This window comes from Numida meleagris, chromosome 3 (assembly GCF_002078875.1).
Source record: "Numida meleagris isolate 19003 breed g44 Domestic line chromosome 3, NumMel1.0, whole genome shotgun sequence".
In the NCBI taxonomy this organism is placed as follows: domain Eukaryota; kingdom Metazoa; phylum Chordata; class Aves; order Galliformes; family Numididae; genus Numida; species Numida meleagris.
In genome coordinates, this window is record NC_034411.1 from 52,520,211 (window position 1) to 52,664,389 (window position 144,179).

At 37.7% G+C, this 144,179-nt stretch overlaps 3 protein-coding genes and 1 long non-coding RNA gene across 10 annotated transcripts in view; 1 reads left to right on the forward strand and 3 right to left on the reverse strand.

Moving 5' to 3' along the window:
- Nucleotides 1–4,829, reverse strand: part of ADGRG6 (adhesion G protein-coupled receptor G6) — a 111,519-nt gene extending 106,690 nt beyond the window's left edge. The window contains exon 1 of one of the 6 annotated variants that reach the window (XM_021391569.1): nt 4,086–4,304. In XM_021391569.1, the coding sequence (XP_021247244.1) occupies nt 4,086–4,087 (2 nt within the window). In that variant the 5' untranslated portion in view covers nt 4,088–4,304. Of the gene's footprint in view, nt 1–3,405; nt 3,603–3,647; nt 4,065–4,085 lie in introns of those variants that run through there. The other 5 variants (XM_021391570.1, XM_021391566.1, XM_021391563.1 and 2 more) reach the window with 5 other exon arrangements.
- On the reverse strand, nt 42,132–74,940 carry VTA1 (vesicle trafficking 1). Of its 2 annotated transcripts, none has more exons than XM_021391281.1 (8): nt 74,741–74,940; nt 64,074–64,168; nt 61,181–61,308; nt 60,446–60,521; nt 56,997–57,108; nt 51,148–51,324; nt 49,816–49,896; nt 42,132–43,554 (listed from the first exon to the last, which is right to left on the reverse strand). In XM_021391281.1, the coding sequence occupies exons 1-8, from the start codon at nt 74,847–74,849 to the stop codon at nt 43,409–43,411; spliced, it is 924 nt and encodes a 307-aa protein (XP_021246956.1). In that variant the 5' UTR covers nt 74,850–74,940; the 3' UTR covers nt 42,132–43,408. The 2 variants fall into 2 exon arrangements, with proteins under 2 accessions (XP_021246956.1, XP_021246957.1); XM_021391282.1 differs by lacking the exon at nt 74,741–74,940 and adding an exon at nt 74,138–74,156.
- Nucleotides 86,505–103,920, forward strand: NMBR (neuromedin B receptor). The gene is made up of 3 exons (XM_021392269.1): nt 86,505–86,920; nt 100,401–100,749; nt 103,318–103,920. The coding sequence occupies exons 1-3, from the start codon at nt 86,505–86,507 to the stop codon at nt 103,717–103,719; spliced, it is 1,167 nt and encodes a 388-aa protein (XP_021247944.1). The 3' UTR covers nt 103,720–103,920.
- Nucleotides 97,192–100,800, reverse strand: LOC110396574. Its single transcript, XR_002437068.1, has 3 exons — nt 100,774–100,800; nt 99,175–99,264; nt 97,192–98,103 (listed from the first exon to the last, which is right to left on the reverse strand). It is a non-coding gene; the product is annotated as an uncharacterized LOC110396574 (long non-coding RNA).

Below are 144,179 nucleotides of genomic sequence, written 5' to 3' on the forward strand. Positions count from 1 at the left end.
ATATTAATTTAGAAAACTTACTTTGAACAGAAGTCCTTTTAAAACATAAAGACAGTTACATGCACACATGAACACATACAACTTGCATACGTACACCCAAAAGAGATGAAATGGAGATGCTAAAGGTCATAGTATGATACAGAAGAGGTATAGAAGAATATTGCTATTTCCACAGAAAAAAGAGTTTACGTCTACTGATAAGATAAGCACTACTGCAGTGCATAGCAATCTACTGATGAAAACTTGAGGAAGTAATTACATTGGATTTTTCTTTCTGAGCAGACACAGCAAAAGTTATTGGGCTAGGAAACAATCACAAAAAAAGAAATCAAAACTCAGAATTAATGTATTTTCATCTTATTGATACATTTTCTTTGTGTCACTGCAATCATCACTTTTGACGTCTGTTAGCTCGCATGGAAAAATATCCTGATAAGTTTTCTATTGCCTAGGTCTGGAGTTCATCTATCTAGCCACACTGCCTTCAGTGTCCTTCTTAAAGAATCTGAGATTCTGTGTTAGTCTGACACAGCTATTATTTAATTTGGCCAATTTCTGTTTGCTAATGGTTGCTTGCATTGTGGTAACACTTACAAGCCAGTGCTCCACAGTGTTGGTTTACAGTCTGTTTCTTCACTCTCACTCTTGTAAAAAGCACAGGTCAAGAAATATTTCAAGAACATGGACAGTCAGCAACAGAGCAGTGCACAAGCAAGTGCAAACAAGGCAGGAAAGGAATGACTATCAAGACTTTTCCCCAAAGGAAAAGGCTAGATAATTATACAACTGCTATAAAAATGGACAATTCTCCAGCAAAATAAACAAACAAATACTTAAAAAATTCAAGCCTGAATCCTCCACTTATATTCTCCATTGCTGAAGGGGGAAAAAAAAAACAACCAACAATTTTCTTTACAGCACATCCTTTCAGATAAAAGAAAGGATGAAAGGCTTATCAAAGAAGAATGACCATAGCAGAAGCGTGCTACCAAACCACTTGACTAATGCAGGCATCATCAGTCAGATCTGCTTCTTTTGGAAAAGACTTTGGGAAAGACCTATGGTTATCAATGGAACAAAGCACAATCTGTAGCAGAGTGCTATAGGTGAGAAGGGAAGTCACTTATTTGCATATGCTTGAGATCTTGTATAGACAAAAAGAAAAGAAATCAGAAGCCTGATTGCTCATAGTGATGTGCAGAATATCCCTGTTCACACAAGATGTTTTCATGAATGGAAGTCAGCTAACACTGCCAACAAAAAGGCCTCTTCCATACCAAAATCCATTTCTTAACAGTTCTATATGGCAGAAAGCCACAAAAAGGAGTTAGAGCAACAGGTAAATACTTGCCAGATATTGGGAAAAAAAAGAAAAAGAAAAAATAAAGGTTGCAGCTATTATTCACCTGTTCAAACACACTGTGCTTGTATTTACTAAAGATTCATTTTCTTGATTACTAATATTTATTAATGTCTAAACCAGAACCCAAACAGTGTAGGAATAATTCAGAGAAATTAGCAAACAGTTCTTGCCTAATTTACAGCTTAACAGAGAATGATCTGTGGCATGGTTGACTGCTGCAATAGCACTGGCTTGATAGTCCAAGACACTCAAGACCAAGAGGTCTCACGTTCTTTTTTTAAAATCACAGAATCATTGGAGTTGGAAGGAACCTCTGGGGATCATCAGGTCCAACTCCCTGCTAAAGCAGGTTCCCTACAGTAGGTTACACAGGAGAGTGTTCAGGTGGATCCTGAACATCTCCAGAGAAGGAGACTCCACAATGTCTCTGGGCAGTACTCTTATCATTTAATATGATAGAAAGACAGAGAGATGGGATATCAGAGCAATAGTGTACTAAAACACACCAAAACATTAAGTAAGCAAGCAGTCCATAATAAAGATGATGAGTCTGAAACTGGCTATCTCAGTCTTTACCCTAGATAAGTTAAAACTGCTTAGCATAGTCCATAGTGCTTTCTCTTCCTTACTTCGTTTCAGTTTAAATGAAAAACACTGTTCTTTCCCTCACTGATAACAAGCTGGCAGTTCTGAACACATCATAGTATACTGTCAGATTGAGAATCAAACCCGACATTTGCCAAGTGTACCTGGGGTCTGTTAGAACACCAGTTGTAGTGCCTCCATTAGAGTTTGATGTAGTCTCACAACAGCAATCCCTTTTGCACACTTTATTCGCACACACACAAAAAAGTAGAATAATTAGAAAATGTCCTTCCATGGAATCTTACAGAACTACCAGCTTTTCTATGAACTAGCATTATGGCATTGTAGACACTAGGACAAGGCCAGCTATGCAATTCAGTAGTCCACTCTACAGCTACTTTCATTTCCTATAACATAGGGAGACAATGGGCTTATTCACAATTCATTCCAGAAGAGGAAAATAGACATGTAATTTATTTAAGCCATAAACGGATGGTAGCAACACAGTTAAAGATTAAATTAGTGGGAGTCTTGCTACATATAACTAATAAACCTTTTACGTGCCAGCAGTCAGCTAGAGCAACTTCATCACCTTTTAGGGAGTATAGAGCTCTGCAAGAAAATACACATAAAATGTGAATAATCCTGGAGCGTTTCATTTGTATACTGCACAGCCTAAAATCGTGGAACAGCTATTTGAATACACCATCTTCCTTGTTCAAGGCTTCGGCAAAGTTCCCCAGAGTGGGATGTGAATTCTGCCCCAGGCAGAGTGACTTTCTTTGGTCTCTAGCATGTCTAAAGCTGGCAATAATAATAATAAAAAAAAATGTTGCTGACAGTTTAAAATGAAAAGATAGATAACATCAATTTCACAATTTTTTTTTTTCTCATATAGGTTGTAAACAAAAAGATCTTAAGCTTAATCACTCTTACTTGGAACTGCAAGTGAAGGGCGATTACAATTCACATTTCAGTTCTTGTGAATTAACAAAGGAGTGGATCTTAATTTTGAAACTCGGGCTGTAAAGGATTTCTGTAAGCTTAATTACACAACGTCATGCGAAACTTCCAACTTGTTAACTCTGACACGTTCTTAATTAATCTTACAGCCAACTTTGAAAACACCCTCACTGAATGACATGACAGTAATGACACTGCCCCGCGATTTAACAATGCCAGCTGCATCGGAGCCGCCTCAGCGCCTTGGCTTCCCTTCCAAAAGGAACTTTCACGAGTCGCAGGCAACCCATTTGCTGGGTATGTGGCACTCGGTGGCCCGCAACGCTCGCTCTTCAGGATTCACTCTCCTTTGTACCTGAACTTCTCCGATGATAACAGCTGGAAAACTTTCCGCCGTCCCCCCGCGCTGACCTCCTCCAGGTCCTCCCTCCTTTCCCTTCTCACCTGGCACCGGCGAAACGCCCAACCCCAGAGCTGACAGCGCCTTGCCTTACCTTCGGTAAAAGCGAGTCGGGAAAGGCAAAACATCTGGGGGAAAGCCCCCGGAGGCCGCGACAGTGCCCGCCCGGGGACAGACGGGCGAACGAGAGAGTGTACGAGAGCGAGCGGGAGCCCCTCTCCGCCTCCTCCCGCCGTGCGCTCCGGGAGGAGCGGTCGTACCGGGACGGTTTTATGGAACCCGCCCGGCCCTCTCTCTTCCTCCTTCCCTCTTTCCCTCCCTGTGCTGGCACCGTACCTGAAAGGCCGGCAGAGGTGCTGGGGTGTAGGGCTCCTCGGCTGGGACTGGGGCTGGGCGGCGGCGGAGCCGGAGGTTTCTCTACTTGCCTCCAAGCGGGGAAAAGCGACGGGAGAAGTCCCGAGCGCGCGATTACAAGGCTGGAGAAGAGGCAGCGGCAGCCCAGTTGCCTGTGGGGCACGCCGCCGGCTGAGCCGAAGCCCGGACGGGGCAGAGCCGCGGCTGTCCTGCCCTCCACGCTCCCGACGCGAAACTCTCCCGTTTCCCCATTCCTTCAGCCCTACCTATCTGCACGGCTCCGACCTGACGTTACTCATCACCCACCGCGGGGCGGGGGCGCGGGGAGTCCTGCCTACCTGGCCCTACCGGGGGGTGATCCGCGCTGCCCGGGCGGCCGTCCGCGCCTGAGAGCCCGGAGGAAAGACTTAAAAGACTTACATGGTGACATTACGGGGCGGCTCTCCTCCGGCTCTCAGCCACCATCCTCCCCCTCTCCCGCTCGCTCTGCCTCTGGCGCGATCCTTCACGGGCTCCTCGCAAAGGTCATCGCTATTTGCCCACCTCTCTTCCACACCCGCCCCCGCACACGCCGCCCGCGGTGGCCGTGACCGCGCCGAGCGCTCCTCCTCCCGCTCCCCGTCCGCCTCCTCCGGAGCCGCGGTACCCCCCCGTGCGGGACCTGCCCGGGGCAGCTCTGGGGCCGCGCTCCGCCGCTCCGAGACGAAGCCCCAGGCCTCTGCTCTGTGGGCAGCCCGGGGTACGCAGCCTCAGCAGCAAACGGAGCAGCGCTCTGTGTCCCAGACCCCGAGGCAGTCAAAGTGCGAGGATTTTCTCTGAGGCGCACTAGGGATGGAAGATAGGTAGACGGAGGCAACGGATCCCTGCCTCTTTTTCTGAAGCAGGCAAGGCCATATGCTGCTCGCACAATGCTGGCCCACACCTAATTCCTGGCGACTGCTGTGGGAAGGTGATAGTTTACACCGTGTGCTAGTGGTCTGGAGTTGGTTTGTTCTACTGCAGGGCATGGTACTGCAATAGAGCTGAGGGTAAACGCATTGAAATGATAGCAAAGGAACCATGGCAAAACAAGGCCACAAAGTAGGTCCAAAATTTTCACAGTTCTCCTGGGATCTGGGCTGGCAGGGTTAGGAAGGATGAAGGAAGGGAAGATTTGGCATAGCAAATCATTCAATGAACTTACCAGCATGCAGCACCAGTTAAAAGCAAGCAGAGTTCCACTATAAGGAAAAAAAAAAGAAGAAAAAAAAAAGAAAACGTTCCTTAATTTTTCACGAACTTTATACTGAACATTAATATTCACTCATTCTGGTCAATTCTTACTGTCTTTATAAATGTAGAGCTGAAGGCTTCCTGAACATGTTCCTGAGCACTCCTCGACAGCTGAACTAGATGATCCCAGTGGTCTTTTCCAGTCTTAATAGTTCTGTGATTCTGTTCCTTTTGTTGTAACTTCCTGGCACTGGCCAAGGGCAGGAGACCTGCAGGGTTGGGGTTAACCAAGCCCCAGGGCCAGCACAGCAGACTTTCCCCACCCTGCTGTCCCTGTCCTCTAAACAACATTGCTCTGCATTCCACCCTGCCTCCAAGTCTGGTGTCCCAGGATGAGTCCCCAGAGCAGACTTGGGTGGCACAAGGACAGGTGCGTGTCACCTCTCCTTCCAGACCTGCAGTCAGCTGCCCTACTGCTTTCTGTAGCAATTATCCACTCAGTTTCAGGATGTCTAAAGCCTGTGTAGAACAACTTTACATTGCATTTGCAACAAGTTCAATGTATTGATGCAGGTAAGACTTACTGTATTATGTACAGTCAGTTCGTGCTCAGGCAATAAACCTGCAAGTTCTTGCTGCCTTGATTTATTGTACTCATGCAGATTACTTTTACATCATAAATGAAGTTTGTGCATCTAAAATGCATTGGACTTGCTGTACAGGTGCAGATCAATTGAAGATTACAAGTAATATCTTCTGGGCATATTGGACTCACTGTGTACGTGATGCGCACAGTGAGGTAAAAGCATCTGGAAGATGTCAGTCTCCTGTTCATGTGCAGTTCATGTCTTCTGGCTATGTTGGAAACTTAATCTTCTTTCCCTGCTCGGAAGGTATTAGTAGTAACTGTAATTCTGGAGCCTGGGAGTCGAGCAAAAAAAAAAGGAAAAGAAGAAACCACTGGATTTTTCTCTTGTCACGCTTTCTTTGAGCTATTTTGTATCAGGAACACTGGTCCAAATATAGATATGTCATACACATATGTATATAAGTATGCATATGACAACTTGTATGTATATCTAGACATTTCTGAGAAAATATTTGATGGTTCCCTACTAAGCGGCTTAAATTTTGTCAGCCAAAAACCACGCAACAAGGGAGATTCTAAATCAAGGGAGAACAGGAAGGACAACAGTGGCAAGTGCTTCCTGAGGGAGCTTTCCTCTTCACACAAGGAGCACTGCTACTTCAGGATCCCAAAACCTGGTTGGGAAATGACTGTGCTGTCCCATGGGTATAACTTTCAGGGCAAATTTGCTGGATGACAAAGTAGTATTTTGCTGGAGACTGTCTCAGAGATGCAGAGCAGCAAAGAGCAGAGCAGCAGCTCATGAGAAAACTACCATCTTTGTCTGGCAGCAGCTCACTATGCCACATCTGCCCTTAATCAATAGCAAAACTACCTGGTGTAGGGGGTGTACCTGGAGAGAGATTACTCCTCTGAAGACAATGCTTTTTGAATCAATGATAAGGCATCACATCACTACTAAAACAAATCTCCATCTCCATAACACATGCAGATACTTCCCACCAACTTCCGTGGTTGTGGGATTTGCTTTCAAGACCAGTATAGATAAGAACAGTGTTCATATTCCCTTTGCAGTTTCACAGAAGCCTGCTGTCTGCCATGTTTCATGCTGCTGCCTAGCAAGTGAGTTTGTGTGTATGTATTAAAGTGATTTTAAGGTCTCTGTTTCAGAGTGAGATACTGCAGGCTACCTCACAAGAACTGTCTTGGGTTGACATTGCATGCTGTGTTCTGCACAATATTCATAAAAGGAAAAACATCATCAAAGTCTGGGAAACAATGCTGTAATCAAACATCTTTGGTACGGATTATAAGAGGGATAACAACCAGAAGATCTTTTTATTCTTTTCTTACTGTGTTCATAGTGGAAATGATGCTTATCTTTGTTAAACCAGAAGCTATGGTGGCTGAATATTGTTAGGAACAGGGATAGTGTATTCTGTGAATGCACCAGGGTGTCATGAAATATGAATAGTGAAATATTTCATATGAATGTTACAGTTCCTGATTGTTACAGCTTTGTTCATATTTTTTTAAAACTTACTGTTAGGATGGTGTCCTTACATTTTGTGCAACATTGCATGGGCCTCTCTGAAAGTATTTTATAAGAAAGTCAGAGTGTTCCATGAAATAGTAATATGAGCTGTCACATTTTATGTATGGATACTTCACTTCAAAGTTTTAGAAACTTTTGTTCTGAAACTTTCCTCCTTAGTATATCAATCACTTTAAGGAAAAGCTGTGTTTATTTTCCAAAGAAGTGTGAGTACTGAAACATTGGTGCCTGTAGCAGTGCAGAAGAGAAAACACTTGAACATGCAACAATAAAAAGGAAGCTTAAAATAAATAGTGCAACGCTATAAACCTATCAAGAAAATTCAAAATCATATGCATTCTCAAAAAGTCCAAGGAAAAAAAAGAAATAGGCTTTATACCCTACAACCATTCCTGGCTTTCTGCCTGGCCATTCTCCTGTCTCGGAGAAAACATGGTAGATACCCCCAGCTGAGTTTGTAAGTTCAAAGGTGAGCTCCCAGAAGTTGGTTTTGAGAATCAGAGTCTGGGCTTTGATCTAAAAGGTGGAAGGAACAGGGCTAATCTGGACTGCTATTCTCAATATTTGTGATTCATGAATTACCTCAGAGTGCCACGATACAGAACACGGGGCTCTGTTTCATTATGCTTTATGTAATCTTTGCTGTCCTGCAGATCTTCTTTTTTGAGAGTCTTTTATCCCACCCAAGGTTAATCAGCTCCCAGATTTCCCAACCCAGGTCAGCCTTCTTTGCCCCTTGCTGAGTCATAGCAAAAGCTACCTTTCACAGTTCAGAGAAGAATCTGCCTGAACTTCTGTCTTTTTCCTACAGAGTCTTCCAGAAGATCTCTAAATATATTCACCTTCCTTCTTTTCCTGTATTTGAGAGATCATGAAGAGTCTGATGAAATGCCTCTGATGAATTGCTGAGAGCATGGCGTATACAATGCCTGTACACATTACGCTACATAAAATTCTGTAAAGACTATGTCCTTAAGCAAAACAAGAGACGGTCTAGTCAGCAAACTAATTCTCACAAAATATTTCAAGTTTTTAATCACTGACATTCTTTAGAGCCCAATTCATCTCATGGAATCATTAAGGTTAGAAAAGACTGTAAGGTCATCTAGTCCAACTATCAACTCATCACCACCATGCCCACTAAACCATATATGTTAGTGCCACATCTACACATTCCTTGAACACCTCCATGGACAGTGACTCTCCACAATCCTGGACAGCCTGTTCCAAGAAGTGTTTCCTAATATCCAACCTGAACCTCCCCTGGCACAACTTAAGGCCGTTACCTCTCATCCTATTGCTATTACCTGGGAGAAGAGACTGATTCCCACTTTGCCACAACCTCCTTTCAGGCCATTCAGAGATTCTCCCCTGAGCCCCCACTTCTCCAGACTAAACAATCCCAGTTCCCTCAACTACTCCCCATAAGACTTGTGCTCCAGACTCTTCACAGCTTTGATGTCCTTCTCTGAACACGCTCCAGGGCCTCAATGTCTTTCTTGTAGTGAGTGATCCAAAACTGAACACACTATTTGAGGTGAGGCCTCACCAGTGCTGAGTACAGAGGGATGATCACTTCCCTAGTCCTGCTGGCTATCCTATTTCCAATATTTTTCCTTACCTGTGGTCAAGCATTTTGGAGCCCATAAATATTAGTCCACTGGAACATGCTGTAAGTGGTGTTCTTGCATATGTTTCTTATTGGGGGTGGATGGGATGATGCTGGAAATCCAGGCTTGCCTGCTTATAAAGGCAAAACCTCCCAAACTTCTCTCAAGAGGAATCTCTGAACATTTTCCCAGTTTCAGATCAATGAACTTGGCAGTAATGCTCACATTACAAGGTTCACATAGCAGTTTATTGCTATAAGAACTCGTAGGATGATGTTGGTATTGGCACTGAACAATTATTAGGGGCCCAGCTTCTGAGAGTTTCAACCAGAGCTAGTTTCTGGTATGTGAACAGGAAGATAAACTTGGTTAGCAAGAGCTCGTAGAATCAGAGAATATCCAGGAAAAGCTATTATCTGTGGTGTGATGCAAAGCACTGGGGGAAGTGGTATAGCAAACAGAAGATCATGAATGTATTGAGAACTGGGACTTCATCAAAGAGATCATTCATTTTTACTTAGTATACTTCGAACTTATCAGGTATCAACCATATTTTGAACTTACGAAATATCAACCAAGAGTGTAGAGTGCATTAAGCTATTCAATTTTTCTGTCTAAAAATGTGTCTGCATGGCTGGAAGTAGTTTCAATGCCATCAGCTAAGTTAAACACCAGCAGAACTCTCCCACTTCCTCTGTGGACTAACCCCGAAGTTGGAGATATTTAAAGAAAGTGACACTGATTGCTAGTGTCTCCCTCAGAACATTCATATTGGGAAGAAACAGACAGGTGTTTTTTGTACAAAACTGAGATAACCTCTGCCTGACAGGACCTGTGCTCTAGCATAGCATGTATGACAAAATACTTGGCTGGTATGAGAATGAACACTTATCCCTGACAGCTTCCAAAATGTCAACAGGTTTGAATTTTGCTCTGAGTATGTCATGTATCAATTGATAAAATGTTAAGGAGCAAAGATTCAGCTGACCAGGCTACTGTTTCTGGTACCCATTAACCTGATACAATACTAATTCTGGATTCTTGATTTTTTCAGTCATAAATGAACCAGTTTGGAAGAGTTAATAAAACAGTCATTTTTCACCTATTTTTAGAGCCCAACTTTTCCTATAATACAATTTCTGGGCAAGATTTCTCATTTCCGGTTTCTGTCCAGATGTTAAAGATTTGGAACAACTGGAAGAAAAGCTGATCTCATGGTATTTCCATCAGGTTCCACTAGTGGAACAACTGGAAACCTCCCGAGGAAAGCCCTTCTCTGTCTTAAATGTTCAGACTAATTTTGCAGGCTCAAGAGCATAGGAAACTTTGGATAAGCTTTGAATAAGCATCAAAATATTTGGACGCTTGTCAGAACTGAAACTAAAGTGAACATTATGAAGTTCATTCATCATTCATTTTAAAAGCCACACAAACAATAATTAAATTGCAAGATCACGTAAAAACGGAAATAACTGCATATCAATCATAATCAATTAACTTTTTCCCATGTCAAAAAATGATATACTTCTCTTATGCAGAATGGAAACTAGATGCTAAGCATAAGTTCAACACCAAATCAAAAAACTTTTCAAAGGGCAGAAAGTTGAAGTTGTAGCGCAACAGCAATAAACATGTACAAATATGTATAAACCCTTCATGACTTTTAAGAGAATGAAAGAAAATATGAGACAGTGCAGTATTTGAGACTAAGTAGTTTTCAACTGCTCTTCTTCTAGAACTTTTCATTGTGTTCAAGCTCAAGCTACACAAGTTACACAGCAGTATTTTAAGCCAGTACTGTACAGTATATTTTTCAAGATATGAGTAAAATGTTCTTGCAATTCTACTTCTTAATAAATTATTCAAAAATAACAATATTGGTGAAAATGTGACCTGTCTTTAAAACTTAAATTTCATTTGTTGTGCATATTTGTTGTTATAAATTACACAGGCATATACTATTTGTTCCACAGAACAAGCAAGAAATATGCCTCTTGCTTGAGCCTGAAGAACTTAATGGAGCTACACAGGTAACATCTGGTCTGGCAGCATTCAGATCCCCAAATCGAAGGATTAAGCACACTTTAAAACCTGAACTAGATAATACAGACTTTGGTGTGAGTTCAGAGCAATGATTAAATTTATGCTTCAGACTGCCAGGCCACAGCCAGTACAAGAACAGTTAAAATTAAGAAAGTGCTTCCCGTGAGGAGTATGAACTCAGAGAAGAAAATCCAAGAACTGCATTTAATTTCAAAGCATGTTTCCAATTGCCTTCACCATCATATCTGAACACTTGATAACATAGCACCCTTGAGTGAATACATGGCCTTATCCTTCTTTTCCAAACTGGGAACAGAGAGAGAGATTAAGAGCAAAATTATAGAAAACTGCTCACAAGTTAAATATCCAGCCTGAAGTCCCTAGGATAAAGTTTTCCAGTGTGATTTTCATGCTGTATTTATAACACTCTGAAGGTCCATTTCTGCTGAGCTCAGCAGAAATGTATGTACTCAGCTGCCCTCATTGTAAAGTTAAAAGGAGAGAAGAAATACAGCCGCTAATCATGAAGTTTTGAATAAAGCTCAAACCTTCAGGAGGCTCCAATAAGCAATGGAAGGTTCTGTCTAAACATACATCGTTATCTGATTACTTTCTAACCATATCCATCTCACTGAGCTTATTACCAGGAATAAGTTTTATACTCACCTCTCTTTAAAATTGGATCATCTATCCCCAGAACTTCCACTTAAGCCACTGTATTTTACACCAACTTCATGTGAAACAGATGCAACTTCTTGTTAGGACCTACAAATAAAGAAGAAAAAGCTGTGAGGGAAAAGAGCTTATATGAAAGATGTTACAACTTATTTGTTTGAAGGAATACTGTTAGATACGCCAAAATGAATTCAGAATTCCCAGATTAATACACATTTTCTTTACTTAAACTTGGATGTTTCCAGAAGATGATTTAGGAATCCACAATTCTGCAGACCTCCCTGCTACTTCTTCAAAACTCTTCCTCTCACAGAACATAAAATTGTGAAAAATGCATTCAGTTAAACAAACAAACAAACAAAAAAGCAAAGCTATATCCACATTAAGAGAATGATTATTAGAACGGGAATATCTTTTAATAATTTTGAAAGATGAAGAGAAATACCAGTACTGATATTCATTGCACAGAACAGCTGTGGAACAGGGGAAGGAAGTCTGTCCTGGAGAAACACACACTGGAGCTTTTTAGACTGCTTTAATTCAGAGTTGTAATGGAAGACTCAGTCCACGAACTGAATATGCTTAATTCATTATGAAAGGTGAGGTAGATACATATGTTTTCAATTTATTTTATTTATTTTTAAACCCTGCTGTGATTCTCATCACTGAAACAAGAATGCACCTACTCATATTGCAACATGAACGTACAGCCCCATGAATTTCCCATTTAGTGAGGGGTAAATCATAATTTATAAAAATATATACATACTTTATATATCAAATCATAATTTATACTGTAGAATATGCTTAAAGCTTGTGATAGCTCAAGCAAATTGACTGCATTTAATCTCTTTTTCTGTTACTTCTATGATCATGCTATCTATGATTTTATCTTTAATTTAAGAGCGAGTACATAAGAAAAACAGTTGAGGTTGTATTTCTTCATCATGAATAAATGGGACCCAGAAAAATCTGGTGGGAGAAAGAATGTCTGCTTCCCTGCCATGAAATCAGGGCCTGACAATAAAATTATGCAAGGAGAAAGGAAAATGTTTGTCATCTAATCTTCTGTAAAACTTTGATGTTTCATTCTTACCCTTATAACTTTTTTCCTGCCTGCTCTGCTTCCTACTCCCTTCCCGGTCCCTTCTTCCCTCACCTTCCTCCCTGACAACTGATGGTAAAATTTTGTAATTAGAGATTCTAAATTCAGTGTTATTCACCCTAACTTTACACAAAGACATATGCAAGTAACAAATCTGACATGATTTTAAAGTATTCAAAAATCTCTAGTTTGAGAGTATTTCAAAAAATCATGAGATTATTGTTTATGAAAAAGTTGGAATCCAAGCTTTTATTACCTACATATATTCAGTCATTTCCCTGAATTGTATTAAATTTTTCAAAACATAATAAAAAGGACAAATTGTGCTACAGAACAAAGTCTGTTAAAACCTCTTCCTTTAAAAAAGAAAAAAGAAAAGGAAAGAAAAAGCCCCACCTTTAAATTCTTCATAATTTTTAAGTACTGTTTTTCATTTTTGCTTGGGCATACAGATCAGTCCTACTCTCCATAGAAACGCAACCCTGTATTCTTTTGCTGAGATATGGAGGCTGTTTATCTAACTTCCCTGAGCATTACTTTGTATGTGGATATACAAAGCAATCCTCTGGACTGCACCCGGGCTGTCAGAACTAGGACTGTTCAGAGGAGGGTAGCACAGAAATAGACGGCAACATAATGACCCACATACCACAGCTGCCTCCCCAGCGCTGTGGTTAAAAAGACACTGGACAGACTTTCCCAGTGAAACTGCTCACAGCTACACCAAGAGCCTGTTGCTTACCCACAGCAGATTCCAGCTGATGGGAAGAAATCTTTCATTACTTACTGAAGCAATGCACAAACCTTGCCCATGGACCAAGACACGCAAGGGGATGATGGATCCCACAGCCCGGGAACTGCAGCTGTTCCTCTGTTCCCATGGCTCACTTCACATCTCAGCCTTAAAGTGTCAGAGCTGATCACGAGAGCCGTCGCTGTGTTCATGTTCTAAGTTTTACAGTATAATATATATTAGGATTATTGTGCTTCTAAGGTAAAAATAATAACCTCTTATTAATATTATTAACATGAATTACTTGTTACTTACATAGACTATTAATCTCTGAAATTTATTACAAGTGGCAAACCACTGCAAATAATGTAAATATATACAAGCTTAAACATTCAATATTCCCAAAGATTAAAGATGTTTGAATATTATTTCCTCTCAACATTCTCATCTTGCTGATTTAAATTATTTTCATTGGAAATGAGCAATCGTGAGAATGCAGAGGGTCAAAGAATAAATTTCAAATAAATCCCATGCAAGAAAACATTTGAATTTAGTGAATGGTCTTTTTGATAATACACAAAGATTAATTAAAAAAAAGAGTAATTCTTTTGAAGTTCACCATTTTCATTATGATGCTAAAATGTCTTCCTGCAGCTAACCTTTGTCTAAATTATCCTGAACATACTTATTTATTTTTTCAAATAGAAAAGGAAATTCAGACAGCTGAATGTTAGTACTGTTTATTAATTTCACAACATTAATGTTATCAGTAATTTATCAACTGGAGATATTTAGCAGAGCAGTTAGAGGTAGTGACTCAGCATCTCAAATATGTCCCCAAAGCAATGATCTAATATACAGGTTATCCTGTGTCCTAAGTTATTGGAGCCCAGCTCTCAAGACTTGCTTTTACCATCAGCCATCATGACTTTAGACATCTCCTGGGGCTTTTGTTTAAAGTGAAGTGAATGGACCTATGATGAGGGCTGACTTCTCCCTTATGGTAGGCTCACACTTTTCAAGTTATATCAGACAAGACATGTTAATTGAATGTCTTGGAACCACAACAATGTCTACCCCAGACTCATACCGTGAAAAGGAAGTCTGTGACACTACGATTCAACTTACAAATAACAGCATTAAGGCATTAAAATAGTACACTATTTAAGTTCTAGACCAACCCTTCTAACTAGAAGGGTTATTTTGTGTATCTTTAAATAATTTTACAACAGAAGTCTGCATTTGAATATTCAGGTGTTCCTATGAGCGCTGATCTTCCTCTCTTCTTGTGAAGAAATCTCCCCTCACATCCCTGCCACTATTGCCTACTGCATTTTTGGTGTGCGATAAAAAAGACCACAGACCACAGTAATGGCTCCCTACTCTTCTTTCTGTCCCTCAGACATGCAACACTCCCACTCCACTTTTTCCTTGCTCAGTAATAGGCAATTGCATTCACTCTGCTCTGGAATTTCACACGTAATCTCAGCAAAGAGGCAAGCAGACTTAGGAGTGTAAAAAAAGAAATCTCAAGAGGTAGGAAGTTCAGAAGAAAGATACTGGGAAAATGGTAGAAGTGTTGAAGGTGGTTTGTGGAAGAAGGCTGGATGAATAAATCAAAGTGGTGCTGAAGAGGTACAGGACCATGTAGCAGAGAGAACAGAAATAGAAGTAATGCTATAGAGTGAGGAAAAAGAGGAAAAAAAAGCAAGAAAAATCCTGGTATTGAGAAAAAGAAAGAACAGAAGAAGACAAGACATGTTTATGATGGAAAACAATAAATCAAAGAGGAAAATTTGAAAATTATGGAAGTATTAAATTTATTAAAATTATAATTATTAGATGAAAAGAAAATAGGTGTGGAGAAGATGATGCAAAACAACCTGGAATTCAGACACTGAAAACAATTACTGTAAATATTTTAAAAAGATAACTGGAAATTTACTTTTCAGAGCCCTGTTTTTACATATTACATATACTATGTGAGAATATGCATGAAGAGATAATGCCCTTTGTCCCAGATATTGTAAGGATGAGCAATCTAAATCAGCAAAAGCCAACAATTTACAACCACTACATTCCTTCTCCATCCTTTTCTTTATGAACTCGGCTGTAGACATCCATTAAGCTAATGAGGATGTCATCAGAAAGTCCAGGAAAAAACTCTCTAATTCCAATGTTTCAGAAAGTTGGCATTCTTTTACTTCACGATACGTACCAGGCAACTTGGCAAATCAAGCACATGCTCTCGGAGTTCACGTTCTACATTTAAACAGTTAAGACATACATATGCAATACTTTTCCTGGAAACGGCATACATACTCATTCTTTTTCCAAGAACTCATTCATATATCCTCATGTCCCTTGGGGCATACATGGTGTGGCTGTACGACCACCTACTTCATCTCCCTTATTTTATCTTCAGATTCCTCATAGTGACCTTTGGCCAACTTTCAGCTGTTTTTCCCCAGTTTGGCAGATTTCCATTGCTTGTTATGTCATAATGAGCAACTTTTTATCTTGGTACACTACAGCTCAGAACAATTTATATGAAACCCAAGAAAAGTCCTTGCACTTGGTAGCTCCCCGTACATACTATATAGATAAGGAGTAGTCTGTAGTGGTGTTAGTGAAGTACAAAACAAGACTCTTAGGCCTTCATATACCAAGCAAGCTAAGCTGGAAAACTTTACTGCTCTAGTACACATTGATTCCTTTTGCTAAACTAACATATTGGTCCTTTAAATAATACATATTGATTTCTATTGCTAAACCAGCCTATATCAAGGAAAATGGATCTGAATTTGCTCTAGCCTGTCTGGAATGGCTCCCAGTGCTGCTTTGTTCAATTGACACTAGGACTGAAATCTGACTTCTGTAGAGTTTCCATAAATAACCAGCTCAGATTCAGAAAGATCCAAGCACCTCAAATTCCTACTGAAATCAGCAAGAACACAAGCTGCTTTCCAAATTTTGTTGCTTTATTTCATTACAGAAGAAATTCCTCTACCATTAAAAACTATCCTCAAACAAAAACTCTTCTTGTCTGAGTTATAATGACTAAATTACCTTGAATTATTGACATAAACATTCAAAAGACAAAAAGAATCATTATGATGTCTCCAATGATGGCTATCAATGAAACAATATTTAGAAACTGTACAGTTGTTCTTAATTTCTTTACTCTCAGTAGAGAAGAAGGTGGTCACCTATCCACTGTTTTTCTGGCAACCGTCAACACTCAAAATTATTAAAGTACAAGTAAAAGAGTGTAATAGTAACTCAAGACAACATAAACTTAATTGAATTGTTGGATCTCAGGACAGGTTACTGATTTCAGCCAGTACTTATGCTGAAATCAGCAGTGGAAATTATTTGAAACTGCTCTGCATACACAAGCAAAGCTGATCCCTCTTGAGGTCAAGGAAAAGGTTCCCACTGACTTCAACAGGCTTTGGATTAAGTTGTAAGGAGCTACAAAGGGTAAATGCTAGTGACAGAACCTGGGGCTTTGCCAGGTAAACACAGAAGGAGAAACAGGGAGTTTAAGAATATTAAATTCCAGGAAAAGATGAGACTTTCTATCCTTTGGTTTTTTTAGCTATAATTATTCTCAATCCAAAAAAAAAAAAAAAAAAGAAAAAAAAAAAGGCCAGGAGGAAAGGAGAAAAGGAAAAAATTGAGCTTTTCCTTTGTTTTTGAATCTTCAACAGAATATAAGTGCATTCATGAGAAAGTAATCTATTCTTTAATACACTTACAGTGACAACAGTCGAAATACAAGAAGGTACGAATAAGGAGAAGTCAATGGTTTCAAAACCTATGGGCAATTCTTCTAAACAGGATTTTTTCATTAAATACCAGACTGAACACTGTAGAATTCCATTGCCAGCTCTCATCTGTTATGTGCTTGTTTGAAAATATTTTGACAATTAATACTGGGATATCCTCTTTGATATAATAGATAATGTTACTCGCCTGTTTATTGAATTTGGGAATGGAATATTAAGAGACTAGAAGCGTTCCCTTGATTTAATTCTGTTTTCACTGAGGTTGTAGTAAGACATTCATATAACAAATAGATAATTTTTACCAGTCAACTAGACTTGAACTAAGAGTGTCATAGGGAAAAAAGTCTTTGAACTTCCAGTACTGAAGAAAGCATTTACCATTTCCTGAGCCAGAAAGTACATTCATCTTTCCCAGTCTCAGTCATACAAATATGTGCAATTTACACATAATTATCCAAGCTTCTGAAAATAATGTGGCATTGTGGCTTTGTTCTTTTGAAAATACAAAGTCAAAGTTAAGCTTCCCACCAATATTTTTCTTTTTTTTTTTCTTTTTGTTTTTTTTCCTTGGAATCAAGTAAAATCAGTTGAGAAATACAATGAAAAAATCCCTTGACTGTAACCCATTCACCGCAAATTAAAACTTAGCAAGTAAGTAATATAGTGATACATTAGGGCTGCCTTGATATGGTATGACTATAAGAAGTCATTCTCCAAATAGATTACTACAGCGTGGCGTCTAAATCAACGCTGTTTTAGTTAATGAGGCAAAAGTTCTTGCAGGCAAGCTGGAAGTAATATTTTATGTTTCACTTTGGTTAGTTGAGGCAGTAAGTATATGAGCCTTAATGAGATTGCAGGTCATCTCACTTGAGTCTCTTAGCCTGGGATAGGTTTTTACTTTAAATGCACAATAGATCCAAACGCCTGAGGTTTTGGTTTTATTTTCCCCTGGGGTAATAGCTCCTTGACAACTCACCAGAGCTTTTCAATTTGGTTTGCATAAGAAACAACACGAGAGGATGAATACTTAGTACAAAAGACTCCCTCTTCAGAGAAAATGTAATGTAACACTAACAAGATAATTTTTTATGTATCTTACATGCATGTATATACAGTTAGTTAATAACTAATTAATTTATTGTCTGCATGAGGATTAAATGAAACAAAGGACTAAGATGCACACTAAAAAGTGTTGTATTCAGAAAATAGCATGTAAAAACAATCAGCTTGCTAATATGTGTATTACTCAAGTGAAATATTATTTTAATAAAGGAGATAAGAACCCACTTGTGGCTATATAAATGTAAATATATTATAACTTATTATGTTAACTCTAGCTTATGCTAGAATTACTTATTTAAATTACCAATGTTATAAAAACAAGTTTTGCACAGCACAGTGAGTAAAATCACCAAGACAACAGTTAAGATGCAGAATCCAGATGAGGGCAATACTGTCTAACCAAAAACAGATGCTTCCCCATCTAGTGCTTTATCCATTTATTTCAGTTTATATCTGAAGAAGATTAAACCAGGTCAAATGTAAATTTTAATTCATTCCTCTCAAAGCCATGATGCAGTAAACTTTCAAAATTGCCTTCAGAACTGGCTCCCCATGGAGCCAGTACCCTAACAATACAGAATCATAGAATTCTTCAGGTTGGACAAGACCTTAAAGATCAGCAAGTCTTACCACAAAAGCAGACATCTGATACCATTTTGGAGTCTAAAATATGATCTTCCCTTCAACCTCTCTTATTGTTCACCCTTTCACAAAGGCTCCTTCCTCTTCTGACACTTCAGCTTCCATCACATCCCAACTAACCTCAAAACTGTTGTGTGTGGTTCTTGGGGGTATGTGAGAGAATGCCAGCCTTGAATCCTCTTCCCTGTCTGCCAGGGCCTCTGGCTTTCCTCCCTGTTGTTACAAAGCAAACAATTTCCTGTACTGTCTTAGAACCACAGATTTTACCTCCCTTCCTTTTCTTTCCCCAGGAGGGAAATAGAAGGGGATCACAGAATCATCAAGGTTGGAAAAGACCTCCAAGATCATCCACTCCAACCATCCGCCTAACACCAAGTATTTCCCTCTAAACCATGTCCCTCAGTACAACATCTAAACGTTCCCTGAACACCTCCAGAGCCAGTGAATCCACCACCTCCCTGGTCAGCCCATTCCAGCACCTGACCACTCCTTTGGAGAAGAGTGATAAGGTCTCCCCTGAGCCTCCTCTTCTCCATACTGAACAACCCCATCTTCCTCAGCCACTCCTCATAAGACTTGTGCTCCGGACCCTTCATCCAGACTCTCAGGATATTGCTGAAGATGTTCTCCTGCTAGGGCTGTGCTCCTCTGTGGAGGAGCTGTGGCTCTGAGGGACTTTGGCTATGGGTGACCCACACCAAGGCAGAGAGGGACACCCTGATTGGACTGTGACTCAGTGACCCTTGAGTGACAAATGCTAGGGCAGAGGACAACAAGTAAGAAGTGAAGAGCAGTGGAGGAAAAGGAATAATCAGTGGCAGAAATTAAGACTTATGTACCAACCCCAACTGCATGCAATGTCCTGTAATAAAGGCATTGGGATAGTGTAGGTGTAACAGGTGATTCAAATGAGAGGAGTGAAGACTTAGAAAAGGGGAGACCATATATTTAACGGAAATTGACCCTGGGAAGGGGGAGGAAGTGTGTTTCCTTTGGTGTTTTTTTTTAATAGTTTATGTTTTCTTTTTCTGAATCAATAATTATAAGTTTTTGTTAACTTGCAGTGTTTTGTCCAACATGCTTTTGGAGAACCATCTAGTATTTTCTTCCTTCTTACCCTGGCCATACCTCTATTATTATTGCGTCAAGGTGATCTACTTCTTAAATGAAAGAATGTCCTTCCTTATTTCAAGATAAGTTTTTTCAAAAAGTTGCAGGTATGATTGTGACCTTAGCTAACACAATTCAACAGCACTTCCAGGTGGGGGTAACTGACTACTGATTTTGTTAACAGTGTAAATGTTATTAATAAGCGTGCTGAGTTTCACACGCTGAGACCACAGGTAAAAGTCTTCATCTCTGACAATGCTTATTGTCACGAAAAGTCAGTTTAATTAATATATATATACACACGTATAGAAGTGTGTGTGTATACATATATATAAATACATATAAAAAATTCCTATTATGCAGCAGGAAGCGTCATGTTTATTGTTTCAATAAAGCTGCTTCTCAAAATAACGAGAAGCATTTTAAATGGTATTGCACTAAAAAATATAAGATCGTGAGATGTTAATGATTAAATTCAGTACTGAAGAACATGATATATAACTCCAGACATATCCTGCTATAAAGTTTAAAACAGGAAACTGCAATTTCCCAGCACAAACATTTACTTTAGGCTCATTCTAATCAGAAATCCTGTATATCAAAGATTCACAAGTTTTCTGTGCACTCCCTTATTATAATATGCACAACCATAGTTAGGAAAAACATGTACAATGTTAGAGATTTACAAAGGGAGGTAAACTCCAGAAGAACTTGTCCTTAGGGTCACAGAGTTCTTTTTATTCCAGAAGAAACTATTCTAAAATGCTTACCTATTTCAATGACAGCTCATTTGATTGGAAAAGTATTTCTTCTGATGTTTTCAGCAGCTGAGGGTGGTTTATGCCGCACGTACAGAAATAAAGTAATAGGACTTCACTCAAATGACCATCACATGAGAGGAAAATCTTTATAATGGTTGTCATGACTATATTTGTTAGTCTGTAATCCACTTGTAATCTTTCCTTTACAGAATTTTTTAAAAAAAGAATAGACCACAACTGAATTCAATCACAGCAAAGGAAAGATGGAAACAGACCCCTCGCTGTTGCTGTATTTCACTCATAAGAATGATACTGGCATCTAAACAGAGACAAATTGAAGAGAAGGAATCTGGCTTTCATTTTTGGGAAGTGTAACAATAAGCCAATGGTATGTTTATGGAAAAAATCAATAACATATCCATCACCACAGTAGCATTGGCTATTGTCCTTAGGTCTTGTCAACAGTTTACGGACGTTTGGCCCGGTTCCGTGACGAAGGGGACGGGGGATCCATGGACCCACGCCCCGGGAAAAGGGGAAAAGGGTAAGGAGATGGCCCTGAGAGCAAAGAACAGTGGCAACAATCTGAGGAGAAACAAACTAATTTACTAAATAAGATATCGGAATGCAAAACAACACACTATAATACAATATAATTACAATTTAAGCTGATAAATCCAATACAGAGAGAGAGAATGTCCCAAAATCAAGGTAGGCCTTACTCTACTACCGACGATAAGATGGCTGAAGAGCGAGGTGCTGCCAAGACGAGAGACGGGTGGAAAAGGGACGAGGTCTCGTGATCTGCAAGTTTTTATACTGCGAGCTTTTATCTTTTCCCGCCGGCTGGAAAATGGTAACAGAGGAGAAAAGTACCGTGGGGACTGTAGTAGTCCTTCTCTTCTGAGAACCAGGTATATCCACTACATGATGTTATGATGTGGAATACCAATAACTGAAAATCACAAAACCTTGACAGGTCTCAATTTCACATGATACAGTGTTAGAATTCAAGTTTAAAATTCTATCTTCAACTGGTCTAATCTTCCTTCCCTCAAACCTCCCAGCAGGTTATTCCCTAAAAGAAGCGAAGCGTGGTCCAGACCAGCAACAAAGCCGTGAAGGGTCTGGAGGACAAGTCTTATGAGGAGTGGCTGCGGAAACTGTGATTGTTTAGTCTGGAGAAGAGGAGGCTCAGGGGAGACCTCATCGCTCTCTACAACTGCCTGAAAGGAGGTTGTGGCGAAGTGGAAGTCGGCCTCTTCTCCCATGTAACTAGTGATAGGACTAGAGGGAATGGCCTCAAGTTGCTCCAGGGGAGATTCAGCTTGGATGTTAGGAAATACTACTTCTCCAAAGGAGTGGTCAGGCACTGGAATCTCCCTTCAACTTTTCTTTAATTAAAAATATATTAATGATGTATCTGATAATCACTCTGATTTCCATTACACAAAGCAGAAGACTGAATACTCAGGCTTCCACCTGAAAGATCATGGACCCAACATGCTAACTCTTTAAAGACTATAAGTGCTAATTTGTATTATTAACATATTGCAAAAGACCTTGTTGCTTAGATCATTACTGCTGTCATCTACGCCAGTCTGGTTAAGCTTTCATAGTTAGCTATACTAGCGTGTGTTAAATGATAGATCTTTACTACGCTGAGTAATAAAGTGACTGGAATATTGCAAGGACAAGTAAAAAGATACGGAGGCTCTTTGTGGCTTTTTCTAGGGCTAAGACCTTGTAACACAAATAGCTCTCTCTACAGGAACTGTAACTACAACCAAACTGAAGTTGAAAGATGCTGAAAGGGCGTGCAAGAATTAATGTTGTTTTTTTTCTCTTGATAGTTACTGAATGCTGAAGTTGTCAGAGCATAATTGAATCATTGATAGCAGCACTTCACATTTATATCTAACAGAAAACTCAATAATTAAGATTTCAGTTTATGAATGGTGTAGCAAAAAGGTGGTTGGATGGTTGCATTACAATCCACAGTTTGAAAAGGCTACCTTCCCAAGTTTATTTAGCTTCCGTTCATAAGATGAAAAAAATCATTCTTTGCCAGCATATCAGAGTTCAAAATTAGAATTTAAGATTTTAATACTCCTCTGAAACATTCTTAAGTGAGGGACTATTTTTCACTTGAAGACATTACAGAGCCATATGAAACAATTTGCACAGTTCATCACTCAGGTAACAAGTTCCTAAAAATGGAAGAAGTTCATTTTTTCAACAGATGCTCTGCCAAATACAGCTTTTGCCCTGCTATCATTCTCCTGTCCACATTTGAAGGTTTCTTTAACTTTTTGCTCCCAATTGCTCCAAGACAACTTTTCTGACATCTCTGTTCCTCTTCCTGTTGTACACTTCAATTGCTCAGCTGAGGCTTTCAAGTCTGAAATACTTTTGTATCTGGTTTAGTTGTTTGTGGAGCACAGTTTAAGAGATAGGAATGGAACATAAGAATTAATACGTAGAAATAGCCATGTTTTTGACAGTAGGTGGAAAGGGCTGGGAGAGTACACACAGCACTCCATTAATTCAACTTGACTTGTGCCATCCTGCGTTTTGCTGGAATTCTTTTTAAGAATTGGAATTTCCTTTGGAAGAGCTTGCAGGTGGCTTAGTGCACACTAGTTGACAATACTACTTCAGACCTTTTCTGTTTACTGAAACTGCTTGCCAGTTTGCAAGTGATTTGCAATTCTTTCCACAACTGAGAATGCCTGGTGCAGTCTATTACATATGGGAATATACTGACATGGCTTTCACTAGAAAATTTTTTATAAAGGACAGCACAATACTTTGTTTTGTTGATTTCAAAACAATCCATTGGACACATAGGATCCTTGTGTACATCTTGGTTTGTATTTTTCTGCCATCTGTGTGAAAGATACTTATTTTGGCTAAATGCCACAATCAATCCATACCTGTTCATTAATTTGGCAATTTCAAACTTGACATGCTACACAAGATTTGATGAAAAAATATTTGATTAAAAAAATAGAAAGACAAAATATAAGGGTAATTCCAAGAGTGCTCATTGAAAGTTGAAAGTTTCTACTTATTTAGTTTTTTCAGTAGTATATAGGTTTCTGCACAGAGACACTGTTGTACTTCTTCAGCTACTGAGACAACAAAAGCAGTCATATCCTAAGCACTGACCTGTTAATAATGAAATAATTTACATCCACCTGAAGAGAAGAATAAACTATACTAGTGAAAGAAAGTGTTTATGTTCCCAAAAGTCGCTGGATTGATGTAACTTCCTACATAGTTCTAATAACATTGCCATCATACTGGCTCAGCCCTGAAGTTGCACTGAAAGTTATTATCAAATAGTACCTTAATTATTCAAATCAACAACAGAATTAATGGGTTTGATGTATCAGCTATTCAATAAAAACTGGAGCCAGGTCAACAGAGATACACCATTCCTCCCAACATTAAAATCTGAGAAACTGTATATAAAGCATGGATGGTGAAAGAGAAAGCCTTGCTACTGTCTGTTGTTAACATGTTATTGTTATGGACCTCAGCACTGACATTTAATTAAACACATTCAAACTGATAGTCCCACAAGAGGGGCAGCACGTAGCCAATTTTAAGAGAGGACTTAATTTTTATGCCTAATCTATTATTTCGTTATTATTTACAATTCCTTCATTGTAGAGTGCTGCTGGTAATTAAACCATTATCTACATGTCCCTCAAAAATTGATGTTTTTATCTCCTCTTGAATTAATTTTTATAATACATAGTAATTATAAAGAGTAGGCTGCAGTCCAGACAAAGCCAGTCAAATTCAAATTTAGATTAAATAACAGCAAATTACAGCTAACAGTGCAGTGCTGCACTGCTAAGAAAGTCAGGCTCCACTGAAAGTAGAGCAGACCGTTTATACAGACCTACCAGATGGTGATCTAAGTATAGCTGAGAGCTATAGTACCTGACAGAGGAGTAGGCAATTCCTTAGATTTTTAATGGTTTTTTCTATCTTCCTACTTTTTCATGTAACTCTCAACTTATATTTACAATTAATATTTCTCACTTAAGAAAAAATCTTTTGCACTAGAATCAACAGTATTCCTTATCTTGCAGGTATTCAGGTACCACTGCAGACAGGTTACAGCATTAGCAAAGTTTCCAGAATCAAGTTTAACTGTTGGCAGAGAACACATCATCACCACTTGAAACTGAAGGTTAGAAATGTACTTCAGGAAGCTTCACTTCCTTAGGATACATTGGTGGATAATTTTTTCCACCCATATACAGGGACGTAAAGTAGAAGTCAGTGAGGAAATCTATGCTGCATGAACTTTGCTACAGTGGTTCACTTGGTTTCAGTGAATTTGAATGGAATTTTGGCTGCATTATATTTGAAAATTGCATTTATCTGTAGTGTATCTATATGACAAGGAAATTACAGCTATTATAATCAATTACTTAGCATAGTTCTGCACTGGTATCAAAGTATGAAAGCTCATGAAGATTTTCTTCTTCCTCCAAGATGCTTATTTTGGTAAACTTATTTCCTGAAGTGTAGGCCATTCATGCAGAAACTCTACTCTAAAAGTATCTAAATATGAAAAGAAAACATTTTTTCATTTCTGTTAAAGGAATATGTTATTGAAGTGTAGCTGATGCCAAATACTTCTCTACATCCGATTTATTAGTAGGGTTTTTGTATGTATTCTTTGGAATACAGAATACATTTATGAAAATTAAATTGGATTTGGTGTGGCTCCAAAGACGTTTCATACCACATACAATTACTATATAGCATTAAAACAAAGATCTTCAAAGGCATTTTGGTCCGATGAAAAAAAAAAAAATAGAACACGATCAGTGGTAAAGTTTCTACGATAGTAGAAAATGCAGATTTAAGGCATTTAAAATAGTATTCCTGAAGTCAGCTCTTCACTTATAAAGGGCATCGCCAACATGCTTAATTTGACAGACAAAGGAGTAACTGAGAACATCATTACTACATTGTTTACAGGAATCTGTTTGTTTGATGTATCGATTTAAGCATAATCCAACTACTTAAAACAGTAAGTACAGAGATCAGTATTTAAATAAGTTCATGTCAGGAAAGCACCATAATGTCCTTGCTGCCTATTGCAACCACCCACAGCACCAATGGCAGCAAAGCACCCTGACACAGATCTCAGCTGCAGCACCAGCACGCTGAACCACACGCTAGCAGGGTTAACTAGCAACACCAAACTCCAAGTTGCCACAATTTTATCATTAGCAGTAGATATGAGAACCTAGATTTGCCCATTTTGCTGTAGTAACGCTCTTCTCTTGAAGTTTAATAACAAAAATACGTCCTTGCTTTGCATACAGAAACTAAGAGCTGCTTCTTGGCTTTATCAGTTGGTCTGAATATTCAGGATTTCGACGGCATGGGGAGTGGGAAAAGGATATTTACACAACATAGCTTTAGGCACTTGGTGTACTTCCTTCCCCCTCCTTGTCTCCAGTGTCTGCCAGGTTTACATTTGCTGTGACCATAGCACTCCTGTCTCCTCTGAGAACAAAACACCAGAAGCAGCCTATCACCTCTGGCTTTCTGATAAGCTGCAAGGAAATAGGTCTTAAATTCACATGACAGGTACTCAGCTAATCATTTTTACTAAATGATATTGCTATTGTGCATATTAAATAGGGAAAAACTATTTGTGTGTACAAACAGCGATACATCTACTTCAAGTCCTCTACAGAGAAATACTTTTAAGGCTAATTCTGATTTACTCTATCAATCCTTTCCCCACTTATGCAAGAATATGATGTAAGCCTACATCAACAGTTCAGGTGAAATAACAACTGAAGAGAAGTGTTATCAGAGAACACCATCTGATTTTCAGCTATACAAAGAATTTATCTACAAAAAGCCATCAGCGTCTTCAAAACTATCACTGAGATGGGGGATATTAATATCACACCTGGAAGATGGGCATGGTCAGATTAGCAACCATTAACAAAGACATCAGAGTTTATAAATATCTTTCTTTCCCCGAATTTCCTAGACTTTCAATTATGGTTCACATAGTACACACCTGAGGCTTCCTCACCTTGTTCTGAGAAGCACAGGGGCATGTCATGGGTAAGCATCTCTGGGTGCCCCTTCTTGAGTAGGGGGTTGGAGGGGTTAGGTCAAAGAGCCTGCAGAGTCCCTTACCACCCTCACCTTTCTGTGCTCCTTGGATATGGAGGCATCTCTCCACTCTGGTAGATAGGAAATTTAAACTGAACTGGAATGAGACTGGTGTTTTGAAAGCAACGTTCTAAAATAGCACACTTAAATGAAATGCAGGTGTTCTGCATATGTAGGAGCATTATACAATGGGACATGGTTCTTCTGAAAGATGTGCTCCATACTTAAAGGGAGCATGTAAATAGGAGGGAGACCAACTTTGTACATGCTCTGATAGTGATAGGACAAGGGTTTCAAACAAAAAGAGGGGATATTTAGATTAGATGTTAGGAGGAAATCCTTTACCCGTGGGGTGGTGAGGCACTGGCATGGGCTGCTCAGAGAAGTTGTGGATGCCCCCTCCTCGGAGGCGTTCAAGGCCGGGTTTGATGGAGGCCTGGGCTGGTGGGTGGCAACTGCCCATAGCAGGGGGTTGGAACTGAGTGAACTTTAAGGTTGCTTCCAACAAGCCATTCTACAATTCTATGTTATACCATCATATGTGGGATTATTAATGCTGCCCACTTGGACATAAGAAAAGATGAAAATACGAACAGTAATAAAACCAAAACTTCTAATTCTTGACTGGTGAAAATGTGCAGTAAATTCCATACTACAAGTTTAATACAATTCTATGTTACGACATTTCACTTATACTCTTAATATATTTCATTCATTTTTCCTACATAGTTCATTTATCTTAAATGAAGTCTTTTGTAGTTAAAGAAAAGCTGAAAGGCAACTGATAGCAACTACTTACTTGGTGCATTTGAAAATGACTGTTACACAACCTGTGACCACTGTTAGATTGTTTGTCTGCATTTCTCTACAGAATTTGCAATTTTAATGAAAAATGAAGAGACATATTTAGAATTTCCTTATTTCACTTGAACAATACAATAATTCCTATTACGCTAAGTATTTACATAGAATTCTGTTCTTAATTGTGATAATTTCCAGAATGTATGGTAGTAGAGAACCTTAATACGTAACACTTTCCTCAGTTGTTCTCAGCGTAGGAGTTGCAATTTTCAGGCCAAAAGCACAGCTTAAATTCAAACAGGATAAGACTTGGTGTACTTAATTAGAAGTATGGAAATCAATGGAAAGAAAGGACCAGTTAAGCCTTTCTAAAACCAGGTACTCATTTAATTCCAGGCTTGATTGATTCTTCCTTCCTTCCTTCCTTCCTTCCTTCCTTCCTTCCTTTCTATCATTCGGATAATTTGACTGCCACAAGGAAGCAGCTGTGGGTGTTCTGTGTAGTCCCATAACGATGCTGAGCTCTTAGATCTTTTTCCGTAAGATTTAGAATCTGAGATGGGTTATGGAAAGTAGAATTTATCCTTGCATAATGACTCCCCCAGATTACTTGGACAGAATGCATTATTTCCCAGTTTGTTTCTCTTCTTCACCACTGGTGTAATTTATATCTAAATTATTGTATTAACATGTTTCAAGACTAAAAGTCTTTACTATTTATAGAAATGCATATTAGGGTATAAATATTTCTTCAAGTTTGGCAAAACTACAGGGGGAAAAGAATCAGCAGAAAAATACTGGAAGAGGAGATTGAAACAGAGAAAGCAGATTAGATCATTCACTGGAGTAATCTTTCACAGTGCGGGATACCTGCTGCAAGCAGACAAGGAATATGGGCACAGCCTCTGCTATGTGGAAACTCCTTAACTCTAAGAAATAGAATTTGTGCGGAAAATACCATTTGTAATAGCACTGTTACATTGTGCACTTCAGGACTGCTGCTTAAAAAAAATTTAACAGCTTATTTTTACTGCCATCTGTCTTTGCAGGAAAGCAGAGACCAGTTTGTGAAGACAAAACCTCTCCAGCACAAGCATTTCTTATGGGTGAATGAGGAACATTCACCTCAGTGGTCTGTTTTTTTTCTAGAGACAGAATAACTAAGTCTTTTGTACACCGGTGGCAAGTTTCTTTGGGAAGATATATTAGAACATTATCATCAATAACATTTGTAATCAATAAATCATACCAGATGAAATAAGAAGCACTCAATATTTGAACCTTTTATCATTTTGGCTCCTTCAACTGCAATTTTTCTTTAAAATGATCAATTTTATTAAGTTTGTGCTAAAGAAAATAGAAATTCTCAATAGAAGGACCACTAGCTGAATGAAATTCATATGAATTCACTAGTAAAATATACAGTTTTAAATCCTCTAAACTTTACAATAAAAATTCCATCACTGAATCAAAGTAAAAGTTAGATTTGTTTTGGTGCCAATCCTGTGTTAGGAATGGTTTGTAAAACAAATAATCAAAGTCAGATATAAAAACATACAGCTCTCCCTTCTGAAATTCCTATCTGTTAGGAAGGTAAGGAAGCCAAAGCTCTGTCTGATCCTCTTTGCATGGTTTTGCCAAGGAAGCAGTATACAATGTCTGTTGACTCAAATATGCAGGAGTAGGAAGTCTAATTAGTCTGCAAAGAGATGGTTATTCCTTTGTAGTCTAATTGATGCTGGATATCCTTCAACATACTAATACACTCCCATTTTTAACAGAAGAAGGCTGCTTTGTAAAGCTCTGGCATGCTTACACCCTATTCCTTTTGTAATGCATTGTGTACTGTGGTTGGAAGTACCACTCTTGGCTATCAGTCACAGCAGCTTCCGAGACAAAATTAGTACATATTTGAATATTATTTTGTTTTAAAATATTGCTCCTATTTGATGGACATTAGTTACAAACTCAGGAAGAAAAAAGTAACACACATTTGAATAGATAAATCCCCAACAAAGAAAATTGGCAGCACGTATGCAAGATAACGACAGCCAGAGTGACGTGAAGCTTAGAGATGCTGCTTCTAGCACTCCACCCCCAGATAACCTGAGTTAGTACCCTAAGGTTTTGTTATCCAAGAACCTTCCAAAACATAATGAAAAACTTTATTAAAATGGTATCTGCACTGCAAAATACTGACCAAAGTCTCTCTTTCCCCTTAAACTAATCTTCATATACAGGATTTTCTTTTTGGCAAGTCTAGCCAATTTTCACATCCAAACCCGTAATTAAAGAAAATAAACGGAGATGTATCATGTTAAGAAATAATACACTCAAAACCATAATGGAAAACACCCAAAAAGACCCCAGCATTTGCCAATGTGGAATAAAGCTATATCCAGAAACTCATGGAAATATAACACTGACACAATTTTTTCCTCCCAGTTTAATAATCGCTTGCTTTGTATAAGATGCTCAAGAAAAACACACTCATGATTATCTATAAGAAGAACAACAAAAAAAAAATCATTGGTTAGACTACTGACTTTTAGGAGAGTTTGCAAGGTATAGAAATAAGTGTATCTTTCCATCCAGGCCTAGGATACTTCGAACAAAAACGTGAATCTAGAATAAAATGTGAGAAGTTGTGGAAATCTGTGTTGGCAAACTATACCCCAGAAGATAACAAAAAGAATTTCTATAGCATGCTGAGAACTTTATGGCACAGGCAGAAAACTGCAGTCTCCAGGAAGCATTCAGAATGGGTTATGCCAGATGATAACTAGGAGTTCTGTTCCTAAGAAAATACTGAAAGCTGCAGATGAAGGAATGAAAATATCTGACAAATGTGACATAAAAGCCTTCATAGTTCATTCTATATCATGTCTTCCACAGACTCTAGCACTGCACAGCAAATGGACAAAATAATGTTACACACTGATGAAATTGTTTGTTTAAACTTAGAACCTACGTTAAACTTTAAGTGCAGTTCAGCAGTTGAAATATTCTGATCCAAGTAAGCACTAAAACCCTGAACTGTTTTTAAAGAGTATTTTTCTGTTTTTATCATCATTTCTTCCACTTAGAGGAATCTGGATGTAGGTTCTCCTGCATCCTCAGACTGTTTCCTCCCTCTGCCCTTGGAGGTTTTCCCCACTTCTCCTTTACATACTCTGCAATAATATGTCACCAAATAATATGATGTCTCTAATAACCTACTGTCCCTGTACAATTACAAGGAGTCATGGAAATCATGTTGAAGCTATGCGTAAAATGACATACAGATGTAAAAGCATGCTCTACCTTGGGAGAATAAAGGAGGCCATTTACCAGCAACTCATACTTTTTAGATCATAACATCAATAATAATAATAAAGAAGCTATGGACTAAAGTACCTACCATTACTGTTGGGTTTTCTTTTAAAATGTTTTTGTGATTTGCTCATGATTCATGGCAGCTCCAGCAAACACGGTGGCTGTATACATGAAACAGTAATTGAAAGCAGTCAGAGAGAGAAGTAAACAGATTAAAAAGAATATAGTTATTTTTGCACATGAATATTCTTATTGAGTAATTTTCTCCCACAGAAATCTACATGCCTATTTAACGTTCTAATTTTGTCCCCTGGAGAATGCTAATTTCATCATCTTAGTGGAAGATCTCTATAGGACTAGATTCCTCCTCTGATAAGCAGAAAACTTGACATCTAGACACTAAATTTGATATGATGGAATCAGACATTACTAAACTAGAGGCCAATGTTCATATGCTGAATTTTATTAACTTTCTTTCCATGTACAATCTGTCCAGGTCATTTTTTTCCCTCTTTGCTCATTTTGATGACACAAATCAAAATTTGCAGTGATGGGGAAAAGAAGAACTAGAGAAGTCTTTGCATTCATCAGCTGAAGACTTGCAATGGATTCCAGGATTTAATGTGATCATGGAGCATGTGGGCTTTTCCACAAATCCCAAAATGCAAGTTATGATTTGCCATTTGGTGGCAAGCTTACCATTTAAACAAGTATCTGATAAAAATGCATGTGCTAACTTTTAAAGCCATACTTTCCAAGTGTGAAGTATGTTAAAAGTCTAGGAGACACAAAACAAACTTGCATCAACATTCCCCAAATTTTTACTTTGTCTCTATGTGATCTAAAACAGTTTTAAGAACAACAGTAATTAGTTGAACACTTTAACTTAGTGGATACAAGATGTCTGTGCAAATCTCTCTTCCTGGAGAATCAAATGAATCTGTGGTGCAAAGAAAGAGATAATGTAGCTGTGGAGGTTTCCTTTACCACTTCTAATTTCTTATGCATTTTACTGTCCTGAGAGTTCAAACACATAAAATCTCTGCTTTCAATTGTATCTAGCCAGAGGGAAATGTAAATTACATTAAAACTACATCAAAAACTATATTAGAAATCATAGTTTGAAAACTATTAAAAATTATTATTTTGTTTACACTTAGCATAATTAAACACATATTCATCATACTAAGATACCCACATGTACTCCAACCCCCCACTGCAATAAGGATGCCATCAGTTCAGTTTCCAACATACGTTTTACTTCAGAATCTAGGTTCAGTTTTCTTTCTTCCATCCTCTTCTGTGTAGAAGTTTCTGTGCAGGATGTGCTTTCAAAAATGAAGTCCTTTCACTGGACACTGACCAGAGCAGAGTTGGAATGAGTGTAAATATGAAGGTCTAAATTTTTGATTATTTTTCTATATTCTATAATTCTATTATTCTATTTTTTTCTATATTCTATAATTCTATTTTCTATATTCTAAAAATATATTCTATATTTTTGATTTGCAATACATTTGCAATTTATGTTGCGTCTTCAGCAACGGTACCTTTTACGGGCATTTTAGTGATAGAAGGTGCCATAAAATCTTGTTTGAAAGACATTAGTTACCATAACTATTTTCCTCTAAAATGTATTCCTACACATACAACAGTGTTAGCTAGTGAATTTATTTTTTCAACCATCTTTTTCTACTTTACAATTTCACATTTCTAGAGGTATCTGCCCCATCATCATGCGTATTTTTGTCTCTTCACATGTTACCTCATCACAGTCTCCTGGAAGGACCTCTGCACCAAAATTGCCCATTTCTTGCAGACACAGACTAGAGGATAACTTGAATGAGTTTATCCTGTGAACATAAAGAAGATGAAGCCAATACAGCATTCACTGAATTCTGTGAATATGCTTAAGGATTAGGACAGATAATGCTTTCACTTGAAACTATGGAATCCATGTTCAGAAAACAAAAACAGTGAATCTGTGAAGTAACGTAACTCCTTAAAGAGTGTAGAACAGCAGGTTTGTACCCCAGAGCTTGACTCTTTCCTGCTCTCCCAGCTGCATGGAGAACTAGTATAAAAAGAATTTTTTGAAGAGGAAGAGGGGGGACAGAACAGCCCTTTGTCAAAAGACTGGTAAATAAAAAGCACAAAAACAAGAGTAAGAAGCAGTAAGGTTCAACTTTTCAACAGAGGAAAGAACCATCACCAAATGCTTCAGGCATAGTAGGAGAGAATATGCAGATCCCTGCCTCTACAACCACCAGCTGCACCTCAGCTTCCGTATTGAATGCTTGAGGTGTTTGGTACGTTGGGTGACTCCAAGGAAAGAAAAGAGGATCTCTGAGTCTATGAAGAGGACACTAAACTGGAATGATCCTTATCAGTGCTTACACTGAGAAATCAGAATCACTGAAGATGACATCAGTGACTACCAAAAAATATGTTTTAATGGTTTAAGACTGGCCTATGATATACTCATCTTTGATGACAAAAAACAATCGTAAATTCCCTTTCTCCCAGGCACATTCTGATTCTATAAGCAAGTCTAATGAGATAATGGGTGCCTAATGGGAGGAGTTCTAGAAAATAAACAAAACAAGAGTCCAAATGTGGTGAAGAAAACCTGTTTCATAATTCTGAGTGCGTCTGAGATGTTGATGACAGCTGTTGATGACCAGCTGTCAAACACTGGAGAAAATTAGCAACTAAAGTGAGATTAAGAAAATGAGACCAATCATAGTACAGAGAACGAAGAATTTGGATGGTATTCTACAAAAGGATTTCAAAACACTTCCTTTGCTGCTAGAATATGGAACATCAGAATTCATATTTGTACCTCTGTGGAGGCTCCTATATGGAATATACAAGAAGTAGCACATGTGGGATTTTAGGAATATGAGGGCAAGGGAGTACAGCATACAGAACAGACAGATTATTTTTGAGAGTGAAGATAAAACCCCTAGAGACAAAAGTTTTCAAGTAACTACCCACATCAAAATGGAAAATTCACTGTACAGGTGCCAAACATGGTTTCCTTCAATGGATAATTCTTCACAAGATTTTCTTCAGGAATCAAGACAGACACAGCAGATATGCATGGTCCCTTGTATCCTCCTGGGAGATCCAGAGAGTTATGTGACAATAGCTGTGTGCCACTAACCTATCAGAATCCTGGAAGAAATTATTTACCAACTCTGGCAAATGCTGTCAAATTAACCATTTTCTGTTATAAACAAAGCCACATTGTTCTCGTTTGATCACACTCTAAAAGAGTGTGATCCAGTAGGATCCAGAGGCTCCAGTAGACACAGTAGCAACTGAGTTTGTTCACATGAACAAGCTTCTTCTGCAGCACTTTGCACTTTCTGTCAAACTTTCTAGATTTCAGCTTAATACTAAGTATTTTTATTTCATAGAATTTCATAGAATTAGCTAGGTTGGAAAAGACCTACAAGATCACCTAGTCCAACCATCCACCTACCACCAACATAACCACACTAAACCAGGTCTCTCAACGCTATATCTAAACGTTTCTTGAACATCTCCAGGGACGGTGACTCAACCACCTCCCTGGGCAGCCTGTTCCAGTGTCTGACCACTCTTTCAGAAAAGTAGTATTTCCTAATGTCCAGCCTAAATCTCCCCTGGCGCAACTTGAAGCCATTCCCCCTCGTCCTGTCACTAGTTATAAGAGAGAAGAGGCTGACCCCCAGCTCACTACAACTTCCCTTCAGGTAGTTATAGAGAGCGATGAGGTCTCCCCTGAGCCTCCTCTTCTCCAGACTGAACAATCCCAGCTCCCTCAGCCGCTCCTCATAAGGCCTGTGCTCCAAACCCCTCACCAGCTTCGTCGCCCTCCTCTGAACACGCTCCAGGGCCTCAATGTCTTTTTTACAGTGAGGGGCCCAAAACTGGACACAGTACTCGAGGTGGGGCCTCACTAGGGCTGAGTACAGAGGGAGAATGACTTCCCTACTCCTACTGGCAACACTATTTCTGATACAAGCCAGGATGCCATTGGCCTTCTTGGCCACCTGGGCACACTGCTGGCTCATGCTCAGCCGAGCGTCGACTAATACCCCTAGGTCCGTTTCCTCCATACAACTTTCCAGCCATTCTGCCCCAAGCCTGTAGTGTTGCCTGGGGTTGTTGTGGCCAAAGTGCAGGACCCGGCACTTGGTCTTGTTGAACCTCATCCCGTTGGCTTCAGCCCAGAGATCCAGCCTGTCCAGATCTCTCTGTAGGGCCTCTCTACCCCCAGGCAGATCGACACTTCCCGCCAGCTTGGTGTCGTCTGCAAACTTACTGAGGGTGCTCTCAATGCCCTCATCCAGGTCATCAATAAAGATATTGAAGAGGACAGGCCCCAGCACCGACCCCTGGGGAACACCACTCGTGACTGGTCGCCAGCTGGATTTAACTCCATTAACCACCACTCTCTGGGCTCGGCCCTCTAGCCAGCTCCTTACCCAGAAAAGGGTGTACCTGTCCAAGCCACAGGCTGCCAGTTTCTCCAGGAGAAACCAACCAATTTTGAACCAACTGAAAGTGAGTGGCAGTCATTAAGATATTTGTTTTGAAGTGATGTTGGAGGAATCTAGCAAGGTGTAGATGGATTAAATATATTTTCCTGGCAAAGTACTAGGTGCCTGCCAAAACCTCAGGAAACTACTTCAAATCAAAAGCTTAATAGACAAAGAATTTCAGATCTTCTCAGGTCTTCTCTAGAGTGTCCTACAAAGATCTTTCAAACAGAAGGCTGTTTTCTGGAAAACTCAAAACTCCTAGCCTGTTTTCCATTTCTCTATTCTAAAGGTTTTTAAATGAAAGAGCTTTAAAATCGGAAGGCATAAACAGATGTTTTCTTTTCATAGCTCAAGAGACTCCACATTTTGCATAGCTGAGGACTCAAAAGACAGTGCTGACTGAAGATCAAGAAATTTCTAGTCAGGAGACTAACAACTCTTGTTATTGAGAGGGAACAATTGTAGAAAATCATTTCTCTTATTATACCATCTAAGACTGGAGCTATAGAACAAATAAAAACATAGGAGCTGTTCTGAGGCTTGCTCCTAAAATTTGCATGGTGCAGATATTTGTGGCAGCATCTGTGTCTACAATGACTTAGAAAGGCTCATCAAAGCAGTCGGAATAGGAAAGATGATCTCGGAAAAGATGAACCGTGACAGAGGAAGAAACTGTGCAGCCGGGACTAGATTTCTGTAGAGAGTAGTCTTGATAGATATTTCCCTGGTCAGATTCTGAAGAAATTTGCAGAGCCTAGAAATGAAGCTGCAGGATGTTTAGCGTACTCCAATGTGTTTAGGTTCTATGAGCTTTGTGATTTGATCAAATATGCACGGTTCAGGAAACTCATCTACGTTTACAATCATTTACAAACAGATTGCTTCCCAAAAAGTTGACTGAGCAGTAACAAATATTGCAGTCAATATGAAAAGTGGCTGTAAAAATGAACTTTCACATTTCACACTGTATCTCATGTAAGTTGCAACAAGAGATGACTAGTGAGCACAACAAAGAGACTGTGTGAGAAAGCTAATCTAGAACAGTTTGGGTTGGGAGGGACCTTTAAAATCATCCAGTTCCATGAGAGAGCCTCAGCTCTCTCAGCCTGTCCTTGTCGGGGAGGTGCACCAGCCCTGTGATCATCTTTGTGGCCCTCCTCTGGACCTACTCCAACAGCTCCATGTCCTTCTTGCACTGGGGGCTCCAGAACTGGACACAAGAGAGAGCTTCAACAATAGTCTGTTCAAGAGGCTGATGTTCTGACTTAGGTAGTTGAGAGTGAACAAGAACAGAAGTTACCCTCTTTTATATGACCATCTCTACACATGGCAGGGCATTTATTTGTAGGGTTTATGCATGTTCCCGCAGATGTTGCTGAGAATAAAAACTTCTTACTTAATAGGAGCTGTATTTAGACATAACTGTACCACAACTGTACCATAAAACATACAAAAAATACATCAAGAGAATACTGTCCTTTTCAGCATATCTAGTGTAAACAGGTTCACAAAGATTTATCATTATTGTTTTGTATATGGTCTACATAAAATCTCAGAATTTCCAAACAGAAAACGTAAGTGGAAAAGAGCTGAATTCTGTCTCAAAGTCTGTCGATAAAAAAGATTATGAGATTAGAACACACACACTGGGAGAACTAGCAGTATACCAGACTTGGCTCCATTAAAACTGTTGCAATTGTCTCAACTATATTTTACTGATCAAGCAGTGTGCCTCTTGCTAAAGCTTTGAACTGAAACACTTATGTACATGAATACTTTTACTGCTTCAATAGGACCATTCACATGGGTGAAGTTACTCTTGCAAGTAAAGAGAAGGAAAAAGGTCAGATGACTGCAAAGCTTCTATTATGAAAGAGTTGCTGAATTGCAGTGATCACAAGCACCTGCATGCTTGTTTTACAAATACAGATTTAATATCTATACTGAGTAAGATGTTTCTCCTAAGACTGTGCTGATACACTTGATTAACTTCAGCAAAAAAAGAAATAATCTTTTTTTTTTTTTCTTCTTAAACACAGCTTACAGGCATTTTTAAAATGTGGAGTAGTTCCTGCAAAGTCGCGTCCACAACAACAGATATGGCCTCTGTCTTAAGCAGCACCATATCTTGGCAATATAACTATGCATCTGAATTTTTCATAAGAGTCTCATATTGCAAGTTTAGAAGGTATCTACACTCAGAAACATACTTAAATAACCAGTATCACAGGTTTTTTTTTTTTTTTTTTCCACTATTACAGGGAAATATACACTAGGCAGTAAATTCATACAGTGCATTAAGATTTCTTCATTCTGCACTCACTATAAACGAGAAAGTGCTTCCAAAGCACTGTAACAAATTTCATAAAACCTTATTAAGACAAAATGATGTATCAGGAAGACATTGGGAGAAATCAGGTCACCACTACACCTCACATTTTTTCTTTTTTAATGGGAAGATTTCTAGGTATTTTGTATGATGGGTCATAACTCAAGCAGCCAGAAAAACTTTCTTAAAAGCTCAGTGACTTACAAATTGAAACTCCAGCTTCATGTCAATCTTGTTATGTGATCTCAATCTATACATTTAACAGGATGTCTTGAAATATATTAATGCTTTGGCCCTAATGCCTTCAGAAAGCCATTCCATAACTAGACTGAGTCTATTTGCAATATATAGCAATTTCCATTTCCTTTATCATCACAGTATCTCTTCCTTGCATTTCTTACTAGTTAACAGGTTCCATCAACAATGATCAGAATCAAACCTGGCATTTTAAAGAACTTAACTTTTCAAACTGAAACAATTTCACCTAATGCATCTACTCAAGATCAAAATGCAAGTAAAACATCCTGATCGTTTAAGAACTGTTAAGCATAATGAAGTTTACTGTACCGATGGTTTGACTGAGCAAGGAAAAGTTGACGATTTCACCAGCCTCGTAGATGGAGGTCTCAGAACTCCAAGAGATCCATTTGTTGAGCTCTGACTGGAGATACGGCCCTGAGAAAAGTTAATTATCACACATCCTTCTGAAAATAGTGCTCCCGAAGGTCTTAAGCTCACGAGAAAAGTACCATTCCTGCATTTTCTCTATAGCCCACATCAGGTGAAAACCCAGATCTGTTAACCTTCCCAAATTACATGAGAAAGTCTAAACATGCGGGCTATCACTGATACTTAGCACAGCATCCAAGCACAACAACCTCCCTTCTAGCTAAGGGAAACCACAGAATAAAAATAGTGGATGGGGGGAGAAAAACCAAAAGAGAAAGGAAAGTACAAAATCAGGAGACAACATTTTAAGAACTAACCTGGATTGCTTCAGGTCTCTGTTGTTGATACATCATTTTTGAATGGGGCCACTCCAACCCTATTTTAATAATAAATAAATATGACTTATTTTAAATGAGTGCATAGGTCGCAAGGATGAGAAGATCTACTCTTCTCCATTTTCAGCATGTTGAATTTATTTTTATTTTACAGCTGTCCTTGGTCTCTTTGATCATTTCCTCAATGAGTGCAGTAACTTAAATTCCCTCCCATGCTACTGTACTAAAAAAAAATTTAAAAAATAGTTCTTCTTGCGCTTCACCCTGTCTTCTGTAAACATCTGCCTTCTCCAGCTTACATCCCATCTCTTCTAAGGCTGTAAGAAACTTCACTGCAGTCACTGCTAATGCTCCCATCCCATATGGGATTCTAATTATCTCTTTGATTCTCTTCTCCAATCATTTCTGTGTCCTCTCCCATTTTGTGGAGAGTGACTTCTTTTTTTTCCCCAGCATATGCCTCCACCCTTTTTCAAGTTTGTTTTCAATGCTCCTATTTAACAAAGTTCCTATTCCGAGATCATTTAAAGCATTATATTCAGAACCATCGTTATCACCAGACCACTACAATGCTCTCGCAAGCCAAAAAGAGCTCCGCTGGAAACAAAGGATTCTTTTCTGGTTGACAGTGAAATTTATTATGCAAACTCATGTCTCCTTCAATTCTCCTGTAAGCAAGCACTGGAAGGGGGCAATGTAATAAGAAGGCAGCATCACTGCTTTTCACACTGAACTTGATTAAAAAAATCAACATTAAAAAAATTGGTTGTGAAAAACAGTTGCTGTAACAGCAAGGTTAGAGGTTCAGAAGCTTAGAACCAAACTTCAGGTTTTCCAAGTCCAGGCATCCAGGCTCAGGCTCTAATTCCATAAACTGTAAAAACCAAAGGGCCTTTTCAGAGAAAGCGAGAATAATACTGTATAAACAAGAAAACTTTGCAATCTCAACCAGAACCTTACCAAAAAAGACCTTGCAATAATGGAAGCTATCTTTGAGCTTTCATAAATCTAATTTTCTCCAAATCTGTTTTTTTTTTTTTTTTTTTTTTTTTTTTTTTTTTTAAAACCAGGCTCCTATTATACTGTTGAGAAGAAAATAAAAGATCATTCATTTGGAATACTGCACAATAAAAAGTTAACTTTTAGCACTATAGCAGTATGTTTAATGGTCAGCATTAAAAACATTTGTCAACAGTATTTATATATGTGTATCTGACATTTTCCCAATACTTTAAAACAAATAATCATAGAATCATAAAATGGCCAGGGTTGAAAAGGACCTCAAAGATCATCGAGTTTCAAACCCCCTGCTCAGTGCAGGGTCGCCAACCAGTAGACCAGGTTGCCCAGAACCACGTGGCCTTCCCCTTCTTGATGTAATAAGTTCCTCTATTAATTTCTGGTTGCTAAATATTTGTAGCACAAAATACTGTAATTAAAATTTCATCTTGGAACATGACCATTCTTAAGTCTGTGCTTCAGAAACTTTGCTTTCAATGAACAGCCATTAAAAATTTCACCTGAAATGACTTCAACCATTTAAAAAGTATACCTCCAGCATTATAAAATAGAGCTCATTTGAAAAAAATCTCAACCATTTCACGAACAGTAACCTACTTCGCAAAACATGAATCCTGAAATACAATATGGGGACCTTTCCTGCAGAAATATAAATGCATAAAGAACTGTAAGTAACAAACATTGAACAGATTTACTAAAATTCTATTTTACATAAACAGGAAACCTAAACGTGGAACATCTGACAGAAAACTTTTTTCTCCCTTGCTGTAAACAAGATCAAGACTGAGAGTTCACAATCCAAATGGGAAAGGCCAGCACGCATGTAGGTTTTAATCATCACTGAAGAAGAGAGGGCAGTTGGCTGTAGAACAGCAGAAACAGCATTCACCTTTACATACCAATGCATGTGTTGGGAACTGGCTTAAGAGGAACTATGGGTTGATACTCTATCATTCACAGTAGCTGTAAAATGTATCAGTCAACACATAGGCAAGCTCACAAGATAATTAACAATGGGGTCATAAATTACATTGCCTACCACTTTTTCCAATTTGGAATAATTACAGGCTGTCCACATACATTCTCCTCCCATTTTTAAATATATACAATATTTGAACAACTCTACAACATGGGTTGAAGTTTCAGGCTATCTGCCTGCCACATCTAAAACTATCCCAGAGGCGGTACTTAACAGAATAGAAATGTTTTGCTATCATTTACTTCAGGCATCAGTTAAGGTGATAAATACTCAGAATGTGTTGTAGCAAACATCAGCAGCTTAAATACGTGGCTTCAAACATGTTTTGGTAAGCTGTGATAAGACTTGTACATTAAAAAATAAATGGTCAAGGCAAAATAATTTTACGTAAAATATAAATTAAAATGCTAATTCAAGTATCGTGGTATCAAAGTCAGCATTTACGGTGAGTTTGATCTTACAGCATTCATGCAAATTTTACATGATCAATCTTCTTACTACTACTTCATATTCAGAAATAGTGACCGTACAGTTTCTCTAGCCAGCTACTCTTTTGACTTCTGCATAAGCACTTCCATCTCCAATCCAGTCAGAGACATGCCTATTTTTTTTAGGCTGAAGGTTATACATTTGTAAACTATCACTTATGGCTTTTTCATAGCTTACTTTTTTCCCTGATGATTCTCCAGTTTCATGGAGTTTCAACATACACATCACCAACGTACTCTTATAAATACTTATCAGCCTTCTCAGTTATGTATTTCCATTTCATATCAAGTCACCAAGAAAAAAATCAATTTTCATTGAAAAGCGTCAAATTAATACACTATTACATCACAGCTGGCTTAATATTAAGTCCAGAAGTTGTTTTAATTATTTTATAAAAAGATACAGGATACTCCCTTCTTCAGGGGCTGGGGACTGAATCTGTTATTTGTAAATAGTGGTATGATGCACCAATGAAAGCAACTTTTGATTTTTTTTTTTTTTTATAGCAATGGAATATATATGCAATGCTCTGCCTCCTTCATTCAACTGAAAGCAGCTTTTCCAATCACACTGTAACAGAATAGGAGAATCTACAAGGAAGAATTTATAGAAACTCCGTTTGATACTGAAGGATCTATCTTGCATGAAGCACTCTACAAAACAGGCTTACTGACCAGGTCTATGCAACATAATTGTCAAAAAAGTTTCAGACAGATTTATTCTAAACTTCCCAAGCCAATTAAAATCTAATCCAAATCACTATCCAGATTAGGATGCCATAAAAAAAAAAAAAAAGCCATGCCCATACTAGAAAGCAAAACACAAGTAGTATCAGAGGTGTTCTAGCTATTAAATCTTGCTTAAGTTTACATTAACAAGTTTTGCACTACCATTTTCAAACTTGCTGACAAATAGATTCAGTCAGGTAGGTTTCAATGCATGCTTATGCTTATGTTTGATTTTATTTTCCTCATCTTTTTGCTTTGAGTATCAGACACATTTCAGACGCTGCAAAAACAGTGCAGTTACAAACAACATGCATTTGATCCAGAAGCTTGGAAAGACAGACATATCAGCTAATCTGATGTTAAAAGATACTACATAAATCAGACATACTTTGTGGTGCACTCAATTACTGTGTCATGTCAGTTACAAGACTACTTAGTCTTTCTTTCAAACAGCAAGAATGAATTTTTAACAGCCAAGAGCCCTAAAATAGCAGGAGCACACTTAAAAAACACTCAGAATTCAATTTCCAAGATATTTTAATTAGTTCCCAAGTCCAAATAGCCTCCATAACATAGCAGACAGAAAGAATATTAGCTGGGAATACAAAATTCTAGATCACTAATACCAAAGATGAACCTAACAGATGAAGAACAGTCCTTTGATTCAGCCTATTAAAGAGATGAAACATCTATGAAGTAAATCTCCCTAAAAGTTCATGCTGTTTAGCATCTCTGTCTCTGGTTTCAGGATCATCTCCAGAAATATTAGTACTTTCTCTTAGTCAACCATAGATAAACAAAATTCTCTGTGTTCACGCAAAAGGATCAAGAATCGCTGATCAAGACTGCATACAGCAGTCCACACGGTTGGTGGTGGTTGGGCTGGAACGCTATCAAAATCACTCTCTCTGATGTATCAAGAAATGTTTTCAATGTATGTACTAAAATAATATACAAACATCCTAAAGTCCTGCTTAACTTTATGCCTCAGATGATACCCAAATAATTTAGGTACAGAAAAAAAGTCCTTCCCATTGTATATCTGTCAGTCTTTTTACATACTTTCTTCTCAGGAGGAAGTTGTGAATTTTGTTACCATTTTAAAGGTATTTAAACTTCTTAAATAATTGTTTGAAATAATGAAAGCAGAGCCAGAATTTTAACAGAACATTCTTACGTTCAGCCTTTTTGCAGACTCGGAATTTCCCATACTGATAATCTAAATACTGAAACATGAATTCTAACTCTTAAGCAGTGTTAACAGTACATTCTTCAGTATTTTGCTTACATCAAACCACTTCATTCATATGCCTCTAGCTCCACTGCTTTAAAAATGAAAACGGAGAGTCCTACTGACACTGAAAGAGTGATTACATTGCCATAGGTGATGAGATGGAGAACTTCTGTATATTTCCACTCCCCTAACAGGTACAGTAATAAGCTGTTAGTTCTTTAGGCAAATCACATGAATCCGTTGGATAAAGGCTTTATTCTCTGCCCGTAATCAGTAACTTGAGGGCCTTCTGTAGATTCTGCACAGCAGTGCTCACGTCTTCATATTGCAAAGCACTGCCAGCATATTTGCAGTATTTTTGAGCTCTGGCAAAATCCTCTGGAGTCAAACGGACTTCCCCTGCAAAAACATAATTATAACATTATTATGTTTTACTTACATTTGCAGTAATATTACAAAAAAGCAGGCTGATATCTGTGGTAATATTTCAAACATTACTTCTTTGCTGCTGGTATTTTAAGAAATCAGAGAACCTTTTTTTTTTTTTTTTTTAAATATAATCCAGCACCTTTCAGAAGTAAGTCAATACCTTTGAGAAAGACCTGCTCTTTAGTTAAGGTAGCAAAAAAGAACATTTTAATAATAAGTCATCTGTAATCATATAACAATCTGCAAGAAATAAGGACAGTGTTTTTTTGTGCTACAATATAATTAGTTTGCTCTCTTTTTCAGAAATAATACAATAATAGTTAGAAACTGTTCCCTCTTAACTGGAATAAAATTTCAAGACGTGGAAGCATTTCACACTGAAATGTTTTTGCACATACTATATTTCTGTTTTATCCAAGCAATGTTCATGTTCAATTTTAGGCAAGATAACTAGAAACAAGATTGATCCTGTTACATTTCCCTATTTTTTAATGTTAGAAAAAAATATTCTCATAACTAAGTATAAAACAATTTAAGTGTCATTAGAATATTTTTCTGACATAAGTTCAAACATTATGAAGTCTAATAATCACAACACATGCATTCAGTGTTTTAAAAATAGTAGGTACTTATAAAATATTTACTTCAGAATGACTTAGCTTGTAAAAGATTGATTTTAATGAAAACATTTAAATAATTATATGCAATACCATAAATGAATAGCTCTTTATTTGATTTTCCACACAGCATTTTATAAGCAGTAATGAGATGTCACAGATTGAGAACAAATGCACTTTTAAATGTACCATGGGTTTTAATATAAAATTGGTTTAAGAAATGTTTAGTTCTCTAAGTATAGCTTTCTAATCCTAAGCAAGGACATGAATATGCTTCAGTGCATTTTATAAGGTACAAATATAGTTAGCCAGATTATTTCTTTCAAGATAAAACTCTTGTTAGCAATACTGTGAGAACATTTACTGAAGTATCTGAGTTCTTATCAGGAAATATCTTTCTTATTTGCTTTTCCTTTTTCCAATCTTTTTAAATAGTAAGCAGCTTTTGAACAAATAAAATGAAAAACCTGGGAATATTATAAATTAGACTGGTTTGCTGGTTTTTAAAACAACCATACCTCAAAAAAAAGCAGGATGGTAAGTGCTTTCAAGATTAATTTTATCTTTTTTTTTTTAAATACACACTAGAAAATCATTTATTTTCCCTTCAATAAATAAATATGACCACAAAATAACTTTTGAGCATTGAGGCACATGACAACTCGGTGGGCTCGTTCTCACTGCAGTGAATATTAGTTTACTGCCAAATAAGTGAAACCACATTAAAATCTCTTAAAATACACAAACATGGGTAAATACACGTGAGGGAGTACATAAGCATGAGCACACACTTAGGTTATTTTGCAACCTAAATAAAGTCAGAGACTAAAAGCAGCTGGGGTCAATCTGTGACCACATTACTGAACATCTTTAAGAAATCCAAAAGACCAAGTTCCTCTCAAAGTGGCTTTATGCTATGATGCCAAAAGAAACTACAAAATCATTCTTTAAAACGGGGCCAAGGCATCAGTCCACTATTCAACTAATTTATTGGAAGGAAGCCTAAATTCACCAGTCTAATCTTATTTTTTCAGTATGAGCTTTACTAATGTTTTGCTGGCATAAAGATTTATTTATTATGAAATCTATTTCAAATGCTATTATGACATAACTTGAGGGGAAAAAAATAACTTCAAATTTATAAACCAAAGTTTACACAAGGTGTTGATCTTTTGATGTGTTCAGTGGCCTCAGCTCTTATTGAAGTCAGCACCTCACAAAGGATAAGTAGAATAGAAATAAAACAGCTGTTTTCTAAGATTTTCAAAATAACGCAAAATTTAACTATAATGTCTGTACTTAAATAGAAAGTATCACCTCAAAAGTTAGTAACTAACTTCAGTTCATACACTGTAAGGGTTAAACAGCTTTGCAGGAAATGAACAACACCCTGAGCGTCTCATTGGTGAAGATGAACATGTGCCAAAAACATGATCTTGCAGAGAAGGCTGGCTAATGGTATCTCTCGCTGCGCTGGGAGGATTGCCGTCAGCAGGTCAAAGGAAATGATTCTCTCCATCTACCTAATACTGGTGAGGCTATATTGGAATACTGTGTCCAATTCTGGGCTCCCCAGCACAAAGTGAGACATGGAGCTAATGGAGAGTACAGTGGCGGGTCATGAAACTGATTATGAGACTGGAGCATCTTTCATACACGGAAAGGCTGAGAGAGATGGGACTCTTCAGCCCAGAGAAGAAATGGCTCAGGGTGATCTTATCAATACAGATAAATAAATGAAGGGCGTCAATAAGGAAGATGGAGCCGTAGGCTCTTCCGGTGGTGTTCAGTGACTAGAGTGGAGGTAACAGGCACAAACTAAAACACAGGAGGTTCCAGTGTGCGTATCAGGGAACACTTTTGATTGTGAGAGTGGCCAATGACTGCCATAGGTTGTCCAGAGAGATTGTGGAGTCTCCCTACTTGGGGATCTTCAAAAACCACCTTGATATGGTCCTGAGCAACCTGCTGTAGGCGGCTCTGCTTAAGCAGTGGGGTGGGACCAGTCGGACCTAGAGGTCCCTTTCAACCTCAACCCATCTGTCATTTGAGCTCTAAAAAAGCCCAAGAATATGGAGATGGGAAAAAGTAAACTATACTCATACTGAAACTCACATCTGAAATTATTAGTAATCACATTTAATTCTAAACTGACAGACATATGGAATTCGTAACTATTGTTAAAAACCATTATTGTTTCAGTTTAAGAGAAATGCAAAGTCAAAAAACCCAAAAAGACAATTTTACCAGATATGCTGAAAATTACGTTGAGAAAGAAAGCAGTTTTATATTAACATAAGTATTTTGTATGATGTACCTGCATCTGCCTGATATCCCTTTCTATTCATCATGTTTTCCTTTTCATGAAATTGTCCAAATACAAGGCAGCTGATTTAAGAATATTTTAATAAAATCATTGTAACTTCGTATATAAACACAGTCATGGCAAATACAATTCATGTTTATCAAAATCTGATGCTCTTTTTTTCCTGTTAAAGCAGTTAAGACATTCAAGACCATTTCTCAAAGAGTATTTCTTAAGATCATGAAAACACATAAAATGTATTTATTACTTCTGTTCTGTGCACAGGAAAGAAAACATTATTATAAATGCAACCAGAATGGACAAATGGTCTCTCTATACTACGTCACCTGTAGAAGGAAGCATACAGTAATACACGAACATCTTATAAAAACTCTAATATAATTATGAATGAATTTAGTGTTAGCAAAATCTAGAGGTAACAAATTTTTAAAAGGAATTAGATCAGAGAATTACACGATCATATAATACAAAGTTCTATATAGCTCTGCATTTTGTTAGCAGACATATTATGCAATGCTTAATTGCATAAGCTTTGATATTTTCAAAAGCCAATGTTAAACTATAAAATCTGTTCTCACAGGACAGGGCACTTATTGCAGGATTCATGCTAACTAAAAATCAAAGGAATAAAACTAAATTTTCTCTTAATAAATATTCCAGTCTTCTCCACATAGGCATTAATCAGATTGCTTCTGCCATGTTATGGGAGAGAAAGAAAATATATAATTTATTTTAAAAATATACATTTGATCTTCGTACCACAAAGTCTTCCAGGAGTATGTGGAATATCCTGTTTGGCTATGTCTATACTAGTACATTAAACAGTGCCAGGGAATGCGTCTCAGCACTTGAACTTGACTCTCTACACTGTTGAACTGCTGGAACAGATTGCAGTCTGGTTTTGGCCCATGACAACTACCACTTTCCCAAACAGTTCCTGGGCACGATTCACGGTTACAGCATGCTAAAGACCATTCAATACTGGCAGCCTTGATGAACTACCCTGTTTAGAAGGTTTAAAAGTTTAACAGTATGGACGTGAGTTGTTCTGTGCCAGCTGCTCTCAATGTCAAGTATTTTCAGGCATGTTCAATTTATTAGTATAGATACTGATATTTTGTCTAAACTGTGGAGTAAATGTACTTTGCATTGTACTAGCTGTATGGATCTGCTGGATGGCAACAATCATCTCTCCTTCCTTCCCAAAGACAACTTCAGTTCCATACGAAGAGTGCTTATCAAGGTCTAACCTCAATGTGCAGCTAGGAGAGATGTAGTATATCTTGCAATTCAGGAACTGGGAAGGGCTCCTGGGTCCCCCAGTTTAGCAAGTCTTGTGAAATACTGGCATTTCCTAATCTACTTACAGAAGAAGGAACAGGATACCATGGAGCACAGTATTGTGGGAATAAAAGAGAATCCTTAGCAGTATGTTGATAATGACGATGTTACTCTTACTATCTGAAGGTAGGATGCTTTGGGTTACGACCAGGCGTGCGTGGCAGGATGGAGATAGACAAGGAGCCATGCTTTCCACTGCTCTCAAGATGCTTAATTCTGTGCATGCAAACAAAACTGTAACTGACATAATCTATATACCTTCTCAAGCTCCTGCATAACTGACAGCTTATTTTCTAAGCTTTCACAACCACGGATCTGCATATCGCCTCCTGGGGTATACTTTTTCAAAACATACTCATAAGAATCTAACATCTTATGCTGTTACAAGACCCAAACTTGTAGTAACACAACAAGAGATGTGCAGAGGAGGAATGCAGGCATGCAAATACTCATATTAGATCGAGTTAAAGATTCATCACTGTGCTTAGCAAGGGTCTTAATATCCTAATTACAAGATAGCAGTTTTTATAAACTATCAGAAGCACAGGGTATCTTAATTCACTCAATTCATTTTCATTTGTATTTATATGTTTATTAAATCAGGTTATTACAGGCTAGAGGGAACAATGTACTGATATACTATCTAGACACCAAATAATGTAACTTCTAATACTTAAAGAATAGTTAAAGTTTAATTCAAAACTACAACACTTTTGTCATCTAGAATTAAATATTCAAACTGATAAACAACTATGACCAGAATTTTCAGAGTAGTTATCAAAAAACCTTTTAGAATAACTGCCTAGATTATCTTGATCAGTTGATTAAGTATGAAAGCTTTGCTGCCAAAACTTGCCTTTTAACTAGCAGTTACTATGACAAAGACTAAATAAAGTTTTTAGCTGTTTTCATTAAGTAGTGACCAAAACTCCTACCACAGCCCCCAAAATTGCAAAGCCATCACCAACATTAAATGATTCAGTGACTGGTTGGAGGTTTTCAATAAAGTGAGCTAACTGTAACAAGAGACATTAATATGCTAGACAGAAACAATACGATGTACCTTTTGTTACTCAAGAAAATGTTAAAAGCAAATCTGAATACTTCAAAGGTAATAACTGTTATTTTTCCTTTTAAGACATCTTTGACAAAAATAGGTCCTTAATATATTAGGTCTTCACATCCTTAAGCACTCTTATGACAAATGACTAAACTCAAGCTAAACAATGAATTCCTATTGTAGCATTCCACTGATTAAAACGCTTTTGCAGTGAAGCTGGTATTTTTAAACACAGAAGTAAAATTCATACAATATAAGTTAGTAGAAACTCTACATCAAAGAGAAATGACATTTAAAAGATAAAAATCTTGATTAAACGGTAAATCAAAATAACATCACTAGCAATACTTCATTGTACTATTTCATTTAATACAGAGATTACTTATAATCAACAAGCACTGCTGGTACAGAACACAGCAAGCACGCTGCAACAGAAGACACCACTGGAATGTTTTTCTTGCTTATTTATTGAAATGAACAAGTAATTTACAAATTAATCCTGAAGAAGTAATTTTAAGTAAAGTGAATGTGTATTAATCACCAAAAATAGAATTTAGAAAGGTTATCAGGAATACAGACTTTGCTGAGTACACCAGAACCTTATCTGAGAAACAATGGAGAAAGCATAGCACAATGTCAGCTTATTGGCTTGAAAAAGAAAAAAAAGAAAAAAAAAATCAGACAACCCTATCAGAAAAATACAATATTTAGATGATGATGTTTCTTTTTAAAACTTACGAATTGCCAGCATTCTGGTAATGGTGACATTATTCCTCAAACTTCTTTAAGTGTTGCAAATTAAACTATGGGGAAGCTGGAGGGGGCAGAGAGAGGCACAAACCACACAGCACATTCATGCATGGACAATACAAATGCCACCACCTTACCTGCAGACTGAGCACTGTAAAGGGAAGGATCTACAAGAGGAATATTTTGAGGAGAAGGTTGAACGGTATTAGTTGTGACTCCTGTAAATCAATGAAGACAATTGGAACAGGGTTATTTCTGTTTATAGGCTTTAGAAGTACGCCAAAGTAGGAAAATAAGAACAGGTAACCTTAATGATTCAGTGATCTTTAACTTAAGCAGTAGATGGCTTCTAAAGTCTTAAAGTTTGTAGCAAATAATCTTAAAGCTTACACTGCTGACCAGGAATGTTTTATAAAACAATACTGAAGAATTTACAGGCTCTCACTCATGTTATCAATACAGTATTTCACAGAAATTTAACTTTCAAGTGTTATACAAACTAAGAAAATATTAGTCCAAAAGACACTGTTTTCCCTAGAGTATTAAGGAAAATCTGCACAGGAACAGTATGACCAAACTTTTGTTACTGGAAGTTTATATTCTACCTCTTAATACTGGATAGAGACTATTTTTAAAGCCTCATGTCTGCCATCTCACACTTGCAAGCTAAGTCCTCCCTAATTGCTTTAAAAACAAATGGTGAGAATATAGAAGGTAGATTTGAAAGGGAAATGCTGCTGCTAGAAGCAACAAAGTGGAGTTAAAAATAAGAAATGTAAAAAATGCATTCCAACAAGCAACATATTCCATAATTTTCAGATCTGGCAAAAACAAACAGTAAACATTTACTTAGGCAGAATACAAAAAAACGACACCCTCCCAGATTCTTCCCCTACCCCCCCCCCAAAAAAAAAAAAAAGAAAACCAACCAACTATCTGAAGGATTTCCCTTTGATAAAGCTGAAAAAAAAGAGCATCCTGAACTTCTAATGGGGTGAAACATTCTAAAAATTACATTCTTAAAAGTAAAATAAGGGGAGGGGATACATGAGAAAAACAACTTGTTCTTTTAAAACAAAACTACATCTCAACAATCAAATGATCATCAGGATTGAAACCAAGAGCTTCTCACTTGCTAGTCTTATTATTATATGGCAAGTGGAGGTGGAAAAGTTCTGTGTTCAAATTATCTAAAAAAACAATCTTTTTTTTTCTTTTTAATGCAGCTATTGGGAAGAACTTTGGCTTTTTAGGAACATGTATTGAGGCCAAAATTGACAGAAAACAAGGAGTCAATACACCTAGCAGTCTATCTCCTATGGCATTTTTACAGTGTTACTGTATGAGGTTGCTTCTGCCATAAATTACCTACATTGTTTTATTTTATTTTATATCTGATGGAAAGAAGGCTATCATAGAATTTGCCTCTTAATAAAGGCATAAATTCTATGCATGTGATTGTGATATACCTGTGTTATGAGGTACTTCAGCTGGAGTATTGGCTGGTGCATGGGCACCTGGTGGTACGTGTATGCCAGTGAAATTACTAGCTGGTGTGTTGTTAGATTCGTATGTAGATGATGATGACGTTGGTTGATTTGTTCCACTCTGGTGAGAAGATGATCCTGCTTCTTCTCTTTCAAGATCTGTTAACATGACATAAAACAGAAATCACTCCAACTCTTTTGTCCAAACACGAAAATGTAAGTGTCTTTTATAAAATTCCTAGTTAGCAGAAAAACTGACACCACCACAATGTGATACAGAACATTTAACTAACAAAATCACTTTGATTTTGCAAAGTTAAAAGGCAATCTGCTTTTGAGAATGAGGGAGTGGGAGGAAACATGTTTTCACTATACTTTGTACAATTATAAGAAATTACCCCAAATTTCTTGCCCGGACTTAAAACTGTTTATTCTGACCCCTATGACTTCCTATCGCCCTTATCTGTCTCTTCAGTTCCATTCTAATTTCTCTACCTCTACATTAGGACTTCTTATTCCATATCTGCGATCCCTTGCCCCATACTTGCATATGTCTTACACTAACTACCTCGTGACCTTTTCACCAACGCATTCTCAGCACCACCTTCAAACTTCCTCAGTGGCTAGTTCAAGGTCTCCAGTTACTCCAGCAAAAGTGGACTGCAACCCAACTCCAGTTAATTCCCACTACCTCCTAACTTCCTTACCCAGGATGCCTAATTTCAATGTTAGTTTTTTTCCTCTTCTCCTTCCCGCTTCTCTCTTCCAATCTACCCTCCATGTCTGGACCTGTGTACCCTCTGTATGTGAGTCTGGAGGCTTTTTCCCATTCCAGACCAGTCTAGAGAATACACAAGTTTCCTCCCTGTAAATGACAGCTTTCTATCCACAGTGGATCTGAGATACAATTGCAGGAAAGTCCCATCTGCCTTAGGATTCCCCATGGATGTGGAACCTTTGGAGAATTCAGCTGTAAAATTCTAGCAAGCCCAAGTACGTGTAAACTGCAGTTTCTCAAAGGCTCAGAACTTGGGCCAAACACAGGCAGATTTTCTTAGAGACAGGAAAAGCCCATCCCTGGGAACAAGGGAAAGAAAAAACACCCAATCTCCTGCCAACTCCTTTCTCCAAGTTTCAAGCCCTCACAGAGACTATCCATCTCATTCTCTCTGATCTCTTTTCAGAAACAATAATAGTGACTGAAATTAATAAAATGAAAAACAAAACCAAAAAAAAACCCAACAACTGTAGGCAATACTGGCCATGGAAGATAGGAACTCAAATGGCTGAAGTCTGGAACTGTTAGGAAAGAGCCAAACAAAAAAATGTTGGAAGTGTTTGCAATCCTTAGTAGTAATGCCTGTAAGAGGCAAATTCACAAGGGGGAAATATACTTTTATTCAGGCATATGCACGAAGAAAAAGCTGAAACGTTTGCTCATTGTGCAATTGTCAAATGTTAAACTGTATTAAACATAAAAGTAGCTTTGCTTAAATTAATGCTTATTACGTATTTAGAGTGTGCAAATGTCATCAAAGCATATTAAGTATTCTTTCTGCAAAGTAAATATTTAAAATATTATTAATCAAAGATTAAATATTAAGACCATGTTGACTTATGTGCTTGCAGTATTCCTGAATGGTTTTAACAGCAGTGGTAAATAAAAGGTTTTCAGGCCGGTGGAAAAGAATTTTTAAATTCAACAAATTACTTTTAAGTTCTGTGATTAGAATATCGATACAATTATTGAGAAATACACACATTTTCAGGGCATGTATACTAAAAAATTAGAGAATTAACTTCTCAAAGAGCAGTTAATATCCTAGTGCTTAAAGTATTTTCCATTTGCTTAAGTATGCTGCAATACCGGCCTGTAAAAGAGTGACACAATTGCTTCACATTCATTTTCAGCTCCAGTCAAGTTTCTTGTCTTGGAACCTCATCAGACTTTGTGCTTGGATCTTAGTATAATGGATCTGTGGGATCTTTAGATTTTCCTCAGAGCCACAGTATACCCAGACAATCTGTTTTGCTGTTTGTTTAATTATTAAAGCTAAGACTTTCTGGAATAAGGCTGATATCCCTGGCTCTAGAACAAAATGTCCAAAGATACTTCTATAAGCATAAAAGATTCTCAAGGTCTAATGGCATTCCTTGTTAACCATATAGATTAAATCTACTAAATTTCTGGTAAATCTCAATGTCTCAAATTGTTAGCAATTTTGAGGTGAACTCTGATTCACAGAAATAAGCAGAAGGTAGACATGAAGAAGAACAAACCTCAAAAAGTTAACTTTTATGTTTTGATATGACCTGGGCCAGAAGTTGTAAACATAATAGATGTTTAACATGCCCAGAAAATCTTCAGTGAAAGCAACCCATTCTCCAATACTTTTAAACCAAAATCTAATCTGAATTATATTTCTATTATCTTACTACACAAACACACACTGAACTTGAACCAACATACCTGGAGATCTAAAATTAGCCACAGCAAACTTCTCTACCAGTTTGTCTTAATAGTCACTTTTTAAAATTGCTACATAAAGGTTTTCATCCACACTGCAAAATACAGAGACAGCAAAATCCAAGAACTGATCAGTTTGGTAAGTACAAACAGTGATGTCTGCATTCTGAAACCAGGAGTTTATTGATTGATAGGATAAGGTAAGTCATTAATACATTATCACCACATAGGGGCACATGCTTTATATGACAAGACTCTATGTTGAGTGCAAATGTTTTCCCAATTTTACCTTGATTGGAATGTCTTTTTTACATTACAAATTATTATACCTTATAGTATATAGAAATGTATTGTCCAGTGTAAAGAAGCACCAAATGTAACTTAAATTCAACACCCAGAGGACTAAATTGAAAACTAACAAAATTTGTAAGGAGTCCAGAGATTTAAAAACATATTTTTTGCTATCATCTACTAATTTTATTTTAAAAAGCATCTTATTTTCCTCATTGTCCTGCAATGTCTCTCTCTAGCTTGAGATGTTGCTAAAAGATGTAGAGTGTAAGGTTCTCTCTGGAACACTGCTTCTCTCTCTCCTCTCTCTCTTTTTTTCCTACCATGCTGAGAAACGAACTGAGATAAAACAACAAAGTCCTTTCACTGTTCACATACTTTTCTTTCAACTAGTTGGGACTATAAAGGTTTCCTGGAACTCTGCAATATAAATGTAGAATATATGTTATACATTGCAATTAAATTGGTGACAATACAATTCACTGTGACTATACTGTGACTGTTCAATAAGTTTGTCCTATTTGAAATTAAAATTTTAATTTTCCCGCTAGTATAAACTCTTTTTTGATGACCTGGGGTTACTGCTAAGTGACCTTTATGTGTACTCTATAACTTGTATTCTAAATTCTTAATAACTCGTGCATGTCATTTTAAAGTTTCCATGGTGGCAATCTGACAAAACATCCATAAATCCAGCAGAATCATACAAAGCATGCCTATGTTACTGTAAAAACATCTCCAAGAGTTACAGTATAGTTTTCAAGAACCACATAGAAAATAACACTTTGGAAAAAAATGGTAATTTGTCAAGCTATAGAGACCTAGTTTCACTCTGTTTAAACAGACTTTTTTCCACTTGCAAAGGAAGGAAGAGAATGAGCAAGCAGAAAGGAATGGGGAAGGTCCAGTTGTACATTCAAACAATGTTTCTTTTCTTCTTATGATGCACAAAGTAAGAATTGACAATTCCTATTTATGCGAATCTTTAATAAAAAATGATTAGCAAAATTTTATTTTTATCTTTGTTGTGTAAATCATTATGACCAACTAAAGAGGTAATTTCCAAAAACGAACAGCAAAAAGTATTTTTCATTTACTTGCTCAGAAAATAATTTTTATCTTACCATATGAAGTATAGCTTAACAAATAGAAAGACTTTGCTGAATTGGATATATTGTAGACTTCCTATGAATATTGATGTTATAATTTTAGCTCACTCAGTGTCTGCATCCTTCTTCTTTTACATCTAACTTGGTAATGAAAGCAACAATCTTCACCTTTTCACAGTACCACTTTTAATGATCTGCGATGTAGACTAACGGTATAAGTCTGAATTCTGTTTTCCCTCCAATAACAGCTTCTTCTGTAGTCCTGAATAAGTCAGCTACTTTGGCCTGCACATTAAGAAAATGACAAAAAAGCTTGTCGATTGCTGCTGAGAACCAATTATTGTATACGAGTTGCATAATTTTTTTTTTTTTAGCAAAAGAGATGTAATCTTTGCTTATAAATATGTATGTATATTTCACAATTAGAATTCATTGTATGTAATCTGGTAAGGTTTGTAACCATTCCTATAGCTATGAACTTAATCACTAAAAATCACTGATTTAAAGCTGTACCATCCACTATCAAAGACTTTTTTTCTCATGTCTTCTCCATTGAATTCCTAAGAAACTGGTGTAATCTGTCTTACAAAGATGTGGTGCTGTCTGCACATGGAGTTGCATCATAGGTCCCTCACTGCAGCTGCACCAGCAGTAAAAAAGAAAAAAAAACACACAAAAAGCTGCCTTGAAAAAGATCACACGTAGAAGAAAGATTAAGTTTGATAATTCTTCTCTTGAAATACAGCTATGTCAAGACTGAAACATAAAACAGTGGGTAAGCCATTCCAGTGATCAAATATGTAGGGTATCTTTAAGTAAAGAAAACATGGTAACAAGAGTTAATCAGTAGCTTGGTAGTCAAACTGTAACATCCCCTATTTGACACAAATATTTGAACTTACTTCTATTTCATTGTTTCAAGAATACTAATACTCACACATTATTATCTCCATTTAACTACAAAAAATAGGCATGCAGGTTGTTAGATACTTCAACAACAACAAAATAAAACCTGACAATACACATGGAAGGATGTTTGGTGCAGTTAGATTAAATTAAAAAAAGATGACTAATTTTTTTTTTTTTTTTTAACTGTAATGGTGTGTAGAAAATATAAATGATAGTAAGAAATTACATAGTGGAAAGCCACTTTACAGACAGTTTTGGCTTAATTTGAAACTCAGAAGCACCTTCATCTAGTCCTTTCTACCTATTGATTCTCTTTTCTAAATACAACTGAATGATTTTTTAAGAGTCATAAAATAATGCTGGTTGAAGGGTTCCTTGTTCATAGCAGCGCTAACACAAATCAGGTTGCTGCAAAAAGAGAATAGAAAGAACTAATTCCTCAAGTGATAGATTACTTTCTAGAAAAGGTGAGCTAGGAATGAGTAAGACCGTCAGTCTTCTACTTCTTTCTACTCTGCTCAACATCAGATAAAGGTGGTAAGCTGAATAAGTCACTGTTTTCATTCAAGCCATTTTGTGTCTTTTTATCTTCTGCTATGCGTTTGACTCCTCCTAAACAATCAGTCAGTGACTGCCAACTGGTATATGATGCTATGCTTTACTGTATGGATAACCAGTTCAACCTTTCTATGAATAGTGAGAGAAAAGAGGATGCTCTTTTCTCACATCAACAGCAAAGAAGCTTCAAAATATTGATCACATGACAATAAATTTGAAAATCAGAAGAAAAGCTTGTTTTCTAATATTTTATGGAAAAATACCAGCCTATTCATAACATATCTGACAAGTGCAGATTTCAAAACCTAGTGAAGATCCAGGTACAGACCCCAAAAATGAATCAATAGTAACAAATAAATATTTAAGTCTGTGTGTGATATGGATCATTTGCATCAACCAAAACTTCATGTAGTGAGTTCACTAACTACCAAGGCAGATTTATCTCCTCTATAGAGGAAAGAGCCCTCAGCTCTTAAGAAGAAAAAAGAAATACATACCAAAAGTCTCTCCTTCCATTCCAATAGGTCCAGGCTGAGGAGTCTCTCCATTTTTCAAGCAGTTATGGATGTATGCTGCTTTCCACCTGGCATACTTTCTGTGCTGAACATTCTGGGAAAGGTAAATGGTCAGTTATTTTAACCACTCACTTCCGTAAATTAATGCAGTCAAGGAAGTAATGTAAGAGGTTGTTACAATGGAATATATTTTTTTCTTTCGCTTCCCCTTCCATTTTTGCAATAACTTTGAGTCTAGGAATTCCATCCAGCTGTGCATATGCAAAAAAATGCAATTCTTTTAAAACCTATGTTTTTCATCCAGACAAGAGATTATTAAAATGCTAGCATTTGATGCTCTTTCAAAGGTAATGCATGTGAAATTAATCAGTGAATTAAAACATATATAAAAAGAACAGCTCTAATAGGATCTCAGTATGAAATGAAAATGCAGAGATCTTCGATTAATACAGAATGTCAGAAAAAGGAAATCAATAATACAAAGATCATCTAGTGTGAAAGACAGCACACTGCGTAGTAATTACTGATAGGAAGTTTTTTTTTTTTTATATCTCACATCTCCATAAACTTGATTATTTACTTCAGATTAAAAAAATAATCTGAAGCAGAGTGCTAATTCTGATCAATAACATTGGATTTTTTTATTACATTATTTTAAATTACAAGTAGGCATTTAAAACCATGAAAACAGACAGGTCGATGTAGTTGTGGATTACTATGGTACGTACAGGATATTCTACACATAAAATATTTTAATGTAATATCTTTATAACACTACTTAAACCAGATGAAGGACTTCAGCAAGAAATAAACTACCTGCACAAAGAGAGCTAATCATAATAGTGACTTGAAATAGGCTGTTCATTGCATGGTTAATAGTTTAGCTACTGATCAAAACATTAGAATATTTCTCAAATATTTTAATCGCTATATTTGACACAATTTCATTTTTGCCAACTCTTATCTTGTGGAGAATCTGTGAAATAACAGCAATGAGAAGCGAATCTGCTGCTTGCCTTTCTGATTCCACTTTCATAGTAAAAGTTCAAAACTGTAAAAATCTGGTAGTAACTTCAGTATTAGAAAAAAACTCATGTTGATTTTTCACTATTTAAAGATCCTGTGGAAAAGGCATCGAGGAAAAGCATTTGACTTGGGTTTTCAGACATTCTTCACAGAGTGGAACATGAATGACAAATAAACCTCAGAATATCATCTAGTGTGAAGTTCTCCATTTTACTTTTTACTGTTTTAAATGCAACATAAACATGTCAAAACACAACTGAAGGATTGGCAACTTCATATTTTCTGGGACTGGTACAATACATTTTTTTTCTTTTTTCTTATTCCAGGAAAAGAGTTCTCAATGGTCATGAGAAAGTTTTAATACAAGGGCTGCTCCAAAAGTAAATCCACCTATTTTATTCTATTGGTTGACAACGTCAGAGGCAGATGGTGGTGGTATGGCAGTAGAGGTTAAAACTTAACATTAACATTTTGTTAATTTTGTTGCTGTGCAACAGATGGCAGCAGAGGGACAGTCTCACAAAATGGTGTCTGACATGGAAGTGCACACGAAGCAAAAGTGTGTCATTTAATTCCTCCATGCAGAAAAAATCTGCACCCACTGACATCCATCGGTGTTTGCTGAATGTTTATGGAACCCAAACAGTGGATGTGAGCACAGTGAGGCAGTAGGTGACAAATTTCAGCAGTGGTGATAGTGACGTAAAAGACAAGCCACATTCTGAACAGCCAAGCAGATTTTTATGAGCACAGCTTGCAGGCTCTTATTCAACACTAGTGAAAATGTGTACCTAACGGTGACTATGTTGAAAAACAGTGTTTTGTAGCTGAGAAATTGCTCTATCAAATATTGTTATTGTGCTCTTTACATCTGTTATAGTTTCCATAGAAATAAATAGGAGGCATTACTTTCAGAGCAACCTACATAGAAGCAATAAGCTACATATTGTGACAGTTATGGGTTAATACATTTCACAGGATATGATTGAGCAGAAAGAGAGATGTGAAATGTGGAAGCATGAGTGGAATAATTTAGTCATCTGGATAACACAGATTGTCTCATACCAACAACAGCATCTGGAAGGCACTAGTGAACTCAAAAATCCACAGTAGCAATCACAGGTAAAGTAGTTTGGAAACAGAGGTAGACAAATCATTCTCTTTAAAAAAGTCCTGATTGAAATTACATCCAACGTTTAAGAATTAATAAACTGAAATCCAAAATTGAACTTTACAAAGCCTACTGCACTATTATCTAGGATAAGAGAGAGAGTTGTAGTATACTGGAAAACCCTAGCAAGCGCCCTTGCTCACATTTAATACATGGTTAAATAATATTTATTTCCTGAAATTCACTTTCCTAGATATAGCTCTGAAAACAGATTCTCTATCATTTGCTCTTTTATTAAACAGCCATTAAGTAACCAACAAATTCAACTGCACAGGTATATTTGTCAAAGACTTTAAGGAAGTTAATGAGTGACATTGAACAAAATGATTGAAAGAGATGTTTTGAAAATTATATTGGAATTTTCTTCTAATTTTTCAATGTTGAATACAACATTCTCAGCAGCACTTCTTCAAAATTAGTTAAGAATTACATTTTTATTAAAGAAATGGGATGTAACATTATAAAATATTTTACAAAGTTCAGTAATTTATTATAAAACACTGAAAGAGCATTCTAAAGATAATCCACCCACAGAAAATTATTTGGAGTGTTCTGCCAGGCTGATGTAGTAAGACAGAACTCTACAAGATTCACAGTTTTTGCCTAGGATCATAATTGTTCCAAAACCTGTCAGAGTTTTGAACACTCTTTGAAACAACTTGCAATATATAGTAAACTACCCTTAAAAGTCAAAATTGTGCTTCTCAGATGCTGTGCATGATTAAAATACAGTTAATTAATTCATTTCAATTAAAGTAGTATTAAAAAAAGCATAATCTTTTTGACAGTGATAGCAAATTTGAAAAATTTACAAAATTTATAAAAGATCACAAAAGTTTACATGCATGTAAGTGAACCTCTTGAAGGGTATCTGAAGATATTAATGTCCAAATGGTCAGATATCAATGCTTTTTTTTTTTTAGTAAATTCATGCCCTTCCAACTTATCACCTTCTAATAGTGAGATTTATTATAACACCAAAAATATCTATTTTAACTAAAATTGTGTATAATTCCAACTCAATAATTGCAGTAAAGATCTTGCTTGTTGGATGAAAAGGGGGAAGGTAGAAAAGCCAGGAACATTTCTCCCTATAATCATTCTCACTTATGTAATTCTGCGTCTCACAATACCATTAGGATATTTTTTAAGACAGAATTTTAAAGCAAAACTAAACAACTTGCAACTGTGTTAGGAAAAACAATCAACTTACACTGATACCCCTAACACTTACCTCTTCAGAGAGCTCCCCAAATACTGTCAGAACATCTATCAGGAGACTGGCAGTGTAAAAGGACTTTACCATGTTTCTATAAAAAAAAAAAAAAAGAGCATTTCACTAACTTGGTAATGTCATCCTCTTAGGATCACCTTTTAATCACTGGCATTCTAGATTATACTGGCTTGTTTCAAATCAATTAACACTAATAATATCTTTTAATCTGATGCTACAGAATTTACTTCACAATGTCTATGTTTAGGAATATATTGAGAAGTCTCATGACCACTACGCATACAGTCTTCAGCAATTTTTGAAGCAGGTCATGGGCTCTGCACTTTGTTTCTAGTTTGGAACGTTCAATACAGGACATTGGACATCCTCTACTATCTTGGAAAAAGACCAGCCAAATCATCAGTGTGCTGTAGTGATCACTGTAAATCAAACAACATCAGGCATCATCACAAAGATTTCAATATACAATTTCCATACATTCAACTAAGTTCAATATCAGTCTAAGTTCAGTATTACATTTTAGAAGGTTCACCAGTAGGTGAGCAACTGCTTAAAAAACACGAGATGGAGGATACCAGTTAAACTGTGAAGTGAGAGATCAAAACAGTAACAAATGGAGTTTCCTGGAAGATGAATGCCCAATTCCTGCTTGCAGTCAATTTAAAGAGAGTTTGGATAATCATAATTCCTGACCAATACCTTAATTCTGACAACAGTGCAAAGATTTTCACCTACTTATGAAACTGCCCCGCTCTATCTTCGTTGTCTGCATATAAAAACATTTTCAAAGCATAATTCTCCACATGAGCAGAACCAACGATTTCCTGAGTAATTGCTTCATTATCACCAAATTGTTTTTTCATCTGAAAAGAAGTTGAAAAAAAATACATTCATTACTTTATTAGACCCTAGCACTTCAGCAATCTAACTCAAACACAAGAAGCAGCTGCTGATTTAGTACAACTTAAAAGAGAAACAATAAGCACTTCAATTACTTTTAAGATCTCCAACTTCTAACATAACAAATGCTAAAAGCAGCATGCCAAAGAGAAAGCACATTCTTCTGGAAAGAAAAACATTAAGAATAAGTAGCTCTTCATACTATTTTCTAGTACAGAATACTTTTTAAAGAGAAATTGAATCTTAAAACAAACAGCAAGATATGTAATCGTAATATTCTGAAGGAATAGCTACAGATATTTTTCCCCTTACTATCCAAAAGACTAGACGTTTCAAAGCATGTGTCACAATTAAGCACAGTTTAAATTATCAATAAGGCATGGTTTGTAAAGGTACTGAAGGTTAGAGCCATTAAGCATCTTCTCTCTTGCAAAGTATTTCACTGCAGTACATTACACCTTTCACCAAGTCCAAGCCCCACCTTAACCGATCCAGTGACCTATGGATTTACTGGAATTTTCAGTCTAAGCAGTGTACTGCATTTGAAAGAACTCTTTTCAAAGATGCTGGACTACAAGAATCCTCAGGCTTCCTAATAAAAATCAGTAAAGCAAATAACCCACTAACAGTTACAACAGGTGGATTTACAGCTTCTGAATAGGCTTACTGTTTGAATATAGGGAAATCTCAGGTCATCCTCAGAGGACAAAAACAGGAACACTGCATGATATTAACCGGTAGTCTTTATTTTGCCAAAAGACTTAAAAACAGTATCTGAATGGCTGTTATTTTTCAGTGTGAGAGTGAGGAAAATTCAATCATGCAAGCTGTATTTCCATAATATTATTCTGCTGCCAAGTTTTTAATACATAGAATGTTTTAAAAAAATATTTCAGTAGTGAAATAAACTTTGTAATGAATAGTTCAAATGAGTAGACTTTTGTCAAACTCATACTCAATATACTTTTCAATAATTTTTCATTTTGCAAATTATGGTGCACACAAGAAAAACAAAATTACACTTTGTAAGCTGTAGGATATATATTTGAAACAAAGTATTTCATTTAATATTTAATTGCACAGATTTGAAATAGTATGAAACTTCCAGTAAATAAAAACATCGAGTAATTTCCATGTATATCTACATCATTTTATTCTTTGCTACCACTATAATTCAAGATCATTTGTAAGTTTCTGTCTTAATCTCTAAAATAATCAATTATAGCAAGCCACAGAAAGCTGCGAGAACCATTAGAGCAGATCTGCAACACCTCTCTGTGCCCCCTGCTGGTATAGGCAGAATGAAACTGGCTGCTATTAAATTACTGTAGAGGTACTACTAACACATCAACTTGTCAATATACTCAGGCTTCCCAGCCCTCAAAATGTTTTATTTTATTGCTCAGAAGAATTCTCTCCTGTCTTCCACCACCTGGCTACACAAAAGGAACTGATGCCTCAGCACCAACTGTCACAGAGACACTAATAGCAGTAATTGAGATTAAATTGTGCATTTTGCCAGTTTTCTAATCTTTCAAAATTTAAAGAAGGGTAACTGAACACTGAAAGTGGATTTGTTTGATGCAGTACCAAGAGGGATAATAAAAACCTTCAACAGTCCTCATGAAATGAAGGGGAAAAACCTTTCAGAGATTTGATCCCACCTCTTCTGTTTCCTCAACCTTTTAGGCATGAGAACGAGACTCATTAAAGCTGTCAAAATTTTTATGTAGTAGCATATTAAGTGGATTTTCCACTGCTAAAAAATCTAAAAGACAAGTGGTTCACGTTTCAGTTTCTTTCAGAAGAATTGAAGGCTGTTGCACTGGTTTCACACTAATTCTTCAGGCATTTCTACAGCTAGACTATGGAAGGAATTACTAATACTGAACACAAAAAGAACTGTTGCTTTATTTTTCGATGTTACTTTCTGCTTCCAAATGAGCACTTAAACCTTCAAATCCGTGCATTACTTTATTCCAGATTATTGACAACTACTCCACAAATAAGGAATATAAACAGCTCCTGGAGCTTAAAATGACTGACTATCTGTACAGTGACTTAACCTTTCTTTCTTTTTTTAACACTGTTCTATTTAAAGCTGTTTGCTTTTTAATACTAGCAGGTCTTCTCAAAAGAACATGGCCTAAGTACCACAGATAAGACTATAGTTAGAAAAAAATCATAGTACGAGATCCCCAATCTCTAACAGGATAACATCAAAATCACCTTTATCTTTTAGAGAACACTTTAAAAAATTTCCTGGGGACAACTGAGGTCAAAAATTTCAAAAGTAGCAAGAACTAAGCTATTCACTCCTATACCATTAAAAAATAACTCTCACAGGCTTCAAGCAATCAAAAAGACATCAGTAAAAAGGTCTTCTGTATTTATACCATAATTTCTCATGGGAATATATATGAATAAAGTAGCATAATTCACATTGTCTCAACAAAGTGTTATGGTACAGGAAATTATACTTATGTTCGTGTATGCATACGTACATATATAAACAAACATATACATACATACACACGCAGTTTTACCTCCTCCCAGTTCTTCTTCTGATTTACTGTTACATACAACCTAAATTCTTACAAAATGTCTGCATACAGAACAGTTGCATCAATGAATGATGATAGAGAGATGACAGTATGTAGAGAAGCTTCAAAAGCTATTAAAGTACCATCATGAATAATTTTAGAAGACAACAATAAATTCTACTTACAGCTTCCAACTGATCCATAAGTTTAGACAAAAATTTGCGGCATTCTGGGGTTTTACTATCAATCTTCATCCCTGTTTGCATTGCATACAAACGACCTTAAAGTAGAAAAAACACAGAAGAAAAAATCAAGAGCGTGTGAGTAGGTAAGGCAAAACCCACATCCCAATAAAGAAATTACATTCCCCATCATATCTGAAAGACAAATGCAACAATGAAGCAATGCTCTAGTACAGTGAAGCCGAGCACTGAGAGGCAGATATAGTCAAATTTTCAGAGATATGTAGGTTGCTCCAAAAGTATCTGTCTTAGTTTCAGCTGGGATGGAATTGTTTTCTTCAGAGAACACATCAGTGTTTATAGTTGCTGCTAAGCCAAGGCCATTTGCAGTGAAGGGCCCAAGGAGCTGGGAGGGAACAGAATTAGGACAGCTGACTTAAACTGGGCAAAGGGTTATTCCATACCATTTCACATCATGCGGAAGGAGTTTTGAAGGGGATAGGGGCTCATCTCACTCTCTTTCGCTGCTCGGGGGCTAGCTGGGCATCAGTCAGGGGTGGAGAGTAATTCCTTGTGCATCACTTGTTAAATACATTTTATATACATATATAGTCATAACTACTTTCCTTTTCTCTATCTTAGTAAATAGTTTTATCTCAAACCAAGAGTTCTGCTTTGTTTTTCTGATTCTCTCCCATATTCCACTGGGAAGGGGGGCAGCGAGTGGACTGTGTGGTGCTCAGCCACCTGCTTGGTTAAACCACAACAGTATTCCTCCTATTTATTTCCATGGAAACTACAACAGAGACAAAGAGCACAATGACACTAACTATAGAGCCAATTCTCAGTTACGAGACTCTATTTTTCAACATATTCACCACCATTAACCATGCATTTTCTGCCAGTGATGAACAAGAGCCTGCATGCTGTGCTGCACCAGCAGAAGTGACCCACTGTAGCGATTGCTGAAATGCAACATCCACCACCTCACTGTGCTCACATCCACTGTCTGGTCTCCAGAAACATTCAGTTGTCAATGTCACATCTATGTGTTGATGAATGTCAATAGGTGTCATTTTTTCTCCATGGAGGAATTAAATGACACACCTTTGCTTCATGTGCACTTCCATGTCAGACGTTATTTTGTCAGACTGCCCCTCTGCTGCCATCCGTTGGACAGCAACAGTATCACCAGGAAGCATCAACTTCTACTGCCATACCACCAACATACACCTTCGATGCATGGGTCAACATAATAAAATAGGTGGCATTGTTTTTAGAGCAGCACTCACATCAAGATATATGATTTCTAAACATATTCCTACAGTGAGTATTCCTGCTGATTTCAAATGGATGACTGTATCACCATAATGCAATACTATGTGCTCTTCTAAATAATCATTATCCTCCTAAGCAACATTTTCAAATATAAGCTTCAAGTCATGTTATGCCTAAATATACATGAATGGCTTTCATACAACTCTTACATACATGTATACAGTGTAAAGACATATCTCAAAAAAGGAACTTAATGTAGAAGGAACTAATTAGCTTTGCAAGCAAACCTGATGTTTAAATCAGACAAGACAGCCTTTACTGACTTTTCCCTGCAAATAAACTTTCCAGGTTTTCATGTGATTTTGAGAATGAATGATTACCATCCTCCAATTAAAACTAATGAGCAAAACTACCAAAAGCTATGAATTTCATGTTTGCACACAGCAGAACTTTATATGCTGTGGAAAATGGCAGATAAAACCAAATAAGCATTATTTACTGGAATTAACATACACAAGGAAGGATAATGTACAGGACATTCATTAACAAAGCGGAGAACATTTTCCCACAAAACCACTCTATTAGCTCTCATGCTTAACAGTCAAGGAAGTCCTGCAAAACACATTTTAGCTTAAAAACTAAAATTTTAACTCTTCTGAACATTATCACGAACTAGTTATTATGGCACATTCTAATCCCCTACCCCTCAAAGGATGCAAGTGAAAGTTAATTGCCTCACAGCTTTACCACCTCTTAACTTTCAAGCATCTCTTCATGCAATAGAAAGAGCCTATCCTCTTCAAATTATCCCAGGAAACTCGCGTATAAAACCAGCCCGTGCCTAACCTGAAGAACGCATTATATCCTCAAAAACATGTCTGCATTTTCCGTCCATAATTAGCTTGTCTAGTAAAATAAGATCTCTGTATATCTCCACCTATGTTCTGCTGGTAAGCATCAGAATTTAATTATTTTTTCTCTTTTTTCAACAGTAGTATCTCATATTTCATATACAAAAGTCAAACCAGTCGAAGATATATTCCTACATTCCTATATTCAACAATGACAACTGCAAGGTGTTGCATTTGAGTTGGGGCAACCCCAGACATAAGACAGCAGTGTGTACTTGCAGTCCAGAAGGTCAACTGTATCCTGGGCTGCATCAAAAGAGTGATGGTCAGCAGGGCAAAGGAGGTTAATTGTCCCCATCTACTCTGCCCTTGAGAGCTCCAATCTGGAGTACTGTATTCAGGCTCCAGAACAAGAAAGACATGGAACTGCTGGAGTGGGTCTAGAGGAAGGCCAGAAGGATGATCAGAGGGCTGGAGCATCTCTCCTATGAAGAAAGGTTGAGGGAGCCAGGCTTGCTTAGCTTGGAGGATAGAAGGCTCTGGGGAGACCTCACTGTGGCCTTCCGTTACTTGAGGGGAACTTATAAACAGGAGGAAGACTGACTTTTTACGTATCTGATAGTGATAGGACAAGGGGCTTTAAATCAAAAGGGGGGATATTTAGGTTAGATGTTAGAAAGAAATTCTTTACTCAAAGAGTGGTAAGGCACTGAAACAGCTGGCTCAGAGAAGGTGTGGATGCCCCACCCCTGGAGGCGCTCAAAGCCAGGCTGGATGCCATCCTGAGCAGCCTGATCTAGTGGGTAGAAATCCTGCCCACAGCAGGGGGACTGGAGCTTGATGATATTTGAGGTGCCTTCTAACATAAGCCATTCTATGATTCTAGATCATCTGATATCAAAATGATTTTGGAGAACTTCTCTCTAAGAACTTGAGCTGAAAAATGCATGTTTAAAATGCATGTCTCTAATGATCATGACCAGACCAGAAAACAAAACAATCAGACTTTCAGGAGCCATTTGCTTGGTAACTTCTGATACTAAATTTCATGAGTTAGAAGCCAAGGTGCAGAAAAGTCTGATATAAAAGCACAATTAAAACAATGCTTTGTAGCTGCAAAAGTTTTCAAGATTTTAAAGCCTAAATAAAGCAATCAGAGAATGCAGCCACTCTTGGAAATAAGTGATCTGTAAACATAACCTCTACTCAGTAATTCGTGATGAAGGTTTAGAACACCTGGAAACAAATACATGAATGCAATTATGAGGGCTTTTGTAGATAAGTGCATAAAACAGCCTTTAAGTGCATAATCTTCATTTAAAACCTACATTTTTTGTACCCTTTATCCAAATCAAGCAGCAAAAAAGATCTTTATGTGGCCAACAACAGGAGCAGATGCATAAATAAAAGGACAAAAGAGGTAAAGACAACAACACAGTGCTTCTATCTAAATGTTAATACTTCAAGCAGAGCTAAAGTCACTTGCAATTTTTGATGTACAAAGACAGAACTGTTTCACCAATCATTAACTAAAAGAGGGTTTGCACTCATTTTACAGACAGGACGTTTATCTTCAAATTCATAAGGACTTGGCAAGCAGTCATTCTCAGAAAAATCTTTTGCCAAGACAACTACAAAATTTATGTCTTGATTTGTTGCCCTTAATCTTTGTTCTGTAAATACTAAGGGTGGGTGTGCTGGAAGGAATTATACAGCAAGCATCAGAAAAACCTCTCTGCTTTTATTCGTCACGTAATACCATATTATTTTTCCTTTGCTAACGCACAGCACAATTTTAAAGAGAGTATTTTGTCTTCAGTATGTGCTAGGCATTCATTCCTAATGCACATTAAGTTATTCCAGATTTATGTTTGGGTAACAACTGAAATTCCTCCCACTCCCGCTTTCAACTAACCATGCCAAGTAAAAATACTGGAGAACAATACACTGATTCAATTTTCTCATTTCTGTCCTACTATCTATATTGCTTTTACATGGTCTATCAGGATCTATATGTTATTGTTCTTTCCCACCCAGCACATATTTTATTATCTTCTAATACTGAATAAGAAGTTTTTGTTTGGAATACTCTTAATACTTTTCATTCACATATTCCACAATTGACAGTAAATAGTAAAAAAATCATTTCCATAAACCTTCTCCAATTCTGATTAAGAGATGAAGGCTCTGCATTACTCATTCATATTCTACACCTTTCTCTTCCCACTGTAAAACCACTGACAGAAAAAAAAAAAGTTTGTTAATTGTTTGGTACAGAAAAGCAACAGCCTCAATACAAATGTGGGGAGCAGGGAACACAAAAAACATGAACTTGGATTGTACTCAAAGTATTTTCATAAAGAATGCATCTAATGTAGAAAATGGATTATTCTTGCTTTCATGAACATTAACGTATCATACCACTTTCTGCATGCAGATTATGAATAAAGACTATTTCTCCATGGCCAACTCAAAGCTTTTTGAATTAAGAGACATTAAAATAGATTAAACAGCACTGACAAAGTTGGAGAAGTTTTATACATCCTCTCCATTATACGATGCTGAAGGAAACTGGCAAAAGTGAAGGTAAGTATTAGGCTGTTACCATCAACACAAAATCTGAATCTTTCCAGAGAATGGAAATTACTTAGTTATTTTCAAGCGAAATTAGTTTAAGGAGAAATGCAACGAAGGAAGAGGGAAGTGTGGGCCATGGGGAAGGAGGACAAAATTTCACTAAGAAATCCAAAATAATAGTCGACTTGACTCCCTACTCCTCCCAGATTCTTTTATAATATTCTGAATCCTACAGAGGAGAATCCATTGTTAATGATGTATTTCGAGGTCAGGTTACACACTAGAGAAACTTACTGAAGTCAAAACAATCTCAGGTAAAGTGTCTCCTACTAAGAACTACTGAAAGTTATAATGAAATACATTAGAATTCAAAATTACTTGAAGAACAGCAACTTGTGCAGATGTTAAACAGATTCAACAAAATTTAATTACAAACAAGTGGTAATTATTAAGATTAGATGACAACACAAGTAATCTAGTAGGATATATTACTAATCCTAAGAAATGATTCAGTATTTTATGCTTCCATTCTTCACTGCAGTTTAAGGACCAACCTTGCTCTCATTAAATTTGAGAGAGATCCATGTGAAATTGACTGTTTTCTAAGCTTTTGTATAGCTTTTGCTATCAGTACTTTTCAAATCTTATTTCTTTATTCTAATTAATAAAATGAAATTAAAATAGAAAAACTACATTGACTGTAGAATTTATAGTAATTGAGATCTCAAGAAGGCAAAAGCAGAAGGCAGACGCTCTGGACCAGTTATGTTCAAGTCATGTGGATAAAACAGCTTGTAGTGATTAGATCACAAATTTGAAGCGCTTCTGCAAAACACCTTCCAGTTTTGTTTAAACCAGAAGAAATCTATTTTACACCCTCTAACTACTCTGTGAGGTGAACCACAGCACCCTAAGGGGGCACGACTGCAACATATGTTTCCAAAATGCATTCCTGTTGCCTGATCTTATCTGCTAACAGCATCCTGCACTGCACTAGAAGCATTATCAGTAGGCTGAGGAAGTTGATCTGTCTCTTTTACACAGGACTGGTGAGACATGAGTGCTGGGTTCAGTTCTGGGCTCCCCAGGACAAGAGGCATGTGAAGGGCCACAAAGATGATGAAGGACTAGGAGCATCTTTCTTACCAGAAGAAGGAGAGATGGAACTGTCAGGCCTTGAGAAGGCTCAGAGGGATCCTATATGCACTAACAACTGACCTGGCGAGGGAGGCAGCAGGAAGTGAAGACAAAGCCTGATGCACCCCTTCTTCTGAAGCTCAGGAATTTAATCTTAGTAGATAACTGATCTCAGGAAGATTATTTTATGCATTCTTAAATTCCAGAATGTCACAACTAAACCAAGCAAGTAAGTACGTGCAGAATATCTGCAGTGAAATAGTTTTCAACTAATTTTTCAAAATAGGGTCAAAACACATCAACATAAAGTTAAACAAAACAGAAGTTCAATTAAAAAATTTGACAGTTATTAGTTCTCTGACTTGAGATCGTTAAAAAATTAACAGTATTTTAATCATAAAATTAGACAGTAATTTTATATTTCCAAAGTTCTGACTCCGACATATTCCATAAACTCTATTTTGTCTTTTTTTTCCCCCTGTAAAATTAAGGGTTTTAGAACTGGTTTACTCTGAAAAGAGTATTTCATGGATATCTGATTAAACCTGAAATTAACAGTCAAATTTAACAGATGGGTATTTCTACCAAGAGCTGAATGACTTTTGATTTAAGACTAGTTGTGGGGAGGAAAGCAACCAACAACAGAAATCCAAAAAAACACTTCTTTTGCTTTTCTTTCCTGATGGATCCCATTAAAGAAAACAAAACAACAAAACAACAACCATTAACACAATAGCAACATTCTTCAGATTGACTTCTATTGTGCTTTTGGAAATGAAGACTTTGAGAATTGTGAGAAATTTTCTTCATACCTTTTCAGACAGATCATGTCTACCGATTTGAATTAACGCATTCTGAAGTTTAGCACGATGTTAAGCAAGAATAATCACAGCTCTGCTCTGCAGAAGCCACTAAAATATAACTTCATGCTGCATTTACATTAGGTTTTAGGACGTTACATACCATTTAGCATCTATGTTTTTCTGGCAACTCGCTGGCACTCTGCCAATTTTTTTTTTTTTTTAATTAAAACATCAATGAGCAACAAGTATAAACTATTAAATAAACACAACCAATCATCTTTGAAAAGATTTACTACTACAACACTACCGAATACCTGAAAAATGTCTATTAAGAAAAATTTTGCTTTAAATAATAATACAGGAGTTTTCAGAAGACAGAACTAGCTCTCAAACAGTGCAGTTTTTCAAAAAATGTAACTTTTCAGTAAAACTGCCCAAAGCACAGTTTAGAGATTTCTTCAGCAATTACGCAGACCAGGCACTTCTAATCAAAGCCTGCCTCCTTGTGTTTGCAGCACAACATCCTCAAAGTAAAGAGTCAGACACACTTAAGTTTTTTTTAACTTAAATTATTTTATTGACTACAAATCACGTATTTTCTTTTGGCTGGGCAATCTATGTAGCCTACCTTCCTGGTATTCCCTTATATCTGTTCAATCAATTGATCCTTACTGAATATGAAACACCTACCAGTATGACTATAATTAATAAAATAATGAGAAACGTGGAAAAAGTGTCAGACAGAACAGTACAGATTTTAAATGAAAGCGTTGATTATAACAGTCCTGAACACATCACTAATTCTAAAGAGATCAGAAATTACTTTATAAGGAGAATCGTCTCATGTGATTATTTTATATATATTATACAAATCAACAGCTAATTGATTATATGCTAATTTGAATGCCCAAAAACAGAGTTAAGCACAAAGGGTTTGCAAGGAACATGCAGGACCACAAGAAATAAAACCCGATCTTAACTTCAGCAGTATTTCTTGAAAGTAAAACATTAAGTGTGGTAAGTTGCACAAGAGTACCCACGTTATTCTCTAGTATTTTTCATATGAAAAACAATGTGGTAGTTGAAAAACACAAAGCACCCTGATTGCACCTATCCATATTGTGTAAAACAGAGGTTAACATCTATCAAATTATATTTTCTTTAAATCAACATAAGCCAGCAGTATCAAAAAGGTCAGAATCCTGCTTTCTCTCCAAGCTTGTTCTTTGTCTTTATGTGAGCAACAGCTGCTTAAGCAGTAGTGCAACTGGCCCAGCTGAAATACCTTGTTCTCCACCATCTAATTACATCAAGATTTGCTTCTCAAGTATCTTTAGGGTAGGAATGCGAAGCCAGAGGACTACAATATCTTCCTTAGGTGGTAGTTCTGGTTTATGCTAACTTAATGCTTCAGATGAACTACACTCAAAAAAGAAGTGAGAGAAAGTTTGAAGTGGTATATGCAAAATAAATGTGCAACTGCCATAGGAATTCCAAGCTATACAGACACACCTTTGGTGTCTGTAGATGCTGAAGAGACACAGAATATTAACCTGAGTACTAAGTAGTTCCTTCTGACAATTTTATTGCTATGGTACAGAAAGTAGCATTTCAGGTTGCAAATACATCTTACCAGAATTCAGCTCCTTCTCGTATTCACATTAGTGTCTGTAATGGCTCTTACTTTCAGAAGTACACAAGTAGAATTAAAATGCACACACCCAATTTATATTCATACTCAAAATAACTGCCCCATGAAGACGTTAACATTAGCAGGAAAACTTTTCGCTGCGGATGAACCACTTGTGGCAATACTCCAAAGCTATGAAAACCTTAACTCAGATCTCCAATCTGACAGTTGCACCATTCCCCCTCACACAGCAGCTGTGCAAGGAGCCCTCTGACAGAAATGCAGCAGTGTCCCATCACATGAGCTTGTACCACAGAGTCCCCTCGGCTGACCGCTGTGCCTCACCACCCGTCTGCTCCTGCCACATACCTGTTTCCAGACATACACAGCAGAGGTGCTGGTGTGCTCCAGCACACAGCTAGCTCTTCTCACACAATTTGTTTTTGGAAACGTATACAGCTCCTCTGAAACATATTTTGAAAGCTCAATACAGAGATGTTCTGAACCTTTTTTCAAGTGAAGCGTCTAATGAGAAATATTTCTTTCTTTCAGCTCTATGTAAAAAGTGTTGGTTTCAGAACATGACCTGAAAAATATCCCAAGTTTTTTATACATTTGGATTTATGCTTCAAAAATACACATCTTTAGGAAGAAGCAGATGTTTGGAACTTTAAAAGTTAGTAAAGACCTGTAAAAAAGTTCATAAACCTATTTTTGCATCAGAAAGTACTAAACAATAAAATCTGATGAAACATGAATTTTGTATTTTAGTCAATCCAGCCAGATTTACCAATTATAGAAGGAAATAAGCATCATTAGTGGAAAATGAGTGAAAATGAATTCATCTCCTTTGCATACGTAAAAGAACATAGGATCTAAACAAGACTTTTCTTGGAAAGTTCACTTTTTTTTGTTGTTTTTTTTTTAAGGGAACAACATAACCAGAAAGATATCTCTATCATATAGTCCCTACTGCACTCAAGATATGCTGATTTACTAAAATCAAATATATGCTGAAGTACTCAAATGAAAGAAAAAAAAATCAAATTACAGAAGTATAAAAAACTTTCTGTTATTTTTGTAATCAAACTTTTTTTTTTCCAATTAAATAGACCTGGTGTCATGTCTAATAAAAAATGAAAAAATAAAAACAAAAATACAATGCATCTTGACCTAGTGGGTGCTTCTTGTCACACTAATAATTGTTTGTCGTGTGTTTTTCCAGTAAAAAAACATGACAACACTACTGAAAATATTCATTGTTCTACTATGTGGCTGTCCGGTTCGTCTGGTGGCACTTTCCCACACTAGCACAGTATCCCTCCGTAATGCAAAAATTAATGCCATTCTTCTGACACTAAGTTGACAGAGTGCTTTTCACAGCATTCTTAAGCCTGAATTTCATATGTTCAACATTCTAAAACTAAGACTGAGTTATAAATTAATCCATTTGTTCCACCTGTAATTTTTTTAATGCTTGGAAGACAAACTATTGACTAGTAATCCCCTCAAATGATCTCCCGCCTCAAGAAAAAAACAATTAAAATTAAAAAAAAAGAATGAAAAAAGCAAATCACATAAAGACTCACTTCTGCTGACTGCAGTTTGAAACTATCTATGACCTGTTAGCCTTAGGGATTTTTCAAGTGTGGTGATCAACTGACAGAAGTTGAAGGTGACTTACAGTGGCCTTGCATTTCTTGATAAGTGGTGTAAATCCTTGAGAAAGAAAGGCTCACAGCTCACACCCTGACAAACTGTGGATTAGATGAGTTAGTCTGAAAGACTTACATAGGAGAGTATGATCTTTGCTCCGTTCATTGCAATGAAAGTGAGTAAAACTGAGCCACTTCCCCCTTCCTCAAGAACCCCGAAGAAGTAACCGTACTACCTTGACAGAAAATAAAGAGGACATTATTAAGATTAAAGACTCTCAATCCTAAATTGCCTAATCAGATACAGAACAAGGAGGCGGCCTTTACAGCAGGAGAAAATCTCTGAAAAGACTCCCAGGTAAGTTTTGCGTGATAGTTGTTAGGACTATCCTAAGGCAGAACACGTTTGCTCTACATATGTGAGCACAAACATCTCTTTAAGCTTACAACCTATCCGCTGCGACTGCTAAGAGGCTTATCCCAGAGAAACACAGCACACGAACGGCGCGCTGGGGCTTGCCACCGGGAAGAGCACGGCACCGCCCCAAAAGGAGGGCCCGACCCGCACCCAGCGAGCCCCGCCAGCAGCGGAAGGGGCACGCCGCGTCCGGACCAACGGCCACTGCCCGGGGGATGGCTCAGGGGGCCAGCGGGACGGGGTGGGGCGGGACGCGACCAGCTGGGCCTGGAGCAGACGGGGCGGCGCGGCGCGGCGCGGCGCTGCGACCGCAGCACTCACAGTAGTACGCCACCACCGGCTCCCGCTTGTCCAGCTCCTGCGCGGTCCGCAGATGGTGCTGGATACTCTTGAACTGCGGCGGCAGCGGGGGAAGCGCCGTGGCTGCCATCGCGCGGCGGCGACAACAACAACGGGCAGCGACGGCTCTCACTCCCGAGCGCGGAGCCGGTCGCTTCCGCTTCCGGCGCGGGGCGTCGGGACGCATGCGCGGGGCGAGGGGCTGCTGGTGACGCGGCGCCCGGTAAGAGCGCCCCCTGCTGGGCAGGAGGTTTCACGCAGCGCCTGCTAGCTAACGGCGGCCTCGGCCCCTTTCAGGAGCCCGGCGGCCCGAGGGAGGGCATCCGTAGGACAAGGCCATGAACAAACATCAAGGAGTGGTTGTAGGAGTGTAGTATAGAAGCTGTCTGGCGCAAAGCAGCATCTGACGCAAAGGCAGTCACGTCATTTTTTGAGTGTATTGAATTTGTTTCACTGAAGATGATGGAGGAAGCAATTACGGCTCCTCGTTAAGTGAGAGTTGAAGTGGGTGTGATGTCTGGCTAGAGACCAATCTGACTGCAAACTCATGGGCCAGGGATTGCGCTGAGTGCTGCTGGAAGAAATGAGGCAGGAAAACAATGAAAAAGTGAAAGAAGCACTTAAATTTTTTTTGTGTAAGCCACAGACATACTTCTTAGGGTGTTCTGGGAGACGGACTTCATGTTCATTCTGTAAAGAAATAGAATCGTATCAAAGAATCCCCAGGTTTATTATGTAATTCCTTCCATAATAGGGAAAAAAAGCTTCGGGATCATCTCAAGTAATTGCTAAATACTTGAGCTAAAATCAGCCCGGCACTGAAACACAGGCATGCTATGAGTCTCAGAGGGAGTGAGAGTGGAGGGAAGCTGATTGAAAGCAATATAAATGATGACAAAACTGGTGCGAATTTGGAAGAGTGGAAGAAAGAAAAGTTGAGAGACACTTGAGAATACAGCAAGTGCCAGGAAACAAATGGCAAATACAGGAAAGAGAAGCGCTGGCAACCGTGGGGAAATGGTTTCTTTACGTGGAGATAAAATCACCATCCATGTGTTCACAGTCACAGAAAAACAGTTGCACTAAAAAGCAATAATTCACATTTTGTTTACCAGTGAAAAAAAAAAATGGAAGCGAGGAATTCGAGAATTTTCATTTCACAGGAAATCTGATTTGAACTGGAACAACTTTCAAAATGTTCCAGGCTGTGACCACAAAAGAAATGCAAGGTGATGGGTAGTCCAGCTTCTAGACACTTCCAAAAGGGTCCTCACGCAGTCCCACGACAGACCTGGTTCTGCAATGCTCCTGGATGTAATAGGAAAATTCCTGATGGGCTGGGGGATCTGACACTCTTCTGGCCTTTCTAAAGTGTTTTGAAATCTGCAGCAGAAATGTAACAAGCAATGGAAATATACTGACAAGGCTGTGATTAAGTTATTTTAATTTTGTATGATTTATGTCTGATTGAATATGATGCCAAAAATATGTGTTAGTTTCACACAAGTTAAACTTAATTCAAGAAACAAAGCTAGTCTTCACCCCTTCAGTGTTACAGGTATCAAGCTGTGTTTAAAGACACTGAAAGGTTCCGTTTGACATTTCTGGTTCCTGGATTATTGTTAACTAGTGATGAGTCTTGCACCTGGGGGAAGAATGCCCCTTGGAGAGGAATGACCCCAGGCACCAGAACATGCTAGGTGCCACCCAGCTGGAAAGCAGCTTTGTAGAAAAAGATCTAGGAGTCCTGGTGAATGCCAGGCTGGACAAGTCAGGAATGAGCCCTTGCCACTAAGAAGGCCAACATTATTCTTGACTGCATTACACAAAGTATTGCCAGCAGATCAAGAGAGATGATCTTTCTCCTCTACTCAGTAATGGTGAGACCAGATCATTAGTCCAGTTCTGGGACCCTGCGCACAAGGAGAAACCTGAACGTAGTGGGAATAGTCCACTGTAGAGCTACTAAGGTGATCAAGGGACTGGAGCACCACTCCTGTGAGGAGAAGCTGAGAGAGCTGGGTCTGTTCAGCCTGGAGAAGAGGAGGCTCGCTGGAATCTTATCAGTATGTATAAATACCTGAAGGGAATATGAGAAGATGATGGAGACATGCTCTTTTCAGTGGTATCTGGTGACAGGACAAGAGGCAATGAGCTCAAGCTGGAACACTAGAGGTTCCATCTAAACATCAGGAAGCACTCCTGTACTGTGCGAATGATGGACTGTTGACACAGGTTGCCCAGAGAGATTTTGGAATCCCTGGTGATCTTCAAAATCTGCCTGGAGATGCTCCTGTGCACCCTGTTCTGGGTAGCTATGCTTGAGCAGGGTTTGGACCATATATACTCAGAGATCCCTTTTGACCTCAGCTGTCCTGTGATTCTGCATCTAAGTCTCATGTTTTATTGAGATCCTGAAAAAATATTACTCTATTCAGTAGCCAGGAAAAATGATGAACAAGGAACAGGAGGAAACCTTTCCATTATTTAAATTTTTTTTTTTTTTTCTCTAAGAAATACATTCAAAAAGCAAATGAAAGATAGCTTATCTATTTGTCTATATTGTATATAGGAAACTACCTCGTCCTTTCTTTCCATTTCTGAAATCTGATTATTTTTTTCCATGACCTCACTTCAATGCAAGGACTAAAATTACTTCTAAGTTTAAAATATATATTAGTCCTTACAAAAGAAACTATAGCATAAGAAAACATCTTGTTCTGATCTAGAAAAGTACACATACTTCATGGAATAATTTTAGCATGCAGACTTCATTTTAATTGCTACTCTATCAACTTTAGACAGAGCAATTGCTACTCAGATGTGACACAGCAGAAAATTCTATGGGTCCAGTCCTGCAGTCATACACAGGCAAAACTAACTGAAATCAAACCACGACTGGACACAAAATTTTTTTTTTTGAGATTTTCTTTTTTTTCACACTTCTAAGCTTCTTACGCAAACTAGGTAATATCGATGAATGCGTTGTCACCACAATGGATTGCAGCAGTGGCATTGCTTGGCACAAATGCTAGAACACTTTCTGATGTCCAGAGAGTATCAACCACAGATTAATTCTGAAGCCATAAAACATGGAAGGACTTTGGAATGGCTTTTCCTGGAAGGACAATAATCTTAAGAACCAGTGACAAGCACATCCAGTTGAGTCTGTTGAGAAAAGTAATGTATTCTACCACATTGTCAATAAAAATAAGTGTATAAATAATCACCTCATCACAAAGACATCCCTCTGGAAGACAAAGCAGCAGGCCATTAATACATGTTATTGTCTGAAGCTTATTACCTTTGATCTATACATGGAAACAAAGATTATTCATATAATTGTTTTTTGTTGAGAAATAATTGTCACATAACTACTCTACAGTGGTAATCACAAATGTGGTTCTTCTGTGACGCTGCATAGAGGACAGGAGATGCATGCTCCAGGCACCAGTACAATCACCAGTAGGAACACTTAGAATACCTAAAATGTTGCAGAATCATAGTTGTTAGGTCATTTACAACTGCACTGGGTCAGCTAAAATGGGCGTATATTGGAATATTTCGCAAGCCTGTTTTTAATTTAAATCAAATGCATAAATACTTAGGTGGCATAGTAAAGGTGGAAAACACAGGTATGATTTAATCTGAAAAGCTCAGTTGCTTTTTGAAAGGTGAAGATTGTTGTTATGAAGGACTGAAAGTACAACTCCACATTCAGTCACAAATGGAAGTTCATTACAAGGCAAATATTCACAAAAAAAAGCTAAGTGATAATAAGCCCAATCAGTTACTACTTCTTATATGGAACAATTATGTTTAATGTTTGCAGTTTATATTTTTAATATTGGATTTCTACAATCACAAGAGAATTACCTGCAGAGTTACAGGCTTGAACTGGTTGTAACAGAGAAGATTAACCTCCTTCTGATCTGAGTCACATCTGAAATGGAAGGCCTCGTTTCCATAAACAGCAAAGCTCAAAACACCAAAGAAAATCACAAGGACTGATCCAAAGAAAAGAGGAACTGGCCAATTACTATTGGAGGCCTGAGCTGCATATTACAGGGCTACTCCGCATTTAAACAAAAATGAACAAAATTACTGTTGGAGGCCTGCTTGCTCTTTATCATCATCCAAAATATTTATTTTATCCTCTCTGTTTGAAAAATAAAGAGAAGTGAAGGCAGCAGTAGCTCTCTAAAAAAATAATGTCTCAGAACATGTTACTATTGCTATGCATTTTCTATAATCAGTAATGTATCTAGCCTTTATCAGTTAATCTGTCAGTTTCACTGCCTTTATTGGTACACTGCTGTTGGAAGAAGTACCAGACAAAACCAAATGCTTCAGGGGAAAGCCCACTCATTCTGCTACTGTCTCAATTTACATGATGGTAAAATAGCAACCACCATGCCATCATGAACCTAAAGACACTTGTTCTTGCAAATCGTCAGTTTCTTAAAAGGGACCTTTCTAGCACCTAGGCCTGTTTCTGTGGGAGAAGCTCCGCTGCTTGAGAGGGAGGGCAGGTACCCAGCAAAGATCAAGAGCTGTGGGAGCTGTGTCCCAGCTTACTTGGCCTTTTGTCCCTGTGTAGGCCTTGGCTCTCTGTAACTCTCAGACAACAGTGTTAGTGGTGCTGCTGCCAGCTTCCCTGCCCTTGTGCTGCTGCCCTGCCCTGGCCTGCTGAAGCCTTTCTCCCCTGGCTGGAGGGACTTGCAGGCCCTCTCACCAAGTGCCAGTGGTCACCCACTGGCTGTGGGGGTTCCCTGCCACTGCTGCTTCCCTGCCCCAGCTGTGATGCTAATGAGTTCAATTTGCAGCATCTGGAGTTTATAAATTAAATAAGTTAAAAAATAATTTTAATTAAGTCCCATAAAAAGAAGGGATATAGACAAACTTGGAAGCTGCTGGTCCAAGATTCTGTATTCAAAGAAATGACAGCAATTTAATTAAGACAAATAAAATCCACTAGAATGTTATCACAAATAACCTAATAGCAGTAATTGTTATTAGCAATTTGTCAGCATACTCCATATGTACAGTTGTAGAACTCCAGAAGAGCTCCTGCCAGTGCCAGGCTCTGCTGGTGGTCACAGCCACTTAATGAAGCATGGAAACAAACCTCCACCTGTTAGTTTGGATCTGGTGAGGGTTTTGTTAGAAGACTGGAGATACGAAGCTGGAAGAAGAGGCAGCTCACTGTTCAGTTGCCGATGCTCATCAGCAGGACTGAGTGCTGTTCAGCCACCAAATCTGGAGAGGAGCTCTTACTCTTTGGCCTCCAGACTCATGAAAGAGCATCCTCCACAGCTGGTTGCAGTGTGACTTCAAGCTCCTGTGATAAAAAGTTTTGTCCCTTCCACAACATATGCTCATACACAGGCAAACATAGGCAGGAGGAGGTAAGAGATGGGAGTAGGGCTTCCTTTCACATGTAGATTTAGCTGCTGTGTCAGTAAAAGATACCACAATGACTATAATAACTGTGTGATTAAAAAAAAAAGTTGTAAATCATGAAGACATACTTTGTAAGGGGAATCTGCCCTGGAATAGCTGAGTGCTATGTTATGAAGATGGTGAAAAATGGTTCAGTAACTGTGCTATTTACTATACCTCCTTTGTCAGTTAATTAAAAGTGTTTTTATCTCTTAGAGAACAGTAAAAGGTGTTGTATTAGTAGAATAACAGTGGATTTCTAAGTTTTTTTTATTATGATCTGATGCTTCTCTACGTGTAGAAAACGCTGAAGCTTCTATGTCTTGAATGAACTAAAAACAATAGTATTTCACAGAGGTATGTGATTTGCAATAAAATACTATACTTCTTAGGGTGTATAATGAACCTTCACATTTAAAAAATGCAGTAACTGCTATTACTGTACATTGTTTTGTATTTTTTTTTCTGTTCATAATACATGTGGAGCTTCATTAACATCCAAAGCTATTTTTTTTTATCCCACACTAACATAAAATTACTAAATTAACTCATCATGCTGGATGTATTTTTAATATCGGTAATATTTTAATCATTTGATTCCTCAAAAATGTCAGTTACTGTTGAACATATAACAAATAACATTTGTGTTGGTATTTCTTACGACTTCTTAAAGCAACGCTTAAGAAACATAATAGGAAAATTACTAGTTTTTTTGCCATAGTGGATCTTTCAGTGCTTTTTATTATGCTTTGTATGTAGTAGCCATTATTTTCACACTAATCGATGAACATGAACCTACAGTAATAACAACATTTGGTCAGAGAGCACTTGATTTCATTATATATAGCAGCAATAATTAAGGACACATTTTAGGTAAAAAAAAACTGTGAACTGCACTGTATAAATGCTACTGTATAGCTTTTTGTTGTTAGCTGGGGATGAAATAACTACTTGCCTGATTGGGTCACCTGATCTAAGACAAACAGATAATTCCCTGTATGACCACAGACACAGTATGGAAGCTTGGGTATCTGTATTGTGATAAAGACACTAAAAGAAGAGTTTGCTGGGAATGCTCTGCTGTTGTTCTGGAAACAGTTAAGGAATACAGCTGAATTGGAATAAAAAATGAATTTTGGAGGGGCTGTGAATTAATCCTGATACAAACACTATGGATGTCTGTGCTTAGACCCCACTGAATGTGATGGATGGATCTGTAATAACACTGTTAGTTTCTTAGAAATGGTTCAAATGCATATCCTATGAACTGAAGCACAGGAAGCTCATCATCCCACTAGGAGGAACTGAAATCAATGTGTTTTCTTGTGTCATGTGTGTTCAATGTGTTTTGTAACACCACATTAAGAGGATGATTTGAGATGTGAGTAGAATAAGCTGGTATTGCAAGTCTGAATGCAGTCTGCTAAGGCAGCTCAAGCAGTTGTTTGGGACTTGCTTGACAGAAAATCATTATTTGTTTTGAATTTGCAGGAGCAGCTGTCTGTTGGTTGTCTATTATACACAAATAAGGCAGAAGACGTTGATATCAGACTTGTTCCCAGCTGAGACTTCAGCTTGTCTCTTAGCTAAAGTATGAAATTTAATGTGTTTTTTTAACCTTTTAATGAACAGTTCTACTGAATAATCGCAGTTAAGCAAATAGAAACAAAATGCTTGCTTAAAAATACTCTTTTACTTAGAGTTCTGCTGAATAGGGATGAACTGACACTTTAATGTTAAGCACTCAGTTCATTACTTTATTAGTGAATTTAAATGTAATGTCGCATAGTGTCATTATTAGATAATAGCCACAATGAAAGAAGCCTTATCTGCAATGAAAATAAATTGGTGCCATTAAGATTTTGCCAAAGAAGAACTTCGGAGATAGCCTCTTCTGTCAGTTTTGGTTTGCAGGGTTCCTCACACATCAAAGCCGAGGGCCAATGGAGGACTCTGCTAGCCAGAGGTTGGTGCTCCGCTGCAATTCCGACCAGAGATGGAGGTTGCCTCACCTTCAGCTAGAGCAGGAGGCTTATGGCAGAAGTGGCTTCTTTGTTTCCTCCTGGCTGGCTTATATTTAGCACACAGAGGAGTGGACAGCAGAACATGCTTCTTATGCAATTTGTCAGGATGCAAAGGCTGGGAGCTGAGAAGTACAGACAAAAGAGAGCCTCTTAGCTTTCTTTTCTACAGTCACCATGTCCAGTCATGTATCCTTAATGAAGATAAGTTTTCACACTGCTGATTGCTGCAGCCCTGCCAGGCCTGGGAGCCATACACTGCTCCTGCTTGTAGGCCTGTGCTCTCAGTACAGAGTACTGCTGACAGACACAACTTGGCTCTGACAAAACAGTATAGTTACTTCTTCTGTTACCTGGAGTCTCAGGAGGAAAAAGAGCTGCATGGCACATACCTGACATTTTTTTCTATTAATTAGCTGGTGCTTAGAGCTTGGCTCTGGGCAGCCACAGTTGAATTCAGCATTTCTCTTTTCAGCATACCCAGTTTGCTAGCTCATGACATTTGTAACATTCTCTACACAAATCCATAACAATTCTTTTTAGAGTGCTCCCCACATCCATTTCTCCCAGGGAAACTATTGGCATTGCCTATGAGATGACTTACTTTCAATGTTATTTTACCAGTAAAAGAGTAATACGGGTTTGATATTTAGATACCTAGACTTACAGTTTGAGGTCTGGCCATAGAGATGTAGCCTTAGAAGCCCCAGCACTGAGTATTTTGTATCCAGATAGAGACCCCTTATCTCCATCCTCTCCTTTTTCCATTTCTGACTACTGTTCCAGTCAATGCTTGAACACCATTCCTGCTGCCCATATAGCAGCACTGGCAAACCATTTGTCTGTTTTGAAACCTGGAAAGAAACCTAGTAATCTATTTCTGCCCTTCAAATGCTTTTTAAGTAAAGCCTCTGACTCAAGAAGCTGGAAGATAATGGAAGTCTCTGCGAAAACAAGCTCAAATTAAGAAAGGCTGAATTCAAGTAACAATAGAGAAGATGTGACTTACTTATGGTTATTAGACATCCAGCAGTCAAGGAGAAATTACTCTGTGCTACATGTCCACTTTTTCCAACTGTATCTGCTGGTTTAATGTGTGATACTAGAAACCTTTCTGTAAAGTTTGATCTCTTATGCTCAGTGTTTTAAATAATAGCTGTTGCTTCTTTGTTGTCTTGGTCGTGCGTGTGCGTGCGTGCGTGCGTGCATGTGTGTGTGTGTGTGTGTTTTTAATGTGTGATTGATGATTACTTCCAGCTGTATCTGTATACAGCTGCACAGTTCACTCATTCAGTTTGCAAGTCTGCATTTTGAATTACAGACTACTTGCTGTAGGCAGTTTTGGTGGCAGATATGCTTAGAACTTTGTTGGACTTGTAAAATTTTTATGATGTGCAAGTCTGAAATTAGCCCTGGGATTACTGAGTACCTTGTTCTGCCTGAATATGTGTGAAGGGAGACATTTTCCATGCTAGAAGCAGGTCTCAGTAGAGAGCATTTGTGAGATGCGTGGAATTCTTCATTCCTACACAGACTGACTTGGCATCCCTACATTGGGGAATTACAGATGAGGCCTTGCCTCCCACATTTCCCAGCTTTCACAGTCTCTGCCCTGTGGTGTCAGAGTCCCAGATAGGCTCCCTCCGCACAGCTTGATTTCAGCTTGTGCACAGTTTCTTTTTTACTAAGCAGGCATACATGTACTACTCCCTTTCTCCTTTGCTGTCATGCCAGTTTTTGTATCATAGCAGGAAGATGAGTTTATTTCTAGAGTATAATCTGAAATATCAACCCAAGGGATTATTTTTTTTTCTTTTGTTTGAAAAGAGAATGATGAACAATCTGCATGTGAGGATCTGAATTCCAGCTGTTTTATGTCAAGGTCTGTGGAACATTTCTCTCTCTTTTTTGCCTTTGCAGGAAATTATATTCTTACTGTTTGAGTATATTCTCTTGCCTTTACACAGACTTCCGATGAATGACATTAGAAGCATAATCTAACTTTCTGTTTCCTTTGAGCTGGAGATACTCACAGTCTCAAAAGCTTATTTCCTTGCTGTTTGGAGTTCTGCAAATACAAAGTAGTTAAAATCAAATGCTGCTGAAAGTCAGTAACATAAATTCCCACTGAATATGATCCTAATTCTGTCACCTTAGGAATTCCATCTTTTGGTCTACAGGACAGATGAAATATAGTAAGGTAGAAGAAATTCTCCTGGAGAGCAGCAATATCAGTGTAGCTGTAGAGCAAAAAATTCTCACCTTTCCCAGTGGAAGCTGCAAATGAAGTTTATGCCAACAGAAGCTTCTAAAATGTTCTTCTATACTTTTAATTACTATTATACTATTACTAATAGTATATATACTATATACTATTAATACTAATTCATGCAAAGAGATTCAGCTTTTGCTGCTTTGGTTAAATTGATATTAAAGATGTTAAATTTAAACTACCTTATTTAAAGAATTGTATTGATTGTTCACATACAAGCCCATTTCCAAACAAATAAGTGAAAGGACCACAGCTTATACTCTGGCTCACGGAGTTAAAAACATGGATTGGATACATCCAAGGGAAATAAAAAAGAATGACTAAGATTGTTTGCAGGAAGATGAATATTGATGATTCTGGAAAAGTTAATGTGCACACAACATAGTAGAGGATACCAGCAATTGTGAAAATTTCCAAGTTGACTGTAAGGCTGCCTCTGAGGGAGTGTAGGTGAATTTAACACAGTGTGGAGGAAAGCATCATCAGCAGAATTTCCTGTATCTTCTAAAAAACTAACCAACATTACATTAAATATCAATTTACACATCTGTAATACATATTCTAGGAAGTTAGAAGAGTCACAAGGATCAACAAACAGATATAGGTAGCTGTAACTTTCCAGAAGAAATAATACTTCTGTTAATCTTACTAAAGATTAAGTTAAATCACTGATGTTTTTAAAATTTGATTCCTACACCAGACAACGTGCCATGGATAGGCCATATATTCCTGCACAGGTAACACACTTTGCTCTTGGTATTCCAGTGGTCAAACTCATTTTCCCACTTCAAAAAGACCTTCATGCATACATTTCCTTTCTCCATATACTTCTTACAAACCCGCAGTTCTTCAAGATAATTATTTTATTAAGGTGAGAAAGCAAAGTCACTGCAATCTCTCATACATCCTCCTGTCTGAGAAGAGGAAGAAGAATTATCTGTACATGGAGGATGTTACTGGCAAATGCCAGTGTTAATTTGTGTTAGCCCTTTATCATGAAAACTTGAGTCCTGTCTTGCAGCATATTTGCACTGCTACCTAAACTCATGGCTTCTGGTGGAAACAGATGGAACTGTTTGGAGAAAAATCCATGTGCATGCCCAAAGAAGTAGTAAGTACTTCCTCACTGGAAAGCAAGAGACGCTTAGGGCAAATACTGTACACTTCATAGAGGCAAACATTCTCCATTCTGATGTACCGCTTGCACAGTAAATGATGGATAAAACACATTACCTGTCCCCCATTTCCCTATTTGAGGGAATGTGAAATGCAACTTTGCAAAGTAAATCCTAAAACTTTAAAGGCAGCTGATGGCTTTCAGTAGGATCTTTTCATAACCTGCAGCTGGACGACAAGAATAAAATCCCTTCATCTCCAAGTGCTCCCGTCACTCTGTGTTTCAAAGTGCTGTGGTTTCAGCAGGGTGAATTGGGAAGATCCATGCCTGGAAGACGGCTCCCCTCCGTGCAAGGTCCGCCTTGGCGTCTCGGGGCAGAGGCGAGCGCAGAAACGGGGGCGGAGGGCGGGGAGGCTCCTCCCAGCGTCAGGTATATACTGGAGCTATGGAATAAGAAGCGGGCTCGTTCCGCGCTTTGCTCGCGGCTCCGACACGACCCGCAGGGCCGGCAGCACCGGCGCCGCTGGACAGCTCCGCCGCGGGCGCGGGAGGCGAGCGCACCGAGCCTCCGCTGGCAGCAGGGGCCCGAGGTGCTCCGTGCAGGGCAGGCTGCTGTCGTGGTAGCTGTTGCTGAGCCCCAGGATCTCACCCTCCTGTCTTCCCGGAGAAGGGCTTGTCCAAGGAGCTGAGGGGGAGTGGCACATATTGTCTTCTTTTTATTTTTTTGTGTCGTTCTCTCTTTTCTGTGCCTGAGAACGGTGTGCCATCTGCAACTCAATGGAGAAAAAGAGGGAGGAAGAAGGGCAGAAGGAAAAAGGGATAAAGTTGGTTGACTTGCAGAGAGGTGAAGATTTTTAGTGTCTCCCACTGGACTTTACACTGGAGCCCTCCAGGATGGAGGCAGAGCTGCTGTCTGAGCTCACAGCACTGCCCCTCGGGGGCAATGGGAGCGTCCAGCTGGTGCCAGACACAGCCCTGCTGCCTCCGGCGTGGGGCATGGCCATGTTCACTGTCCGCTGCGTGATCCCTTCGCTCTACCTGCTCATCATCACTGTGGGCTTGCTGGGAAATGTCACCCTCATGAAGATCTTCATCTCCAACAGTGCCATGAGGAGTGTGCCCAACATCTTCATCTCCAGCCTGGCTGCTGGCGACTTGCTCCTGCTGGTGACCTGCGTGCCAGTGGATGCCTCTCGCTACTTCTCTGAGGAGTGGCTCTTTGGGGAGGTGGGCTGCAAGCTCATCCCTGCCATCCAGCTCACTTCTGTTGGTGTCTCTGTCTTCACGCTGACTGCCTTAAGTGCTGACAGGTAGGAAAGCCAGGCTGTCCCTTAGGCTAGCCTGAGCTGGCAAGAAAGGTAAGGCACTCCTCTGATAAGGTACTCCTGGTTTTCAGTCCCCTTAGTTCCACCTGTGAGTTGCTCATAAGTCTCCTTCCCTCTGACTGACAGCATGTCTGATACTGACTTAAGTTAAAAGGTTTCTGCAAATGGGTGTGCATGTGGCTCCAACTTCCAGGGTGTCAGAAGCAGGAATTGGGACTTAGCCCTGTTTCTGCACCTCCGGGATGGCCAAGTAATGGCTTGTGTACTGAAATCTTATTTGTTAGAGGAAGGATTTAGGTTCTAAACATGATCGATGCCAAGTCACAGTGATATATCAACAAGAAGTGAGCAGCTTAAACTGAGTCAAACACAGGCATATTTTTAATAGATTTATTTCTTTCTGCTGAGAAAGTCTGTGTGAGAGCGTGTGAAAGCGTGTGTGTGTGTGTGTGTGTGTGTGTGTGCTTGTGCCTTAAAAGAACAGCAGGTTACCCAAGGTGACTATCAGAACTGGTTCAGCCTCTGAGAACTTGGAGACACCAAACTGTTCTACTGGAATTGTCACTCCTGAACTTTTGATTCAGACTGTCCATTTTGTCTTCCTTGGAGCTTACATAAAAATGGGGGTAGAGAGAAACAAAACTAGAAGGGAACATCTCCATCTCTACTGCTTCTCAAATTAGGAAGGAATAGAGGGCTGGACTCCCAACTTTTCTTCCCAATTAATTTAAATGGATACTTTAGGGATTTATAGCAAATAGGTAGCTGTTAAACTGTGCTTCAGGCTAAGAAATGCTAAATTTGGCATTGTAATTTGGCAACCTTAAACTAAATTAGATTATCCTTCCTTATCTAAGCACTTTTATTCAGCCAGAAATGAAAATGTTAAATTCCTTCTTTGTAGGAAGAACCCCTTATTCTTTTGTTGGATTGTGTTACATTGGTGCATAAAGTAAAGGCTTGAAGTTTGATAGTGTATCTTCAGACTTACAGTAAAGTTTCTTCAAAACCTTAAACCCTTTTTTTATGGAGTATAGCTGTAATTTTTCTTTTTCTTCACCAGTGCAGTAAATCATTTGATTCCATCTAACAGTACTCTTCAGTAGCCATCAATTTCAATGGTATTTGAATCAGGATCTAAAATACCTCTATATAAAGCCTATGATGTATGAAAATTGGTTGTTTTCTTGAAGAGGAGCATGCAAAATATACTTTAAAGTGAATGCCTGTAATGCTTTGATTACCTCAGTTAAAGAATTTGTCAAAAATTTTCCTCAGAGAGCCAAGCAAACCTTGCATTTTCATTTCTGCTCTCTTTCTACTATTTTAAAAGTATGAATGTGCCATATTACTTGAAATGGGAAGAAGCTATTTGAAGAGGAGATCATATCTCTAGTGAAATATAATGAGAACAAGTGCTGGTAGTTTGATGTTTGTGTCTTCATTCATTTACTTTTTATATAGATTTGAAGCTTTTTTTTTCTGCCTTTTTCATATTGTTTTATAGTCTTCTTTTAAAACAGGAAAAATGCAGGAAGCAATAAAGCTGAATCTATTTGCGCTGAATGCATTTAGAATTACACATCCTACCAAACAGCTACAGATGGCATGATGTGACCATATAAGCTCTTAATAAATACATTCCCCTAGTAATTTGAAGTACATATTATAAGCAAGTATCAGAAATGGTTATATGAAGACTTTAGCAGCTCTGTTTCTTTAACTTCCGTACTTATGTTTTCACTTATTGAGAAAAAAATAAACAGTCAGGAAACACCAGCTTCAGAAAACAGAGTCTTTTATCCTAGGTGCCAATTCATCCCTCAGTGAAACTGGCATGGCTCTCAGTGGAATTTGAATTGGACTCGGTTATACTATTTTGTACAAGAGAAACTTCTCTTGAACTAAAGAGGAGGCATTGGTATGAGTGGTTTTTGTTCTTGCTGTTGCACTGATTTGTGGCAAGTTACTAAGCTGTGACATCTTTACATGATTCAGTTATGGGGGAAACTGTGCAGATAATTATGCTGGCAGATGGGTAGAAGTGGCATCAGCCTGCAGCTAAGAGGTGATGAGGAGAGGCCTGTCTGGAGACAGTGTTGTCTCCAGATAGGCAAAATATGATGCAAGTAGTTTGGTAGCTGTGATATGGATATTAGTTTCCATTATAATCTGGTACAAGTCTGGTCTGGTAGACAAGAATGGCTTTGCAGTGAGCTCTTCTTTCACAGTTTATGCTCCAAGTACACTGCAATATGTGATCCCTGAAGTATTTCCTACTTTTTACTTCCTTTAACTGGACAACTATATATAACTCCATGCAATGATAGCACAAAAGAAGAGGTTTATAAATATTTACAGTTCTTTACACTGTTCCTACATGAGTTAAGATAAAAAAGGATATCTTGATTTCCGCAGTGTATTCAGAAATTCAGCCTAGTATGTTACATGCATAGGGTAGAGTTAGCAGTAACAGCTAGAAACAAAATCTGAGCAATTATTACCTACAAACTGAGGCTACAAGGAAAAAAAAAACCAATACATTGTTTACATCTCTTTTCTAAACTTGCTTAATTTCATATGGCTTTTTGTCAAAAAAGTATCTCTCAGCATCACTTGTGCTTTCATTGTGAGAGGTATGCATCTTCTGTCTGGAAGCTTTACTACCTGAAAGTGAGATTATTTTGGTGTTTTCTTGTGTACAAATATTATCTGAAATTTGTAACACTGCTTTGCAGACTTTGCTAGAGCATGCTAACAGATTACATTCAGCAGCACACAACAAATTGGCCCAAGTTTGCCTGTCCCCATCTCAGAACCAGCTTCTGGTCCCGTCCCAGCCTTGGGCTCCTGTGGGCTCTCTCTATGGGTCTGGCTGCTGGGGTGGGCAGTTGTGCCCTACTGCAGCCCCACAGACCACAGACATTGCAGTAGTGGTGTTGTCAGTGCAGTGTGTTGGCATCAGAGATGGATGTGATCCCCTTCTCTGGCAGGAGATCACTCCCATCTCTGATGTGGAATGTGATGCAGGAGCAGTACTGCTGATCCAGCTGTACTCTCTTGCTGCCACAGATGAATTGTGCAGGGAGAGCTCCCCTTCCCCTCATGGCCATGGTTTCTATTGATTTTCACAATCACAGAGAAACTAAACCACCTCTTGAAAACTTAATATTAAAAAACAAAACAACAAAAAAGCAGAGGGTAGATTACAGAAGGAGAAAAACTAATAATTACAGTGGATGGCAAATGAAAAAAAGGACCAAGAGACAAAAATGTAGAGAGCAAAAAAATAAAATAGAGAGCCAAGGGCCCCATGGGGGCAAAACACCCCTCATAGCTCTGAAAATTCCTGCAGGTCTGGTGCATAATGGGCAGGGATGCACTTCCTAGAGGGGTGGCAGGGCAAGGCATGGACCACAGTCTTGGACAAGGTTCACTGGATGTTAATGAGGAAGTCCCAGGACTTAGTGTGTTCTTGGATGAGTAAAAATAAAGAGGTGAAGTTTAGCCAGAGGGATTACAGCATGGCATGCAAGATGAAAAGGAGTGCCAGTATCTCCTTACTGCAAAAAGGACAACAGTTAGGGAGGAACCTGACTTAAATTATGCCATGAATTTGTTTACTGCTCCAGGGAGTGCATTTCCAATTTACATCCATGATGGGACATAAGTTAGCTCAAAATGTAAACTAGGGCAATAGGTTTCTTCACCTTCTCAGGATAAGAGATCTTGTAATATTGCGCTTGGTGAGGAAGCAGAACACCAAGAAGATGCTTGCCAGAGGCCTTTCCAAGCTAGATGGCTGCATAATGTGCAGTATTCAGAGGTGACTGGAGAGGCTCAGAGGTCAGCAGGTTAAAAAGTGCTACAGGGTGCACCTCTGGCCATTGCTGTTTTATACATGCTAGTGAAAAGCAATTGTATCCATGAAATACCAAGAGACTTGGGGTGATTAGACTTTACTGGAATAAATCACAGCCTTAAAACAGTTTTTGATTTGTCTCTTTCTCTTTGGCTCTAATTTAGGCTTCATTCTTTATGTGAACTGTAAAAATAGTTTTAAATCTAATTCTGCTACTCTTTCTAGATTGAATTTTCTTTTTAATGAAGGGTTTAAATGTGTTAGCTCAAATACAGTCCTGCTGCACTTTAATGAAGACTGTGAAGCTGAACAGTGGAGCAACTGGCCCTACTAAAATTCAAACAGCATCTTCATGTTCTTCCTAAAAAATGTGATCTTTGATGAGGCATTTAGTTGAGTAACCAAGTAACAGAATTATTTTTATGAGTTCCATGACTCCTTTCCTATATTTTAAAAATGTAATGCTAGAGTGCCTGAATGAGATGCTTAAAAATGTATGATATAACTTTATATAGCTAAAGTATTTGATCCATTTTTTAAAAAATTATTTGCTTTAATTTTGGAAGCTTGCAGTTTTTCTAATAGAAGTGTAAAGAGTTTAAAAATATTTTGCTATGTACTGACTTCTGACTACAATAAATGATAAAAAACTCTCTGGCTCAATTTGCCTACTAACTACTTTTGGTCAGTACAAATACCTTTAATTAGAACTTCTTGTTTCTCTTCTTCAGAATTTTTTAAAGTTTCTTCTTTTGTCAGGTGGTGATTAAAGCTGAAATACAGTGATTGGAGACCTCTAAAATCTTCATTTCTTACTACATATAGTGGAATAGATGAAGAAGAAAAGTGGACATTACTTCCTTTTGAGCTCTAATTGCCAACATTCAAGGATTAAAGAGCCACAACAAGGAAAATAGCATTAAATGACATCCTGGAAGTTACTTTCAATTAACCAAAGAATAAAAAAAATATATCCAGAGGTAAAATGAGACTGTTTGTATATGAGAGAAATAATGCCTTGATCGTAATGTATAATAGGAAAACAAAATAATATTGAGCCAGTAGAACTATGAAATCTGTAAGCATACATCTTGGAAACCCTAATATTGATAGGCTAGACATTTCTCTTACTGTAGGCTGTAGCAGTATGGTTATAATTATGTGATAACAGGCAAAGCAAAATAAATTCAAGAGAGAATGGACAAGCTTTCTCCCTCACATTTTTTCAGCTCACCCTTTATTTTATATGTGCAAATTTGACTCACAAAATAAAGCTTGCCAGACGTATTGGTGAAACTCTATCATATTTTGTAGGGATCAAAATGTATCAGTATGGTCTTTAATTCTCAGAGGTCTTTTCAAACACCTAATCTATCCTATTCCTCTCCCTCTCTTATTCAGGAGAGACATGGAGTTGGGCTTTTTCTCAGCTTTTCATACAAAGAAACTTAGCTTGGCCATATGGTTTCTGTCTCAAGAGACTACAAAAATTATCAGAAACCAATATGAAGCTCATGTAGCAGTAGCACTGCAAAACAATTCCTTACATAAAATTCAAGCATTTTGATCGAATGGAGAATGGGATGATATAAAATTATTGAATCACAGAATCACTGAGGAACCCCTGGATATCATCTAGCTCAAACCTTCCTTGGAGCAGGGTCATCTAATGCTGATGCTTTGGACTCTGAATAACTCCGAGGAAGGAGTCTCCACAACCTCTCCAGGAAAATCTCTTTGATCACTTTTGCAGTAAATAATGTTTTTCTTATTTTTTTAAAGCAGAAATTTCATGTATTTAATCCATAGCTCGATACCATCAGACAGAATAATGGATGTATAAAGGAAAAAACCCTGTACCTCTCAGATCAGTTGCTTAGAATGAGGATAACGAACAGTGGGACAGTGTATTCCCTGTCATGGCAAGGTGGCTGTCATTGCCAGAGCTCTACCCTTATGAGCACACAGTGTCCTTTCTGGACTCTAGGAGGGTTATGGTTGGGCAGGGCTGAGCTACACTCTTCTTTTGAGAGCACCTCTCTCTATCATTACTTTACTTACAAGGTTATTGTGAAGATGGGTAGCCAGGAAGCTGAAAGTGGTTCTGCAGGTAATACAGCAGGCTACGAATTGCCTGGCTTCTGTGTTGCACACAGCGAAGAGAGGGGTGATATATCTGCCCTCAGTGGTCTCACACTCAAAAGAAGCCCGCATTAGGAGCCAATTCTTAAAGGAAGTTCAGGTTTTTTTTGCATATATTGGGCTATTAGCTCTTTTCTGCTTTCTTGCCTACAAGATATAAGTAGGTTGAACTTCTCTGAGATACAGGAGCAATCATTCTTGTCAATTTAAAAGTGTCAGTTTAACAGTGAAACCTGTTTTCATCTGTCCCCACTCCAAAATGTTGTAGTTGGTTTGTAACCATTCCATATAGCTAAAAGGAAAACGACAGAAAAATTTCAGAAAGAAGAGGATGGAAAATAATACAGGACAGGTTTTATATCTGGATCACATTCAGGAATTACCTATTCTAGGGTAAGTTAGTCTAAGTCTAATTCAAATTATCTGTTGGATAAGTTCCTCCTGTGACCATCTTTAAACAGCTGAAAAGGATTTCTCAACAAATAACATAAGGCAAAGAGTTTTTACCCTGTTCTCAACCTTTTCAGACACAAGTGTCTATTAAACTCTTTTCTTTCTGTGTGCTCTTCAAAACCAGCTTAGTTCTCAAGACGGAAAAGTGAGAAATGGCTGTGGTGCTTATCCTAGTCTGTGATCAGTGAGATGTCTTTATTGTGCTGGCAGCAGACAACTTTGCTTTGATTAATGTAAATGTTAGTGTCCAAAACTATTTATCCTGTTTCCTGTTTCTGTGATTAATTGGGTAGCAGACTGTGCCTGTAACAGGTAAAATAGCTATTGGAAAATACATCCAGCTAAATTATTACCAAGCAAGGCTGAACACAGGTCTACAGTACTAAAATTTGTGTGTGTGTTTGTTTTTATATATTAATGAAACAAAGCATATCCAGTCACAGTCTCTCAGCTTAAATGTGTGCCTCTACTAGTAACTTTTAAATCCATGACAATATTGAGCCCCAGTTTGACAGCAGGAATACGATTATCATGTTCTTACAAGTTCATGAAATCTTGTATGATACTCTTCTGCCTTTCTCGTGACTAATCCAAATATTATTTCTTTTTTTTTCCCCAGCTATTTTTCATGGTATTTTTTAACATAGTTTGTGTTTCAGTTCCAAGTTTGTTTGACTGTAATTTAAGGATTGCTGTATTGACAGCCCCTAACCTGTATTGATGCATGCAGTTATTCCTCCCCATGTGTAGGACTCTGTGCTTGCTCTTCTTGAACCTCATAATGTTCCCCTCTGCCCAAATCTCCAGCCTGTCCACATCTTACCCTTCTTTCCCTTTCCCTTTCCCTCTCCCTCTACCTTTCCCTTCTGCCTTCCTTTTCCCTTCTGCTTTCCCCTCTCTTTATCTTAAAATATGAAAAAAATCACTGACTCTTTCTGGACATTAGCAAACTTACATCTATTGGAAACTCTGACATACACTAACTTTTCTGAATAATAAGTCAATGAAGCACTTTTACTGTCATCAGGAGGAGAAATGAACAAATCAATTATGGTATTTTTAGTTAGTGCAGTTACTAGAAAATGGACAAGTAAAAAGCCAGATTCTGGACAGTGAGCTAGCATTGCAAGATTTGTAATGGGCTTGTAAGAAATATAGCTAGTTAATGTGAGGTGAATGGCAAGAGAGAGAAAGAGATGAGAAAATTAAAATCAAGAGAAATTGTAGAGAAAAATCCCCACTCTCATCTGAAATGCTAGAGGGACAGGGCAAGTAATATACTTCATGTGCAAAAAAATACAACAAACTAATCCTGAAAAATCTGCTTTCATTCTTTTCTGCTTGGGGAAGTCATTCAAAAATGCTAGATAAGAATTTTTGTTGAGATATTATTGACCCTACTGAGATGCACTCACGTGTACTGAGGGAGCTGGTAGAAGTGATTGCCAAAGCGCTCTCTATCATCTTTGAGAGATCTTGGAGAATGGGAGAGGTGCCTGAAGACTGGAGGGTAGCCAGTGTCACCCCAGTCTTCAAAAAGGGCAAGAAGGAGGATCCAGGAAACTACAGGCAGGTCAATCAGCCTCACCTTCGTCCCTGGAAAAGTGATAGAACAACTTGTTCTGGATGCCATCTCCAAGCGATTGGAAAAGAAGGTTATCAAGAGTACTCAGCATGGATTCACCAAAGGGAAATCATGCTTGATGAACCTAGTAGCCTTCTACGATGTCTTCACCAGTAGGGTAGATGCAGGGAGAGCAGTGAATGTTGTGTACCTTGACTTTAGCAAGGCTTTTGAGACTGTTTCCCACAAAATTCTTGTAATGAAACTTAGAAAGTGTGGGATAGATGAGTGGACAATGAGGTGGATTGAAAACCAGCTGACTGGTAGAACTCAGAGGGGTGTGATCAGTGGAACAGAGTGTAGTTCTAGGCCTCTAGCTAGTGGGGCTCCCCATTGGACAGAACTGGGTCCAGTCTTGTTCAACATCTTCATCAATGACCTGGGCAAAGGGTTAGAGTCCACCCTCAGCAAGTATGCTGATGATAGAAAGCTGGGAGGAATGGTTGACACAGCTGAAGGCTGTGCTGCCGATCAGCAAGACCTGGAGAGGCTGGAGAGTTAGGCAGAGATGAACCTGATGAAGTTCAGTAAGAGCAAGTGTAGAGCCTTGCACCTGGGGAGGAATAATTGCATGCATCAGTACAGGTTGGGAGCTGATCTGCTGGACAGGAGCTCTGCAGAGAAGAACCTGGGTGTTCTGATGGACAACAGGTTTGCCATGAGCCAGCAGTGTGCTCTTGCGGCCAAGAAGGTCAATCGTATGCTGGGGTGCATTAAAAAGAGCTCGGACAGCAGGTTGACAGAGTTGATCCTCTCTCTTTACTCTACTCTGGTGAGGCCATATCTGGAACACCGTGTTCGTTCTGGGCTCTCCAGTTCAAAAAAGATAGGGATCTCCTAAACAGAGTTCAGCAGAGGGCCACAAAGGTGATTAGTGGCATGGATCATCTCCCTTACGAGCAAAGGCTGAGAGAGCTGAGAATGTTGATCTTGGAGAATAGAAGACTGAGGGGTGATCTGATCAATGTTTATTAATATCTAAAGTGCAGGAGTCAAATGCATGGGGCCAGGCTCTTTTCAGTGGTGTGCACAAACAGGACAAGAGGGAGGGGGGCAAAGAACTGGAACAGGTTGCCCAGGGAAGTTGTGGAGTCTCCTTCTCTGGAGATATTCAAAACGTGCCAGTAAACCAATAGATACTGTTTTGTATTCAGATTTACTCTTATTATCCTTTTCATAGTATCTGTCCTTTTACATTTGATCTAACAATTTTATGAACTACATAAAGGAAAAAAAAATAAGAAGGATGAAGCATTTAGGCTTTTGCAGGAGCTTTCAGTCCCCTTTGTAGGACTACTGCAGCCCTGGGTAGTGTTAAAGGCTGTAATCACAGCTCAGTGGCTTCTTAAGTATTGTCTGATTTTTTTTTCTTATTCTTTTAAATTTCATTTCAAAAGGCATCAGCTCAAAGTGCTCTAGAGAAAGAGGTTAGAGTATGATGGAAGGATCACTTAGGATGAATCATGAAGCAGCTTCTTTTGAAGTCAAGTATATGAGAGGGAAATAGCATAATGGACTCGGCAGAGACAGATGCCTTTCCAATTAAATTTACATACTAATTGAGAACTGAGACATACAAACTATCAAATACCTTGTTAAATGTAAGATTAGAAAATGTTATAACTCCAGAAAAAGATATTCTTTCTGTCATGATTATTTTGGGTACAGAAGGAGATTGCTTTGTAATGAAGATACTCTACACCAGGGGTGTCCAACATTTTGGCTTGTCTGGGTTGCATTGAGTGAAGAGGAATTGTCTTGGGACACATATAAAATATATCATTAATGTATACAAATAACAAAACTTAATTTTTTTATTAAAATATAAAAAGGGCAACAAAAACATAAAACTAGCGGGTTGGACATATATGCTCTATACAGGCAAAACTAGTATCTGCAGAATGGGCAAGTTTATACTTGTTTCCATTGTTAGAAATCGTAGCTTCAAAGAAAGGAAACTTATTATAAAAATATTTCCTGAGTTGAGTTGCTTTTGTCAGCAATGACAATGACAGAACAAGTAGAATGATAGAACTTACATGAAGGCTTTTAATTAAAAACAAATACATAATTATAATTATTTCCTGATCTTCCTGACAACCTATAATTTTATTTTTTCCATCAGTGAAGTAAAGGAAAAGATGGATTTTTAAAAAATAATTTGCTCCTTACTCTGATTTATCAATGTTCTTTTATTTACAAAAACACACAATTCATAATCTGAATGGCTGGTGATATATTTTAGCCTTACATGGGTTTTATACAAAAGAAGAAGCTGGATATTCATTTCGGGAATACTTCTAACTTCACCTAGTTTACATTTGATTTTATCTGTAACCTGTCTCCATGCCTTTTCAGATATACAAACAACAAGACGGATTTTGTAAAATGCTTAGTGCTTTTTCCTTCCCACTGACATAGACTACAGAGATCTTGGAAGAATCCCATCTTGTATTTAACTGAGGGAAAATGCTGAAGTTTTTTGGGCTCACCCAGATATTATTTTTTTCTCCTCTTTTGGAAAAGGGCCTTCTACTTGACAGACTTCAAATTCGGAGTTAGTCATAGCTCAGTAATATGTACCAAGGCACAAACATATGCCACCTTTTCTGGTAATGTAAAAGGTTCTGAAAATGTCTCCAACATAGATATTAACAGAACCAAATACTGCTTAAGCGATGAATTGTGACAAGGTCACTGTCTTATCTGAAACAGCTGAGGTCCCTAGGTTTTTTCAGTGTAAAGCAGAGGAGGGCTGAGGGGAGGCCTCATGGTGGGCTACAGCTCCTCACGACAGGAGTAGAGGGGCAGCACTGACCTCTTCTCTCTGATGGCAGCCACAGGACCCTAGCGAATAGCACGGAGCTGCATCAGGGCAGGGTCAGGAGAGGATTAGAGAAAGGTTCTGCAGCAGAGAGCAGTGGGCATGGAGCCACTTGTCCAGGGCTGCCACAACCCCAAGGTGACAGAGTTCAAGAAGTGTTTGGACAATGCTCTCAGACATAGAGTTTGAGTTTTGAGTGGTGCTGTGAGGAGCCAGGGGTTGAGTTCGATGGTCATTGTGGGTCCCTTCCAACTATGCATATTCTGTGATTTGACAAAGAAATGCAGTGCAAAAATAGAGGGAAAAATATTAGGGTATAAAATATTTGTTCTCGTTATTAAATGCCCCCTAAGTCCCCATATCAGCCCTTCTCCAGCAATGTAAAGTTTTGATGAAATGAGCAGATGCGAGGACTTGACGTCACCTCAGTTGAACGAAATGAAATAGAAGGTCTGTCTTTATGTAATGAAATCAAGGCAGACAGCAATAGGAAGTAAATTACTGACTAATAAGGTCACAGTTTGTGCTCAGAAGCCTTCGTGCTTTGGGCAGAAGTTGCTGTGACAGCATAAAGGATTTCTTTACACATTTGTGTACTGGGAGTTTCTCATTTTGTGTTAGAAGAAATGGTAAACATAAATTAACAGAAACAGTTTACAAAGTTTAATTTCCTGCTCCATGATATGGGTGAAGACAGAGTAAAAATCCTTTTTGAATTCAGAGAGAATATGACCATAAGTAGCCGTTATTTATAATTATTTAATAAGAAGTTTATCACAGTCATGAGAAAGAGTAAGCTCCAAGACACATTTTGACTCAAATATTCCCTGAAGAAAAGGTTTTCTAAGGTACCAAGACAGTGCTCTGTGCCAGTCATTTCCATGGCATTGCCAATTCCACTTATGGCTCAAGCAAACTCACTAGTCACTGCATGGGGATTTATCTTTGACCCACTTTTCTTCAAACCTCTGCTTGAGGTATTGAGGATTATTAAGTACTGTCAGGACCTTTGAGATTACAGTTCCATCTATTAACATTGCATGCAGCAACTGTATTACGTATGGTTAGCCACAACACAACCCCTTAACAGTATTTGGATAACTGTTCATACTAATATGTGTTTGTGTTTATATATGTATCTACAAGTGTGGATAAGGAGTTCTATCACTGAGTGGAGACATCTAACTTGCAGCTCTTCTCCATGTAAGATCATTGGAGAGATGAAAGAGAAAAATAAGCACTTCAAGGGGTGTTTTAATACATATAAATACTGAATTACTCTTTGGAAGTACATTGCTGACTAGAAGGAGCTTAAGATGAATAAAGTTAAGTACCTGGAATATGAATCCCTCTTGATTCTCTCCCTCATGTTAAATTTCTCTTTTCACAGTAAGTAAAAATAATTTCTTCATTTCTTGAAAATTCTGCAATTTCAAGACCATAAAAATCAAGTTAAGACAAGAAAAAAAAAATGATGAAAGAAAAAAAAAAGCATCAGAAAAAGCAACCTTCCAAATTTCCATAGTCTAGTTAAACTGAAATGTTTTGTGTTCATTTTTTTATTAAAAAGTGTAAAAGCATAATTTACTTATTGAAAAGGAATATTTCTCAAAATCAGAATCATAAAGTTAAGCAAAACATTAAGGCAGCTTTGAAATATTTCTTTCAAAGCGTACTTAGCCTTTTAAAATTGACCTTTTCTTGTAAGAAGTTTCCCTGGGTATCAACTTATGCTACTAATTTTTTAATAGAAAAATTCCTGACCAGCCCCTACTTCTGTTCCTTCGTCAGTTTTACTGCAGTGATATTTCCATTCTCTGCAATGTTTCCTGTTTTCACTGTAATGGTAGTGAAATTATTAATACAGCAAAGGTTTGTCATTAATCATATATTATGGGACAGTTTCCCAAAATGTGGAAGCAGCAGCTTCCTACTTGTTATTTGAACATGTTCATGTTATTTAAGAGTTTAATACTTCTGGACAGGCTCTTGGCAGTCATTCTTGTTTGACTCTATAAAGAAAATTATGTTTTGAGTGTTACAGCCAGGACAGTATATCTATGTATACAAAGGTGCTTAGGAGGAAGGGCAAGGGGCTGGTGGGGTGGCACTGAGGCTGCAAGTGGGAATGAGGTGGTGGCGTGAAGGAGGAGCCAAGGAAGAAAACAAGTTCTAGAATGCATGTGCTGGTATGAGAGTGCTATGGAAGTATGGAAGCTAGATGTGCATTTGAGAATTTATTGGGAGGATATGGGGCAAGGAAGAACAGAGTGGTAGTTTCTTCAGTGTTTTCATGAGGCTGGCACAGAATGGGCTACAGATTGCAACATTTTTGAGACTCCTTTTGCCACTCCTGATGGATATCCAACCTTAATGATTCTGTGTATCTGTGATATATATGCAGTGGAAGATTAGAAAACGCAAATTTGATAATGATTACAAACCCAATGTTATTTCAAAGAAGAAAAAATATGACATTATTTTCAAAGATATGAAGTAGCCTAAATCACTGTATGAAGAGATACCTTTTAATACGTAACTGCATTTTTATCACTTTCAGGTACAAAGCAATTGTAAATCCCATGGACATCCAGACCTCCAGTGCAGTGCTATGGACCTGTGCAAAAGCCATTGCCATTTGGATAATCTCCATGCTCCTATCAGTTCCTGAAGCAGTGTTCTCCGAACTGGCCCACATCAATGACACAGGCAATGCCACTTTCACAGCATGCATACCGTACCCCATGACAGATGACATGCACCCAAAGATCCATTCTGTGCTGATTTTCCTAGTGTATTTCCTTATCCCTCTTGCCATTATTAGTATCTACTACTATCATATTGCAAAGAGTTTAATAAGAAGTGCCCATAATATCCCCGGAGAAAACAGTGAACATGCAAAACGACAGGTAAGCAATTTGATTTTTACTTACCATTGAAACATTATGTTGTGTGTGCTTATAAATGGAAGAACAAAAAAGGTAACAAAGCTGTTGGATTGTGCATATTTCACACACATGAACTAAGTATATGATTATCTGAAAAATGTCTTTGCTTTCATAATTACTCAGTATTAAGCCCAGTATGTAAATCAATATGAAGGAAAATATACATCCAATATCATCAAGAGATATTCCTAAAATGAAATAGGATTGGTTTATATGCAAGTATGTATTGCTAGTGTAACCACTGCTTTGTGGCATTACTGATTTCCCCTTGCTATATACTACCAATGGGGGGACAAATCTTACATGAACTTCATTTTAGAATTGTCTCTATTTCTGCTCAAAAATGAAAAATATTGACTTAGGAAGGTAAATTTCTTTTTGGAGGATCTTCTCAGGACAAAGAGAGATGAAAACTTCAGAGAACATTAAGTGAACTTTTTTGGCTTTCTGAGTAGACCTTTCTTGAATACAATCCTGAGCTCACAACTGAACTTTTCGTAATAATCTTTCTATTGTAGTTGCCATAGAATTTTCAGTATAGATTCTGTATACCTTTAAGACAATACATTTGCAACACTATAATGGGATGGAAAGTACCATGATAATAGCAGGGTGGCAAAGTCTCTAGCTACAGCAAATGAAAATAAGCCCAAATGCAGCAACTACAGACACAGAAATGAAGGAAAAACACTGCTTACCTTTAGAAGGCAGGGATCTCCAGTAAGAGATACCCTTGCCTCCACTGCTAACCCTCAAATGAGGTCTGGGAAAGGGTGGAGCCAGGATTCCCGTCACTCAGTGCATTGCATACACCTGAGCTCCCCTGGGTTGGCCCTGCCTTCCCACCACATGCTCAATCATTGTTTCAGGCCAAGACTTTGCATTTCTGCTACATTTTAATAGCCAACTTCCCTATAAGGCACACCGTGCCATAAGATAGCAACTGGCTGTTCATTAACACAATAATTTATATACCAACCTCAGCTTTTGCCACGAGGGTTCCTTAACCGCTTTACAAATGCATTAGTATTGATAGAGAAAACTACTTATGTCCATTAAAATAATTTAGGTTTTCTCTGCCAGCACTGTAGAAAATACATGCTCCCTGAGATCTCTTTGCCTATACAGAACATACACATTCTTTTAGAAAGAAAGACCCCATTCCCTCATGTCCTTTTAGCTCAGCATTTCATTTCTATGTTAGTCTGTTTCTTGTCAAAATGCATACATATTAGCACTTCATGTACTACTTTATTTTCTGTGAATACTGAGAGCCTTTTGGCTGAACTCACAGGATGGAAACAATATTTAATTTATATCAAATTTCTGAACCTACATGTATTTTCAAATTAGAACATATTTTTTTCATTCCACTTAGGTATTTTTTGTTTAATCTATGGGACTCAGAAGAGTAGAAACATCTAGTGTAGTTACATATCTCCCAGCAAGAGAAAGTAAATTCAGATTATTGCTGTCAGCTCAGGTTTCTTTACGCAATACCACAGAAGTATGATATTCACGCAGTGCCTCTGTACCATTTTACTCTGCAATTGCTATCTGGCCCAGTGCAAATCCTACCAAATTGCTGTGGTACAGCTTTCCCATCTTTTGTGAAATCTCAGCTGTTCTTTTTGCTTACATGGAGCTCAGAAAATTCCACTTACAGATCTATTTCATGGATTTTGGAACCCTGTTAGAAAAAAATCACTTGCTTTTTATCAGGTTAAATTTGATAGTAAATTGAGCTAAGCCAGAAAAAATTCCTGACTCTGTGAAACTTTGGTACCTGTCACAAACAATAAATCTTTTGGAAGGAATATTTATAAAGTTTCTACCTCCCTTTGGTACCTTCCAGTTGGCCAGTTTCTCTCCATCTCTCAGTTTTGGGACCACTGTGTAGGCTCATTTCCTCTCAACTCTTCATCTAATCTGAATATCTACATTGTAATTCAATTACACTTTAGTACTGCAATTAAGGTACATTTCTTTCAAATAATTATTGAGGACTGATCAAGCCTTTCAACTTATCCTGGAATTAAGATGCTTCAGACTGTGTAATGCGCTATTTTGCCAGTTTCTGCTGGAGAGAGATGCAAGCCTGAGGCATTTCCGGCAAAATAACAGTACATAAGTACTATTTTATGGCTAAAACCCTAGGTGTCAGACTTGCAGTGTCATTTCAAAACCAACGATTTTGAAATTGCTTCTAACTAAAGCTAAGTTTCAAGCCTGGGTGAATCTCATAATGTCTTTTGGTGCATGCTTTGAGGCGATGTGCCAATGCGTACTGGGGTCATGAATTGTTCTTGCTGCATATGAAAAGAGCAACCTTCTGTAACTGCAAACAGACACTGTAAGTAAACTGAAAGTGGGAAAGTAGATGAGATAGAAAAAATAATCCAGTATTTTTACTGGTCTTATGATAATTCTTAAAGTTAATATAAAGCAAAATGCTACATGTTTTAACTGTCTGTTATGTGAAGTAGTTTTATTCACTGTTGTTGATTTGAGTTCTTTTCATCTTTTTAGATGGAAACTCGGAAACGTCTGGCAAAAATTGTTCTAGTTTTTGTTGGCTTCTTTGCTATCTGTTGGTTTCCTAACCATGTGCTATACATGTACCGGTCTTTTAATTACAATGAGATTGATTCATCAATAGGGCATATGGTTGTTACCTTAGTGGCCCGAGTGCTAAGCTTCTGCAACTCTTGTGTCAATCCATTTGCACTGTATTTGCTCAGTGAGAGTTTCAGAAGACATTTCAACAACCAGCTTTGCTGCCGGAAGAAATCTCAGCAAGAGAGATCTGCCAGTTACTTGCGCAACTCTTCTGCCATTCAAACAACTTCCCTGAAAAGTAGTACCAGGAACACAGTGACTAGCGTGACACAACTGAATGGGCACAACTTGAAACAAGAAATGTCATTATGATTTAATAGGTGTGATTTTTGACTACAGAACAAAATTGAACTTTTTCTTTGTGGTTTGTGACTCAATTCTGGCTCTTACATGCTTAGACAGTCTGAACGGGGAATCTGTTAAAGTCTGTCCAGTATGAGATTGTTTCACATCTAATCTTACTGTTAGACAGAAGTGAAGTGAAGAGAGTATTTTTTTGAGAGGACAAAGCTGACTGGCTTCATATTGTGTGTTAAAGAAGATGCTGACATACACGTAAAATATAAGAAAAAGATAATGGTGTGAAAATTAGTATAGCTCATGTAATGCTCGAAAAACAATAGATCTTCTGATCTCAAAAATATGTATTTTTAAGTGAATATTAATCCAGGCTTATGTCTAACAGATTTTTGCATGATTTTAGCTGTGTTGTTTATACAAGTATTTCTCATTCAGTCTTGTAGGCATTTTTGGACCAATTATGGAGCTATTCAAAGGCATAGATTCTAGTTTCAGATAAAAAATAGTAATGTATCAAATGCCAGCTCTTTACCTCATTTAAATCTGCCTTTCTGTATTCACTTTGGCAGACATATGGATGAGAGTTTTGGGGTTATTTGTTTACTATTTAGAAGTCTTAATTTTATCTTCTAAAATTTAATTCTGCTACCATAAATTTAAAGAATATTAAAATTAAAAAGCAATAATAAGATTTCTCAGAGACTAATTGGCTTGGGGTCCAAGTCTAATTTGGGATAGTTATGAGCAGGAATCTAGGTATCCAAGTAAGTGTCTGTACTTACTTATCTGATCTGGGACCGGAGGTAGTCCTTTAAAGTCATCATCTCTTTCCTGGTTTCAGTTTGCCTCTCAAAGCAGTTTCATAATGTAGAACCCAGATCACTTTCAGGCAAAACTAAACTGAAGGGTGCCCTGCGGAAACATACTGGACCACTAATGATCACCCAGCCCACAGGATCAAAAAAGCTCTAGTTTGATATAGTGCCCAAGGGATGAAACATAGCTAACAGCTAGCATTGTTTGCTCAGTCCTCTTGCACACACAATTTACAACTGTAAACAAAGACTCAATACTGTTGAAAATCTCACTTCTTTTCCTGTAGACTCTTTTGCATAAATAGCCAGTGCACTTCTGAAAACTCTAGCTAGGCTGCCTATAAGAAGGATTTACAATTTTTGGAGAGTGAAATATTCCAATTCCATGGTCATCCACACCATTTTGTGGTTACGGAAAGAGTAGCTCTTTGTCAGTATTCCCAAGAGGACAATTTTGGAGTACTTGGTCAGAGCAGACCTGGGACTGAAACAGCAAAGAGCAGTGAGGGAGTCTGTGATTGCCCATTACTGTCCTGTCCAGAACACATCTTCTGGGACAGTTTAGTGCTCTTTCTGTTCATTCGTAGTGCTTTACTGGGAATATCTTTCACAAGGTTTGTGAAGCTGCTCTATAAACCATAAGAGCAAAGTGGTTCAGCTTTAAAAGTCCTCATTTAATTTCAGGACTATTTTTCTTGTTTTCTTATTTTTTTTCTTCATTATTTTTTAAGGTTGAATCTGTTCATGTTTCAAAATAGGTAGTCAAGTTGACTGAAGTTTGTTGCTGCAAAAAACTCATGTAAGGGCATCAATATAAAAGTTTCTAAACTGTTCCCTGGACAACCTGATCTAGTGTGTGTCAACCCTGCTCACTGCAAATGGGTGATCTCTAAGGTTCGTTCCAACACAAACCATTCTAAAATTCTATCAGTATGGCTGCACTATCTTTTGTTGAAAGAGCTGATTGATAGGGTAGAATCTGATTGCCCCCTTATACAGCTGTGTGCTGTCAGATTAATAGTTATTCTCCATGCCATGTGAGAGTTTATCTGGGACAAAATCTGTTCTGGTTCTGACATCCAGAAAGGAGATGCTTACAGTGTCTGTCTTATGAGAAGGAACAGTAGTGGCATGCAATGGCACCTTCTGGAATTATTTGTTAGGGTCAGTTCATGAACCAAACGTAATTTTAAATAGCTCTTCCTTTCAAACTGGATGGAACTGCTTCAACACAGACCCTTCTTTGTTACAACACTATAACCTACATTTCTTCAGCAACTTCTTTAAAATGAATAGTAGGAGGGACAACAGAAATTTTGTTTGGTTTTCAGGATTGGTTGCAAGTCTCAGAAATTCAAAAACAGATGTATTAGTGCAGTGTAGCAGCCTACAGTTCCTTTTGTCCTTATTAGTGCACTTGCTGTTACTGTTTTATTTGTAAATCTGTGGAACAAACTGAAGTTCAAAAATTCTTTCCCAGACCCTTAGCTTTAAGGCTAGACATCTTCCAACCCCTATTTTTAAAGCAACAAGATGTTATCTTGGTGTAATCTGTACGTGGTTTAAGCTGGTAAGACCTATGGCATGTAACTACTGTAGCTCAATACTGCCTACCCTAGCTAACCGGAGTAGCTCAGTGACTTCAGTGTCTTCCTGGGACACTTCACATCAAAGAACAGATTGACGTGATCTTGTAAATCTCTCAAGAATAGTTAAGGAATAACAGCCTAATTTTATTTCATTCTCCCTTTGTCTCCATTTCTCCTCTTCTACTCTTCCTCCATGCCTTATACCTGCATGAGCTTACACATTCTTAGATCTTCTCTTTAACTTTATGCCACTAATTTCTGGATGCCAGACAGTTTTCAGTTTTGCTCTTCTGATCAGTCTTGAATTATTTTTAGCCCCAGATATTTTGCACTCACAAAACACAAAATCATAAAGCCTTCCTTTCTCAATGGTGATCATTAACCATGATCAAGTTTCCGGTTCATTTCTGCAGTTTTTTCTGGTTCCCTGCCTCATTTTATTTGGCAGTCTCTCTACACAATGTAGGATTTCATAGGACTTCAAATCCATTGTATTTTTATTCCCTAAAGGCATTTGTCTCATATGGACATCTCCAGATGATACAAATATCCTACTAGAAAAATACTAATCTAATGTTTAGTAGACTTGATGATTGTGTTTGATTTATACTCATTTCACTCACTGTCTTAAATAGCAATGTGTGGTGTGGGCACTGTCAATGTGCCTTTTGGCAGAACTGTAAACTGGAGCCTGTTCTTTTTAATTGTATGGGGAAGGTACTCCCAGGTAGGCTGTAACTCCTTCTTGACAGGAATTCAGCACTGTTTCCCTGGGGCTTGTTTTGAGTAAGTAACCTAAAATGTATATACCTCCTTGCAAACTCCAGTAGAGTGGTGTGGGGGAATTGCTTAATCTGTCTGGAACTTTGCTAGGCATGTAGCTAATACAATATGCACATTTTTAAAGACTCTGTTACTGTGCTTTTGGACACATTGTATACAAATACAGCTGTATGTATGATGTTATTTCCAGACAATGCTGTGTGCTAACAATTAAAATATGGTTACAGAGTGCATTATGTGAAGTATTTTCTTCTAATTCTGGACTCAAACAAACAGAAGAAAATGTAAATGAATTCATGCCAATTTTTTCAGGTGTTACACTGAGATTTATTCCAAAGCAGTTGTTGAAAGGCCATTTGATTCTTTATCTATTGTAAAAACTTTCTTTTTTTTCAGAAACATCATCTTGTTTTCTGTCTTCTAGACAATCAGTCTTTTATTGATAAAACTACTGCACAGTCTCTGAAATACGTGACAATAGGAGCAATCACTCTTTCCTCTGTATAAACCTGTTATTTTTTTATTTTTCTAGACTAGAACTAGTGCAAGGTAAGTCTGATAGCATCTTGTCACCCCACCCTGCCTGTAGTAGAAATAATACCATACTGAATCCTGACATGTCAGCATGGTTGAGTTCTCAACAGACTTAAGGTACCTCAGTTAAGTGTTACATTGAAGTGAAAATTGTCTTCAACGGAGCCACTTTGGTTACAGTACAGAATGATATCTTTTCAGAACACACCTTCCCTGTTTATATTTTTCTATTCTCAGTGAAAGCAGATTCATAGAAAGATAAGCACAAAAAGAGTAAATTTGGGAGTAGGAGAGGAAAGATGTTTTCTCATAATCTAAACACACTCATATTAAGTGTTGTCTTCCAGTACCATCTTTCATCGCTTCTTTCTAGAATAATAGTCTGTTGCATAATAGCTCACCTTTCAAAGACGTTGTTACCTAAGCCCACAAAATCATTGAATACTTTTGAACATCCACTTACATGTTTGCAGTACTTGTAACAATTACAGTGTTCTACACAGATGCTCAGTATTATCTGCTACTGTCTTCCTTCCCTTTCAGGCACCATGGTGAGTATTCTCATTCTCCTGCCTGAGAACGGCTGGACGGGTCTCATCAGTTGTGCCAGAAGACTGTATGGGAGGAGGAAGAATGAGAACAAGGATAGAGCAAAAATTAGCTTTCCAGTGGTCTTTGCTGGTTTAAAGATTGCCAGCATTACTATATTTTGGCAAACACAGTTTCAGAGCGTAAAATGTTTTGATAGGTTAGGGGGTCTGTGGGATCTGGGGATTATGGAACAGGGAGAAAGGCATGAAAACGTGCCTTCTTTAGCTCAAGAGATGTAGCTTTCCAAAGGGAAGTTTTATGTTTCGAGCTGTGGAAGTGCGTAACAAAGGTAGAACCATGTACATTCAGACACTTCTAGAATTGGTTCTGGTCCAGTGAAGTGGGATCTTTCCAAAGCAAACTGACATCACAGCACTAAGTCAAAACTGTGAAGAGAGAAGTCTGGCTGAAGAACTTGACTCCATGCTATACATTATAATACATTTTGCAGCTGCTAAACTGGCAGGTTGACATAAATAAACGTTGTTTAGTCAGACGTGCTTTTCATTTCTGCTTTAATTTATACAATTATCTAATTCATTCTGGACAAGTTGCCTTCATTTCTGGTTGTTTCTGACTTAATCCCAGTGCTATCACTATCTTGGTGACTGGCAATAATACAAAAGACGTGCACTTGCTGTTAACAAACATCCATTAATGACCTTTGTGACCAAAGTCAAAAGGAAAATAGTAATATACTGCAGCTGAAAATGATCCTATCCCCCACCCCCATTTTGTCTTTTAGGGTGTATAGCTGAGGACTGTCATTAAACAAGGTAAATTTAAAAATATAGAATTTTATATTATTATTATACATTTAGTGCATTTCTCTAGCATTGATTTTGAACAAAAGTGTAAAATCCATGGTGATACTGAACTAATCTGATGAACTGTTTTTAATCTTATCAGTCAGGAGAGGGATTTTATTACTTCATTCTGTAAACAAAGGTAATCATCTGTGAGTCAGAAACTCTATGTCCTCACTGGGTCGATGCATCACAGATCCACCTCATAGTGTACTTTTTATTCAGAAAAGACACTTTTGAGTGAATACAAGAGGGTCCTAATGATGTCTCTCTCCTAAGAGAGCACAGCATAGCTGTTTTCAATCCAGTTCTGAGCTTCTCCATGAACCAGTGTGAAAAGCTGTCTGTATCACTGCTAACCTATGCCTACAGATTGCCTGTGCCATCCATCTCCAGCAGTCCACTCTAGCAGACCTACTGTGCAGGCCGCAACTTCTTGCCTTAGCTCCTGTAAAGCTGGAGGCCCCATCTGTGTCCATACTGTAGGCTGCTCTGGAGTAGCCTCATTGTTTCCACATAGGATTAAAGACAAGATATCCTGGTGAACGTCAGCAATTTTGTAAGTCCTTGCTCTACAACAAGCAGCTCCTCTAGCGTTTGTATCATATAGTACTCATCTGCCTGTCCTTCTCATTTAAGTCCTTTCAGTACCTTCCCATTTCATGGGCATGTAGCCAACTGCTTCTTACAGTAGTTGGGGACCCAAAGTACATGGATGAGCACCTTTGGAAAGTTAGATCTGCTTGATGTCACTAACCATGTTTCACCTGAACTAGTAAAGGAATTTTTATTTGCATATCTTAGACATAAAGGGAGAGTGCCTGAGACCACTGTGTCCTCTCTCCATGCATTGTACTGTCACTCCTCACACTGCAAACACCAGACTTAAACGAAACCTATATGCACATCTCAAGATTTATCTACTATTGCTGGAGCTCTTTGCAACAGCTGATATGGAAAATGAGCCCTTGCCCAAGTGCCAGAGCTGTTGTTGTCCTGCTATTCTCAGTGGCATTGCTATCAGCCTTTCCACAGCACTGCACACAGCCGTGCACTGACCACTGCCCAGAGGGAGACTGGGATTGGATTCCAGTGTTCAGTTATGCATGGCCTATGACTGTGTATATTTTGAGAATTACGACTCTGGTGTTCCATTCAGGGAGAAGAATAGAAGAGCTGAAGGCAATGAAATAAAGTCAATACGATATAACAGCACACCCAGTTACAAAATGACAAAGTATCCTTATCTTCAAGCATCCTAATGTCTGGAACTAAATGGTGCCAAGCCCCCTTCTGCTTTGCCAGTCTGAGAGCAGAGGCACCTGATTTCTGTAACAGAGCAGTCTTTTCAGCAGAGCTTAGCACATCTTTGGCTGAGCCTGGGAGTCTGCAGCAGCTTCTCTGATCTGCTCCTGCAGCAGGGGAAACATCCAAAGGAGATAATGCCAGCAGTGGCAAACATCATAGCTTGTACTGGGCACAAGCATCAGTTAAATGCTTCTTCCATGTCTAGACACTGTTTGCTTTCATTTCCTCTCTAAACAAAGCCAGATGTATTCATGATATTTTATTGTTATCACTTCCCTACAGATTCAGCCAAGAAAACACAAGGTTATCATTGCAGTTTTTCTCTCAGTGGAGAAATGAGACTGTTTCAAACCACCTTAATGACCTCAGGAGCTGTGTAGGTTCCTGTGCTTCAATTTAACATTATATCTATACTTGCTCTAACATCCTGGCTCAGCTTCTGGACCTGAGCATGGAGAAAGGGAAAGGTAAAAAATCACTGATGCCCTTCACCTCTCTTTTTTAAATGAGACATCACTGAGGTGATTGTTCCTTTTAGAACCAGCGACTCTTCACTGCTACAGGACTTATTCATTGCACAGCACAGACTCTAAAGATAGAAAGTGTCATTATATCCAACATTTCCTAATTTTAGAGCACTTCACTACTTAAATAATGACCTTTTATTATGATTTTCTTGAATGTTATAAGTGATGTTTACAGGGGAGAATCTTTTTGTGGGTTTAGGATTGAAACAAAATGTCTTGGTCATTTAACAGCTTGTATCACAAGAAGTCAGGACACATTTTCCAGCATGCTGGCCAATACTAACAGGCTCATGAACACAACTCAATTAAACATCAGAGCTTCAAGCCACTCTATACATAGGCAGGATTCAGCAGTAGCTGACCGGAAAAGCAAGTAATAGAGACGCACGTCCAAATAACATGATTAGAACCAGAGCAAATGCAAATTTACAGTCTGGATCTTTCATCCACAAATGCAATAGAGAGGAGAGAATACATGCAGAAGACAGAAATAGTCATTTTTGTGCTGCATGTACGAGAGGGCCAGTGCACCAGTGATCACACATTGCGAGATTTCAGAATGGTCTAATGTGTGCGCTGCAGTTAACCAACAAATAAACTCCAATTCTGTAAAGTCAGCTTATCACCTGGAGGTGTTCAAGAAACATGTAGATGTTGTACTAAGGGACATGGTTTAGTGGGGAAATACTGGTGGTAGATAGACATTTGGTCTGGGTGATCTTGGAGGTCTTTTCCAATCTTGGTGATTCTATGATTCTATGTTGGTTTTATAATGGCAGTTGCAGCCTGAATAGGGTTAATCAGAGGAATAAATAAGAAGAATACACTGCTGTAGTGCTTTCTGCCTTTCAGTAGAGTGTAATTAAGTATTGACTGCTGCATATTAATAGTTGTTTGCATGGGAGGTCGAGGAATCTGGCCTCCTCCTGGGAACACCTGATAGCTGAGGCAGTGCTGGATTGTGGGTACAGGGTTGGTCTAAGAAATTACAGGGTAATATACACTGTCATCACTCAGTGACATTGTTGCCAATAATGATAACCAACCATGATCTTGTTGGATTTGCAAATCAGAGAGAACAACTGAGAAAATGGATACAATAGAAGTATTTTTAAGCCTTTAGTACGTAAGAAAATGAAAAGAGTTGAGAGGAGTTTTTCCTAAAAAAAAAAAAAAAAAAAAAAAAAAAATTCGTAGGTCTTTTATCTTTACAAAACACTTATTTGATTGACTAACTCTGATCTTACAGCCTCTTAGCCATCCTGCAAAACATGATCATTATGGTCATCCCACAGAAAATGTAGCTCTCTATATTGCAGAAATAATTTTGAAAATACAAAGTGATATCTGGAGAAAATAGTTTGAACTTAAAGTAGCCTAAAGTGACTTCAAACTTAAAGGAAACGTTAATCACCTAAGTAAGTGATTTTAACCATTAAGTGAATTTAACCATTAACATTTCCTGTTAGACTTTAAAAGATCCAAAATTACTACTCCTGATTTGAAAGCTAACAGAAAACCAGTTAGAGAACTACTCAAAAGAAGTTATTTCAGCAGATCAGCTCTTCCTTTATCATTTTTTACCCTGCAGATTCTCCATTGCCTTGTACCTCATACTTTCCCTGATGAGAGCTCTAATACAGCTTTCTGCTCTATTTTCTGTGGTCACATAATTAACTAACATTCTGAGATACAAGCCCTTAAATGTGCCAGAAATTCCCTCAGGGAAACATGAGAAAATAGTCTGACAAAATACCATTGTGTGTCTGCCACCAACCCAGTAGGAGACAGGGAACTCAGGCAGGTGGCTTGATGCTTTATGGCTGTTATTACAAATTATGTTATCCTCTTCCAGTTCTGAACTTCAGAGGTACCTTGATCTGATCTAGATATGTATTTAGGTGTCTGTATCCCACTGGCACTGCTAGTTGTGAAACTATGTCCAGCGCAAGAAATCTCAGAGCTGCAAGAGGCTGGATGCTTATAGGGTATTCAAAGAAATATCACTTAGATGAGTTTTCTTCTTTTATTATCCCCTTGGCACCTACTTTTGACCACTGCAGGAGATACTGCTTTTATAAACTTTTGGTTTGATCCTACACAACTTTTTATTTTGTAGCTCTTACATTATGGATAACTGTACAGCTTAGCTATGTTAGACCCCATCACAGGTCTGGAATAACTAGAAATTACGAGTTAAGAAACATTATTTTGGTCTCACACTGGAGTTAGTGGGTACAAAATAAACCTCACACTGTGTTTTCTAGGAAGGATTTACTGTACTAATTCTTTATTAAGGTGATAATGTCTTTTCAAAAGATGCATCAACATTCCTCTAACTTTCTCACATGGCTTTTAAGGTCTTGAAATTTATCAAAGTTATGTGTGTTTATTCTTGGCAGTATAAAGCAATAATAAATATTCAATAAACTCTAGATTCTTATATGACTTTATTTAAAAAATCTTTTCAATTAAATGCAAAGTTATTTGTTCTGCAGCAGCTGTACAGTTGCCATTTATATTATTAGGAAATGCATGTGAATACAGACAGAACAATAAGGTAGCAATAAGGTAGTTCCTCAAATTGCCTGTGAATTATAAACCAGACCATGTGGGACTGAGTATTCACTGCACTACCTCAGCAGTTACCTCAATTTCAGTATAATTGGGTTCTAATTAAATTTCACTTTTGGAGAAAGGCTGCTAAAAATTAAATCATAGGAACTTGATTTTTCAAGCTGAGAGCATGTTGGCAAGCATTCATTGTAATAAGCCAGTTAAGAATCCATTTATTCATCTCACTTGGCCTCTATGATTCCCACAGATGCACAAAAAACAATGAAGAACAATCAAAAACAAAACTCAGGTGTTCTGACCTATGATTTTCACTAGGATTTTCTGAAAGAAGTGAAAATTCTTCCCAAGAAAACAAATGTTAAAACAAACAAACAAAAAAACTAATGTTTTTTCTTGAAAATGTTGCATTCCATATGAAAGAGATAATTTAAAATCTATTAAGATAAATGACAGCCTTGTTTTGAATCTAAGGAAAAGGAAGAGAAGAACAAAAATGCCTGGTTCGTATTCTCTGCATTAGTTTTACATCTGGGAAAGTGAATGACAGTCCAACTGCAACGGAGCTAAGTGCAAAAGGCTAAATAATAAATCAAATTTTAAAGGATCTGCTCCAAGTACAGAGAATTTTTTACTGTAGAATCTCTTTGATATTCAAGAAAATTACATACGACTTTTCTTTCATGCTAAAGATATTGATATGAAAAAGCACAATATAGTAATCTGGCAGGACATGCAGAAAGTAAAAGTGGTTATTCCATCAGTCTGTTAGGTGAAAATAAAGGTATTTTCTGACAAATTCTTTTATCAGACACTGCTCAAGTGAAGCCAGGGTACATCAGAATCCTTCAATGTGTTCCCAGTACTTGCAGAATGGCAGAACCAAGAGAAAGTTTTAAATGAAAAAGCAGCTTGCTTTCTTACTGAGACAAAAATGTACACAACAGATATGACCTTTGGGTACTCCCTTCACCCATGTCAAATAAATTAAAAGTTTTCCTGTTTAGTAAATCATCTTTCTTGAAAACTTTTTGGATTAATGACTGTGCAGAATGCTTATAAAGAACATAAGAAGATATCACGTGATGTTTTAATTCTTCCTTGTTTTCAAAAGTATAGCAAATAGGACAAATGAACAGAAAGTACTGTGAGTGGTTTAAACAATGGCAGAATACTGATCTTACATTGCATCTGTTATACACTTTCTCTGCTTAGAGGCAATCGTATTTGGAAGGATACAAAACCCTCGCAAGCTGTAAACACATAGAAGACCAGAGTAACTCATGCAGCTGATATTATTGAGTAGACACCATCTGAGTTTGAACAAAACCAGAGCTTCTCTTGTTACCTTTCAGTGAATGCTTCTAATTGTGTTTTGCAGTGCCATGTTCTACAGAAGGATTTTTCCATTCTATCAGGTATTCTGATAGTCTGTACCGTGAGAAACATCTGGAAGATTTTGTATGCTGCAGTATGTGCTATAGCACTCTAGAGAGAATTTTTTCTTCCTATTAAAATTCAATGAGTTTTTAGGCTCCAAGAAAGAAAAAAAATAAACCAAACACCAGAAATTAATCTTTCATGTAGTAATGTCATTGTAGAAATGCCTTAAAATAAAAAAGAAAGAATATGATTTTCTCAGTCAGTTGCAGTTGTTATACCCTTAGGCTATGCTGATAAATGACATTTTTCCCCTCTTCCTCTTTCCTGTGACAGTGCTAGTGTTGCTACTTCTAGAAAAACTCCACGGTACAAATAACAAGACAAAAATCACTTTCTCGATGGTGGGAGCTGAACACTGAGCATTAAATAGAAAAATCAATGGTCCTCATAAGATTATAGTTTTATGGAGCAGGGAAAGGAGACATCTGAGACCAGCCTTTAAGTCTTAAGAAGTAAAATACAAGACTTCACAGGCTATACAGTACTAACTTTACCTACAGAAAGTTTATGGTGCTTAGGAAGGCAATTTAAGCTATCTGTGGGCTATCATCTCCGATGTGCTCTATGTGATGACTGAAGGGTGTAACATCTAACAGGGTCTTGTGCTGATATGAAGTTGGTAGGGCATTAACACTGACCCAAAACCTGAAACGTATCCGGTGAAATAGCACTGACATTTCTTTCATGAAAAAAAAAAAAAAAACCAACAGTATTATTGAGCCTGGTCTCTAAAATACTAAAACTCCGTATGTGTACTAATTAAGAGGGAAATTCTCCCTTCCTCTTTTTTTTTTTGCTAGTGTCTAAAAAAGTATGGTAGGTCTTTGTGATAGGACCTTTACGGTGATTAGGATGAATTTATTTTAATTACAGCAGGGAGAGAGGAAAGTAGCTGAAAAGGTAGGTAAAAGGATCATAAAACATTATTAATTAGTTTTAAATGTAAATCCTAGCATTGTATATCAACAGAAAAGATTTTATATTCATTTTAAAAGCTGTACTGAAATAGAGCACTGCTATCTCAGCCTGAGCAGGTAAAGAAAATATCAAGAGCAGATTACGTTTCTAGAATAACTCTCAAACTATCACAGAGAACAGAAGCTATCTCAATATCCTCTTTCTAGTCTTTACACTCAAAAACTGCCTGGTATTGAGGTCCCACAAAAGACTAATAGTCCTCAGGCTGCTGGAGCATGAATGTGACTGTCTTATGTGCTGACCAGATCAGCCTGACTTTGCTAAAAATAAACATCTTGGGAGCTTTGATGACCAGAGTACACATCCCATCATGGTCACCAGCTGAGGTGAGGGGCAGCTTCCGCTCAGGGCACTCAGGCATGCAAGATATGAAGGCACCAACACATTGGTCCTGTGGGCCCTCTCAGGCTGTGTGAGCAGTCTGAGCAGGTCTGAACACTGTACGCCTTACAGATGTTATACAAATGTCTGCTATCTCTTGTCTTATGCACAGAATCTGCTGATGGAGTGTCACAGTTTTATGATTTTTGGTTATTGTTATTCCACATCATAACATCATGTAGTGTACTAGGAATTAAAGAGTTAATGCTCCAGTTTTGTGGATTGTCAATAGTTCTGGGTACCTGGTTCTCAGAAGAGAAGAACTACATTTCCCAGGGGACTTTGCTGCTCTGTTATTGTTTTCCATTCAGAGGGAAAAATAAAACTGTTTACAGATCATGAGACGCTCTCTTCTCTGCCCATCTCTCATCCTGGCAGCATCTCGCTCCCCAGCTGTCTCACTGTTGGTATTAGAGTAAGGCCTACTTTAATTTTGGACACTCTCTCATTTTTATTGGATTTATTAGCTTAAATTGTAATTATATTGTATTATATTGTGTTATTTTGCATTCCGATATCTTAGTTAATAAATTAGTTTGTTTCTCCTCAGATCGTTGCCGCTGTTTTGTTTTAAGGCCCATCTCCCTACCCTTCTTCCCTTTCCCGGGGCGTGGGTCCGTGGGTCCCCCACCCCAATAGTCAGGGAACTATACTTCACCTCCTATAAGTCCTTTATACTGATACAGCTGACGGTCACTGTGCTCCTTTCCTTTCTTTTGATACAGTGCAGGAGAACAGATTCATAGACCATGGCAAGACTTCAAACGCTCCCTTAACTCAGGCAAACATACACACCATGCACACTCTTGTAAGAAGAATTAATATCGATTGTCCTGGTGAAAATGACAGATCAGCAGTAAATCTAATTAGATATATTAATTTAAAACATTTATATGCTATGTGCTTGCATAACTACACTCTTCTAGTCAAACATCCAGTCTCGGACTGGTTTAGATGCGTTACTGTGCCAGTGACTGCTTAGATGTTTCACTGGTCCAGCATTAGCCTGGATGTGACAGTCACAGCAGTGCAGACTTTTCCTGGACATGATGTGTTTTAAGATAAGTAAACCTCCATTTCATTTCCTCTTCTCTCTGGCTTATCTATTTATCCTGCAATGTGTGTATGCACAGTACATTCTGAAGCTGACCACTCTTTGTTGGCGTTTTATGTAATGGCATAATGAAATGAATACTAATAAAAAGAATGGTGTGTTATATATTTATGAAGTCTAGGTGTAATGTTAGACAGACATTTTCACTACGTTCTACTCAATATCTTTTCACAACTCTTCATTCTTATCTGTAAATTATAGTGTATAAAAGACTGCTTTTTGTATACTCTGCAACCCACTTGGACCAATAATACTGTGAGTTTTAAGAGCATGAAGTTTGCTGGTCTTGTGGTTTATTTTTGAAAGAACATTTTATAAACTCAGACTTACTGTCTCCTGTACTGAGCAGACAAGTAGATGTATCATTAAGTTATACAGACATTGGTTTACTTTTCTGAAACATTTCACTTTTTTTCCTGTCTTGGCACGATAAATTCAATATCACTTAGAAGGAACAACGCTGGCCTGAAAGGTGCAGCTTGAATATAATTTGAAAGTATTTTTGATAAAGCTCACAAAAAGTGTGTTGCTTAATTCCTCAACCCCTCTCTCTAGAACTGTTTAATTTGGCTGTTAAAAATAACAGTATGGATAAAGGTGGTTATTACTGGAAAAAGAATGAGAAATCAGAAGCCTAATCACTATATTTATTAGAATTATGCTAATACTATGCTTCTGCTCTAATGACAATATTTAATACCTAAAACATACAGCAAATAATTTGTCTCCAGCGTACCTTAAAATATACATATCCCCAAATTGTCAGAGGCTGCCTCGTTCCCAGGCTTCCTGTTCATTCAGCTGTTGACTTATTTGTAATGACTGCCAAGAAGGCTGATTCTTGCAGAGGCTGTTCTAATTAAGGCTTTTCTCTACAAGGCTGTGAATTTCACATTTTGGTTGTAAACTGTAATGACTTGGGCTCTCGTTGACACAGCAGAATAGAATGTGAGGTTATTTTAAAAACTCTAAGGACTAGCCCCTCAAACTCTTGCCAGTTCAGTTCTCTGAAATAGCACTTAATAATATACAACTTCAAAACTTTTCTTTTCCCCAGGTATTTTCAATACAGAAGTACATTTAGGTAGAGTAGTTACTTTGTACTAGTTCTTAGCAGATATTCTGGTTTGGCAGAACAGACAATCTACTGTGTGTGTCCAAAGGTTTCTTATACTAGAAATTGACCAAACAGTTATCCAAATATATATTTCATTCTCTAGTTCTTCCTCTAGCTTTTTGCCTAAGTCCAACTATCTTGTTATGCTGTTGATGTTACAGCAACATAAAACGCAGAGAAGGCTTAAGCTCCTTGGGAGGAAAAAAGGAAGCTGAAGGGTCAGTCTTGCAAAGAGTAAAATCCTCTTCCTTGGTTAAAGGGTGCTCTTATATCTACAACAACGTGACTGACTTTAAAGTAACAATGGCTCAATCCACTACTCTGAAGTGAAGGCAACTCTGCAAGCCACGCAAAAAAAGACTGTGAAATTTGAAATAAACTATTTTCTGAGTGCAATATTAGAGGTTTTGAAAAAAAATCAAGAAAAATAATTAGGTAAATATACAAGAGGTCAAAACCTATGAGCCAAGTCTCAACATCTAATTCTTATTCACTAAAATATCCTACTAAGCCACTACTTTCTCTGAGGATTCACAATGAGTTTAAGCTTGGTAATCCTCCAGCCAGATTTCTGCTTAACGTACACAGCACATGCTCCCAACCTATCTTCCATCTGCATTCATTTAATTTACGTTTTTTGAGGCATGTGTTTCACAAGGCCTTCCAGGAAAGTCAGCAGTCCAAGCAGAGCATGGATCATCAGCAGTTTCCATACAGTGCACTGAACAGTAAATCCAAAACTAGAAACAAGACTTATCTGCTAGAATAAAGGTGATCATCTTGGCCTTTGAGTAAGATAGAGAGCAAATGGGAGCAGAAGGAGAGTGAGAAAATGAGACTGGGGAGATGTCAGACAGGAATAGTAATATGAAAGAGCACACAGGAAAGGCTGTGTTGGACAGATAAGGCCAAGAAGTAACTCAGGATCAGTTGGCTTAGAGATGAGGCACTGCTGAGAACCAGGCTAGAGGAAGCTGAAGTTACTCAGTATGTTTGTCAGTAGGCTGCTGTCTCATATACCTTTTGGCCATGCAACTTTCATAGCTTCAAGGAAGGCAGTTGCACTTTGAGACAATGGCTAAGTGATAAAACAGTATAGAATCTGAAGGATTTTTTCTGGCAGCTGCTGTAACAGCTTGATTTGCCTTCAATTTACTGTAGAGTGCCTTCTGTGAAAAAGTTCTAGCTGGGAAGCAAGGAGGGTAGTTGCTTTTTTCTAGATGATGCTGACTGACTCCTGCACCACCCTCTGTAGGTTTCCTCTCTTGAAAGCAACTGGGCAAGGCCAGAAAAAAAATAAATCTGCGTGGCTTGATGAATCAGAAACAGCCTGTAGCTAGAAAGTAACTTTGGGAAGGAGAGAGGGGAGCTCTTATAGATACATAAGTGACAAAAAGAAGGAAATTCAAAGGTCCAGAGTAAAATAATGATAGCTGATGGTGAAAAGATCTCATCTAAGAAACAACAGAAAGGGAGGAGATCTGCTTTCACACATTAAGTTTTAATCTGCTTCACCTGACCTTAAATCTGAGATTTTCTTTTTGCAGGGCTAATATTTCCTACTGTAATGAAACTCAAGAGTAAAAAAAGGAAGAACTGATATTTTTAAATTTGTTTTTTAATCTGCTTATGTCATGGTTTTGTGATTTTCGGTTATTGGTATCCCACATCATAACATCATGTAGTGGATATACCTGGTTCTCAGAAGAGAAGGACTACTACATTCCCCACGGTACTTTGCTCCTCTGTTACCATTTCCAGCCGGAGGGAAAAGATAAAAGCTCGCAGTATAAAAACTTGCAGATCACGAGACCTCATCCCTTTTTCCGCTGTCTCTCGTCTTGGCAGCACCTTGCTCTCCAGCCGTCTTATCGTCGGTAGTAGAGTAAGGCCTACCTTGATTTTGGGACATTCTCTCTCTCTGTATTGGATTTATCAGCTTCAATTCTAATTATATTGTACTATAGTGTGCTGTTTTGCATTGCGATATCTTATTTAGTAAATTAGTTTGTTTCTCCTCAGATTGTTGCCGCTGTTCTTTGCTCTCAGGGCCATCTCCCTACTCTTTTCCCCTTTCCCCGGGACGTGGGCCCGTGGGTCCCCCGTCCCCTTCGTCACGGAATCGGGCCTAACGCCCGTAAACCGTTGACAGCTTATCAGGTAGGCATTGTTAACTTGTTGCTTATTGATTAGGGGCCTGTCACAGTGCCTTTAGAGGCTGTTGTAATAGGCGGTTGCGAGGATACGAGATGTAACGAGAAAGGCCCCCTCCCCGAAGGAATAGGGACAAGTTGACCAAAGAATGTACCCGTGACGCAGGGAAAATGGCAAACTAAGATGATCCGATAAGCTACCTTTTGATATGTCAGTAGATGGAAAATACTGCTTCATGCTTCACTGCTACATGCCTCAGCAAAAATATCCAATCAGCATTAAGGGAGTAAGCTTTAGATGGCAATAGGGGATAACAAGTATTATAAAAGTAGTGCTATACCTTTGAATAAAAAAAGCTTTTCTTGCTGCTATTGTGTGTGTGTCTGTGTGTGAGTGTGTTTTCAAGAGGCAGATCGAGCCTAAAGAAAATGACATCTGTACCTGTCTCTTAGAATAATTAATAATTATGTTTATATTGAAGATATTGACTTGTTTCAGTATATGGCCAAAAATCAGCCAGTCCAAACTCTGCAGGATCCGTGCTCCAGAGAGCGTCCAGGCATTTTTTGGAGCATCTTCCATGGTGAAGATGAAGTATACCTGAGAATACCTCTTGGAGCCATGGATTCAAATAATAAATTGGACAGAAGTCTTGTGTACCTTTGCTGAATGCTGTAGATCTGCATTCACCAGCAGCTGCTCCCTGTTGCTGCCTCCTACTTATTTTCTCTGCAAGAGGAAGAAAATATTCAGAGAACTCCTTTTGGATGAGACACCACTGACAAGAACAAAAATTCCCAGCTGGCAGGACTTTCAGATGTTTAGATGCTGCTCATTTCAGTGCTGCCAAACCACATATTTGTTGGAAGGACCCAGGCACAGCTCACAGAATAAATGTATACGCTATCAGAGTTCAATGGTGAACAGAACTTGGGGATCCTGGAAACAAAATTTTAGTCACTTTAAGTAGCAGATTTGTATTCTCGTGTGAGACTTAGCCCTGAGGGTTTTCATTGCCTTTCACTGCTATGTTGGCAAGTTGCAAAGTCATTTGTTATTTAGATAGTGTAAATTGGTTGGCCTTTTACATGTTTGCCTAAAAAAAATCCTTTCAGGCAGCTAACTAATAGCCAGCTAATAATCTTTCAATGTTTTGCCAGGTCTCTTTTCCATTTCAGCTCATTTGTCAAAGCAATAAAAAACAGAAGAAAGCAGCTTTAAATGAATGTTAGTTTAAACCTAGTCTAGGTAACAGCCAGTACTACTTTTAGTGAAGAAATGTTCCAGCAGAGAAGCACAGTTGTGCCCTATCTGTTCTCACCTTGTACAGCCTTAAGGTCAGCTGACGTCACCTCACAGCAACAAGGAACCAAAAGTGGTATCTTATTCAAGGAAGGATGAGTAGAAACTATAACTACATTTCTGTGCAAAAGGGAAAATTTCTGCTAAGCACAAGCATCAGGAAATTATTGTTACTAAAATATATAACACATTATGGCAACAACCCAGTAACAGTAGTTTTCTTTTGCTTAAGACAAGGGTATTGTAAAGGGAGAATTATTTCTGAACTTCAGTGAAATTTAGCTGGCTAAATAAATACTAGGTTATATAAATTATTTCTAAGGTTCAGAAAAGTTCAGTTGACTAAATAAAAACCAGGTTGTACTAATTATGGTATTAATATCATTAATTAATTGAATTTTTATTTAATAATTAATTAATTAAATTTTCTAGTTACTGATACTCCACAACTAATGTTAGTGTGAAAAAATATAAACCTCTTTGAACAGAAAAAGTAAGCTACTGGCAGAAAAACCATGCAAGGCAAAGTATGTGTTGTCAGTGGACTGGGTCAATTGTTTAATAGAATAATTCATTAGAAGATACAGTTCACAAGTGTCAATGGCAGACTGTTTTCCATGTATCTACTATGTGGCATTCACTCCAAAGCTAGTACATTAATCTCTGATCATGAGAGACTCAGAAAATGATAAGTGGGTAAAAACAATCTAACTGGTTACTTTAATTATCAGTGAATTGGTGCTCATATCTCAGACTTCATTAATTCAGTTTTCAGATTGTAACACTTCAGACAAAGGTTCCAATGGAAAAAAAAAAAATTATGATATCAAACTGACCTGAAACAAAAACAAGTAGTTGTCTGGCAGAACTAAATCAGACCACTTACTTATCCCAGAAGTGATTTGATGATTATGCAGGGAAGTCTTTCCGCCTTCGCAGAAAACAGACTCTCTTTCTTAGTAACAGGGAAAATACATTTTCTAGCTCTATTTCAGCTATTTTATTGAGTTATGACCCAGAACATAACATCCACATATTAAAAAAGGCCATGGAGAAGCAAGGATGATATAAGTGTAATGAGAGTAGTTCTTGTCAGGATATCAGCACAGAGGATATGTTTGATTTCCTATCAGTCTTTACTACAGTCTGCTAATTCATGTGATAGCTGCTTTTCCTTCATGAGGATTATTTGTCATATTTCAGCTGCCACATTGTCAAAATGCAAGGCTCAGGGAACTACAAACTCAAATGAGAACTTAGGCATTCTTCCTCACCGAACTACTTGCAAATGATGATAGAAAGATAGAAAAACTCATTTTCAGTAATGTGATATGAAAGAGCTAAATTAATGGATACATAATTAGAGAGAAGAGGGAATGATTATAAATAAATATCTTTCATTTAGATCTGAATATGTAGATCCGCTTTGATGATTTAACAAAATGTATTGCCTTTTCAGCACAATATTGGTTCATAATAAAATTAAAGAGATTTCACTTCTTTGACTGGGAAGAAAGCCAGTCCTAATCACAGCCCCAATAAGTATGCTCTCATCCCCTTCCCTGTTTTATATCCTTCATATTAGTACAACATTGTCTAGTTATTTATATGCATTACTAACCCAGCACGGGCCTCTGGAATGTATGTTATTTTATTCTATGCATGCTCAAGAAGGGTTGCTGTGATCTCTTTCTTAATCACCTTGTTAACCATATGGATGCCACATGGTTTTTGAGAGAAGAGTTTCTTCTACTCACTACAGTTATTGTGTCAGTAGTGAACAGAAAAGGAAGGAAGGAAGGAAGAACTGACAGAAAAAGTGCAGAGAATGAAATAAGAGGGTCATCCTAAAAGGAGGAAAATCTATTTTATACATTTTATCTGTTCCTCTTCAGCTGGAGGAAATTATCATAGCTCCTTCAAAGATAATAGAAATATATCCTCTTATGAGAATTCAAGCATAAGGATTAAACATGAATGAGAATGATTTGTTTAAATACATTTAATGAACCTTCTAACTTCCAGAATGATGTGTGTACTCTGGAAGCCTGAAATGCAGGCTTTTCTCAGGCTGAAATAATACTGTTTATCTCTTAGGGTGAAAGGATTGACACACAGGACAAGCCTGAAATAACACAAGTTGAAAAGAACTTCACAGGCCTCCTTAGTCTATTCTGTCCAGCACTAAGTTTAATCACTGTTATTTTGTCTCTGATAAAGAGATATGAAGTCTATCATAAAATGTAAGGATGAATCCAGTCATTACGATTCCATAATCTGCCTTGACAATGAGCACCATTAACCTAATATTTGATACACTGTCATTATTGAACTTTCCTTCTGATATGCCCGTTTCTTCCACATATGAAGAATAGTAACTTATTTTCTCTGCTAATGTAACCGGAAATACTGATTCCAGACCTGTCTCAAGCACTGAATGACACGATCTTTGACTGAAATCTCTCTTATTCCTTTTTCTCCGAATGGAGCCTTAAGTCAGAGAAGTGACTGTAAAATCCTCTGATCCCTTTGCCACTCCTTATGAAGTTGTTAGCTTTCTGAATTGTATTCATTAAAACATTAGCTTAAATTCCCTGTATCTTCTTCAATGTAACTGAAAAAAGTGGACAATTCAGAGGAAATTAAAAAGCTACTTATCATGATTAATTTTGTTATCATGCTGGAAGATCCCAAAATGTTTTTCATATTCTTTTCCTAGAAGTCATTATTATGAACATCTGAGGACTAGGTCACAATCTAAGCCATTAAATATTTCTACATGCCATGAAAATTACATCACACCATCCCACATCCTCATGCAGCTTACTCAGAAGAAGGCAACATTTACAAATAAAAAAAGCTAGAAACACCTTACTGCTTACCCTTCTATTTGTGAGGGCTTCTTTCACTGTAATTATATGGATATCCTCTAAAACTTAGTAATCACTTGTAGAAATCTGCTGCTAGTTATTTACATCATGAATACAAAGTCATGAGAATAGTAGCTGAATGTATTGAAGAATTTTAAGGCATAAAAAGTTCTGATAAAAAGTTGTCTGAATTAATTATTACTTTCTGTCTCTCAGATAGTGAAAAGGTGGCCAGCATGGACTTAGCATACATCAGGACCTCTTGTTTGAGCTAATCAAGACTTACAAGGATTCAAAACGGTAACTCTAGGGCAAAATACTGCGTGCTGTGGTGTGTGTGACCCAGACCAGGCTAGTTTCCATGATGACTTATATCTAGCACCACTAAAATAAGGTGAGAAATGAAAGCCTCTCATGCTTGTGTAGAGCTGAAGGAAATGAGGAATCAGAGCTTATAAAACTAAGCTGTGAATAATACTTAATGCCACCTCTAACTGCAAGTCTGAATACGGGATTACACTTAATTACGTTGATCTGCTGCTCTATTACAGCTTTCACTAATAAAATCCTGACTTACCTCTGTCTGGGTTTCAGCTAAAACAACATTAATAACAAATTCATGGTTTTGGTTACTGCTAAGCAATGGAAGCCCTCCCAAGGCCAGTAGGGCTACTCAGCAAGGGAAAACCAGTTGGTGGGGAAGGGCTGCCAGCATAAAGCAGCAACAGGAAGTGTGGTGGAGCCAGCACAGGTGCCTGAATTAGGCCAGGGGGTTGTTCCATACTATGTAACATCATGGAAAGGCCACGAAGCTGTGGACAGTTGGTAAAGATATGTTATTGGTGCTGGTGCCACTTGAGTGACTGGTGAATCTTGTGTCATTGGTGGGCTGTCTTGCTGTTGCTGCGCATTGGTCACTGGGTGCTAATTATACTATGGTGCTATGTATGTGTATCTTGTTATAATTGCATTTTTCTTTTTCTCTTCTGTCTTTGTAAATGGTTTTTATCTCAACACAAAAGTTCTACTTTGATTCCAATTCTTTTCATCAGCCTACTTGAGAGGAAAGAGCAAATAAATGGCTATGTGGTGCTGAGCTGCTGCTGTATTTGACACTGTCTCACATGACATCCTGGTTGCCAAATTGGAGAAAACTGGATATGATGGATGGACCACTCACTGGATAAGGAATTGGTTGGATGGCTGCACTCAGATAGTTGCAGTCAAAGGCTCAATGTCTGAGTGGAGTCCATGGACAAGTAGTGTTCCCCAGGGATCTGTACTGGGACCGGTGCTATTTAACAACCTTATAGGAGACAAGGACAGTGGGATCAAGTGTGCCCTCAGCAAGTTTGCAAATGACACCAAGCTGAACGTTGCAGCTGAAACGCAAGAGGGGCCTGAACAAGCTTGAAAGGTGGGCCCATGCTAGCCTCATAAAGTTCAACAAGGCCAAGTGCAAGGTCCTGCTTGAGGGTAGGGGCAATCCAATTTTGAAGCGCAAAGCTTTGTGCAGTGTGAGATATTTGGTGATTACTTTCCCTGCTTCAGTATGTTTGATGACGTAGAAAGATAATGTTCCATGCTGGCTATTATTGCTTATATTACATTGATTAACAATCCTAATCTTTCTCTGTAGATAGGCTGCCATGACACCAGCATCAAATGATGTTTTATACCTACAGAAGACCAGATATTATTTTGCCTGGAGAATTACAGTGTGCCCGGTGACAATAAGAGAGAGTATCAGTCTAGATTCCATCCATATAGGAGTAATAGGAGACAATAATATCAATAGCAGACAATGTAGTTTCCCATGAAAAAAAGAAAACACACACACACACACACACACAAAAAAAAACAGAAACAGAAAAAAAACAGTAGATGTTTTTACAATATTTGCAATATATATATCATCTGCACTTTATGATTTTCAGATTTAAAACTTACACTTCTGCACATGATAATTACATGAGAGCTGACTTGGAGCTCTCAAACATTGTTATTAATAAGAAATAACAAGAAAATGAAATTCTTAGTCCTGGAATTTCCACTGAGGATTTTCAAGGAGCACTTTTCAGCGTGCGACTCATTATTTTGATCCGTAATCAAGATTAAAACAAAACAACAAACAACAATGTACACATTACACAAAGATGTACGCTGAGTGGTAAATAATGAAGATCAGACAGTAGTAGCTACAAATTCTGTTAAATAATAGCATCCAAAGGAAAAAAAATGTACGAACATTACCAGATGGAAATTTAGTACTTACTTCTATACTTTTTTAATGCCTACATATATTTTCCAGAGAGGTGAGTAACTGAGGATAAAATCACAGTGTTATGTTGTAGCAAAAAGTCTAGTGTTGACTATATTTTTTGACATGAACAAGGAATTATTGGGTAGAAATGTAGTTTTACTTCTGTAAGTGGCTTTGTTCCTATAGAAGGGGAGTACTTTATGCCACAGTAATCCATATTTCTAGAAGGGTGTTGGAAAAATTGCATGTAGTGAGGTTAAAGACTAGAAGTGATGAAAGTCTTGTAACATATGTTACACATGTTACACAAATGTTACACATTTCTTTTAAGAATGGAAGAGTTGATTTTGTTCAGTACATAAAAAAAGAAGAATGAGAGATGGCATGATTCAGTTGTATAAATACCTTCAGAAAGACAAAAAATATTTTCATAGTTCTAATTTTCTAGCTCACTAAAACAGAAGATGTGAAGAAAGTCAATGATCTGGAATCAAAGCTGAATAATTTAAATGAGAAATTAAATAAATTTCTATGAAAGCCGTAATTTACAAGCTACCAAGATAAGCAATAAATATTAAAAAGAGCATTACTTTGTTATCACAATTATTATTAGTTAAGGTCTTCAGATGGAGATTGAATACTTTCTGGGAAAACTTTTTGTCAAATTCAAATCATTGAGGTTAATATGAGAATAACTGGGAGAAACTCAAGATATGTTGTAAATCAAAAAAGCTGGAGGTTCTTTCTGGACTTCAAGTTTTGTATCAATATTTCTCTCTCTCTCTCTTCTAAAATGTATTCTCTGTGTATGCAGTAGCAATACATGGATCAGGCATAAAGGATACGTGTGTGTAAAGTAGTAGTGATGGAAATGGGAAATCTACTTCTGTACATCTCCTGCATCCCTTTTCTCTCTCCTTTCCTCCTTTTCTCTGTAACTTTCAGGACTGTTTCCTGACACTGAAGTTGATTAGGGAAAGATTTATCTTTAGAAGTACAAGAAAGCCCCATGGAGTTAATAGCCAGCAATATGCTTTGATGTCTGAAGTACCAATTGCACTTTCCACTTTAACAGATATATCCATAAAGCACATTGGAGGAGGCAGAAGTGAGGCTGTTTCACATATCCATTCAAAAACAGCTGTGATATCTAATAAAATCTGGGGAGGTAATAAACCCTACTGTTCCTAGTTTCTCTTCCAACGTGCAGTAAAACGTAATTTTTAGGACCAAAAAAACCAAACAGATAGACAGTCAGAAACAACTGTAGCTGACGTCAGGATCTTGCTTATAGCACTGGAATTCTGTGACTGTGGTTTGCAGGCCAGGCATGTGCAATGCAGATCTAGCTTTTATTCCCTCAGAAAACGCTTCTAGATCAACCTTGGACAATTTTCAGAATTTTAATGTGCTGATTTTTTTATTTTTTTTTTTAAACCACAGACTAGGTTTTGAAAACAATCATAGTGAAGCAAAAACTATTTTATACAGATGATTACCTAACCTTTTACTTCTATAAGGTTTTGTACAAGAGGAAGAGCAGTCATTTTGCAATGGGCAGATCTCATCCCTGACTCCTACTGGAAGATGCCAGAGATACCAGTGATACCCTCACAAGTTTGTGATGAAAGCATCTGATTAACTTAACATCTTCAGTGGACACTGGGGAGAATTTATGCTTAGTATGACTTACAGCATGCTTACAGTACAAATATAGGCCAGAAGGAGTCTCTAATTTAACACAAAACACCAAGGTCACAAAGTGCAGCAGAAATGATTTACAGATGTAGTAGATCAGATAAAGAAATACCCAGGAGGCGCTGGCTTAGGTGAACATGGTTTCTGGGAGTAGCTTTGGTGGAATAGGGCATGGTTGCAATAGTCTAAGGGCATCTTCTGGAAAAATTTTAGCTCAATTATATCAATTATACTGAAGCATCAGGCTCAGTATCATGCCACCTGCAATCTTGATAATCATGGTGAAATATCCCTCCTAAATGCTGATGCACATCAAATATATTATTTAAAATGAAGCTTTTACATGAGAACTCCTTGCTTTTATCAATTGCTGTATAAAATATGTATTATTTTTAGATCAGTACAAACATTTTTTTTCAAGTTTGTTTTCCTTGCTTTTCTTATTCTTTCTCTATCCTTAGCAGAGCCAAGCCCAAGCTGTTTGAAGTCAGCAGAAAGACTACTGCAAGTTTCAAAGGAACCTGAATACATTTTTAAGAACATTTCAGAATGATTTTTCTGTGCTGACAGATCATTTAACTATCAAGATAGGAAGTACAAGCAGACAGCACCAGCCTCCGTCATACCCCATAGAAACAGACAGCTCTTCCAAACAAACCATCTCATCTGTTCAGATTACCTGTCATGTTTGGGGAGGTAGGTTTAGTGCAGCATTTACCAATCTGAGAACACAGAAGCCATTTTCTTTCTGTGGTTGGTGACAAGCCAAGACCTTTTTTATACAGTTAAAAACCTGATGGTGGAAATGGCTATACATCTTGTTCCCAGCACCTGTTTGCACTTGATAACATATCCCGAATTAGATCAGATTTGATCTGATTTCAGTGAATCTGCTAGTGTTAATTTGTCTGTTCCAGAGTCCCACACTTCCCCATGTACAGCCTGATCGACTTCACAAGCAAACATAAAATTCCTGTTTACCAATAATGGATTTCATAAACCTACTTGATATAGAAATAATGTGTTAAATGTTTTACGAAGTAGAGTTTCAACTGCCACATCTGAAATGGAAGGAAACATTGCCAGACTAGGCTTATACATATATATTTGGTTTATCATGCAAATAATGTTTTTTTTGTCTTTTTCTCTAAGTTTTGCCAGAGTATACGGATATATCTGCTGTTCTTTCTTGTTCAAGGGAAGATGCACTATCACTCTGCTCTGCAAAAAAACATCTAGATTAATCCTCACTACAAGGATCCATCCAAGGATCAATCCATGAAGTTAGTGGCTCTACAAAAACAGCTAAATGTATCCATAAGTCTCTGTAATTGACTAACCAGTTATGACTGATACAACTAGCTTTACATCTTTTACCTTCCACCTTCATAATCATTTGCCATTTGTCCTTTCTTATGCAGTCTCTGCTTAGATACTTAGTTTATGAAGCAAGATTCCACTCAGTCTATGTGCGTACAGATTTCCTTTCTTATCATGCTTCTATCTCATGAGAAAAGGGCACAGGCAGTGCTGGGAGAACTACTATGCAATTACACATATCCAAAGATAAGTAAACTTTTCTTTTATCTACATGGAAGAAACTTCTGCCTTTTAAGAATTTATGGGAACTTCTACAGAAAGGATGGCTTAGGCCAAGTTAGTGAGTATTTATGTTGTGAACAGAATTAGGACCTAAATGACATATACAGATGCAATTTGCTTGAACAATTAGTCTGAGGATAATGTGTTTCCTTGACTGGCTATATGACTTTGTGAGCTCTGTGTTTTAAATAATATTATCCATGTAATTAATACAGATTGAGAAGATGTCCAGAATTATAATGAATATGGTAACTCTTGAGCTAAACAGATAATTGTATCAGGAGGAAAGAATTAGCCAAATTATGTTGGGTTTTGGCAGTCACCAACATTGGATAACAATATATTCAGTTTCATTTTTCTCTTGCTGATATAAGCAATCCAGTCTCCAGAGATGAACAGATATACAGAGTTTACTCCGTCACCTTTTTCACCATACTGTTCTTTATTGTATTCTCCCAGTGGCAACAAGCTGGTACTGGCAGCAGTTTGACACAGAAATTCAGGAATGAAGCATCTGTCTGAACACAGATAAAGCATTTGAATTATAGAAATATTTTTTAAGTTTCTTTTTTTTTTTTCCCCTCTTAGTTTACATGCATTTTAATAAATCCAAGGTCTCTGATCCAATCCATTTAAGCTTTGCAAGAAGCTCATTACTCTGGATTCAGTGACTATAACCTCTTGGAAACAGATAAAATTACTGTAACTACTGTACATTCGGAAACCTTTTGAGGCCAATGGTTTGCCTGATGTCTCTCTCTTTGGTCTTCAGTTTGAAAGTGTGCTCCAGTTTAGTTCTTGTTGACATGCCAAGTAACTGAAAATTATCACCAGTGGTAGTGTTAATTAAAATTATTTTTAAAATTCTGTGGAGAGACAAATCTTTTCCAAATAAAATGTTTTGATTAAAAATTTCATAGACACTCAAACCAGAAATGAAGGCCAAGATGTCAAAAGTTACAAATATGGTACCTACATAGAAAAGTACGTATATGCCTTTATCTGTCCACTTCCTTCCCTGTTTTTGTGATATTATGTATATTATGTTATCATAGCATCACAGAATCATAGAATCATAACATTCTATGGTATATTATGTTATGGTATAATATTTATTTATAATACGTTGTATATATAATTTCATTATATTCTACCATATATATAACTGTATAAACATGCATGTGTGTATTTTGTGTGCACTTCACATATAAAACTATAATATGCATAATACATACATATATTAAAATACCCATGCATAATATTATGAACAAAGCACTAGGCTTGAATATCTGTAAGGTTTCCTAAGTCTACTGACTATTTTCCTCCCACTTTTAATAGACCAGAAAAAAATTATGTATGATGCTTACCCTGGTTGTCTTCTGCTTCTGCATTTGGACATTACTTGCTAAATTAATGATAACTTTCATGGTGCTAATTTTCCTGTAAAGACTTTCTTACATCTTTGTTCAGAGTATAATATAAACTAAAATGCCCTGCAACTTCCTCACTGCTTTTCTTGTGGATGCATAGTACTTGTTCCAGGAGTGGCTGGCAAAAATCTATATAAATATGAACGAAAATAAAAGCAAAATTAAACAAATACATGAAAATTAAAACAAAAAGGAAATTTGCGTTTTATGTCTGTAGAGTCATTCACTGGAATGAAGTTGAATGATGTGATTCAAAACTTCAGGAAAATATTTGACTGGACTCACTAGAGAGATCAGAATATTTGTAATGCTCATATTCTCATTAATGCATTTCATGTCTCTAAATCTGAACACATTTGCATCAGTGACCAGTCTCTTCTAACAGCTCATGGCATAGCTGGATTCACTACACTAACTTCCCTTCATCTTTGCTCCTAGATGGAGCATACAGTCATCCACTGTTAAACCAAAGTATACCCCTATAAACCTTCTGATTTTAATGACCTTTGAATCAAACTCCTGGAGTTCTAATGGTTTTGAATTTGATTAACCAATGTTGTTTCAGAGAATTCCTAGCACACAAAACCAAACCCCAAACGCATATGAAAATCCCAGTTAGGTCCTCGATTAGGAGGAGAAGTCTATAGTCTACCAGTTTAACTACCCCATGACTGAAGGAATTACATGCATAAAGAGTTTATATAATTAAACTTGTAACAAAGAGGCCAAATGGGAGATTTTGATTAGGAAGAAAAATAACTGCAATCCTTAAATTTTGTTTTGTTTATGCAAAGTATTTGTGTCATCTTTCAGTTATATAATTATGGTAAACACAATAATAAGCTCAATAAACCTTCAGAAGTATCTCATTGACTCCCAATGGATTTCACCACTGTTGCTAAAAAATCTTCAAAACTGGTAGTTAAATAATGCAGAAAACTAGAACCCTTTTGCCATTATTTCAGTAAAAGCTTTTAGTCACTAAGTTATTCTACAGTGAAAGACTAAATCTTCAATTCCTTATTGTGTTGTCATATACATAAACCCAGGAATTTGATGGGTCTGAGCAGGTGTTCAAGCTTGAAATCCATAGTATTTTTTTGAGACAGATATCTTGTTCGTGTTTTGGTTTTCTTAGAGCATTATATACATGTTAAGTCTGAAGTAGTCCAGACAGGCTGAGTCTGAGGCCAACTCATTCGATAAAGGGAAGGGCTCTCATTGCCTAAAGATACCCTGCAGGACAACAACGTACTTCAGAACCCAGGAAAGGAAATTTCTTGACCCTGCACATGATAAGAAAAGTCATGATGTAAGAAGCTGGTAGATATTCTTTCATAACTACAAAAGATTAAGACTCATAAAAGAGACAAATTTAGAAAATAAAAGTTTTCATCCTGAGTACTAGTTAAAAGAAGGCTGAGAATCTGTTACTTACTATATCTAACATTTATCAGTATACTTATGACCAATAAAAATATGCCTGATGAATTCTAGTAAATGAGAAAAAATTGGATGACAGCGAAATCATGTCAGTTTCAAATTATTTCAAAATAATTAACTTTAGATCTAAAATTGGGGCATTTCCTGTAGTTTTGTTTACTTGAGAATTGGCTAAATACTCAAACGTATTCATAAATTAAGCTTCTTCAGATAAACAAGGCTTAATTTACAGTTTGCTCATTAATAATATTCTTGGAGTGTCAGTTGTGTTTCCTGACTGGATATTATTTGCATAGTTGCTTAGGCTGTGCAAAGTGAGCCTATAAATGCCATGAGTAGGGATTACAATTTTACCAGCTAAACATATTGCTCTATGAACGTTTCTAGTTTCGCAGATGGAAACAAACTGCACTATAAAGCACTTGTAAGAAAGAAGCTAGAATATATTTATTGATGCAATATAGATATAATGTAGTGATTCAACAGCTACTTAACAAGATTTGAGATGGCTAGATATGCTTGATTACTTATTACTTACTGCCTAGAGAGTAGGACAATGGATACAATATAGTGATTTAACAAAGCTGAATTATAAGTAGGGCAGTGACTTAAGCTTCTAGATGGCTGCATACATTTGGTTGTTTACTGCATAGAGGGTAGAGTAAAGACACAAAGATGTGATCCGAGCAAAGCTAACAAAGCCTAAAACCAATTTAAGATATGTACTGGCAAGGCATTTTGACATCAAGGTGTAAGGGATCTCTGCACAGATGCAACCTCAGTAGGTGTCCCTAATTGAAGGAAGATGCTGTCGTGCAGCCAGCTGCCATGCAACTGAAAGGAAAAGCTTTCCTTTTTCATAGAAAGCTCAAAGTGATCTTCCAGGCTGCTCACTATATATGCGGTAAGTTGATGACTCATAGTACTAAGTTGCCTTTTTTTGGGTGTATGCCAGTTGGTCTTCAGCTGTTGAACGAGATGTCTGTTGTCAGTTCTTTCAGTCCCCAGTATTAAGGCAGAGTTGTGGCTGTTAATCAGTCTTAGCAAGGGTACCAGTACTTTTTGCTTGTTGTCCACCGGTGCAAGGCCAGGTCAAATAACGGAGTTGAGCGAAGGAGGGGAGGGGAGCAGGGAAAGAGCAGGGGAGGTCAGGAGGAGCACACTGTGACATTTCCCCATCCTCAGATTTTATGGAAAATGATTTCTACTTCATTTACATTAAAGCTGAGTAGTCTTTCACAAGCTAGACAAAATCACTAACACAACATTTTTCCATTTGCTACAGTGCAACTCTAAACTGCAGTTAAAATTTCACCTGCCTATGGTGAAATGGTTAATCACAGAAACTTCCTTCAGAAATGCAGAAGAGCAGAAAGCAAGAATTTCTAGATAAAAAGGGCTTTAAGGAAATGATAATAACATTTTTATTCCTCTGCTAGTATAAAATGATAAGCAAATTAACATGAAGAACTTTAATCTATACATACACCAAAAAGTTGTCTAATCTATGTACAAAATAAGAGGCATGATTAGAACTAAATTTGTTTTCATTGTCTTTCTGGAAAGCTCTGAGAAAAGCAATGTTTTTTGTCTGTGCATGATATTTAATGAATTATCAACAGTCCACATTATAATAGCTCATTTCCGACTAAAAAGGACAGTATGGAATTGAGTAATGATGGGATATTTGTCTATAACCTTAGAAAACACAATGAATGACTTGCCTCATGCCACATGGGTGATGCTAGAACACTTCCACACAGTTTGTACTTACACTATCATTAAATATATGAGTAGGGAATGCAAAAAAAAAAAAAAAAAAATTATCAAAACATGAATTCTATATCTTAGACTTTACCTTACATTTCTAGGCTAATAAACAACTTTTGACTTTTATTACAAACCACTGGAAATAGGAAGGCCCTTGTTACACTATAAAAGTGCATCAATTCTTGCTATGCAAGTGTGAGGCCCAAAGGATACATGATATCCCTTACATCCCACAAGAACAGAATAGCATCATCTATTTGTTATGTTTATCTTCTTCATATATTCTTTATTCCCTTTTTAAATGCAAATTATTTTCTTTTTAGAAAGAAAATTTATGACAAATGAAAACTCAGTTTTACGTTATCTGTGGTTTGTAACTAAGTTGAAAAGTTTGAGCATCTGCCCTTTCTTTTCTTCGTATATACCTCACAATCACATCCTATCCTTCCTTCATTTTCATTTCAAAACAATAGGAGAAACCAAGCACAAGAAACTGATCATGTCTTGTTTGTCAAGCATGACTAGTGAAATGTTCTATGGTCTATACAAGTTATTTGTAATTTTGCTCTGGCCAGGAAATTAATCTCCAACTGCTTTTGAAATTTCTAGTGCTTCATCAAAATAAGTTAACATTTAGAAGCACTGAAGCACAAAGAAATAGAAAGAGCAATCCTACGTATCTTATCTACTTGCTCATTGCAGTCTTATCTGTAGTACAGTCCTAGCAAAATGGAGAAATGCTAATTTTATCTGATACTGAGTGCTCAATTTTTAAAAAAGAAACTTGGAGCATCCTTTGTCAGCTTTCCAGTGGTGCTAGAGATTCAAAATTTGAACAAGTTGCCCACTCTGAGTTTCTGTACCCCTGACCTTAGTCTCTGTCTATTGCACCAAGAAGTTTCTTTACAGTGACCTTAAAATCAAAGCTGAGAACTGTATGACATTCGTTTTTTGTGGATTTTCATGGGTTCTGCAGAGCATGCGCAGAGGTCCCTTTGGACATTAGCCTGTGCCTGGTTCAGCTGCCCCCAAGCTGAGGATTTGGACTACTTGGCAACCTTCTGTCACCAAAATCTCATTGTTAGTTGTATGACTCTGCCCTGGGCTAGGAGCTGCTCTGGACCTGCTTATGATCCACAGGAGAATAAAGGACCACAGAAGAGCTGTCTTGCACCATATCATTCAGTTACCCTAAATCATGTCTTCACCTGCTTTCCTTGGTGACTGTTAAATGGAAAAAGGAGCACTGAATTCCAAGTCCTCACACGATGGAAATCAGTATCACTAATGTGAATAGAGCTGCACCAGGGAATGCAGGCCCATATTATATTCTGTTCTTTAAGAGTGTATTTTTCCATACATTAATTTTAAGGGACCTCCCCCACAAGTGGCTATTATACTCTACATCACCAAATACATGTTTTATTCATGTGTTAATAATGTCCCAGATAATTTAATATAATGTATCCTTAACTAGCAGTACTGTCTTTTTAATGCAAATAAATACTGGCTGTTTAATGCAAATATAATTAATGCAAATAACTATAATAAAGCAGCATACATAATTTTATGCAAAGAACAATCTAGTTGGCTATTCTTAGCGTCCACATGAAAAGCCATCACCATGGTAAGTATTTTGGGCTAAATTTTGTTATACACTTCAGAGCTACTTAATCGTAAAAGAAAAAGTTAAAGAAATATACTTGCTAAATTTAAAACAATCAAAAAGTGCATTATGAATATTATTTCTTTTAGTATATACAGCAAATTTGCAATGTTTATTATTTCAGATTAACAACGATCTCTAGAAATTTTATATTCCTTTGTTGTTTTCATCTGTAAACACATTGTGTATCTTGAAAACATTGTCTTATTTGTACGGGAAATTATTAATTTCCTCCATCTGTTTTCATTTTTCACATGCTTGTTCTGTCATATTTTCAAGCTCTGTTTCTTCCTTTCTTGTTTATCATTTGCCAAGGAGGAAGGGAAAAAAACCCTCACTTTTTCTTATATACTTTTATTTCATTCTCTTTGTCTTGTTACCTTCTTGCATCTTCTGTCTCAGCTGAGGTTCATGATATTTCTACCCAAAGTTCCTTGATATGAATGTTACGAGCATCTTTTCAATATATTTTTCTTAAAAGAAAAGATTTATTGCACTGCAATCCTACTCAACTAACAAGTTTAATGAACACGACCTGGTCTTCAAACATATTTTCTTTCTAATGAAAGAATCACACTGAGTGAAAAGTCCTTTCAGGGAGAGCTGTAGTGATGACCTGCATTTGTGCCTCACCATAAATAACTCTACAGAAGAAGGGAGTAAGGGGAGACCTTATGTACTTCCACTTACCCATTCCCAGTTTCTGCTACAGAGGTACTATGGAACTAATCCTGAAAAAAGCGACAGTGATAGGGGATGAAATAAATCAGGAGACCTGACTGAAGGTACCAGTGCACAGAAAGCCGAGTAACACCACTAGCCATGGAAAGGCCTTGTACCAGGCCTCCAGTTGCATTTTAACTGCCCACACATGGGAAAATGTGTTGAGCCATCAAGTATGAGGTAAAAACATCTGATTTTAGTTCAAAAATTTTAACGTTTGATAATGCTGATAAACCTATGTAACTGTGAGTTGTTTTTAGACTGTTCTATACTGCAGTTATGTGAACTGCAACTCCTTATTAAGAAACATTTTCAGATAGCAGAAAGAAACAACCTTTACAGAATTTGAATCATAAGGCAAACGTTTCAGTTTGTAACTGTTAAACAGAAATAATCGTGAATGCTTACGAGTCTTCCATCAGAAATGGAAATTTATTCCTGTAAGTTACCTCAGCACACTGAGTGATATTTCACCCTTGGACGTGGGTAATATCAGAGGTATAGCTCTTATTTTGAATATATTGAGGTTCACCCCCCAAAAGAACTTGATATCTCTGGGTAACATCCTTCTGAACCTCACTTCCCTCCTGGCCATCCCAGAACCCAGCTAGACCCTGCTTCAGAAGAGGCAGTGTACTGTGATGGTGCAGTGTCCCCCAGAGAAGATTTGCCTGGCATCTGTGCAGCTGAAGAGATGGGTGTGGTTGTGTGTTCTGAGCACAAAAACACCGCATGGGAGAAAGTTGTAGGTGCTACAGTCAGCAGTAAATGGTGGTACTCCTCACTGACATTGCATTCTCAAGGCAGCACTCTGGACTCTTACAGCAGCAATTATGGAGTCATCTTAACATTTCCAAACACATTTCCAGAGCTGTCAGACTGGTCAAATTGATACATATATATATATATATATATATATTTTACGTTCTTCCAGCAGTTCCCCAGTTACATCGTGTCACATCTGTGCTGGCCTCAACCAGAGAACTGCTGATACTAAGAGTGAGATATTTCATCCTTATTGTACCAAGAAAGAAAATACCTTAACCAATCTTGTATATGTGGATCTGGAAACATTACAGATATTCCTGTCTTCTCATCAAAATATGTTCTTCTGTTGGACGACTTGGACTGAGGTTAATGTGTTTGACAATTATGAAGTCCAGATTTGTAGTATGTGTAAACAGTTAATAAAAACATTATGCATTCTACAGCCATTTGTAACTCATATTTATCTTGGTTTCCTTGTAATTGCTGTGAAATAGAGTTCCAGATTATTGTTTACCTGCTGTGGTGCAATTAGCACGTTTCTAATAGCTTCAAGATGGAAAACTAAAGCTGAACATCTGAACCTAATTACGGTCCGTGTCACCCATTACAGAAACTGATACTTGTTGCTTTTGACAGAGTTAACAGCCAACAGAATAACAAACATAATGATCTTATCATGCTGCCAAGCTTAAAAGTGTAATTAGTCAAAAATGAATGTAATTTGATTTCTAGAGAGACCGTTATCTGAGGAAGAGGGGGTGTTACATTATGTTTGGGTGAGAGATTAAAAGGAGAGAAAATTAGCTTGTCTTTACAGTGCAAATTCAAAACCAGAAGCCTGATTCATTTTCACTGCATTGTTAAGTATAAAGATTATAAACAGAGTACACCAAGGAAGCATGAAAAAGCTACCGTTTGGGTTTCTGCAGCAGTGACTCACTGAGTCTCTGCCTGCCTGGTGCCCACCAGTCTGCCCTCACAGTCCTCCTCCTCAGGAGGAAGGGGAGAAAATAAGATGAAGAAAGTCATGGGTTGAGATAAGGACAGGAAAAGGATTGCTCAGCCAGTACTGACTTGGGCAAAACAGACTTCACGTGAGGAAGTTTTTTTTGTTTTGTTTTGATTTTTTTTTTTTTAAATAAACTTATCTAACAGTCATTCACACTTATACATGTAAGCAGTGGTCTGGCACAAAGCTCAGATGAATTACAGATTTTTTTCTGCAAGCATAAATGATCTTGACCTGCCATAGCTCAGCATTCTGGCACTTTTCACAAGCATTGGGGGAATATTAATCATGATCTACAGACATTTCATCAGCATGAAAAACAGCACAGTTTAGGAAGGTGTTCTGTTCTTCACTGTTGACAGCCTCTTCCCCTCTAAAGTTACTCAGAATCTGGAACAGCAGCTGAAGGTCAGTCTCCATCTCATTCACTGGTCCCTCTTTTCACCCTGTCTGTCCATATACTTCTACAGTTTGGCAAATCCATAAACTTGCATGGCTCACTTCTGACATACTATGCAGATTACAGCACTGAGCTGTGCATTCATTGTATTTGCTATTTTAAGGAGCCCTAACTGCTCCATCTCCTGAGCCAAAAGCACAGTTCTGATGTGTTTATTGGGTTAAGAGTCTAATTCTCAAAGATCCAAGAGAATCTTGGATTGCAGTCATCAGCAGCTTGCAGTATAACACTATTGAAAAGTTTCCTTTCCCCCACATTTTTCCCCAAGAGGCCAGCTAATTAAGACTTTTCAAATGAAATTTTTGCTTCAATAGACAAGATCAGTTTGAAGTTCCATCATTACTTAATTTGTAAACCTACTTAGATTTGCAAAATGGATTAATTCTCCTGCAACTGTTACAACAAATTGTAAATACCATATTGCTACCTCTGGGTTACACTTGCCAAACATTTTAACGGAACTAGTTTAACAAAAAAATAGAAGAATATTTCATATAATCAGTGGGTTGACCATGAAACCATGGCAACGTTTTGCAAAGTGACTACCAGCCAGTAAAAGCAACTAAAGTAACTGATATTTCAGCTTTCCTTTAATGTGGATACCAATAAACAGGTCTGTTTTGATACTAGACACGAAAGACATAAAGGCAGTGGAGAGAGTAGAGGAAATTACTTGTAGTTCAGCTATAATTGGCAAAAGAGGTGAGGTTTGACCTGGTCATTGCAGAGACATACTAAAAAGCTGAATGCTGGAGGGCTGCACCACCGTCTCCAGTGAAAGAACCACCCTAAGACTGCAAAGAAAATACTTTGGCTTCCTTTCCTTGCATGTACTACATACTTCTTACTCTGTAAAAGAGAGCATAATTCACTGCCTAGGCACTTGCTGTGGTTTGTTTGCAAGGTTTATGTGATTTCTCCTTGCCTTAACCCACTTCCTGGCTTGACAACTAATCCCACAATGTTTTCAAGTCTGCTTGTTTGTTCTAACATTGTGTTGGGTGCCAATTTGAGAATTAATATCCGATGTTTCTGTACTTCTCTTCAAGATTCAAGGATTTTCTTTTTTAGTATGATTTTCCTGACTCTGTCACAAGCTAGTTCTAAAACACTTATGACAAATTTCCACTGTTTCTGAATCATACCATTGTAACACACAGTAGTTGCGTAGGAAAAACAAATTACTCACTGAAGGAAAGAAAAGCAGCATAACAGTGTTACAGTGTCAGAGAAGACCCTGGGCTAGAGCCAGGGCTGTGTCAAGATGAGGTGAACTTTTCTACATACCTTTCCAGAGTCTAAGGCACACTTGTACTTTTAGTAAGAGGGAAGGATACAAAAAACTCATCAGTTTTTTAATGGAATAATAAAAAAAAGAGCTGCTGTATTTCTTGATTTTCCCTAATTTCTTTTTCTTTACATTACTGAATTTCCTGAGTCCTTTCCTTTGGTAAACCATTTTGTTTCCAGAGGCCTCTATTAGGATGATGAATTTCACCACCTCAGGAGCATGCCTTTTCACCTGAGGATTTGAAAGCAGTTGAAATATCATGGTAAAATTCATTATTTTCTGGCTTTCAGTGTATAGTTTAAGTGATCACTGTACATTTAAAGTCCCAATGGAGTCCACTGAGGAGATATCTTTTTCAAGATAAGTGGTTATCATGGCAAAACTTCTTACATCCCAGTAACAGCAAATACTGCTTTTCTGATCATCTTTCAAAAGTTTTTTTTGTCAATTCATGATGCCTGATGTAGTTCCGTAATACACATAAACATATAACATTACTTCACAGATAGAACTATCTTTCAGAAAAATGCATCAATGCATGTGCAATGAACAGTGGACTCATCAGCTCTGCTAAGATGCACTGTATATGTATGTAAACTGAGTAAAGTATGTATGCTTTGTCTGGCATTGCCTCTAGAAAGAAGAGAAACTGAATGTTGTCATTCCTAATTCTGAATGACAGTCGCATATTCTGTAGCATAAATCTCTTCTCTAACTGAACGAATACAAGCTTCAGAATTATTATTGTAAATGACAAAAACCAATGTATTTTCTGATATTATAATTGCTTTTTAGATTTTAAAATGATATTAAACTCTTCAGCTGGTGTATTAAAAAGTGAGATAATGTACTTAAAAACTGTGTCCGAATACACACGAGGGAAAAACTTAAGTTTGCATAGGATGTCTGAAAGATTTGTAAGAAATTGTTACAAAAGATGAAAGTTCTGTGTCAATTCAATCAAAATATAGCTTAGAATCTGTCCTTGATTTCAAGGAGAGTTGTCTCTGTTCAGCATCTCCAGGAATCCAGCCATTCAGTCTGTGTATACATGTAACTAGATTAGAGAATTTGGACCCACATATCTATCTAAGAATCACAGATCTTGTTTCTTTTCTCACTGCCAATGCTAGCTATAACTTAAATACTGTACACCTCCTACCTCTCTTATTGCCTGTACAGTGTATGTTTAAGATGGAAATTCATGATAAACCCTTAGGTCATAAAGCAGTCCCGCACCTTCTGCTGGAGGTGCAAATAATGCACATGACTGCTGAGGATGTATAAAGTATCTGGAAAAGTAAAGATGTCTTTCTGGAGGAGAGAAGAACAGTATTATGAACTCAGCTATAGCATGAAATGCATTGTGGTGAAGATATCCTTCTAGTGGGAAGAAGACTAATGTCTCTCTCCTCTTCACATGAAGTGTGGTACAGCACTAAGCAGATTCACTTCTTTCAGGCTAGAGGCCATGTACTTGCAGATACATGATGACAGGGCAGCAGATACTATACAAATAAATGTATATATACTGCATTCAGTCCACAGGTGTGCAGTCAAAGTGTCTGTCTTCGCAGAAGCATCTTCACTTACTGGGTGTTTAAAATGTCAGACTGGTTATATATATTATATATATATAATGTATATAAACACACACATTTCCAACCCCAGCTAAGTTTCTTGTTCCTTTCTTAATCAGCTGAGTCTCTGAAAGCATGACTGCATTTGATAATCCACAAATGCTAGAAACATCTTCATTTCCTTTTTGACTGTCCTTCAAGAAATTGGCTTTGTTGAGTTTTGGTCAGTTAAAATCATTTCACTGCAATAATTATACGTTCTTTCTCTAGTATTTTAATTAACATAGACAATTCCTGATAGAATGTTTACCTGCATTTCATAGCAAGTGACACACAAATATCCTGAGTGACCCAGCTAATTTAATGGAACAGCTAAATGTTGTAGTTTTAAAATAATTTGATTATTTTGCAGCTAGGTAGCTGGCATTATTTTAAATAGATTTAAAATGAATTTTAATTTCATATAACAATTTATTTCAAATAATGACTACAAATGAATAGATGCTTCAGCATCTCATTCCCAACAGATTTTCTGTTTTGCCAATATCTGATTAAGAAGTTCCAATTCTGCTTAAAAATTGTTAACCACCGCTGCATAGCATCTGACTCAGATGCTGGGAAATACAACTCTTGGCCGTAGTACAGAAGGCGACATCTGCTTAGGTTTTGACTAACATGAGCACAGTCAGAATGTTTGCTGTTAACACAGAGACCTAAAAACTTTAAAAGTTACAACAGTGCCAGTCTTGCAGCATTCCTTGTTAGCTTGAAATTTTCTGAGTTTTACTAGGATCAATTCACATTTAACTTCATCACAAGCAGAAAATAGAAGTAAAGACGATCTTTTATTGCTTTAAGTAATCTCTGAAGAATTTTTCATGCATGGTAACAGTTGTGTATAGCTTTTCTCCAATAAATCTGGGACCCAGTGTAATACTACATGAATTAAGTGGTTCATATATGTACAAAGAGCAAAAAAGTTCAGTTGTAATATCACTCAGGTATATAATTTTAGTAAGAGAAAAAAAAAGTTTTACATGATGAAAAGCAGGGATAAAAAATATACATTGGCATGCCAGTTAGCGAGTAGAAGGCCACTTTGAGCGATTCTAATATTCTTTTCTCTAAGCATCCAAAAATCCCTCCATATTTTCTGTTTTCACATTTTCTCCTTCATCTATCTTGGTTCACAGGATAAGAAAAGAACATATACATAACAAGGCATAATCAGATTGTCCTGGGAAGAAGCGTTTCTTTGCAGGCATTTTCAAGGGATAGCTGTCCTTGCAATAATAAAGAAAATGAAGCAGTGGATGGAAGCTTTAGCAGCAGTCCAGACATTAAGAACTAATCTAAACAGTACTGAAGAAAAGGCTGCACTGTCTGCCTTGTGCACAGGGTGGGAGAGAGGTTGAAATGTACCAAAAAGAGGCAGTAAAATTCTACACCAAATGCCTAGAAGAACCAATATCACGCAGAATGATCTAAATTAAGATCTAACTGAGCCAAGTGTTCTACAATCAAGAGTTCTTTTTGGCCTTATTCATCCCTATCTCATGATTTTTGTTGCCTGATATTGGTCTAGCTTTATTTGGAGGTGTTCATAGCAGAAGGATAATCTTCTGGCATTGTACAATATAAACCTTCTTCAGGGTTGCATGCTCAGCCCACCTTTTTTCCTTTGGGGTTTGTGCATGAGTCAGATTCTTATCTTCTTCAACTCTTTTGCATTTTAAGAGGCCATTGCCCTATGTCTGAATATAGTCTGAATATAGGGGTTTGAATGACTAAACAGGCATTGTAAATCAATTCTACTCTTGGAATCAAGTATCTAGCATCTGGGCATAGCAGTGTTGATTTCCTTGGTCTGTTTGAAATTGGCT

Bases quoted from the DNA above. Each gene is read 5' to 3' on its own strand.
- VTA1 (XM_021391281.1), bottom strand. From the start codon at position 74,849: ATGGCAGCCACGGCGCTTCCCCCGCTGCCGCCGCAGTTCAAGAGTATC. The intron at 57,109-60,445 runs GTAAGTGTTAGG...TACCTTTCCCAG, and splicing joins TTGGGGAGCTCTCTGAAGAG to AATGTTCAGCACAGAAAGTA. The intron at 49,897-51,147 runs GTATATCACAAT...ATTGATTTACAG, and splicing joins TGAAGTACCTCATAACACAG to GAGTCACAACTAATACCGTT.
- NMBR (XM_021392269.1), top strand. From the start codon at position 86,505: ATGGAGGCAGAGCTGCTGTCTGAGCTCACAGCACTGCCCCTCGGGGGC. The intron at 86,921-100,400 runs GTAGGAAAGCCA...TATCACTTTCAG, and splicing joins ACTGCCTTAAGTGCTGACAG to GTACAAAGCAATTGTAAATC. The intron at 100,750-103,317 runs GTAAGCAATTTG...TCATCTTTTTAG, and splicing joins GTGAACATGCAAAACGACAG to ATGGAAACTCGGAAACGTCT.